The 129,448-nt window shown below is 38.3% G+C and overlaps 1 protein-coding gene across 6 annotated transcripts; it reads left to right on the forward strand.

The window, feature by feature from the left end:
• The first annotated feature begins 18,810 nt into the window (after window positions 1-18,810).
• On the forward strand, window positions 18,811-121,405 carry uacab (uveal autoantigen with coiled-coil domains and ankyrin repeats b). 6 transcript variants are annotated; one of them, XM_062032031.1, is made up of 19 exons: window positions 18,811-19,030; window positions 85,233-85,363; window positions 92,778-92,866; window positions 94,908-94,972; window positions 100,209-100,266; window positions 101,675-101,745; window positions 102,041-102,147; window positions 105,065-105,246; window positions 105,781-105,818; window positions 106,138-106,194; window positions 109,670-109,777; window positions 109,895-109,927; window positions 115,705-115,794; window positions 115,932-115,962; window positions 116,206-116,255; window positions 116,434-119,124; window positions 119,196-119,348; window positions 119,610-119,675; window positions 120,846-121,405. In XM_062032031.1, exons 1-19 carry the CDS (start codon window positions 18,983-18,985, stop codon window positions 120,915-120,917), a joined length of 4,140 nt encoding a protein of 1,379 aa, XP_061888015.1. In that variant the 5' UTR covers window positions 18,811-18,982; the 3' UTR covers window positions 120,918-121,405. The 6 variants fall into 6 exon arrangements, with proteins under 6 accessions (XP_061888015.1, XP_061888021.1, XP_061888042.1 ...); XM_062032037.1 differs by having other exon boundaries at window positions 106,141-106,194; XM_062032045.1 differs by lacking the exon at window positions 18,811-19,030 and adding an exon at window positions 84,363-84,922.
• Window positions 121,406-129,448: the final 8,043 nt, after the last annotated feature.

A 129,448-nucleotide genomic window follows, 5' to 3' on the forward strand; every position in this document is an offset into this window, starting at 1 on the left:
AACGCTCTATAGCCCGCAGACTTTTTTTGGGCTCTGGGAATCACTAATAAGCCGGAGTTCTTTGAACGCAGATTTCTTGCCGGGACATATGGTACAATACAATCGGCAAGATAGGCAGGAGCTTGACCGTGTAGTATTTTATACGTAAGTAGTAAAACCTTAAAGTCGCATCTTAGGTGCACAGGAAGCCAGTGCAAGTGAGCCAGTATAGGCGTAATATGATCAAACTTTCTTGTTTTTGTCAAAAGTCTAGCAGCCGCATTTTGTACCATCTGTAATCTTTTAATGCTAGACATAGGGAGGCCCGAAAATAAAACGTTACAGTAATCGAGACGAGATGTAACAAACGCATGGATAATGATCTCAGCATCGTTTGTGGACAAAATGGAACGAATTTTAGCGATATTACGGAGATGAAAGAAGGCCGTTTTAGTAACACTCTTAATGTGTGACTCAAACGAGAGAGTTGGGTCGAAGATAATACCCAGATTCTTTACCGAGTCGTCTTGTTTAATTGTTTGGTTGTCAAATGTTAAGGTGGTATTATTAAATAGATGTCGGTGTTGAGCAGGACCGATAATCAGCATTTCCGTTTTCTTAGCGTTGAGTTGCAAAAAGTTAGCGGACATCCATTGTTTAATTTCATTAAGACACGCCTCCAGCTGACTACAATCCGGCGTGTTGGTCAGCTTTAGGGGCATGTAGAGTTGAGTGTCATCCGCATAACAGTGAAAGCTAACACCGTATTTGCGTATGATGTCACCTAGCGGCAGCATGTAAATACTAAAGAGTGCAGGGCCAAGAACCGAACCCTGGGGAACTCCGCACTTTACCTTAACATTGTCCAAGGTCACATTGTTATGGGAGACACACTGCATCCTGTCAGTAAGATAAGAGTTAAACCAAGACAAGGCTAAGTCTGACATCCCAATACGCGTTTTGATACGCTCTAATAAAATATTATGATCAACAGTATCGAAAGCGGCGCTAAGATCAAGAAGCAGCAACATAGATGAAGCATCAGAATCCATCGTTAGCAATAGATCATTAGTCATTTTTGCGAGGGCTGTCTCCGTACAGTGATTTGCCCTGAAACCGGATTGAAAAGGTTCACAGAGATTGTTAGACGCTAAGTGTTCATTTAGCTGCTGTGCGACAATTTTTTCGAGGATTTTCGAGATAAACGGAAGGTGGGACACCGGCCGGTAGTTCACCATGAGGTCAGGATCGAGGTTAGGTCTTTTGAGTAGAGGATGAATAACCGCTTTTTTGAATGCTAGGGGAACAGTACCAGTGGAAAGTGATAAGTTTATAATATTTAACACTGATGGACCTAATAAAACAAAAAGCTCCTTGATAAGTTTCCCAGGAATTGGGTCAAGTAAACATGTTGTTAGTTTTGTCCCATTTACACATTTTAACAATTCCTCCAATGTTATTTCATCAAAGAGGGAGAAACTATTTTGGAGGGCAGTGTCCGTCGTATATACAGTCGTATCTGTGTTAATAGAACCCAGTTGTAGCTGAGATGCATTGTCTTTAATCTCTTTTCTAATGACTTCAATTTTCTTCCATCCATCCATCCATCTTCTTCCGCTTATCCGAGGTCGGGTCGCGGGGGCAGCAGCCTAAGCAGGGAAGCCCAGCCAGCCACTAATACACCGATCCCACCTATAGCTTTATCTTTGCAGTCTCCATTGTTCATTAAACAAATTGCAAAAGATTCACCAACACAGATGTCCAGAATACTGTGGAATTTTGTGATGAAAGCAAAGCTGTTTGTACTGGATACAATGTGTCCGTATACTTCCGTTTCAACCATCGACGTCACGCGCAAACGTCATCATACATAGACGTTTTCAACCGGAAGTTTTGCGGGAAATTTAAAATTGCACTTTATAAGTTAACCTGGCCTTATTGGCATGTGTTGCAATGTTAAGATTTCATCATTGATATATAAACTATCAGACTGCGTGGTCGGTAGTAGTGGGTTTCAGTAGGCCGTTAAGTAACATTTATCCAATGGTCAATATATGCTAAGCTAGCTGAACACAACTGCTTTGTCTGGGGATGATCCGAGCCCCCCGAGATTCGCAAAAATACACTAATAATAGACACACCTATAACATGCCTATTTTTGACACGCTAAACCAGTTGTTGGCAAGTTTTGTAATCTAGTGGGATTGTGACAGTACTATGGAAAATGCATATGTTCCTTTTTGACTGTACTTGAATGTATAATAGACTGTATTTATATTATTCACATGTGAATAATGCTGTATAATGCATATGTTCCTTTTTGACTGTACTTAAATGTATAATAGACTGTATTTATATTATTCACATGTGAATAATGCTGTATGATAGACTGTATTTATATTATTTACATGTGAATAATGCTGTATAATAGACTGTATTTATATTATTCACACGTGAATAATGCTGTATAATAGACTGTATTTATATTTTTCACATGTAAAAAATACCTAAGTGTTTATTGTTTATTGTGAGCGAACTGTGGTGCTGAATTTACCCCAAGGATCAATAAAGTACTTTCTATTCTATTCTATTGTAAAAGGAGTTCAAACCCCGGCCGAGTCATACCAAAGACTATAAAAATGGGACACATTGCCTCCCTTCTTGGCACTCAGCATCAAGGGTTGGAATTGGGGGTTAAATCACCAAAAAATATTCCCGGGTGCGGCCACCGCTGCTGCCCACTGCTCCCCACTGCTCCCCTCACCTCCCAGGGGGTGATCAAGGGTGATGGGTCAAATGCAGAGAATAATTTTGCCACACCTAGTGTGTGTTTGACAGTCATTGGTACTTTAACTTAACTGAGACAGGGGCGTCGATAGTTTGAGTTTGAGGCGTGTTTAATAAACACAAGGAAGTGGAGTGTGTAACTAAACCAAAGAAGTATGGTGTGACTATGTGTTGCATAGCCGGGAGTTGTTGAAGGTACATGTTGAGTGAGAGGCGGAAGTCCAGGAAGGGCAAGGCAAGCTTGGAGGTACGTGGGCAAGCGTGAGGTCAAGGGCAGGAGCGAAGCGTCACCGAGTCCGTGTCCAGGCGATAGGTTGAGATCCAGGAAGGCAGCAAGAAGACCAGAGGGAATCCAGGGAGACAAGACACACATCTTGAATCCGGGGAGGGAAGAGGGACTGCGAGAACACGACACAGGACAACACACGATGAGCACAGAGGTGGGGAAACACAGAGAGCAAGAATGCACATGGAGAAAGAGCTAGAGACATGTGGGCTTACAGTACTGCGACATGTGTCCGGCTTGTTCCTGACGCTTTGGTTAAGTTTTAGTTTTTCCTCTGTGTTTGTTTTATTTCCTGTCAGCACTCTTATTTTGGTTCAGTTTCCTGTTTGTCTCTCTGAGTGCTGTCCCCTCAGCTGTGGCTGATTGGCACCTGGCCACACCTGGTGTCAATCAGCCAGCTGCTATTTATACCTGCCCTTCACTCCAGTCACTGCTGGATTATTGTAGTGTCTATCTGTCAATGTCGCTAATGATTGTCGAGGCCATAGTAATACTTGTCGTTGTAGCTCCTACCTGTTTTGTAGTGATGAGTTGATGAGGCGTCATGAAGCGTTTCGACACATTGCAAAACTGTATTGATACTGTGTTGATACTGTGTCACTAAATACTGACATCTGCTGGACATTAAAAATCCCTACAGGCAACCTATGGACCGACTCAACTGACACTGATTTTATGACCTAGTATATACAATAATATAAACCAAGTCATTGTATTTCATTTAGGATTATTTCATATCTTCATTTAAATAAAAAAATATATTTTTATCTTTTTTAGATACAGTCAATAAATAATGTGAACATGTATCATAACATGGAAAACTAAGAGAACGTGTTGTGAATGAGGATGCTTGCGGACTGGAATTTTTTTTTTTTTTTTTTAACACATTTTTATTAAAAAAAAAAAAAAGTTTTTCCGACGTATTAAATTTTAGATGATTTCTCTTAGTTATTATTTCTCCGGCTGTAGAAAACACCCGCTCACAGGCAATGTTCCCTCTAATTGTTCATGTGTCTGAGCAAACACAAAAACTCCCTGAGCATTCAGTGGAGCACATGTGAGCAACATCACACGAAGCAATACCAGCAGCACACCTGTCTCAAACCAATCTTTTATAAGAACACTCAAATGAGAGGAGTCATTTTCATGAGATTATTTTGTAATATTAGTGATTTGGCTTGTAATGAAAATAAAATAAATATTGTTTTTCATAAGCTATGGATTAGTATTGTACAATGTCTGGGTGGGGGTCCTGCTTTGGAAATCCTTCAGAGATCACATTTAGTTCTCCTTAACCTTCCTCTTGTGTTAGCTTTCTGTTACCATCTTTTATGTTAACGGGTCGGTTTTGACCCATGTCTTAAATCAGCTGTAAAATACACTAAAAACAATTATCTATCATCCAATTTGTTTCTCATCTCTTGGTTACCTTGTTAGGCTTCCTTATCCATGAAAATATTGGTTTTAATATTTTTGGTGTGGGCCATTGGGCCTTTTTTTTTGTCAGTATACCCCTCAATTTCAATTAAAAAAATGGTAAAATGAACCTCAAGAGAATCGTATAAATAAATAAAAGGTTGTTGTGTTACCTGACTATTACTGAGGGGTGTTAGAACATATCTCTTGAATAAATTAGTTTCATTTATTTTTTCATTTTAATATTTTTAACTATAGTAACATCTATGGTGTTACGGGTCAATTTCGACCCATATATATTTACTTCAAGAAAAAGGCTAAAAAGTATTTTTTTCAGCAACAGAACTTTAATACAAACACAAAATGAAAAGCAGAACAAGTCATAACACAAAATATAGATTTGCAAGGTCAAACAAACAACAACCAATCAAGCAAATCAAGTTAAGTTACCGGTAAGTTAATGTTAAAGTACCAATGATTGTCACACACACAAGAGGTGTGGCGAAATTATTCTCTACATTTGACCAATCACCCTTGATCTGGGTGATGGGCTCCCCTCACCTGGGAGGTGAGGGGAGCAGTGACCAGCAGCGGTGTCCGCGCCCGGGAATCATTTTTGGTGATTTAACCCCCAATTCCAACCCTTGATGCTGAGTGCCAAGCAGGGAGGTAATGGCTCCCATTTTTATAGTCTTTGGTATGACCTCCTCCTCAGACTCATCAGATGTGTCTGTGTCTTCTGGATGATACTCCACATTGTCTTCCTCCTCAGAAACCTGTTCATCCGTATCACTATGCTGCTCTGTGTCCTCTCCCTCATTTTTACCAAAAATATTATCCAGAACTTGTTACTGTAAATCTTTTTTTAATTTTTGCATGCTGCAAATTGGAGATGTGCACTCTGCAAGTCACCAACTCTATAGTGAATTGACCTCACATGTCTGGACATGCCCGTCTTTGTTTGTTTTAGTACTGGATAACAAGGTAAAATGAGAATCCCCAAAAGCTCACATGATTGGGAGAGGAGCTGGCTGTCAGTGTGTTCAGTTTTGGCTCTAATTATTGTTTTATTATCTTATTTTTATAACTGGGTTGAAACCGACCCTAACAACACCAAGGTCATAATTTCAACCAGAGCATTTTATAATTTAGTGGAAAAAAAAACGTTTTATTTTGTTGAAATAGAGGTTCCTGACAAAGTCAAAAAGCCTTGATGCAAAAAAATTAATTTATGTGGTTCTTTTATGCATTCAAAAAATAAAACGGGTCGGTGCCGACCCTAACACAAGACGAAGGTTAAACATCCTCATGTTGCACAATGAAATGTAAGCATAGGATGAAGTGTGCATTCCTGTAACTTTCTCTAGTAACAGCATTCCATGATTAATATAAATAAATTAACATTAATAATAAATGACAGTAGAATAAGCACACGTATGACTGAGGAGTCATAGTGTAACTTTGTGTGGTGTTTGAGTTGTCCGACTTTTTGTGTGGCCATAAACGCACCAGTGGCTTAGTGGTATGCATGTTGGTGACAGATGACAAGTTGGTTTTGGCCTGGTTTGTATGGCAGAAAATGACTAGTTTTTCGAGATAGAAGTTTTTTACTCATGTTTTTGGTGTGATTATGGCCGAATATAATCAGTTTTGCTCAATAAAGTGATCGATATAATTCCTGTCCTCGAAGCATTTCAATAATTGAACGGTGTTGACGAACGCCGTTAGGGCCGCTTGTTGTCACTGTCACTCAAAGTTGCATTGCAAAATTACACAGAATAATTGTGTTTATTTTGTTTTAGAATTCAGATGGGTTTGATTTGGTGCACGGCATATATTTGCTGTGCGCAGAGGATGCTTGAGCAGTGCGCAATTGCACAGGCGCGCAACTTAGAGGGAACGTTGCTCACAGGGCACAGAGGAGGCGGGAGTGGGAGTGCGACACAGTTCGCGTATCGGTCACGTGACCAAAACAGCTCATGATCGATCACGTGACTTTCTAAAAGCGGTACGCGCACCGACACAGGGTATCGCTCTATGATCTAGTGTCTACCTGTCAATGTTGCTAATTATTGTCGAGGTCAGTGTCATTTATACTTGTCGATGTCATTGTAATACTTGTCGTTGTAGCTCCTACCTGTTTTGTTGTTTATACTGGAATCCAGTAGCTGTTGGCAGCGTGCTGTTTTTTGTTCCTAATTCCTGTTTGCTGGATCCTGTTTTCCAGTTTGGCTCATAGTTCCTGGTTTGTGTCTTTTCTTTATTTTTACTTTTGGACATTAAACCATGTTTTCTTTTACCAAGCCTGCTTTCTCTGCATCTTGGGGTTTGTCACCACCAACACGTTGTGACACATGTAGCTACGTTCTGGCGCTCGAAAGCAGGTTGCGCAGGTTTAAGAATAGTGGAGCCTCATCAGCGTCAGGTGTGTTGATTGTAGATTGCCTGCAGCTTCGCGCTCACTGGAGCGCACAGATGAATGAGAGGCAGAAGGAGTCTGAGCCGTAACAGGGATGTTACCAATTAACTGCACTTTTTTTTTTCAATGTTGCCCATCATCCACAATCCTTATGTGCGTTCTAAATAATAAAATAACTGCTAGTACGAGGCGGTTTACAGTGCGAGTTATGGGGATTTTCCTAGGCATATCCGCGTTTTTAAACAATGATTTTCGCATCAAAATATCACTTCCGCATTTTTAATGAAACATCAATAAAAATATGATCTAGATCAAATTTGGTGAACGCTCACCTCAGCTACTCGCTGTTCCTCTTGCCTAAACGCCACACTGAGTTGCAGGACGTCGAGATGAACAGGACCTCGGAAACAAGCTCACTAGTTAGCTAACCATCTAGCTAGCTTACTTGTTGTTGCCTCTGTTCATTCTCCGAGCCACAACGTTGACGACTGTTTACTTTGCTGCTAATTATACTTGGTGTTAGGTATGCTCTTTGTAGCTGGGGGTCGTGACATCAAAAGGCAGGAGACACCAGGCAGCGTACCGGTGAAGAGTATTTCATGTGAAAAGTACTAAACAAAAGTAGAGTGCAAGCGGGGAATTGCACAGAAAAGCAAAGAGAACACTTTGCATGAAAAAATAGAGCCTCGGGGAGAGCTTTACAACTATAAGTGAAACAAAACCGAGAATCTCAAAATACTACTAACCGCGTTCGTAACTCCAACATCTATCGACCATGATCTCACACCGACAAACAAATGTGACTGGCTTCAATACAGTAGGTGAAAAACAGTGGAAACAAAATAGGAGCACAAGGAAGTAAAGCCAAAAACATAGGAAAGACATCCCAAAACTTAATAAAAAAATGGCCTAATCTACAGGTCGTAACATTTGGATGATTACAATCCGAACACTGTTAGTCCTGAACCCGTTGTAGTTCTAGAGTATTTATTAGTAGACGGTTAGAAGGTACATTTTTGACATGACATGACGGATTGTAAACAGAGGTCACAAGTAGGGCTGGGCGATGTGGACCAAAACTGATACCCCTGTATTTTTAGTCCGAATGGCAAGATATACGATATATACTGGTATCTTAAAAAAAGGTTGCCTAAATGTTTTATGGCTCGATAACCAGTGTTGAGAGTAACATGTTGCTTATTCTTATAAAGCAGGGGTGTCAAACTCATTTTAGATCGGGGGCCACATGGAGAAAAATCTACTCCCAAGTGGGCCGGACTGGTAAAATCACGGCACGATAACTAAAAATGAAAGACAACTTCAGATTGTTTTCTTTGTTTAAAAATAGAACAAGCACATTGTGATATTGTACAAATCATAATGTTGTTGGGGTTTTTTTACACTTACATGTTGCGGTTAATAGTATCCTATCTTTATTTGTCGTTATTTATACTTTCTGAATAAATTATTTGATAATGTTCATCAGTCAACTCATTGGTGTTAATTTTCAATCTATCAAGATAAAAAAAATAATACCAAAATCAAAAAACAGGATGGATTGAGCTTTTATTCGCTCACTGCCGTAAAGACCACTGACTGTTCAGTTTGAAACTACTCTCCAGGCACCAAGCCACTACACTGCCGTAGCTTAGTCCGCACGGGCTATCTGGAGAGTCACTTTCAAGCCGAGGAGTAGCTAATCATTTGACACATGGAGCAAGCAGCAGAAAGGTGCTAAGTCGCCAACAGAACCGAACAACATAAACAGATACGATTAGTGATAAAGTCGCTACAGGGAGAGAAATAGGTTTCTCAAGCAAATTGATGTGTGTAAATAAAGCTGGAGTCACTCACCAATAGCCAAATGCAGTTGCTGGCCAAAGCATTGCATCACTCGGGAGTCGAGAAATCGGCACCGCATCCGCCATATTCTTTTGAAAATGTTGTCATGCTTTGTCTTGTGCATAAGAAAAGCTCACATTAACAGGTAAGGGGCAGGGTTGAGCCAAAGGGAACACTCTGCGCAGAGAAGAGTAAACGGCCGTAACAAAGGCACATCAAATAATACTAAAATACATACTAGGGTTGTACGGTATACCGGTATTAGTATAGTATCGCAATACTAATGAATCATATTCCGTACTATACCGCCTCTGAAAAGTACCGGTCCGCCAGCCCCCCGCACCCCGACGTCGTCACATCGTGTCATTGCTGGTTTACAAGCAGATGAGCATGTTCGGCAGCGCACAATCATGGAGTACTTATACAAGCAGACACAGTGTGTAGACAGAAAAGGGAGAACGGATGCATTTTGGCTTGAAAACTAACGATAAAGGTGAAGTAATAACACTGAAACGCCCTCAGGAAGAGGTGCTTTAAGACATGGCTAGCTAGCTAGCGGCTAAAGTCCAGCCCCAGTGTTTTAGCTACTTCTAAAGCAAAAACAGTTATCAACTGTAAAATTCACAGATTCAACATCATCATACTGTAATAATGTCCTATACATCATGAATGTATTTTTTACGGTGAATTCCAGGCAACCACAGCTGCCAGTATTTTACTGTAAATTGGGCTGATTAATTTTTTTACAGTGTGGTAGCAAACACAGAAATTGCTCTCTATGTTGTGATTAGGAAAGAAGTACTTAAATTGACTAAAATTATGTAAATATTACAAGAGAATGTGCCTGTTACTACATTGCAGACATACTTACAGCATGTATATTTTGTTTTTTAGAGCGCTTTATAGGCGGAATAAATCGTATCCCCATTACAGTATGTAGCTGCCTCTTGCTAACAGTTTTTCACTATTATAATGCACACAAAAGAGAAACGTGTGTTCTTGTGTCAAATAAAGACTGTAAGTGATAAGAAAATTATATATAAAACAGTAAAGTTCCCATTTACCATTGAAGATGTAGCCGGCAATGCTATTTTTTAATTACCGTAAGTCTTCTTGAACTATCGAAATGATTCCAAAGTTTCAAAAGTAAAAGATTTGGCTCATTCTTGTGCTATGTATGTAATTACGGTAATCCTACAGACCTGTCACATCAGTTCCAGGAAGAAAACGGTGTGGTCTAACAGCAAGCGATATTGTATGTGACAGTGAGAGACACGGAAGCCACGGTTTCTACAACAAAGTTCTTCAGAAAAGTGCTACTATAGTGATAAAAAAAACATTCACTATAAATAAATGCAAACTGAAATAGAAGATGCAGACAAACAAATATTTTTAAAAACAAAATTTGAGTTGTGGATACCAACATGTTGTTAATGATCTGGCAAAACAGGCCTATTCCCTTTGAAATAGCTATGAAAATAAACACTCTGACATTTTTATTTTGTAAAAACAGCTGTCAGAAAAAAAATGGTTGGAGACCTGGGATGTTTTGTAAAAGTCGTACATAGCCATTAGCCACAATATTTGTAGTTCATGCGACTTTAGGGGACTTGTAGGACTGTTGGATTTTAGAGGCTACACTGTGCAACACTATGTACACATCTTTGTATTGTATTTCATTCACTCAATATTAGATAAAAACATTTGATACGAAATTAGGATAAAACACAAATGAACAGGAGCAGGACTTTCTTTACACAAACACATTAGTTATTCAACTCCGAAAACTACCAAAGCCATATTTCTGTTTCATAAGATAAAACAAAACAAAAACAACATCAGCTTACTCAAAGACTACGTTTACACTGCAGGCCAAAGTTGCCCAAATCTGATTTTTTTTCAAATCTGATTTTTTCCATCTGACTGTTAACACTGCAAGTGAAATGTGATTTTTATCAGACTACGGTGTAAACACACACGTGGCCCCAATGTGGTCTCGACGTCACTTGCATGTGCAGTTGGCTTAAGTGAAAACAAAGGAAGTTGAAAATAAAATAAAAGTTGCCACGCCTTTAAAATTTGGTGTTTTTTACGTGAAAGTAAATGAAAGTAATATAATGTATGAATGGATGTATATAGTGTAATATATTTGGGAGGGTTGTAATCTTTTTATGGCTGTTAAGTAGAGGAGACTGGGACATTAGTGTACATCTACGGGAGCTTTATTTTTCAACTATCATGTAAGCAAATGCACAGCAGCGTCAATTCCGATCCTTCAACAATCACTATTTCTTCGGAATCAAAATATATATTCATAGATTACATATAGCCTATTATTTGCGCACTACTGACAAGTCATGCACCGAAAATTTGGTCGTCTTAAATAGACTTTGCTCACCGAAACCGGGTGTTGTAATGAAATATTCACTTCCGCTGGCGACTGACTGCGTCTTTCCGGCGCACCCGAGTGTTGTAGCTTTGCAAAAGCTGACGAAAAAAGTCACACCCGGGTCACATTCAGGTCGCATTGCGTATAGACTGAAGTCACATTTGAAAAGATCAGATTCCAATCGGATTCAGGACGACCTCCTGATGTGGCCTTGATCTGATGCCAGAAGATCAGATTCGAAGCACTTTGGAGCGTTTAGACGGGAGAAAAAAAATCTGATTTGTGTCACTTGAGGGCAAAAAAACCTGATTTGGTGTGCAGTGTATTGTTGTTAATTGTTTATTGAATGGATCCCCATTAGCTGACGCCAAAGCGACCGCTAGTCTTCCTGGGGTCCATATAGGAGCATACAAAATACAAATACAAAGAATACATACATTACCAAACATTACACAAAAGAAAAGTACAACATAAGATAAAAAAGCTGGTTAAACCCAGTATTAAAAATTCATGTCATGTGGGAAGCTGCAATAGGTGTATCTTCAAAGCTGTCTTGAATGACAATTTACTTTGTGAGAGATTAATGTGAAATGACAAGTATAAACGGGGTCAAAGTCATATATTTTCATCATCATGATTTTCTTTTTTTTTTTCAATACAGAAAGAGATTTACATTTTATTGTTCCATTGTCAGGTTTGTTCCATAAACGCACACTCTTGATTGAAATGCACCTTTCCTTTCTCACTGGTCCAAATATATATCAAAAACAACAAAATCATAGTTACTTTTAGGTTATAATTATGTTATTTAATTACTATAATTACTATGTGTTTTTGTACACATTGTTTAGAATACTCTACCAGTTCATTGAATACACAGTGCTGGCACTAGGAATTTTCAAAATGGGTTCCCAGGGACTCCATCAAGTCATAAAAATGGGGTCTCACAGTAAATTTTTGGCGTCCTACTTCTTTGTAACCGTTTTAAAAACAAATGATAAATGTATGCAATATCCTGTTATATCTCACTTTCTATATTGTGTTTTGAAAAAAGGTTGGCATAAACGTTACTTAATTCATTAAAAAAAATAATACAAAAGAAAACAAATTTTTATGCATATGTATGTATTCAGTTATAAACATTCATTCACTTTCTTCTTTCCTTCATGTTACGGCGGGGTTTACGCAGGTTGCTGCACGGTTCGTTCTCCCGGGTTGCAAACAGACGACTCAGGACAGGACTTGCAGGTGGGAACATGATTTAATCTTGAAAAAAGAATCAAAGAGGTACAAAACAGAAAACAACCGACGGAACAAGGTGCCGATAGCACTTGAAGCTAGACTTAGCATGAGCTAGGAGGCGAGCAAAACTTTCGTAACAGTTGCGTGAAGCAAACAAAGAAGCCAGGACAAGTGACCGGCAAAGGCAGGCTTAAATAGTGTTTCTGATGAGCAACAGGTGAGCGTCCCAAACACAAGAGGCAGGTGAAAATAATAAGCAGCTATGGTAACAACTCAGAGGTGCACAAACAGGAACTAAGGGAGTCCAAAACTAACAGAAAACACAAAACATGATCCGGACCACGGATCATGACACTTCATGGATCTAAACTTTACAGCTGCCGGTAGTTTTTTCTATATTTGTATTTAATAAGTTGTAGGTGTATTTATTTCAGTATAAACGTGTAAAAAGTTTTTTGCTTCGGTCATGAAATGATGGTGTGCCAGGGCATGCATACATTATTTATTCAACGCTTAAATCTCTAGAGTCTACATCAACTTCAGATCTATCCGTCAATTCTAAGTTTTTATTATTTTTTAATGTTGTTTTTTTGTTTGTTTGTTTTTTGCCCTTTTTGTCAAAGAAAACTATGTTTTTTTATGGCAAACACACAAAATATGAGATGATATTTTACCCGTTTGTTGACCTGCAAAGTATGCTTTTGGGATGGAGGAGTTTGGTCAGGTGCTGGTTAGCTGTCAATCCAGCAGGAGATAAAAGTGAAGTTTCCATGGACTCACAAAGACTAAAACAACTCATTTACTGGAGGCATGGCACAGGATAAAGTTAAAAAGGTTGACTTTACACTCACCTTAGTATTTACCATTAAGTTTTTCTTTTGACAGCCCCTCGCTGTAAACTTGTCCGAGTGCAAACTGAGGCAGTATTTGTGATTGATAAAACTTTCAGCGAATCAAAATTTAAGAAATTGTACCGGAAAGTTCATTACTTTGAAGACGGCCAAAAAAACCCGCAATAAACAGGGGCGGAAATTTGACCCGGCAAATATAAACAAAACAAAACACCGGCAGAAAGCGATAATCTCTAAAAAAAAAAAAAATGCACGTCCTTTCTGATTTTAATGCGTAAAAAGACACAAAAAGTGCGTTAACGCCAACACTGAATACACATCCAGTCCAGAATGATGGGAACATGGGATTTCAATCATTTGTAGGACTGTATAGAAATATGTCGTATCTAAATTCACCAGAGCATCTTAACTAGACACATTAACTAAAAGCACTCCACTTGGTGTCTCTTTTTAGTTTTTAATTGTTTTTCTCAGTGTTTGCCACCTCATTTTGGCAACTGTTTGTCACAAAAAGTTGACACATAATCTCTCTCTTTCCACAGGTATCTGGTAAAGAATTTATCCACGCTGTTTAATGCCGGCGACTACGATGTCGCGCCCGCAGAATACCACCGTAAGGCTGTGTGAGTGCAAATTGCACCCTCAAAGGTGCAATTTAATCGTTGCACACTTAAAGGCCTACTGAAATGAATTTTTATTTATTTAAACGGGGATAGCAGATCCATTCTATGTGTCATACTTGATAATTTTGCAATATTGCCATATTTTTGCTGAAAGGATTTAGTAGAGAACATCGACGATAAAGTTCGCAACTTTTGGTCGCTGATAAAAAAAGCCTTGCCTGTACCGGAAGTAGCGTGACGTCGCAGGTTGAAGGGCTCCTCACATTTCCCCATTGTTTACACCAGCAGAGAGAGCGAATCGGGCCGAGAAAGCGATGATTATCCCATTAATTTGAGCGAGGATGAAAGATTTGTGGATGAGGAACGTGAGAGTGAAGGACTAGAGTGCAGTGCAGGACGTATCTTTTTTTCGCTCTGACCGTAACTTAGGTAAAAGGGCTCATTGGATTCCACACTTTCTCCTTTTTCTATTGTGGATCACGGATTTGTATTTTAAACCACATCGGATAATATATCCTCTTGAAAATGAAAGTCGAGAACGCGAAATGATCATTCACAGTGACTTTTATCTCCACGACAATACATCGGTGAAGCACTATAGCTACGGAACTAACGTGATAGCATTGTGCTTAAATGCAGATAGAAACAAAAGAAATAAGCCCCTGACTGGAAGGATGGACAGAAGATCAACAATACTACTATCAGGAGACACCGAACCAAACCCTGGACCTGTGACCACACGGTTAATGCTGTGCCGCCTGTCGAAGCCTAGCAATGCTGTTGCTAACGACGCCATTGAAGCTAACTTAGCTACGGGACCTCATCAGAGCTATGATAAAAACATTAGCGCTCCACCTACGCCAGCCCTCATCTGCTCATCAACACCCGTGCTCACCTGCGTTGCAGCGATCGATGGCGCGACGAAGGACTTCACCCGATCATCGATGCGGTCGGCGGCTAGCGGCGGCTAGCGTCGGATAGCGCGTCTGCTATCCAAGTCAAAGTCCTCCTGGTTGTGTTGCTGCAGCCTTCCGCTAATACACCGATCCCACCTACAGCTTTCTTCTTTGCAGTCTCCATTGTTCATTAAACAAATTGCAAAAGATTCACCAACACAGATGTCCAGAATACTGTGGAATTTTGCGATGAAAACAGAGCTGTTTGTATTGGGATACAATGTGTCCGAATACTTCCGTTTCAACCATCGACGTCACGCACAAACGTCATCATACATAGATGTTTTTAACCGGAAGTTTTGAGGGAAATTTAAAATTGCATGTTATAAGTTAACCCGGCCGTATTGGCATGTGTTGCAATGTTAAGATTTCATCATTGATATATAAACTATCAGACTGCGTGGTCGGTAGTAGTGGGTTTCAGTAGGCCTTTAATGCCGGCAACTACGATGTCGCGCCCGCAGAGTACCACCGTAAGGCTGTATGAGTGCAAATTGCACCCTCAAAAATGCAATTTAATCGTTGCACACTTAAGTGATCATTTCTCCTGAACAAGCCTCTTAAGACGTCAACACAGTGAAGAGCCTGAAATTTAAAGGTAAGCTTCGAAGCTGAAAGGGTTCTTCTAAAAATACATGAAAAGGTCTGTCTAATGCAGTCAAGTGTGGTAACTGTTGTTGGATGTATTTATTATCTGGGGTGTTACTTTCACACAAGGTGCAATTATTATTTTTCCATAATAATCTTTGTCTTGTGTATTTGTACAAAGAAAAATGCTTCCAGAATGTTTACGTTGTTTGTCTAATGCTTATTTATATTTATTCTATTTCAGCATATAATGCTGCAAGTTGACATCCTTGTCTTGTTGTATGTCTTATTCATATGTGAGATATGTGATTTGTGGACACCGTAGATATGAAACACCCTGAGTGTATGATTTACAGTTCCAACAAGAATCGGGCAGGTCAGCATGATTCTGCATCTCAAATATTATGCCGCTGGCTTCATCTCCATGGCAACGGTGTTACCATGGAGTCACTGACAAAAGTGACACGTTTCATTGCTGGCAGACCGTAGACGAGCCTCTTTACCCCCAATCATACGTACAGATGTTCACTAATGACCAGTGAAAAATGTTTTTTGAAAAAAACTTGCATTATTGCTTGTGAAAGGTTTTTAATTGGTTGACGTGCGATCACATATTTGCACACAATGACCAATTGATTCATCGGTGGTCACTCGATCTTCCTGGCAGGGGGGTATTCCTTTATGGAGGATGCCTGTGTGTGACTTTGTTTAATGTGGGGAGACTGGTGCACAGACAGTCACCACACGATCCTTGTCAGATACGGGTCAGGGTCCAGTGGCATGGAGTCCAAGACGACTGGGGACCCTTTTCTGCTGCGGCCTTCATCCGCCATCCCAGCCGTTGTGACGCTCCATAGGATTAGCAATCATCCTCCGCCTGTTCCACCGTTGAGGTCTTGGGTTGTTATTTCCCCATAACTGGGCCCACATGGATGTGGGGGTGCCGTCTTCCGCCATCGCAGCCGTTGTGGTAGTTCTTACATCTACCGTCTTCCGCCTGCTCCGCCTTTGAGGTCTTCACCCTATCCCTGGCTAGGGGGCAGTCAGGTACTAGGCCTTTGCCAAGGGCCACCTGGGGTAACAGTAGTAAAGGGGTTAACCTCCTAGTGCCCCAAGACCCCATAGAGGAGCCTCCACTGCCGGATGCACTTTAACGTCATGCCCATGACTACAACCAATTGATTGTGAAGTGAACAACAACATACCAACTGCAAGGAAAATGTACAAGTCTACAAAATTAGCTGGCTAAATCCATCCGTAATTACCTTGACGTTTTAAATAAAACATGCTTTTGTTTGTTTAAAAGAGACCAATATAATTAGATTTTTTCACTAAAATAAAATCAATGCTTCAAGTGTTTGTTTGGAAGCAACTTTTGAAGTAACCCAGTAAATCTTATAAAAAATCCAGTACTATTACAGTGATTTATTTACTTTTAATTTTTTATTGATATACCTTTTATGTAATTTATTTATTTCATTTTTTTATTTTATTTGATTTATTACACTATTTTATACCATCAGACAGTAGGTAATTGTTTTAAATAAAGTGATTTATTTTCAACACCACCATAGCGGTGCCACCAATTTGTTGCCAATGTTAATCAAATTAAGTAATTTGAGGATATGCTGGCAAACACCATTAAACAGATGCAATTAAAAAGTACTGGAATTTTTTTTTTAATGCTGACTGACACGCTGCGAGACAGCAAAAAATGCAAAAGAAAAATGACGACAATGACAAAAAGACAAATCCCTAAAACATATGCATGACATGGATACTGCGAGTTCACAGAGCAAAACTCAATTTTGCCAGGCTACCATTTTGAAAGACTTTAAACTTAATATTTTAAAGCGGGGTGTTCAACCTCGTTTTCATGGAGGGCCACGTCACAGTTATAGCTGCCATTAGAGGGCTTCTTGTAACAGCAAATAATATATGAATTTGCCTATGATTTGATTAGTATATATTTTTTGTACACTGTAAAAAAAAAAGCTGTACATTTTACAATAAAAAACTGTAAAAACATAATTTTACTGTAAAAGTTAGTGGGGTTTTTTACAACATATTTTTGTAATCGTAAAAACAATACGTTTCTCTCATGCAGTTGTTTTTGTATTCTTTTGGCATTTGCAGCATTTTTTATTTTGCATTTGTTTTTGGTCCTGCGGCATTTATGTGGTAGCAGCATTTTTTATTTGCAGCATTTTCCCCGCTGCATTTGCTTCCTGGTGCTGTGTGTTTACCATGTGGGTCATTGCAGTCAACACTGGAAAGAACGAAGAAGCATTACTGTGAGCATTAGGAGAAATACATAAGATAAATACATTTAATTTACAGTGTAATAGTTTACACAGCAAATCAAATGTATTACATTTAGAATATAGACTTTAGAATAGACTACATCTTTGAAAAACGAATTAACATTTCATTCTGTAGATTTACTTCATACACAGTAAAATATTTCAAGAATGTGTTTATTTATCATTTTAAAAGCTTACTGCTAATAAAAACTCCAAGCTCCGTATATTATAAAATGTGAAAAATGATAAAATTTACATTCTGTAAACTACTGCATGGTTCACACTCTAATCAACTCCCTGAACACTAAATTGGTCTCTTAGTCCAGATTGAACTCCACAAATCAAATAACTTAATTATTTAAAAAAAAACATAAAAATGTTATTGAGATGCAACTGTATTAAATATTACAGTTAGCACATACTGTAGCTGCAAGACTAACTTAACAAGTGGCAGATGTGACACCAGACAGCAGGGGTGTCTAACTAATTTTCAATGAGGGCCACATCTCAGTTGAACAGTGAATACACATGAATGTTAATGTATATTTGTCTCATAATGCTATCACAAAAATTCCTTTGCATTTTATTTTATTTTATTTTATTTTTTTACATATAAACTTGATTTGAAATAAGTCAGGGTGACAAGCAGATGTTTAAGTATTTAAAAATGCTTGGAATATATGTTTGTTTGCATGATGAGATGATATTAAAGTTAAAAAGACATGCAATTGCATGCAGGACATGCAATATTTCTGTCGAAATTGTAAGAGTGAATACCCCGCGACCCCAAAAGGGACAAGCGGTAGAAAATGGATGGATGGATGGAAGTAAGTTTATTGACGCACACATTTGGCCCCTGTGCCATACAGTAATTATTTAATCACAAACACATCCAGCTGAGTTATACACATTATTATTACTAATATATATTTTCCCAATAAATGTAAAGTTTTTGGGGTGGTTATCCAGGTGTTTCGGTGTTCAGGTAAGTCTGACGTCACCCCCGCCTCGTCCCAGGATGTCTCCAACTTCCCCCTTCGACACTAAACAAGGAAGTCCCGCCCTTCGACGCAACCGATTGGGCGGGAACGAAACTGGACCGCGCGTTCGCGACTCTGATTGGCTGCACCAGTCGCTCATCTAATGCGATCAGGCTTTGCCTTTCAGCGTCAGGTGGAAACTCGCCCCGTGGGAGAACGGGATACAAACTTGGTTTCAGTCTATCGGAAGTTATTTTGGAACAGTCGGCGAATGTTTTCATAGATAAAAGGAAATTGACGACACAAACCAACACTTGGAAAATGAAGAGCTTCAAGAACCGACTGAAAAAGCACGAAGTTAACATCACTGTGAGTAGAATGTTGTTGTTGGTGACGAGGTCGGCGGCGTTTTGTTATACTTAAATTAGCTTTAGCTTTGTGTAGGTGAACGAAGTTACACGTTTTCTGATACAACTGTACAATTTGTATTGTCCTCTTTCTAATCCACGCCTTGTTGCCACGGTGGTCCCGGTGGAAGTTATAGCAAGCACCTGCAGTAGCTTCGAGTCACTTGTTGTATACAGAGGGGGTCCAAAGTATGGAGCAGGGACCATTTCCGGCACGGTGCTCCATTTTTAATTGTCCCCCTGCATAATCTAAAAGGAGAATTAGTTAATTATGAAAGCTGCTCTTTGTCACAAACTTCAATCCTGGCCTTGTCCTGGTTAGCTTCGCCCCACTAATACACATACAAGCAACAGAAGATAACAACATGTTACAAAAGTGCTTTACTACACTCACAAGAATATAGCAACCATTATAGCATTCATTTTTATATCCTTCGAGGGGTCATATTAGGATTTTTTCTACATTTTCTACATTACGATCTGAACCGAGGATGTCGTTGTGGCTTGTGCACCCCTTTGAGACACTTGTGAGTTAGGGCTATATGAATAAACATTGATTGATTTAAAACACTTGTGGTCTACATCAGTGTTTTTCAGCCAAAGTGCCGCCGTGAGATACAGTCTGGTGTGCCGTGAGATACAGTGGGAGATTATGTAATTTCACCTCCATCCATCCATTTTCTACCGCTTATTCCCTTTGGGGTCGCAGGGGGCGCTGGAGCCTATCTCAGCTACAATCGGGCGGACGGCGGGGTACACCCTGGACAAGTCGCCACCTCATCGCAGGGCCAACACAGATAGACAGACAACATTCACACACTAGGGCCAATTTAGTGTTGCCAATCAACCTATCCCAGCTGGAGTACCCGGAGGGAACCCACGCAGTCACGGGGAGGACATTCAAACTCCACACAGAAAGATGCAGAGCGCAGGATCGAACCCAGGACCTTCGTATTGTGAGGCAGACGCACTCACCTATTTGGGTTCAAATATTTTTTTGCAGACCAGTAATTATCCATCCATCCATCCATCTTCAACCGCTTATCCGGAATCGGGTCGCGGGGACAGCAGCTCCAGCAAAGACCCCCAGACTTCCCTCTCCAGAGCAACATTTACGACTTCCTCCTGGGGAATCCCGAAGCGTTCCCAGGCCAGAGAGGAGATGTAATCCCCCCATCTGGTCCTTGGTCTGCCGCGGGGCCTCCTCCCAGTGGGACGTGCAACGAGGACCTCCCTAGGGAGACGCTCGTGAGGCATCCGCACGAGATGCCCGAACCACCTAAGCTGGCTCCTTTCCAAGCGAAGGTGCAGCGGCTCTACTCCGAGTCTCTCTCGGGTGACTGCACTTCTCACCCTATCTCTAAGGGAGATGCCAGCCACCCTTCTGAGGAAACTCATTTCGGCCGCTTGTATCCGCGATCTTATTCTTTCGGTCATTACCCACACTTCATGACCATAGGTGAGAGTAGGAATGTAGATAGCTCGGTAGACCGAGAGCTTTGCCTTCTGGCTCAGCTCCCGTTTCGTCACAACAGTGCGGCAGAGAGACTGCAATACTGCCCCAGCTGCTCCGATTCTCCGGCTGATTTCCTTCTCCATCTTTCCCTCACTCGTGAACAAGACCCCGAGATACTTAAACTCCTCCACCTGGGACAGAGTCCTGTCCCCTACCCGGACTGTACAAACCATCGGTTTCCTGCTGAGAACCATGGCCTCAGATTTGGAGATGCTGATCCTCATTCCAGCCGCTGAACACTCGGCTGCGAACCGATCCAGTGAGAGCTGAAGGTCACGAACCGAAGGTGCCATCAGGACCACATCATCTGCAAACAGCAGTGACGCAACCTTTAGCCCCCCGAGACGTATACCCTCTCCGCCATGGCCACGACTCCGCCTAGAAATCCCGTCCATGAAAATCACAAACAGGATAGGTGACAGAGCGCAACCAGTAATTATAGTCTGCAAATAATGTGCCGTTGTTGAGTGTCTGTACTGTCTAGAGCTCGGCAGAGTAACCATGTAATACTCTTCCATATCAGTAGACTAGATTGTATTTAAATGGGAAATACTAAACGATAAAAGTATATGAAATATTGCACTCTTTCACCCTTCTTGATTACCACTTGAGGAACTTTGAAGAAACTTTTATTCTTTCTGTGATTTGAACGGTTTCACCAGCCTAAAACCACGCAAGCATAGAGCATTTTTCTTTGAAAAAGGCAAAATTTCGCCCAGAATGCGACATTGGCCCACCACTGCAAGCCTCGCACAGTTAACGAGCCGGACGTGAAGTCATTTAAATGCAACCTATTGGGAGGAAAAGTTGGTTTTGCATAAAAGGTCCCCAAGTTTTTGTGTATGTGCACTAGGGATGTAACACAATAAAAAAAAATCATATCACAGTTATTGTGACCAAAATTATCACGTTATCATTATTACCATGGTGTTGTAGATTGTGCTCAAAAAGTACTTATATACACAATTATGCACTAAAACCTTATAAACAAGTTTTATATAAAAAAAGAAAAAATTATTTAATTTGAGTATTTAAATATGTTTGCCTTCTTTTGTTTTAATGTGTAATGGTTTTAGAGTGTTTGGAATCACTTCCTGTTGTAGACATCTTTGTGTAATATTAATTAAAGTATAGATCTATCATTCTGTTGTCATATTGTCTCAAATATATATCTCCTTTTAAAATATACAGGTATTAACTATAATACTGGTATACCCCCCAGCCCTAGTACAATCTAACCTTTATCATTCTATAATCAATCAATCAATCAATGTTTACTTATATAGCCCTAAATCACGAGTGTCTCAAAGGGCTGCACAAGCCACAATGACATCCTCGGCTCAGATCCCACATCAGGGCAAGGAAAAACTCAACCCAATGGGACAATGAGAAACCTTGGAGGGGACCGCAGAAGATGAAATGAATCAAAGTATCAAAATCAAATTACAGAATGGAATCAATGTAATTTCCTCATTTTCCTCAACTGATGTACTACTTTAAATGTAACATCATCTACAACACAACTAATGAATTTGGACTCATTTCTTTTATCACACCTAAAAGTTAGAAGGGGATACATTATTATTTCAGCATATGTGTGCCCAAAAAAAGATGTCCCTAGTCATAAGTACAACACAAAATGTACAGATTATCAAAAGCATTGTTTTAGGTTGAAATGTGACGGGTTACATTACCAACAACAACTTTGAAAATCAAGGCATGAATGTAACAATATACATGTTCTATACTATCACTAATAAGCAGCATAAGTATGTAGGGTCCAAACACGGAAGTGTTGCCCTTATCTTAGCACAGTGCATAGCTCCACCCCCTCTGAAGCAATGCACAGTATGGTGGCGAGGGATACAAATAATTACTATTGCAACATCCAGTGGACACAGTTAGAACTGCAGTATCTTTCATCCAAAAATGTTAGTAAATTTTAATGCTTAGCAAATTCATCTCACGGCTGGCACTGATCCTTTTGACATCCCTCGTCTAATGGATCACGTAATGAGAAGAGGCTAAATTGTTAATACTGTTAATGAAAAAAACAGAGATCTGTCTTTGAACATATGTTTTAGTCTTTTTAAAAGCCCATTTGATTACAAATTTTCATTACATCATATTGAAAGTATATTAAGAACAATATTGTTTGTTTTATATACGTGAAGGATCTAAGCCACTGATGATTTTTTTAAGAATGTAAAACAGTTATTTATGACCAAGCAAATATTGAAGAGAATGTGGGCCTTGACTAACCACTTGATTTTGTTAAATGTGCTAAATTTTAGCTGGCTAGCAGAGCATCTGGGAGCGAATCACATTTGGAATCATTTTTACAGAAGACCTTAATGTGACGTGTCTGAAGGGTTGGGAATCTCCGCAAGTTGGACAGGAAAATCAGATCCTTGATCCCACTGGTATTGGAACGCGATAACGGTACGGGATCGGATCAGCCCCATCCCTATTTGCTTACTCGCTAAATACAGCGACAAACCCACTAAGTTGGCAACACTGATGATTCCTGCTATATCGTCTTTATCTCTGGCAAAGCAGGTGTGTAAGAAGTATATTAAGATGCTGAGTCACTATTAAGGCTGCAGCTAACGATTATTTTTCTATCGATTAATCTATAGATTATTTTTTCGATTAATCGGTTAATCTATAGATTATTTTTTCGATTAATCTATAGATTATTTTTCCTTTTACCGATTATTTTTTTATTCAAAATGAAGATGAAAAAATAAATGTAGGCCCGTTTTTTCAAAAGGCATGGCTTTTATTTACAAAAAAAAAGAAGTATGGCCACTCAGTCAACATTGACAACAACATGACTAAATATTCTGTAACAATGTAAACATTTAAAACTTTTAACATTTAACAAAATTAAAAGTAGCTTATTTGCTTTTTAATGTGCAAATATAAAAGTCAACATCCAGTGCAAATCTTAATATTCTGCAATAGTATAAGCATTTCAAAAGTAAAAGTATTGCTTATTTTACTTTAAAATGTGCAAAAATAAAGATAAACATCCAGTACAAAAAAAGTGCAAAACAAAATATTCTGTAACAACAGTGTAAACATTTCAACAAAAGTGAAAGTATTGCTTATTTGCTAAAATGTGCAAAAATAAAGATAAACATCCAATACAAAAAAGTGCCAATCTAAATATTCTGGAGCACTGTAAACATTAAGTATTGCTTTTAAAATGTGCAAAATAAACATCCAGTCCAACACAGTACACAATAACCAATTCTACTCATTCCAGTGAGTGACTAACAGTTGTAATGAAGAAAGGTTAGCATGTGTACATGTTTGGTTCTTTTCTTGTTTACAATATTCCCAGCAGCTGAAAATAGGCGCTCAGAAGGGGTCGATGTGGCTGGAACTGAGAGGTAATTAGCCTTCACCTCAAGCCAGGACTGCGAGTGAGCTGAGCTGCAGTTTATATTTCTAGAAGGTCAACGGGCTCATAGTGATGTTACTAGTAGTTGACTGGGAGGTGTTTATTATCATTTGGGGAGAGTCCGCTGCCTGATGCTCACCTGCTAAACACCTATCTGCTCCACGCTGAAGCGCTGACTACATGCGCTCTGAATACACACTGCTGATTGGCTGATAATGCTTTGTGTGTACCAATCAGATGGTTGTGTGGGTGGGACAATGCTGCGTGTGTACCAATCAGATGGTTGTATGGGTGGGACAATGCTGCGTGTGTACCAATCAGGTGGTTGTGTGGGTGGGACAATGCTGCGTGTGTACCAATCAGGTGGTTGTGTGGGTGGGACAATGCTGCGTGCTGAGGCAGAAGAGCGAAGCAGCTTGTTAAGACTTTAGCAGCTAAAGTTAGCTTTAGCTTAGAAAGTCGTCCGGTACACCCCCGTGCCGAACCGAAAGCCCCGTACCGAAACGGTTCAATACAAAACACGTACCGTTACACCCCTAGCAGATACAAATGACACATTCATGTTTTTGTGTAATGATGACAACGTATGCTCGCGCGGACGATTGACTAGTTGATGGTTTTCTTTTCAAATGTTCGTTCATAGCCGTTGTGCTGCTATGATAGGCCATTTCCGCTCGACACAGTGTACATACAACAACATTATTAGGCCGTTTATTGAAATACTCCCACACTTTTGACCACTTTTGGCATGCTTTTCCCCCCTCGCTCGCACCGCTCGCATCGTCTGCTTTGATCGTCTGCTTTGCGGTCCGCCATGACGGTAGTGTGACGTAAATATGCGACGCGTCGACGCACAAAAACGGCGTCGACGTATTTACGTAACCGATGACGTCGACTACGTCGACGCGTCGTTTCAGCCTTAGTCACTATGCATTCTGCCACCTACTGTACATAATTCGAACAACATTTAAAGACCGTCCCATCATAATGTGTTGGTGAGCAAGTTTGGACAGGTAGTCTCAAATCTGGCATTCCAAATGTATGGGAAACACTGCTAGTCTACAAGCAGTAAATCAAACACTATTAAACATGTACAGCATGGGATGATGGATTTTTCCCCTCTAAAGTGGATTTTTCTACTGGTCAAAACCCTTGTGTCGGCCACTGTGTAAAATAAATTCTACCAGTTCGACCGTGCCCAATGCTTGGTCTTTACAACTCAGCACAGCTCAAGATGGAGTGGCTGTTTGGCACTGTTGTCAGCTCCCAGCCATTACCATGACAAAAGGCACGAAGCCAAGTGATCTGTGTGTGGTAAACTATCTAGCCTCTGCATGTGGACTAAAAAAACCTTTCAGGGTTGAAGCCCAATTGTATTCACACTGAAAGTTTTTCACCCTTTTTGCCGATATTCCCAGGGAGGATTTGAGCGCAATGCGTTGTTCTGCCTTGCAGCTTGTTTGTTCTGATACTTAAAAAACCTGTTTGTCTCAAACAAAGTTTTGTTGAGGAAGAATGTGTGACATTTACTGATTTTTATGTTGCGATTTCATTTGCTTTTATCTCTGCTCGGAGACAGCAAAATTAACAGAGATATTCTAGATCAGGAATGTCACACTGGTTTTCATTGAGGGCCACATCACAGTTATGGCTGCCATCAGAGGGCCGCTTGTAACAGTGAATAATGTATGAATTTGCCTCTGGATTTCATTATTAATTATATCAATTGTTTTAAGTAGTCTGTCGATTTTACAGTAAAAACTTTACCGTAAAATATTGTATTATTTTTTTATTTATTTAATTTTTTTTACAATATTGTAAGGTAAATACCACTGTTTTGTTTGTTTTTTTTACGTAAAAAGCTGGCATTGTTGTGTTAAATTGACATTGGTTTTTACAACATTATAATGTGAAAGGAAAAACAGTACAAGTTTTTTTTTATTCTGCCAACTTAGCTGCCAGATTTTCTACCGTAAAAACAAATGTTTCGTTTTTCCATTTACAGTAATACACCGTTAAAAACAACAACCCTACGTAGATTTTACAGTCAAAAACTGGCAGCTCAGTCAACACAATTTTAACGCAAAAAAACAGTAGTATTTTTTTCAATTTACAGTAATATGCTGTAAAGAACAACGTAAAATGTATTGTCATTTTTATTAATTTGATGGGTAGTTTGCTGTAAAGTTAAGTATTTTTATTTATTTTTATTTAGACAAAAACATGTTTGGAAAGTATGATAATATACTGTAATATTTTTTGAAATAATGGATACTATTAAAGTTGAAAAGGTATGCTATTTCAAGCAGTACATACATTTTTTCTGTCAAAATGAAAAAAATCCATTACATTCAGTGAGAAAATATTAAGTACTTTATTGACACATATAATTTCCAGGTGTTTGCAGGCCAGATAAAATGATGTTGCGGGCCAGATCTGACCCCCGGTCCTTGAGTTTGACACATGTGTTCAAGCTATTAGTTAGTTGTGAGGTGAATTATATTAATATAGCGCTTTTTCTCTAGGGACTCAAAGGGCTTTACATAATGAAACCCATTATCTTCATCTTTAAGCTATATTTAAACCAGTGTGGGTGGCATGGCGAGCAAGTGGGTAGAGTGGCTTGCCCAAAGACACGACAGCGACTAGGATGGCAAGAGCAGGAACCGAACCTGAACCCTCAACTTGCTGGCACGGCCGGCGGCTGCTGTACCAACCGAGCCACTTATAAGCAATTGTAATTGAAGTGAGGTAAAACATCATTCATTAGACTTTATCATCATATCTTGTAGCCCAAGGGTGTCCAAAGTGTGGCACACAGCTTGTCTTTTACTGGCACTTTGTGTAAACAAAATCAGGAAAGAATAAAAGAACAAAAGGACACAATATAATGAGAAATGATTCAAATGTTTACTCTAATAAAGCTAAGAATAATATGTTTTGCCACCGATACCACAAGGCTGTTATGAAGTAGGGATGTAACAATTACTGGTATTAATTATAAAACATGTTAAAATTCCGGACACTTATTATTACCGTCTCAAACGTTAATTATCTAAAAACCGTGATTAGGGATGATGTTTGATAAGAAATTATCGAGTTCGGCCTATTATCGAATCATCTTATCGAACCGATTCCTTATCGATTCTCTTATCGAGTCCAGATAGGTTGTTGTATATGGAAAAAAACACAATATTTGGTTTAACAAATCACTTCACATTCTCTACTGCTCGCTACTATAGTATTACCATATCTGAGTTATTGTGCAGAAATGTGGGGAAATAACTACAAATGTGCGCTACATTCGATGGTTTGGTAAAATTGCAAACAGCTAAAATGATGTGGAATTAAATGATGTAATGGATTAAGTAAAGAAGTTAAACATTGTACTAATATGATCCAGTTTAAGAGGTTGTTCAAATGAATAGTGCTTACAAAGTACAAAGAAGAATTATGAGAAATACTTTCAACCTTATTCAAAATAAGATATTCTTCGCCCCTGTTGCTCATCAGAGACTCTATTTAAGCCTGCCTTTTCCGGTCACTCGTCGTGGCTTCATTGTTTCCATTTGCAACAGTTACGTTGGCATTCTGGTTTTCGAGCTCATGATTCCTGTGCTAAGTTACCTTAGCTTTTAGTATTCCTGTGCTAAGTAAGTTTTTGCTTTAGCTTCTCGTGCAAACTGCACACTTTCCTTTTGTTTCGTTCCTGTCTGTTGTAATGTGTATGATTTATGAGAAATAAATCATCTCCTACCTGCACACTTTCGTCCGGAGCCGTCAGTTTTGCGTCCCGGGAGAACGAACCGCTGCACCCCACCGTGACAAATGACTGAGCTACGTGACGTAATTTCTTGTGATGTCCTACGGGGCACTTCTTGTCGGGACGGGATTCGTTCCCAGGGATTCGAATAAAGAACCAACTCTTTTTCTTTACTATAGTGGTCTCGATAACGGGTACCGGTTCTCAAAAAAGGATTTGACTCCGTGGACTCGGTTCTTTTCTTATCGAACTACCGGGAAAACCGGGTTCGAGCATCATCCCTAACCATGATCGATTACCGCACTTTGATAAACTCCCAGCATGGTGATTTATTGGTAATAGCGATAGTAGCAAGCACTGTGCTAACTAATTAATCAAGTTATCGTTTAAAACCGAATATGGCAATGTATTATTTGTGATATGGATTTTAATAAAACATTTTCAAAACAGGTCACAGGTTACAAAAGCTTCTCTTGGCCTCGGATGTTTGACATCTACGTACAGCGATTAAGTGTGGAGAAGGCCTAAAAATATAGATTTTTAAAAATGTATTAAAAAATATATACAGGTATACATTGATTCAGAATCTTATCAATCAATCAATCAATGTTTATTTATATAGCCCTAAATCACAAGTGTCTCAAAGGGCTGTACAAGCCACAACGACATCCTCGGTACAGAGCCCACATACGGGCAAGGAAAACTCACCCCAGTGGGACGTCAATGTGAATGACTATGAGAAACCTTGGAGAGGACCGCATATGTGGGTAACCCCATAAATAAGAATCACAATGTTATTTTTTAATTTAAAAATATACATCTAGTGTTCGATTTGTTCTGTTGTGTTTATGTTGTGTTACGGTGCGGATGTTCTCCAGAAATGTGTTTGTAATTCTTTTTTGGTGTGGGATCACAGAGTGTCGCTTATTTGTAACTGTTAAAGTTGTTTTATACAGCCACCTTTAGTGTAACCTGAATGGCTGTTGACCAAGTATGACTTGCAGTCACTTACTGTATGTGTGTCTGCAAAAACCTCATACAACATGTAACTGGGCTGGTACGCTGTGTATATACAGGCTGTAGAGGGCGCTAAAGACAGTGCCATCACGGCACGCCCTTATTATTGTTGTTTGGGTGAAAATCCGCAGACATCCGATAGAATAGTTACCCTGAATTTCGGGAGTCTCCCGGAAATATCGGGAGCGTTGGCATGTATGACGCTGTCAAGCGCCATTCATATAAAACTTGCGAAATAACGTCTCGCGGGCCGCGTGTCTAGTTTAAACATAGCACAAAGCAAAAAAAAAACAACTTTGTATGCAGTGTTATTTCATTTTAAATTTCAAAATAGTTTTGTGGCTCCCATTGTTTTCTTGAATTTGTGAAACGGGTCAAAATGGCTCTTTGAGTGGTAAAGGTTGCCGACCGCTGCACTAGTGCTACTAAATGAAAACAAATAGTAACACAGACATGTTTTTGTAGCACAGAAAAAATGTAGTAGCAATATGAAATGTTTCAAATATCACAATTTCAATATTTACACTCAAACAACATACACGTGTGCCCTCATACATATAAAGACTATGCTATCATAGGGCTTACTGTAATGCTCAAATAAACACAAAGAACAACCCTAAACTGTGCTAGCACTGTCGCTAACACGAGTGTAGGGCTGGGCGATATGGATCAAAAGTCATATAGCGATAGAGTTTGGCCACTAAACTGACTCATAAATGGAAATGTCTGTTGATGTAAGTAACTAAACAAGATTTGATTTAAATTTTTGGGACTGATTGGGATCCGAAATACAAAAAAACAAGGTACCAACAAATAAGAAAAATAGGTTTTGCATAATAGGCTCCTAACTTAAGATGTGTTTTGAGATAAGAAAAAAGAAAAAAGCCTTGAAATTAATATAATAAAAGTCAAATATAATCTCCAATCCTATTTAAAAAAACAACATTTAGCTATGCTCAATTCTTTAGCTAATAAAAACACAAATGAACAAAATGTGAAATAAAGTGCCTTGGTAAAAGAGGACATGTTTAAACGTCAGCAGAAATATGAAAATAATTCACCTATAACAATGGTATTTTTATAAGTAAACATTATGAAGATGTTAGCCAGGAACACCAAACTGCCAACTGCTTCATGATGCTGTGTTACAGGCTGTGTTCTGAAAATTACTTTTAAAAAGTCATTATAGTTACTTGTTACTTTTCCAAAACATTAATTTAATTACTAACATAATTACTCTTTAATAAATGTAATTAATTACTAGGGAAAGTAATTATTGCGCTACCTAAACAATTCAAATAGCTGGCCCAATGAAGTTAAGATAGGTTTGTGTAAGTGCGTGTGCCTTTTAAAAGGTGGTGCCTGTTGCTTTTGGACGTGTGATGTCAGTGTGTTATTATCTTGAGCTGTTTTTTTAGCTTAGCAGGCTAGCATCGACAGCGTGTCGGCTCTGACAGCAGCTCTCTTGAATTTTTCACTGGACCTTGTTTTCTTGCATGTTGCAAGACTTGGAGCTCACAACAAGTCCCGCTACAACTACAGCCCAGCTCCCTTCTGTGCATGGCGCCTGGCGCAGGAGGGAGACACACAAACACACACACTCACACACACAGCTGTCAGCAGTAACACCTCCGCCGCGTCAATCAATTCTCCATTTGGTTAACCGTTATGGTTTATGTGTATTTCAAACATGTTATACAGATGGGTGAACAGTTTACTCTAGTTCAGGGGTGGGCAATTAATTTTTACCGGGGGCCGCATGAGCTACCCGAGCACTGCTGGAGGGCCACATCGACAATATTTCAATTAAATTTTGCTCAATATTATTTTTGATATATACCGTAAGATAAATAATAATAATAATAATAATAATAGTAATACTTCAACATAGTGTGTGTAACAGCATTCCATGACTAATATATATAAATTAACATTAATAATAAATGACAGTAAAATAAGCACACGTATGACTGAGGAGTCATAGTGTAACTTTGTGTGGTGTTTGAGTTGTCCGACTTTTTGTGTGGCCTTAAACGCACCAGTGGTTTAGTGCTATGCGTGTTGGTGACAGATGACAAGTTGGTTTTGGCCTAGTTTGTACGGCAGAAAATGACTAGTTTTTCGAGATAGAATTGTTTTACTCATGTTTTTGGTGTGGTTATGTCCGAATATAAACAGTTTTGTTCAATAAAGTGATCGATATAATTCCTGTCCTCGAAGCATCTCGATAGACGTTACAATAATTGAACGGTGTTCAATTGAACGGTGTTGACGAACACCATTAGGGCCGCTTGTTGTCACTGTCACTCAAAGTTGCATTGCAAAATTCCATAGAATAAATATGTTTATTTTGTTTATAATTCAGATGGGATTTGATTTGGTGCGCGGCATATACTTGCTGCGCGCAGCGGACGCTTGAGCAGTGCGCAATTGCGCAGGCACGCACCTTAGGTGAGGGGACGTTGCTTTGCAGTTCATGTGTTGTTGAAAACACGGCATTCCTCATCAACATTTCTCTTTTTGGCGTCTCGGGTGTAAACCGTGCATCACTTGTCGCTGCATGTGCACCTTCACTCGCAGGTTACACACGGACACACGCCCATAAATAATACTTTTCAAAATAAAAGCAGCACAGTTGTATTGCGCGCAGGACATAGATGTTTTTTCAACTTTATTTTGTAATTGCAGTTGTTCACATTCACTCACAATCACGCATACGTCCACACGGAAGTAATACAAATAACGATTTTCAAAACAAAAGCAGCACCGTTGTATTGCACACTCGACATAGATACTTTTTTAAATTTATTTTGTAATTTATAATTGGCCTCACGCGGGCCGGACAGGGACGCACAAAGGGCCGGATGCGGCCCGCGGGCCGCAGAATGCCCAGGTCTGCTCTAGTTGGATGACATTTGGATGGATTTATTTCAGCAGCAAAATGCTAATTAGGGGTAAAAACTATTCGCAGGCATGCTACTTTTTTTTTCCCCATTACTCGCACAACCTATTTTTAGTCGCAAATGCTACTGAATTGCTCGCATTGTACAGCTCTGATTTGGATTATAGTGTTACTTTGTATATGATTATGACGAGCATTTTCTTGCATCACACCTTAAATCGGAATACTTTATTTTACATGCGGAGCACACACCTTGAACAAAAGTAGAAAAAGAAGAATCAGTGACTTCTGTAAACAAACATGGCTCTCCCGCGCTTAGGTCACATTTATCCGACCAGAACGTCATCAAAAAGCGACAGGCTATCGGCAAAATAGACGGTTATAAAAAAATAGTTGACCACGTAGCAGAAAACTGGTAAAAAATAATGTTTTAGCAAATCACGTAAAAGTTTAACCACTCCTGTTTCCGACTGCTCACCCACAGACACACTCTTCAAGCAGACATCAAAGCCAACTATTCCGTAAACCTGCCAGGGCCAAAATAGTTTTTCGTCCTCTTCCTTCTTAATCTTCTACACACAATAAATTGGTTCAGAACATTTTGAATTTGATGGCACACAATCCTTGAAATTGCCACAGAGGCGCCAATACTTTGTTAAAGCCATGTTGACTTTGGTAAGCACTGCAGTGCGTGCGACGTCATGACGTCATGTCCACATGCAGGTCAGATTGCATTCACATTAGAAATCAAATTATTGTCATAATGTTAAAGTTAAAGTTGAAGTCCCAACGATCATCACACACATTAGGTGTGGTGAAATTTGTCCTCTGCATTTGACCCATCCCCATTTCCACCCCCTGGGAGGTGAGGGGAGCAGTAAGCAGCAGCCTGCGCCGCGCTCAGGAATCATTTGGTGATTTAACCCTCAATTACAACCCTTGATGCTGAGTGCCAAGCAGGGAGGCAATGGGTCCCATTTTTATAGTCTTTGGTATGATTCGGCTGGGGTTTGAACTCACAACCTTGCAGTCTGAGGGCGAACACTCTAACCGCAAGACCACTGAGCTGGTGATAATGTGAACGGCCACTAAAAAGATTGGATATGACAAAAGTCTGAATTGGACATCCAACTCTGCAGTGTGATTGTAGCCTATACTTACAGTTAAATCAAAGCGATGTAGAAAAACCTGATTTCCACACCTGCAAATTAGTCTGTTTTGATTGCTCCACAGTCCATGCTTCTGGAAAAGGGTCAGCTTGAGGACAGCCATGCCAACTCCTCAAAGTGAAAAGTAGCTATGGTTATACTAAATATTACAGTAATATGAATAACACACAGTTTGCATTTATTTAAAAACATTTTTGAAAAATGAAAATTGGGTAAAAAATTTCCTCAATGCGTTCAGATCTACAAAAGCAGTGATTTATTTTTTTCTGGTGAAGCTAGAGAAACACTCTTTCTTGTGTGTTCATGTGCTATTTAACAGCTATTTAATAACACCTTCTACCAATTTACGACTTGACAACTACAAGGGAATCTGCTTAAAACCAGTTTGAAAATGAAAACATTGTCTTGTTTCTCTTTTTTTAACGTTCAGTTATTGCAATTATAAACACAAAATACATACTGATTTTTGAAGATAGTCCATGTATTTCAAATCGGATGCAGGAACAGACTTTGCCCAAACACTTTTCCAACAGATTTGAAATCAAATTGCAAACGTCATTCTTCCATATAAATAGGTGTCATATTCACCAAATATTTCTATTGTTTGAGCTATTTTTTCCCCACTAGATTAATGCAAGTGTTGATCAAGCACTCTTGACACAAACAAGGTGACTATAATGACTTGGGTCAAAGGTAAAATTAGTAACGGTTTTATGACACCCTCTAACAGGATTTGCAAACCGGATTCACATAGGCTTTTTTTATTTTTTGTGTTTTATTTTATGGCTGTTTGCTATTTTTGCCATTTTGGTTATAAATAAATGATAAATGGGTTATACTTGTATAGCGCTTTTCTACCTTCAAGGTACTCAAAGCGCTTTGACAGTATTTCCACATTCACCCATTCACACACACATTCACACACTGATGGAGGGAGCTGCCATGCAAGGTGCTACCAGCACCCATCAGGAGCAAGGGTGAAGTGTCTTGCCCAAGGACACAACGGACGTGACTAGGATGGTAGAAGGTGGGGATTGAATCCCAGTAACCAGCAACCCTCCGATTGCTGGCACAGCCACTCTACCAACTTCGCCACGCCGTCCCAAGTTACAATTCTCTGTGACCAATATATCCCAACAAAGTAGTGCCTGTAAAATTGCATGGTTTAGATTGGATATTTTGGAACAACAGTATATGGAGATGCAGTTACATGTGTACAGTTACTAGAGGTGGGAATCTTTGGGCACCTCACGATTCGATTACGATTCGGGAGCTATGATTCTATTAAAAATCGATTATCAATGCATCTTTAATTTATGTATATTGATGCAGTTTTACATTTCTTTTCGTTTCACTAAATAGGCGTTTATCACTTGCAACTTTAAAAAAACAGTTCATTTGAAATAAGAAACAGTTAAATTATTTCCCACATTTATTAAATTAATGAAAATGTGTGCAAAACTGGACAATAAGTGCCTGATATTAAAGGCCTACTGAAATGAATTTTTTTTATTTAAACGGGGATAGCAGATCTATTCTATGTGTCATACTTGATCATTTCGCGATATTGCCATATTTTTGCTGAAAGGATTTAGTATAGAACAACGACGATAAAGATTGCAACTTTTGGTATCTGATAAAAAAAAAGGCTTGCACCTACCGGAAGTAGCGTGACGTAGTCAGTTGAACATATACGCAAAGTTCCCTATTGTTTACAATGATGGCCGCATGAAGTGAGAGAGATTCGGACCGAGAAAGCGACAATTTCCCCATTAATTTGAGCGAGGATGAAAGATTTGTGGATGAGTAAAGTGCAAGTGAAGGACTAGTGGGGAGTTGAAGCTATTCAGATAGGGAAGATGCTGTGAGAGCCGGGGGTGACCTGATATTCAGCTGGGAATGACTACAACAGTAAATAAACACAAGACATATATATACTCTATTAGCCACAACACAACCAGGCTTATATTTAATATGCCACAAATTAATCCTGCATAAAAACACCTGCGTGTTTGTTATGCTAGCTCCTAGCTCCTCTGCTAGCTCCTAGCTCCATAGAACACGCCAATACAATTCAAACACCTGATCAACACACACAATCACTCAGCCCAAAAGACCGTTTACCTAACCCAAGGTTCATAAAGCTTATATATTTTTAAAAAGTTACGTACGTGACGCGCACATACGGTCAAGTTATCGAATGTTTAGCAGCCAAGGCTGCATACTCACGGTACCTGATATTCAGCTGGGAATGACTACAACAGTAAATAAACACAAGACATATATATACTCTATTAGCCACAACACAACCAGGCTTATATTTAATATGCCACAAATTAATCCTGCATAATAACACCTGCGTGTTTGTTATGCTAGCTCCTAGCTCCTCTGCTAGCTCCTAGCTCCATAGAACACGCCAATACAATTCAAACACCTGATCAACACACACAATCACTCAGCCCAAAAGACCGTTCACCTAACCCAAGGTTCATAAAGCTTATATATTTTTAAAAAGTTACGTACGTGACGCGCACGTACGGTACGGTACGTGTTATGCTAGCTCCTAGCTCCTCTGCTAGCTCCTAGCTCCATAGAACACGCCAATACAATTCAAACACATGATCAACACACACAATCACTCAGCCCAAAAGACCGTTCACCTAACCCAAGGTTCATAAAGCTTATATATTTTAAAAAAGTTACGTACATACGCAAAAAAAAGCCAAAGCTGCATACTCACAGTAGCACGTCTGCGTCTTTGTCATCCAAATCAAAGTAATCCTGGTAAGAGTCTGTGTTGTCCCAGTTCTCTACAGGCGTCTGTGTATCCAAATCAAAAGTCCTCCTGGTTAGAGTCTCTGTTATCCGAGTTCTTCCATCTTGACTGCATCTTTCGGGAATGTAAACAAAGAAGCGCCGGCTGTGTACTGTTGTGGCTGACTACGTTCGAAAAATACGTCCATTTCGCACCGACAACTTTCTTCTTTGCTAGCTCGGCTTCCTTCTCCATAATGCAATGAACATGATTGAAACAGATTCACGAACACAGATGTCCAGAATACTGTGGAATTATGAAATGAAAACAGAGCTTTTTCGTATCGGCTTCAATGTGGAAGGCATACCCGTGTTCGCCGGGCTACGTCACACGCATACGTCATCCTCAGAGGCGTTTCGAACCGGAAGTTTAGCGGCAAATTTAAAATGTCACTTTATAAGTTAACCCGGCCGTATTGGCATGTGTTATAATGTTAAGATTTCATCATTGATATATAAACTATCAGACTGCGTGGTCGGTAGTAGTGGGTTTCAGTAGGCCTTTAAAGGAGCTAGTCCAGGGTTGTCCATTTGCGGCCCACAGCTCAATTTTTATTGGCCCGCGACACATTTTATAGGCTAACTAAACAGGTCCCAAATTAAAACAAACAACTATGAAAAATTCAACGGGACCAAATCCCCCAAAAATGGGACCTGAAAACCAAAATGGTTGCACCTGAACGTCTTACTGTAAAAGGTGTTGATTTCCGTGTGTCCTGTCATGATGAAAAAGTGTACACGTTTCTTGTGAGACGTGATATGTTTTTGAGTGTACTAAAACCCTCAAAAGCGTTTCAGTTGACGGTATAATAGCAATATTAGAATATACAAGCTTACTTTAGAGCACAGTTAACATGAATACAAATAAAACAATTATTACAATAATCATGAATGATTTCATTGCTTTGTTATTTATAACACAAAGCTAAGATGTAGAAGTGTTTTTAAAATGTTAGCATATGTTCACCTACGTTGTTTTGAGTATTTTTCATATACAAAATGTATAAAAGTGGCCCTCGCATCCTATAATTTTTCTCTGTGGCCAATGCTTTAAAATGTTTGGACACCTCTGAGCTAGTCTGATCGCTCGGTGAGGTGGCTCGCTGCAGTCAGTCACATTTTAGAACTGTCTGCATTACTTTATTTATAATAAATAAATTGATTATCATTGTTTACTAATCGATTCTATAATCGTCATCATCCGAAATTGCAACGCATCTAAACATTTATTATTTCCCCCACCTCTAACAGTTAAACAAGTATGTATGTATGTATGGATGGACTAAAAATAATAATAATAATAATTGCCCTTTTTACCAATACACTAAGTGGAGAACATATTTAATAAATGTTTTGAGTTGGAGTCAAAAGAATCATTCAATTTAATTAGGTGTACACTGTCACATTCTATGTGATTTATCAAAAAGCCACAAGTATGCACTGCACGTTCTCTGTCTGTTGTCTGATAGGTTTTATTTTGCTTTCTGTAATTGAAGCTGAATGCAGTTGTGTCATCTGCAAATATTAACTTGAGGTATTTTGTGATTTTACTGATGTTGTTTATGTTTTAATAATTTTGGTCCCAGAACTGACACCTGGGGTACACCACAAGACACATCCAAACTCTCTGTGTGGTCTCCGGGCCTCACACATTGCTTTCTATTGGTTTTGTAGCTTTTCACCCAGTTCAAAACCACACCCCAAACGCTGTATCCTTCTAATTTGTTGATCAGGATATTGTGATTGATTGTATCACATGCTTTTGACAGCTCCATAAATACTGCTGCTGCACATTGTTTACGATCTATTGCGTTAGTAGTTCCTTCAGTTATTTCAATTAGTGCCATCTATGTTGATATTTTCTATGTATTCATATTGGCTAGCTGACAGTAATTTTGAACGTGTTTATACATTTGTCAAATCTGTTTTATATATATTATATATACTTTTTATATATATTATATAAAATGTATACATTTTATATACTTTTTCAAGAATTTGAGAGAATTGTGGGAGTAATGAAACTGGTCTGTTGCTAGGTATTACTTTAGCTATTTTAATTTTGTCTCTGAATTTCCCCGTTTGAAATGACAAAATACTCATGTACAAAAATGGTTGCAATATTTTTATCATGGCCTTTTGTTCTCATTTTCATATCGGTTTCTTTTAATATCAGTAGATGTTTTGGATTTAGTTTTTTTTACAACATTCATTATTATTATTTATTATTTTAGTCAGATTGATTAGGAAAATGGAGTTGGGATTTATGTCTGGTATTTTCAGAATAATCAGGTGCTGTGTTTTGAGGTTATTTTCTTCCAGGTTTGGTCCAATATTTACTCTGACTACTCCTTCCATATTATCCTTTTTACCGTCTACATCTCTGGCCTTTCTTGATAATACCGTTGAAGATGTTCCATGTGCTTTATTGTTATTTTTGTTTCATTTAATACTTTGTCACAATATTCTTGCTTACGTTTACGTAAAAATAATTTTAAAATAGTTTTTGGATGTTTTATGTGTTCAACTTCATTTTTTTTGTTTAATAATTTTTTTCTATAATGTATTTTTCTTTTTGTTAGCATTCTGCAATGATTTTGTCATCCACTGTTCAAGCCATTCAGCTGCTGACGCAGAAGCTAGCTTATAGCTAATGCCGTAGCATGCCGTCACAAGGCGATGTGTTACCACGCTAAAAAAACAGTTCTTCAGTGTTTGCTCTTACAATATCAATGTTGCTACAGCTTGCTTATTATTATACAGGTTACGAAACGTAAATTAGGTATTGTTGGCAGGTTTTGATGCATTTTTAGAGTGATTTAGACGCAGAATGGATTGCTCCCATTAGCAGCATTGCTGTCCACCTAGAACGAGTTGATTATTACAAATTAGAATGTAAAAAAAAACCTAAATATATGTGTTCTTGTCACTCATAAAGATTGTGAATGATAGACAAAACATTTTAAAAAGTGAAGTTCCCTTTTAATGGTTACAGTCTGCTAATAGTTTTACACGCGTACTGGATATGTCATGTTCCCTCAGGCAAATATGCGTGTTGGGAAAGAGTTGAAACCAAGGATAAAGTTTAAGTGTTATGTCCTCTGTTACAGTGCTTTTCTTTTCTTTTGTGACCCCTCTGAGGGACAGAAATTCTAACCGTGGCCTGACCCCACTGGAATGAATCACTATTGATAATGTTTTATTTATTAATTCATCTGTACAACACACCGTGTGAGTTAGTCATTACATACCATATTTTCCGGACCATAGGGCGCACCGGATTATAAGGCGCAAGGCCGATGAGCGGGCCTATTCAGGTCTTTTTTCATACAAAAGGCACACTAAAGGGGTCATATTATGATTTTTTTCTAAATTTAAAACACTTCCTTGTGGTCTATGGTGGTTCTTTGGTCAAAATGTTGCATAGATTATGTCTTACAGTCTGTCTTCAAGTCACTTTCAGACCGTCACTTCAGGAGGCACCGTTTTGTGGGTGGACTTATATAAGTGGCTCACCTTCGACAGCGTCTTCTCCTCATCTTCTTTGTTGTAGCTGTGTAGCGTGCAAGGACGGGAGTCAAAGAAGTGTCAAAAGATGGAGCTAACTTGTTTAATGACATTCAGACTTTACTTGAATCAATAACGGAGCAGCATCTCCTCATCCGTAGCTCACTACTGCAATTACAACGAAATGTGTCCCGTGAAAAAACGTCAGACCGGAACTGTCTAATAACTAAATTTCCGTGGGTGAATTATGTAAACCCACTACACTTCACTTTCATAGTGAGTCTACTGACAGATATAATTTAGAACTTTACGCTACTTTATATTAGAAATTTCAACAGTGGAGGATGAATGCCCCATAACAAGAAGATAAAAAGAAGAAGCTTGACTACGGTGTACAGATCCCGAATACAGATCAGTAGGTACCAGAAGGTAAGAAAAGTTGGTTTTGCATAATATTGCGAAAGAAAACTCCAAATAATGTCTGCAAATAGGTGCCATTTTGCGGTCCTTATTCTCTAGGGGTGTAACAGTACACAAACATTTCGGTTCAGTACGTACCTCGGTTTAGAGGTCACGGTTCGGTTCATTTTTGGTACAGTAAGAAAACAACAAAATTTAAATTTTTTGGTTATTTATTTACCAAATTTGTAAACAATGGCAATAAACTGCCTCAAGTTGTTGCTCAGATTAAATAAAATAACAAAACTTTTCTTCAGCAACATTAAACAGTTTCAAGTCAACTCATCATGCTTAATTTATTACAGCATTTGGGAAGAAAAAATGGTACAATATCAATAGGAGAGACTATTCATCCCTGAACACCATGGAGTTCATGTAGGCTTAATGATGCAGTTACATTATTATATCAACTATCAGAGACAGAAACTCTTCATTTAACATAATGTTCTTTTTTGCGGCTTCAACACAGCTCAATCGTAACACACAAACACACAAACACAACGCAAAATGAGCTAACGTTACGCTAAAAGCGAATTAGCCTTCACCTCAAGCCAGGACTGCGAGCGAGCTGAGCTGCCTTTTATATTTCTAGAAGGTCAACGGGCTCATAGTGATGTTACTAGTAGTTGACTGGGAGGTGTTTATTATAATTTGGGTAGAGACCGCTGACTGATGCTTACCCGCTAAACGCTAAGCACTGACTATATGCGTTCTGAATATGCACTGCTGATTGGCTGTTACCGCTCTGAATACGCACTGCTGATTGGCTGTTACCGCTCTGTTTGTAACCAATCAGATGGTTGTGTGGGTGGGACAATGCTGGGTGCTGTGTAGAGTACTGACAGAAACAGAGGCAGAAGGAAGCAGAAGCGGCTACTTATAATGTTCATGTGGAAACTCGTTCGGTACACCCCAGAACCGAACCGAAACCCCCGTACCGAAACGGTTCAATACAAATACACATACCGTTACCATCCATCCATCCATCCATCTTCTTCCGCTTATCCGAGGTCGGGTCGCGGGGGGAGCAGCTTAAGCAGGGAAGCCCAGACTTCCCTCTCCCCAGCCACTTCGTCCAGCTCCTCCCGGGGGATCCCGAGGCGTTCCCAGGCCAGCTGGGAGACATAGTCTTCCCAACGTGTCCTGGGTCTTCCCCGTGGCCTCCTACCGGTCGGACGTGCCCTAAACACCTCCCTAGGGAGGCGTTCGGGTGGCATCCTGACCAGATGCCCGAACCACCTCATCTGGCTCCTCTCGATGTGGAGGAGCAGCGGCTTTACTTTGAGCTCCCCCCGGATGGCAGAGCTTCTCACCCTATCTCTAAGGGAGAGCCCCGCCACCCGGCGGAGGAAACTCATTTCGGCCGCTTGTACCCGTGATCTTGTCCTTTCGGTCATAACCCAAAGCTCATGACCATAGGTGAGGATGGGAACGTAGATCGACCGGTAAATTGAGAGCTTTGCCTTCCGGCTCAGCTCCTTCTTCACCACAACGGATCGATACAGCGTCCGCATTACTGAAGACGCCGCACCGATCCGCCTGTCGATCTCACGATCCACTCTTCCCTCACTCGTGAACAAGACTCCGAGGTACTTGAACTCCTCCACTTGGGGCAGGGTCTCCTCCACAACCCGGAGATGGCACTCCACCCTTTTCCGGGCGAGAACCATGGATATGGACTTGGAGGTGCTGATTCTCATTCCAGTCGCTTCACACTCAGCCTATTCACACACACCATAATAATACTCGTATGTTGAAGCACAGCACCTCTGACTATGGTAGCCGTATTGCTCGGACCATACATCAAGCGGTGCGGCTTCATAGCTTACCAAAGTCGTACTAAAACATTTACACAGATTTTTGTCTACCATGTGTAATGTTCTATATTTTCAATATGACATTTAAAGATTTGTTGTTGTTTACTGGCGTTATATTGCAGTCTACACGTATCTCTTACGTGTGACTGCCATCTACTGGTCACACTTATCATTACACCATGTACCAATTAAAATAGCTTCAAGTTTGGTAAGCACAACCAAAATGATTCCATACATTAGGCGCACTGGGTTATAAGGCGCACTGTCGATTTTTGAGGAAATAAAAGGAGTTTAAGTGCGTCTTAATAGTCCGAAAAATACGGTAATCACCTTATTATCAAATTAGATTGATAAAATGAGCTGAAAGAACATCTGCAACAATTTGTAATATTTAAACAAGACTGCTCAGTATGTGTGATTTTAAATAACACAGATATGCAAATGATTCACTGGGTTATACATTTTTATAGTCACATTGCAAATGTTTTAAAACTATAAACATTGATCTCTTGTCAGCTTTATCAGCTCGTTCCTTTGCCAAAAAAGCTATGTTTTTTTGGTGCAAAATCTGAAACAATATTGCTCATATTGTAGTCTATCAAAAGGGATGGAATTGCATATTTGCATTTACTTTCCCTGAACATACAGTTTATCCAGAAGACAATTTTAAAACACCTTCAACCCTGACACATTTTCAGACTCAATTACCATACATCAGTTTGATCATTTTTATTTATGAAACACAATCAACCTTAAAGGCCTACTGAAATGAATTTTTTTTATTTAAACGGGGATAGCAGATCTATTCTATGTGTCATACTTGATCATTTCGCGATATTGCCATATTTTTGCTGAAAGGATTTAGTATAGAACAGGGGTCACCAACCTTTTTGAAACCAAGGGCTACTTCTTGGGTGCTGATTAATGCGAAGGGCTACCAGTTTGATACACACTTAAATAAATTGCCAGAAATAGCCAATTTGCTCAATTTACCTTTAACTCTGTTATTATTAATAATTAATTATATTTATCTTTGTGGAAACACTGATCATCTTAATGATTTCTCACAATAAATATATATAGAAACAGATAAATATCAATATGCAACACTTTATTTTTATATTTTCTCCAAGTGCACATTTTTCAAATTGAACATTTTCAAATGATCACTTCTAAGACAGTCTTGTGAAATCACAATATCCCATTTTAACTAGCTAGCCACTAACATTTTTTAACAAATCATGAATTACTTTGCACCATGTTTGTACAAATAATAACTCATGTAAAATACAAAAGTAAACTCTCAAATGTTTAAATCATGTCACACTTTGAACTGGACACCAAATCTGTTATCTGTTTCTTTGTCAGTTAGTGGGAAGCCTGGCATTGCATGCTGTTAACTAGTGTGTTGTACTCTGGTGTGTAACTTGACACTGCAACTCTGAGTGAGTCTTGCAGATGTGCATCAGTGAGGCGTGTTCTGTGTTTGTTCTTGATGAAGTTCATGTCAGAAAAGGCTGATTCACAAAGATAAGATTTTTCCTCATTGTTTGCGGAATCTTCTTAATCTTTTGGACATATTTTTACAGCAATCTGGCCTTAAGCTAATTATGATAAATGTAAAATGTTAAGGATCGGAAATCTAAAGGGAACGTCCTTTCGAATGGAATGCAAAGTGCCTGTTTTGTGGACAGATGGACCAGTTAACATACTTGGTGTTGTTGTCCCAGAAAATCTGGAAGATCTAGGCTCAATAAATTATGATAATCGACTAAGAAAGCTGGACAAAATTATGCAATTATGGAAAGGGAAATCCCTAACCTTGTATGGTAGAATGTCTATTGCCAACTCGTTAAATATTCCTCAATTTATTTATTTGTTTTTGTCATTACCAGCTCCATCACAAAACTTTTTTAAGATTTATGAGCGGAGGGTCTTCGATTTTGTCTGGAACGGCAAACCAGAAAAGATTAAAAGAAAGGTTTTGTACAAAGAGTATGAATATGGGGGCCTGAAACTTCTCAACCTTGAAGCTATGTGTCTGTCTTTAAAAGCATCAATTGTTCCAAAGATGTATTTAAACATTGAGTGGTACACAAATGTGGTTTCTGTTATTTTAGGAGAGTTCATTGACAATCATGATTTAGTCAATTTAATTATAGTACTCGGTAAAATGTTTATTTTTAAGGCCAAAAACAGATATTCACTTAGTATTACTATCTTTAAAACATTTATTCAGTATTTTCTAACTTTAGAAAGTTACATGGTTGGAAACGATAATGATGCCAAAAAACATTTAAAAAAAGATGAGAAGTCCTCAAAGGCTTATTTTGAAAGTATAATTATGTTTATAGATTATATGATATCTGTTGTTGTGTTCCCTAATTTGAGTGACCTGGACATAATCTGGACTGTACATAAATGCTTATTTTGAAAATGTAATTTTGTTTATAAATTATATGCATTCTGTTGTGTTCCCTAATTTTTTTCTGTGTACATGAATGAAGGTGTGTGTTGCTGAGTCCGACTTGGACATTATCTGGACTGGGCCTAGTTTAAAAAAAACCCTTTAAACAAATCTAATTTCATTGACAACCTGGTCTGTTGAAGATAAGGCCCTTTTTTAAGAAATAAAATAAAATAAGATAAATAAATAAAAAACATTTTCTTGGATAAAAAAGAAAGTAAAACAATATAAAAATAATTACATAAAAAATAGTAATTAATGAAAATGTTAGTGGACCAGCAGCCTATACAATCATGTGTCCCTTGCAGATGTGTTGTCTATGTTGTGGGAACCAGAATATTGGTAGCAGAAAGAAATAACCCCTTTTGTGTGAGTGGGTGTGGATGAGTGTGCATGGGGGAGGTTGTTTGGGTTGATGCACTGATTGAAAGTGTATCTTGTATTTTTTCTATGTAGATTTAATTTAAAAAAAAAAAAAAAAAAAAAAAAAAAAATTTGAAAAATTTAAAAAATAATTTTTTTTTTTTTTTTTTTTTTATTTTTAGAACAGGCCCGCGGGCGACTCATCTGGTCCTTACGGGCGACCTGGTGCCCGCGGGCACCGCGTTGGTGACCCCTGGTATAGAACAACGACGATAAAGATTGCAACTTTTGGTATCTGATAAAAAAAAGGCTTGCCCCTACCGGAAGTAGCGTGACGTAGTCAGTTGAACATATACGCAAAGTTCCCTATTGTTTACAATGATGGCCGCATGAAGTGAGAGAGATTCGGACCGAGAAAGCGACAATTTCCCCATTAATTTGAGCGAGGATGAAAGATTTGTGGATGAGTAAAGTGCAAGTGAAGGACTAGTGGGGAGTTGAAGCTATTCAGATAGGGAAGATGCTGTGAGAGCCGGGGGTGACCTGATATTCAGCTGGGAATGACTACAACAGTAAATAAACACAAGACATATATATACTCTATTAGCCACAACACAACCAGGCTTATATTTAATATGCCACAAATTAATCCTGCATAAAAACACCTGCGTGTTTGTTACGCTAGCTCCTAGCTCCTCTGCTAGCTCCTAGCTCCATAGAACACGCCAATACAATTCAAACACCTGATCAACACACACAATCACTCAGCCCAAAAGACCGTTCACCTAACCCAAGGTTCATAAAGCTTATATATTTTTAAAAAGTTACGTACGTGACGCGCACATACGGTCAAGCTATCAAATGTTTAGCAGCCAAGGCTGCATACTCACGGTACCTGATATTCAGCTGGGAATGACTACAACAGTAAATAAACACAAGACATATATATACTCTATTAGCCACAACACAACCAGGCTTATATTTAATATGCCACAAATTAATCCTGCATAAAAACACCTGCGTGTTTGTTACGCTAGCTCCTAGCTCCTCTGCTAGCTCCTAGCTCCATAGAACACGCCAATACAATTCAAACACCTGATCAACACACACAATCACTCAGCCCAAAAGACCGTTCACCTAACCCAAGGTTCATAAAGCTTATATATTTTTAAAAAGTTACGTACGTGACGCGCACATACGGTCAAGCTATCAAATGTTTAGCAGCCAAGGCTGCATACTCACGGTACCTGATATTCAGCTGGGAATGACTACAACAGTAAATAAACACAAGACATATATATACTCTATTAGCCACAACACAACCAGGCTTATATTTAATATGCCACAAATTAATCCTGCATAAAAACACCTGCGTGTTTGTTATGCTAGCTCCTAGCTCCTATGCTAGCTCCTAGCTCCATAGAACACGCCAATACAATTCAAACACCTGATCAACACACACAATCACTCAGCCCAAAAGACCGTTCACCTAACCCAAGGTTCATAAAGCTTATATATTTAAAAAAAGTTACGTACATACGCAAAAAAAAGTTGCGCACATACGGTCAAGCGATCAAATGTTTAGAAGCCAAAGCTGCATACTCACAGTAGCACGTCTGCGTCTTTGTCATCCAAATCAAAGTAATCCTGGTAAGAGTCTGTGTTGTCCCAGTTCTCTACAGGCGTCTGTGTATCGAAGTCAAAAGTCCTCCTGGTTAGAGTCTCTGTTATCCGAGTTCTTCCATCTTGACTGCATCTTTCGGGAATGTAAACAAAGAAGCGCCGGCTGTGTACTGTTGTTGCTGACTACGTTCGAAAAATACGTCCATTTCGCACCGACAACTTTCTTCTTTGCTTGCTCAGCTTCCTTCTCCATAATGCAATGAACATGATTGCAACAGATTCACGAACACAGATGTCCAGAATACTGTGGAATTATGAAATGAAAACAGAGCTTTTTCGTATTGGCTTCAATGTGGAAGGCATACCCGTGTTCGCCGGTCTACGTCACGCGCATAGGTCATCTTCAGAGGCGTTTCGAACCGGAAGTTTAGCGGCAAATTTAAAATGTCACTTTATAAGTTAACCCGGCCGTATTGGCATGTGTTATAATGTTAAGATTTCATCATTGATATATAAACTATCAGACTGCGTGGTCGGTAGTAGTGGGTTTCAGTAGGCCTTTAACTAATTCTTTCCAACTTATTTCACAGCAATAATCTGTTTTATATGAGCAATGTCAACTTCAATGCAATTTGCCATCACTGTTCCAGATGCACAGAAAATCTCTTACAACATCTAAAAACAGATGATTCTCTTTGTATGTAGTGCCTTTTTTGCACTGCACATCCTTTCAAATCTAGGATTGAAACTTAATCCTGTTACTCTTAACTTTTGCTCAATGTAAAATGGGGTCTGTTATTTGTTTTTTTTGCAGTAACAATTGAAAAACCCATCTCATATTGATAGGTGGTGGCAAAGGGTAGAAAACACATATCGGTCTTTATGCATTTCCTACCGTAGATCTGGTGAATCTATAGACTGTATGCTTTGTCATGCTTCCAGGTCTTTTTATTATGATTTCAGTCACGTTTTCCTTGCCGCTGATGACTCTTCCATTTTTATTTTATTTCTGTTACAAACTTCTCCATCTTTCCAACTCCGTTAGCTCTGCACAAATGTGTTCCTGTGTACTTACAATTACTACCGGGTCGAACACGGAAACTTTTGATTAGATTGAGCACTGATGCCATTTAGTTTTGAACTAATCGCCGTAGTATTGACCATGTACTGATGCTTTACTTGGTATAGTTACTGTTGATGTTTGTCTCTCTAGCAAGAACTCTACATTACGTTGACGACACAGTCGTTTGCTTGTCGCTGTCAAATTTGCGGGACACAGCTAGAATGTATCAACATGCATTATCACGATCTGACAATAGTATCAAAAGCTCTATCGCCCGGCACTTATTATCATATATCATTCATGTCGAGGAACCCCAATGCTTACATTTAATTTAGGTGGTCAGCTCACTAACAGCATCAGAGCAAAGGTTTGTTTACGGCTGAATGTACTATTGGCTATAGAAGGTGTGGTTGCGTGACAGTCTGTCTTTTAAGGATTAATGTCTGGCTCCATGGGGGCAGCCATGAGGTCATCTCTGCCGTCTTACCCCCCCGTCTGTGTTCCCATGCTGTGCAGCCAGAAGCGGCATGTTGAAGCTATCACTATTTGGATGTGTGTGTTTGTTTTCATATTCTAGATGTATCTTGGTTTATTGTCAGGATGTATGAATGCATATAGACAATAATGGGGATTGTTGAGGTAGGTTGGTATTCGAGAGGGCCCAATTTTATTGACCCCCACACACGCACACACACACACACACACACACACACACACACACACACACACACACACACACACACACACACACACACACACACACACACACACACACACACACACACACACACACACACACACACACACACACACACACACACACACACACACACACCAACCATGATACTCACATTTTTGTAGCGCATCAGACATGCTGCGTAGAAGGAACACAAAAGATTCTGCTGATGAGCACCATTCAACTGTGACCTGGCCCTGACTAAGCCTCATCTAGCAGTGTTCTGGGTGTTTGCGTCCTATTCCATCTCTGCTGATTAGACTGTCAAATGTAAACACTTTTAGGCCGTTCTCATACTTTGCATGGAAAGGTCTATAAAGCAGGTTATCACATATTTATTTTCCGGCAACACTATACTCTCATAACTGAAAGTATAAATGGTATTCATTATTAGTAGGATTTTGTGAAATCATTTGCAGATCATATCACTATCACTAACCCACTTCCCGTACAGACAAGGTCAATTTCAGTTGAACTTTGTATTCCTTGTGGATATTTTATTGCTAGGAATTTTTATTGTACAGCAGCTCTTTATAAGGTTATATCTGCAGTAATAACTTGCAGGTTTGTGTGTGCGTGTGTGTGTGTGCGTGTGTGTGCGTGTGTGTGTGTGAGTGTGTCACTCTGTATATTATCAAACTTTTGTAATCCTGGGTGGAGACCTTTACCACTCAACTGTGCCGTTTTGAGTTGGGACAGGTTTGCACATGCTTGTTGTCTGGTGTCACAGGAATGTAATAACAGGAAATAAATGGCTCTGTCTTCCCTCCTGCAGTTTAAATGACAATCTATGCATTTGATGAATACATTATTTGAACTAGGGTTGTACGGTATACCGGTATTAGTATAGTACCGCGATACTAATGAATCATTTTCGGTACGATACCGTCTCTGAAACGTACCGGTAACCCAACCACCGCGTCGAAGTCACGTCGTGACATTGCTGGTTTTACGAGCAGAGGCGCATGTTCGGCGGCACAAATCACGTGTGTCGACAGAAAAGGTAGAACGAACGCATTTTGGCTTAAAAACTAACGATAAAGATGGAGGTTATAACACTGAAACACCCTCAGGAAGAGGTGCTTTAAGACATGGCTAGCTAGCTACCAGCTAACGTCCATGCGCCGTCGGCAGTGTTTTAGCCACTTCTAAATCACTAATCCTCGCCTCCATGGCGACAAATAAAGTATGTTTCTTACAAGTATCCTCCCTGCAGGACAAGGAATAGCTAAACATGCTTCACTACACACCGTAGCTCACCGGTGTCAAAATGTAAACTAACACCATTGGTGGATCTATACCTAACATCCACTGTAATGATATCAAGTACAAGCACGTATCGAGTCGATGCTACTATGATTACGTCGATATTTTTTGGCATCACAACATCTTCTTCCTTTAAAAAAAAAAAATATATTACGTTTATAAACTCAGGAAATATGTCCCTGGACACATGAGGACTTTGAATATGACCAATGTATGATCCTGTAACTACTTGGTATGGGATTGATACCCGAATTTGTGGTATCATCCAAAACTAATGTAAAGTATCAAACAACAGAATAATAAGTGATTATTACATTTTAACAGAAGTGTAGACAGAACATGTTGAAACAGGAAGTAAGCAGATATTAACAGTAAATGAACAATTAGATTAATCATTATTTTTCTACCAATTGTCCTTAATAATGTTGACAAAATAATAGAACAATAAGTGACACAGTATGTTACTGCATATGTCAGCAGATTAAATTAGGAGTCTTTGTTTGTTTACTTACTACTAAAAGACAAGTTGTTTAGTATGTTCACTATTTTATTTAAGGACAAACTTGCAATAAGAAACATATGTTCAATGTACCCTAAGATTTTTTGTTAAAATAAAGCCAATAATGCAATTTTTTTGTGATCCCCTTTATTTAGAAAAGTACCGAAATAATTTTAGTACCGGTACCAAAATATTGGTATCGTTACAACACTAATTTGAACCCTATTTCTGTATAGATGTATATATTAATTAGGGCTGTGAATCTTTGGGCACTACACGATTCGATTCGATTCAAAACGATTCTCAATTCAAAATCAAAACATTGGGTGCCAGTTCTATGATTAACTACATTCCTCCATAAAATAGATAAACAGTTCTGATAAATTGTTATATTACTTAGAAGAAAACTGGTTTTGTTTAATAAAATTCTACCCAAACATTTAATAAAGACAAATACCAATAAGGCAACAAGAGAAGTATCACACACTCCTCTTTTCTAAAGTAAATATGTACAGCAGATATGGACATTTACATCAACAATTTGATTTACCTGAGTGGCTGGACAGGACAGATTAAAAAAAATAATAATAATAATTCAAAAATACATTTTTGATTCTTTATTTCATTGATTAATAATCGTTACAAATATGAAGCATGTGTGTTGTTAGTGACCATTGTCTAATACTCAACAAACTTGTACTGTTGGATGACAATAAAACGTCTTCACTGCCATTGTAGAATGTTAAGGATAGTCCTCTTTTAACTTGAATCCAAAATGATGAAATGAAGGCTGTCAAAAACATGTTACTGGTGGTGATTTATCTATTCATGCCAAAATGTCATAAACACATACACATCATTGCAAGCCACACTTGTCTACATCTGACGTATTGGATCAATAATCTAATTTGATAATAAATAATCAGTTCAAAGAAGCAGTGTAGTACATTGTTTTTTTTAAATCGATCAATCGATCCATCTATCCATCTTCTTCCGCTTAGCCGAGGTCGGGTCACGGGGGCAGCAGCCTAACCAGAGAAGCCCAGACTTCCCTGTCCTTAACCACTTAGTCAAAAAAAAATAAATAAATTGTTATCTTTCTTTAATACAATACAGTGAAAATAGACATAATTTAGAGAATACATAGTTGCACATTTTGATTAATTATGTTAAGTTAATTTGATGATTAATAAGAATAATGTTGATAAACATACAACAGTGCTATATGAACAGAATGAACTTACGGAAGCTGCTGTCATCATTTCAGTTTCTTTCCTGTCTGCCAATTATCCTGAGTAGTAGTTGTCACGTTTGAGGAAGCATGTTAAATAGTTTCATTTTCACAACTGCCGGTAGCGATTTTACGAGAGGCCAGCTTTAACCCCAGTGGGACATCAGAGAAGAATACATGTCTATTGTATGGTATTCCCCTCGATTATTGCAGGAACCCCGCAAAGTAGGTGTTTAGTAGGTAATCGTTCTACCCAACTAAACCTAAATAAATTAACTTCTCCGACATGTAATGTACACAAATAATAATAACTAGCACAGTTGTGTTGTTACCAAACCTACTTGACAATCATTGCATGATTGTAACGATCCAAATGCTGTGTTTATTATTGTGCTAGATAAATATCTAACCAAGGAAAAACACAAGCTGACTATTATGGACAAATGAATATATCGGCGAAAATATTTTGTTAACAATATTTGTTCGCAACATCAACAAATGGTTGCACCTAGGGCTGGGCGATATGGCCTTTTTTTAATATCTCGATATTTTTAGGCCATATCGCGATACGATATATATCGCGATATTTTGCCTTAGCCTTGAATGAACACTTGATACATATAGTCACAGCAGTATGATGATTCTATGTCATACTTGCCAACCCTCCCGTTTTTAGCGGGAGAATCCCGATATTCAGCGCCTCTCCCGACAACCTCCCGACAGAGATTTTCTCCCGACAAACTCCCGGTATTCAGCCGGAGCTGGAGGCCACGCCCCCAAAAAAAAAAGTCTGCCGCAGCTGCGATTGGACCTGACCAGCCTCCGGGTACAAGTACTGGAGTACCAATTGCTTGCCAGGGAAGATCTTCCCCAGGAAGCAAGGATTGACCGGTTTTAGTTTAGTCTTTATTTGAAGGGATAATGTACAGAAACATTAAGCTCAAAGACAGATATGTTCTGTACCAGATTATAGCTAAATAGCTAATTTCCATCTGCAGTCCCTGGCTACCTAAATTAAAGGGATACAAAAATCATGCAATAAAATTATGACAATAAAATCATACACAAGTATTAAGAAAAAAGTCATAAAATGCCCTTTCATGGACACATACTTAATATACAATACAACCACACCTCATTTACATCATCACACAAAGACAATACATGCTCTTTTTCACATCTGTCATCATTTGTAAAAACAACCATGATTTTAACACACACACACCTCACAATTTACAATAAAAAATGCTCTCATGGATAAATATAATACACATTAGGTTGATGTGTCAAACATAATGCCCATCTTAGTGACCGTGTGAGCAGCTTTGATTGCTCCAAAGCCACTTTTTAACTTCAATTGTGAATGAAGAGTAATCTGTTAGACTTTTCAAGTTTGTTGTGAGGTCGTTCCATTCCTTTATGGCTTTATATGAAAAGGCTGATTGTGCAAAAGAGGTTTTACATCTGGGTACGCTACACTGCCCCCTGGTGGAGGCTCCTGTGTTTCTAGTTGTCACAGCAGATGTAAACTGGACAAAGTTTTGGGCCATTCTAGGGAGAGATGGAAGATTCCACACTCTCGTGCATTTGATGAAAGCACTTTTGTGCGTGCCACACAGCAATGCATCATCAGAGAGGGTGTTCAGCATGGTTAGAAAAATAGTGACAGAGAATAGAAAGAGGATGGACAATTCAACCCTTAACAAAGCATTGTACTTTCAAGTACAACAATGAGTAGATGAGTGTTGTGTATGTGTGTGTATATGTGTAAATAAATGAACACTAAAATTCAAGTATTTATTTTATTTATATATATAATAAAATAAAATAAAAATAAATATATATATATATATATATATATATATATATATATATATATATATATATATATATATATATATATATATATATATATATATACACACAGCTAGAATTCACTGAAAGTCAAGTATTTATATATATATATATATATATATATATATATATATATATATATATATATATTCTAGCTGTAAATATAGTCTCCTCTTAACCACGCCCCTAACCACGCCCCCCCCCCCCCCGACCAAGCCCCCCCCCCCACCTCCCGATATTGGAGGTCTCAAGGTTGGCAAGTATGTTCTATGTATCTACATTAAAATATTCTTGTTCATACTGCATTAATATATGCTCATTTTAAATTTTCATGCAGAGAGGGAAATCACAACTAAGTCAATTTAGCAAAAGTGTATTTATTAAACAGTTATTAAGCAGTGGCACAAACATTCATGTCATTTCCAAAACAGAAAGTGCAAGATTGTCAGAGACATTTTAAAACAAGCTATGAGTGCACTTTTGTGAATGATGTCACTAAGATGACATTTCAAAACAACACTAAATTAAAGTGCACTTTTTGTACAGAACGCCACTACAATGGTTTAAAACAAATAAAGCGCACTTTTGTGCATGATGACACACAAGATATTTCAATAAGTGTCACATAAAATGAGCTGCATATCAAATAGTATATGTCCTACGGTGTTGATGTGGAAATAGTTGCTTTGGCATTTAGTTGGTGTGGCACCGAACAGAGATGTTGACATGTAAAGACATATTCCCGTTTGAAGCCAAACCACCGTCAGACGATGGACCCCGTGCTGTTTTTCTTGGGAATTAATTATTCCTCCATTTGTTACCAGATTCGCACCTTCTTTCTGTCTTATTACCACTCAAACAACACCGTTAGCTGATAGCATCACAGCTAACGTTACCATGTCGCTACCTGTCTGCTCCGCGGGAGTGTGTGACGTTACTCAAGTGACAGTATGTGACGTATGTAAGAAGGTGCGCTTGTTTTAAGTCTCTGTGAGAAGGAGAGACAGGAAAGAGTGAGAAACGCATGCAGTTTAATGCCCCGCAGCTAAAAGCAACTGCGTGAGAACGTATACTCGAATATCACGATATAGTCATTTTCTATATCGCACAGAGACAAACCCGCGATATATCGAGTATATCGATATATCGGCCAGCCCTAGTTGCACCTTACCAGTAACTCTGATTCTAAGCATGAGTTGTTGTTCACAATGTATCGTTTTTCATGAGAAAAAAAATGAAGTGTTTCCCTGGGACGCATGGAGAGTGAGTTTATAGTGTCATTTCATATTTTAATTCATACCTAGTTACATCAGTGCATTTGTTATGAGTACTAACAAATGATGACAAAAAAATCAACTGCATGATGATGTATTCTTGGGGATCTACACTCACTATAGGCTTCTTCCAAGTGAGGAACAAAGTTACAAAGAGTTGATGGCGCAGTCTTTTTATTAGACACTTGGTTTCTGTACCAGAAGCCTTAGAATGAGCAGAACATTTGGACGACATTGTAGGGATGCAAATACATTCAAACTGTCCCACAAAAACAAAGAGCTACTCAAAGCTCGGCTGAAGAAAACGACAGGAAGCTCAATGTGGCCTAGCCAATCAGCTGCCAGGACAGACAACTGTGATTGGTCCGCCAATATTGTGCAGTGTGCGATTTCAAATGGGCAAAGTAGCTTCAATGCCTGCTGGTAATATCAAATAAATGTTATATTACATGTATACAAAAAATACCTATACCTATTTACAATTTTTTTAATCTGCAATTTACTGATTCTGTAGTAAGTGAACCACTAAGTGTGGCGGCAACTTTTTACATAATTTTTTTAATCCAATTATCACCCTTATTTCCAAAATTAATTTATATTTAACTAAAATTTGTTGTAATTATTTCAGAAACGTGTATTTTTTTATATACATTTTTTTTTTGTCATTAAAAACTTCTTACATTATTATATCTCCTTCGGTTGTGAACAAGCAGGCCACTTATTCCATTCTTCTGCAGATAAGGACTGGATCAACATAGAAAAAAATATGTTAATGAATTTGGACATTGATGTGGGGAGCTTATATCATATTAAAAAAATACCTAATGAATTGAGGCAGAGCCCAATAGAAGCCACCTTTTAACATTCTAAAACGGTGCCAGAAAATACTAGGAATCAACCCAATGACATCTGTAAATCAACCGCTTTGGTACAATCCTATTATTATCATTAATAAAAATGTGGTTAAATGGACAACATGGAAAGACAGAGGTATTACTAAACCTCATCATATTATTAATAAAAACTCTTTTAAACCGTTCAATGATTTAGTTGATCAATATAATGTACCCAGAAATCATTTTTTACATTTTATCTCTTTAAAACACGCTGTAAATAAATGCATATCCTCTGAAAGTATGTCCTTAAATAGCCATGAACTGGAAGATGCACTTTTTAATCAAGATACAATTAAGAAATTAATTAAACTATTTTATGGAATAATAGATGAACACCACACTAGAAATGCAAATGATGCATGTGTTGGGAAATGGATGATGGACTTAAACATTTTAGATGATAGAGACATATCATGGAATGATATTTGGAAAAATGCCAATAAGCCCTTTAGAAGCATTAAAGATAAACTGACTCAATTTAAGATATTGAATAAGTTGTATTTTACATCTTTTCAGCTGTTTAAAATTGGTGTAGTAGATAGCAAGTTATGTATGTAGTGTCGGGCAGCTGAGGGAACTCTTGTTCATTTATTGTGGGAATGTCAGAGAATAAAAGAGTTATGGTTGAAAACAACAAAAGAAGCAATCATATTCCTTAATATGAACATCCAAATGACACTGCAAACTTGTATTCTTGGGAATCTACATCAATTTAGTAACGTGTCATCAAAGAGTAAAAATGCTTTTCTTTCAATATGCATAATAAAAAAAAGGGTAATATTAAAAAAATGGATAGATGTTGATAGTCCAACTCATACTGACTGGTACACACAAGCTATGGAGATGATATCAGTAGAACAAACTGCATTTAGTTTAGATAATAATGAGTCATTATTGTAATATGTGATCCATTATTTAAATTTGTTTCAACTATTAAATGAACCAAAATATGACTTATTATAACTATGTGGAAAATATTGGACACAATGTGTTGTCAAGCTTATGAGATGTGATGAAAGTGTAAGCCACTGTGACACTATTGTTCATTTCTAATTTTTTATTATTTTTTATTAATGTTTTTAATGATAATATCAATGAGGGATTTTTAATCACTGCTATTTTGAAATTGTTACTAATATTGATGCTGTTGTCGATAATGTTCATTTTTGTTTCACTACATTTGGATTGTTCCGTGTCATGTTTGTGTGTCCTCAATTGCTCTCAATTGCTCTGTTTATTGTTGTTCTTAATGTAGCTGGGACGGGTTTGGTTTTGGAATTGGATTGCATTACTGTGGTATTGTTGTGTATTGTTTTGTTGATTGATTAATACATTCATTAAAAAAAATAAATAAAATAAAAAAATAAAATTTCCATGGTTGGGGATCTGTTGTATAGTTTATAAAATAAAAACAGTAATGATCAGTAATTGGGTAATGTATTGGTTTTTGATCAACCTCTTTATCTTTTACATCCGGGATCTTCCACATTAGAACCCTGCTTCATAATTTCAGTATTTATTTTTTGATCCAATTTAGATATTTTCTGTGGTGCATTTTTACCACCAATCAAAGAATAAAGAATCCTCTTGGTTTTAGGTAAACACACTATATTATTCAGTAAGACTTTAGAGCCTACAACACATTAGCGCTATAATCCTCTTTATCCGTTTAAGATAAAGTCAGCAAAGTTAATAGTGTTAGATTAGTAGTAGCTTTAGTGTAGATTTAACAATAGTCATCTGTTTTTCACCCACTCAACTAATCAAGAGCAAGGTTTTTGTCTGGTATAATTGAACGGTTTTCAACAATACTGTTAAAATGGCCTTATTGTGTTTAGGTGTCTTCATATGGGCACTGGCAAGGAGCAAAGTTCACATACCTTGGCCAACTGGAAATCTAATATTCCCACGTGGCAGTGTAAGAGAGAAGGAAAGAAAGAGACCGCTAGAGAAGTCTTAGTATGAATGAAGGAGCTCAAATTTGGATATTTTTATTTGATCCAATATGCCTAAACAACAACGAAAGAGAGAGTGGATACAGTACGTAGCAAAAATAATAATAATTGCTATTTCTAGTTTACAGTTATGTCATGGCACTGTACATTTGCCGAAGCAGTAGCACTAATGTTAGCAGTGGGATTCCTTATAATAAGAGATCATTCGAGATGTGTCTGTCCTGGAAAAGGATTAGGAATACTGTCTATATATATATACAGTATTTTTGAAAGGGAGTAGTAATTTAACTCTGCACCACTAGAGGGTATATCAGTCTGTCCAGCTTGCAGTAGCTACACTCTGAACAGCCAATGGTCCTGTGTATGAAGCTGAGAAAATCACCCTGTGCTTTATGTCCATAACTCCTCCCATCTCTTCGTCTCCTCATATCTTTAATGGTCACAAGCTAACACTAAATACCCCGCAAAAACAAGCCGTCTCAAAAATGCTGCCTTTGCCGATGTAAAAACACGGGTTTGGAAAAATATAGATACAGCAATGTATTACAATACTTTTTTGAATGATAGTATGGAGGTTTTTTTAATATTTTAGTATTGATAGTTTTTTTTATTTTATTTTTGTAAATCATGTTTTTGGGCCAATTGTAACTTATAGACCAGGAGTTCTTAACCTTTTTGACCTCATGGCCAAACTTTTCTACTACAGAGGAGCCCACTGAATTAGTAATCTCACTCTTGATTTTAATCGTATTCAATAATTACATCTAACCTACTTACAGTTTACAACCTTGTCAAATGATATGAAACCATGTGTTAATCACAAAGATTATTATCAAGACTAAATTAAAAAATAAATACTAATCAAAAATATACTGTAGAAGAAGAGACTCAAAAACTTATTTAAATTAAATTTACATACAATTAGGCAGTGCTAAAATAAATATATTCTAACTAAATTAATAATAAATAATAATATGTGTCTTATTATCTTCTGTTTGTTTGATATTGTCATTACTGCCACAAGTGCTACACAAATGTATTACAACTGATTACTGCTACGGCCTATATGGCCATCTCGGGGGTGCTCATGACCTAATTATGGGCTCCGGCCCTATGGTTAAGAAACACTGTCATAGACAACTTCTACACCTCTGTTCAACAAAGTGTCACTTTAGTGGTGAGCTAGGCAGTAAAGGAAGTCGACATTTAAGAGAAAGAGGGCATTGCAAATACTCTTATTTTATCGTGACACAGGTATCATGCTTTGTATTGAAAACATGGCAAATGTAATTTACAATGCCTGTTTGAAGCATTTTGAGTGCAACTGTTTTAACTGGTTTATTAGAAACACCTGATATGATACTATATATGCAATACATGGGCCACAGTAACATACATCCTTCCATTTTCTACCGCTTGTCTCTCTCGGGATCGCGGTGTGGCGGAAGCCTATCCCAGCTGCATTTGGGTGGAAGGCGGAGTACACCCTGGACAAGTTGCCACCTTGTCCCAGGGCCAACACAGATAGACAGACAATATATTGATTATGGCAAACACAAAAAAATGATAGTTTATATTTTGCAGCATGATTAAACAAGACCACAAACCGCAATCGTGCAACAACGAAACTGTTTAACCTCAACTTAGCTGTAAACAGGATTTTTTTTTAACTCATTGAAAAAGACATCATCTTATGTCTATTAAGTAGATTAAAGGCCTACTGAAATTAATTTTTTTATTTAAACGGGGATAGCAGATCCATTCTATGTGTCATACTTGATCATTTCGCGATATTGCCATATTTTTGCTGAAAGGTTTAGTATAGAACAACGACAATAAAGTTCGCAACTTTTGGTCTCTGATAAAAAAAAGCCTTGCCCCTACCGGAAGTAGCGTGACGTAGTCAGTTGTTCGCCTCCTCATATTTTCCTATTGTTTTCAACGCAGCTAGAGCGATTCGGACCGAGAAAGCGACGATTACCCCATTAATTTGAGCGAGGATGAAAGATTTGTGGATGAGGAACGTTAGCGTATTGGACTAGAATGCAGTGCAAAACATATCTTTTTTCGCTCTGACCGTAACTTAGGTACAAGCTGGCTCATTGGATTCCACACACTCTCCTTTTTCTATTGTGGATCACAGATTTGTATTTTAAACCACCTCGGATACTATATCCTCTTGAAAATGAGAGTCGAGAACGCGAAATGGACATTCACAGTGACTTTTATCTCCACGACAATACATCGGCGAAGCTCTTTAGCTAACGTGATAGCATCTGGCTCAAATGCAGATAGAAACAAAATAAATAAATCCCTGACTGGAAGGATAGACAGAAGATCAACAATACTATTAAATCATGTACATGTAACTACACAGTTAATAATTCTCAGCCTGGCAAAGCTTAACAATGCTGTTGCTAACGACGCTGAAGCTAACTTAGCAACTTAGCAACCGAACCTCACAGAGCTATGATAAAAACATTAGCGCTCCACCTACGCCAGCCAGCCCTCATCTGCTCATCAACACCCGTGCTCACCTGCGTTCCAGCGATCGACGGCGCGACGAAGGACTTCACCCGATCAAAGATGCGGTTGGCGGCTAGCGTCAGCTATCCAAGTAAGTCCTCCTTGTTGTGTTGCTACAGCCAGCCGCTAATACACCGATCCCACCTACAACTTTCTTCTTTGCAGTCTCCATTGTTCATTAAACAAATTGCAAAAGATTCACCGTGAATTCTAGCTATATATGGGTGGGCAAGTTAATGCGTTAATTTTGAGTTAACCCATCAATCTATTAACGCCGACAAATATTTTATCGCGCGTTATTGCGTATGTTTTTTTTTAAATGCTTTTATTTTGTTAACGCCTATTGCTGGCTCCTGCGGAAAAGGAAATAGAACGCGGAAGAAAACAAAACAAGCATGGAAAAGAAGGGTAACTCAACAGAACTTTTACAGGGTAATTTTAATTATAAAGTACTTCTAGGCGGCGGAATTGACAGAAGCAAAGTCGTTTGTAGCCACTGCCAAGCTGAATTTTCTTATCACAGGAGTACTTCCAGTCTAAAATATCACCTTAACGCGAAGCGCACTGTTGATGCGAGCAAACCATTCAACAAAGCAGAAAGTGGAGCCAGGCTTCGGCAGACTACGTTAAATGCAGCGTGCGGGAGAAGTATAGATAAACCAGAGCAAGAGAAGCTAACAAATGCCATAGCGAAGTGGATAGTTACAGACTGTAGACCCATTAGTGTTGTGGAAGACGCCTGCCATCGCAACAAGTGACAGCACGTATGAGCCGCCATCAAGACGCACCAAGAATACACGAGTTGTATGAAAAGGAGAGGACTGTAAAAGTGACAACTTTACAACGTGCAGCTGTAGTTGCTCTCAGTGGGGACTACTGGACATCAATCGGTAAGCATAATTACCTCGGAATTACAGTGCATTATATTGATGACAAGTGGGTGCTGCATTCATATGTTCTGTCTATAATGAAAACAGAGGAGAGGCATTATGGAAAGGAAAATTTGAGGAACATGTTTCTGCTGTTACCTCAGAAATTGTCTATTCGGATGTTATGATTGTGGCTCAGGGATTTGTATGTAGATTATATTTATTTTCCGTAACAAACAGGATAACTTAAATACCCTGGCAGTGGCAATAAACTTGAATGTTTGTATTGACATTTTTTGAGTTGATTTTCATAAAATATGTTATTTAACTGCTACTGTTTAACAAGTACTGATTTAAATTGTGTTTGCACAACAAATGTTTTGGCGCTTTTGTTCATATGGGAGAATATTCCAATAAAGGTGCACTACACAATACTTTTTAATTCATTATTGGGTTTTGCGTATACAATGCAGTTAATCGTGATTAATCGGAGAAATAGTGCGATTAATTATGATTAAAATTTTTAATCGTTGCCCAGCCCTAATATATATATATATATATATATATACATATATATATATATTTTATTATACATATAAATAAAATAAATAGTTGAATTTCAGTGTGCCGGAGGCTATCCAGTAGATGGCAGTATTGTCCTGTTTAAGAGTGTCACAACATTGCTGTTTACAGCAGACGAAAACGTGACTGCTGTTGTTGTGTGTTGTTACCGCGCTGGGAGGACGTTAATGAAACTGCCTAACAATAAACCCACATAAGAAACCAAGAACTCGCCCTCGATCATTCTACAGTTATAACGTGATTGGGCAGGCACACTGTTTATATCGTGGGAAAGCGGACGTGAAAACAGACTGTCGCCGCTGTCCCCACTCAGGTCCGCATTGAGCTGGAGGGGGCGTGGCCTCCAGCTCCGGCTGAATTCCGGGAGTTTATCGGGAGAAAATTTCTTCCGGGAGGTTATCGGTAGAGGCGCTGAATTCCGGGAGTCTCCCGGTAAAACCGGGAGGGTTGGCAAGTATGTTCTAACTGATCTTTTTTGTAACACCGTTAATGAATGAAGTGTACTTTTGTAGTTAATTCCCCATATTTCTGTACAATAACTCAGATATGGTAACACTAGCGAGCAATAAAGAATATGGAGTGATTTTTGGTCTAGAACATGTTTTGCTTTATTCATTATTGACGTGTTTCTTGCTACTTTATGTTCTATATTTTTTACATGAGATTTCCAGTTCATTTTATCATCAATTATTATACCTGGAAATTTGGTTTCATTTACTCTTTCAATTTATATTCCGTCTATTTGTATTTATGTTTGACTTTCCCTTCTACTGTTACTAAATAGCATTATTTTAGTTTTACTGAGGTTTAAGGAATGTAGCTTGTCATTCCATAATCATACAGTAGATGGCATCGGAATTGCTTTAATGCAGGGGTCACCAACCTTTTTGAAACAAAGAGCTACTTCTTGGGTACTGATTAATGCGAAGGGCTACCAGTTTGATACGCACTGAAAAAAATTGCCAGAAATAGCCAATTTACCTTTAACTCTATGTTATTATTAATAATTAATGATATTTATCTTTGTGGAAACACTGATCATCTTAATGATTTCTCACAATAAATATATATAGAAACAGATAAATATCAATATGCAACACTTTATTTTTATATTTTCTCTAAGTGCACATTTTTCAAATTGAACATTTTCAAATGATCACTTCTAAGACAGTCTTGTGAAATCACAATATCCCATTTTAACTAGCTAGCCACTAAAATTTTTTAACAAATCATGAATTACTTTGCACCTGTTTGTACAAATAATAACTCATGTAAAATACAAAAGTCAACTCTCAAATTTTTAAATAAATCATGTCACACTTTGAACTGGACACCAAATCTGTTATCTGTTTCTTTGTCAGTTAGTGGGAAGCCTGGCATTGCATGTATGCATGCATGCAAACTAGTGTGTTGTACTCTGGTGTGTAACTTGACACTGCAACTCTGAGTGAGTCTTGCAGATGTGCATCAGTGAGGTGTGTTCTATGTTTGTTCTTGATGAAGCAAACATAAGTTGAACCAAACAGGCTTGCAACCTTCATAGCTGCTGCGCATAGACCACTGTACTTTTCTGTGTCAACAAGGCACCAAAAGTTTGGTGCAGCCTGGTGGGCTTTGAGGTGGAGGTCATTTTGCAGTGTTACAATTTCAATCTCCACCTGTTCAGCATCCAGGCTGAATGTTGCACTTAACTGCTCAGCAATGCATGATATGTCCACGTTCATGAAAGGATTAGAAATGAACGACACACATGGCTCAAGCTTATCCAGGTCACAAAACCTGTTCTCAAACTCTTGCCCAACTCTGTTTATGACCTGAGAGTACTTTTCTGCAACTTTGTCAAAAGCCTCAGATGCAGAAGCATTGTCTTTCAGCACCATCTTCACAGAGAGAAAGTGCAGCACTTTTTTTTCTCCGTAAATGCCAGCTCACTGGTAAGTGCTGCTCTTTGAGCTATTTTTAGAACAGGCCAGCGGGCGACTCATCTGGTCCTTACGGGCTACCTGGTGCCCGCGGGCACCGCGTTGGTGACCCCTGCAATGCAACTCATACTTAACCGTCTGCCAGATAATGTGTTGTTTCCAACTTAGTGACTCTGTATCTGGCTATGGCTACTTTCACACAGCAGGGTAGGGTCACCCAAAAATAAATAATTTCAGCAAAACATGTTCAAAGCAGAATTGTTTTTTGGGGGTCGCAGGACTTTTTTTTTTAAGATATCAAGTTGTTTTTTGTTTTTTTTGTCAAATCCGATCTTTTTATGTAGTCGTTAACATAAAAAAAAAATGCCATGTCTAATTTGAGCGCAAACTGACCCGCATACCTATTTGATGTTACACGTGCTGCAGTGTTTACGGAACTAAACATGGCTCCAGTTCTATTAGGTTTCAGTCCCAGCACATTTGTGGCAATTTCAAGGATTTCGTGCAATCAAAGTCAATATTATCTGAATCGAATTATTGTGCGTGGAAGATTGAGAAATGAGAGGGCAGGCATTTTGGCTAGACTACGTTTACACTGCAGGCCAAAGTTGGCGAAATCAGATTTTTTTTAGATCTGATTTTTTCCAGCTGACTGCAAGTAAAATGGGATTTTTGTCAGTCTCCAGTGTAAACGTGCACTTTCCCCAATGTGGCTTCGACGTCACTTGCTTGCACACTTTGATAAAGTAAAAATAAAGGAAGTTGACCGAGAGGAAGTCACTACTACTACAAAATAAAATAAAAGTCGCAATATATATGGAAATGTGATCCGACAAGCCAGCCTCAAGTTTGTGCTCGTTACTCGTAGTTACCACAGCGCAGACTGCGACACCGACCATTCACTTGTCTGTTGCAAGATCAGGCTACAACCAAAAATGTTTCACAACTCCAAACAGAAAGGCAAGCCCCGCATTGATTCCACCAGCATGCATCTTCCAGAGAAAGTAGAAGAGTTTGCCAAGTCTCTCAACAACATCCTATCTGAAGAACACCAGCACTACTCTGCCTCTGAGAAATGGGGCCACCTCAGGGAGGCCATTCAGAAAACAGCCCTTGCGACTTTTGGGAGGAAGATCTTCAAAAACAACGACTGGTTTGTTGCCAAGTCCAGCGAGATGACCCCCGTCATTGAAGCAAAGCGAGCTGCCCTCGCTGAATACAAACGCTCCCCAAATGAGAAGTCCCTGCAAGCACTGAGAACTACAAGAAGCAAAGTGCAACAGACTGCAAGACATTGTGCCAATGAATACTGGCAACAACTCAGTGAATCCATCCAGTCTGCAGCTACCTCAGGTAACATCAGGGGGAAGTACGAGGGCATCAATACTGCTCTGGGTCCAACACCGAGCAAAACAGCCACCCTAAAGACCACCAGTGGGGAAGTTATCACTGACAAGGGCAAGCAGATGGACAGATGGGTAGAGCACTATTCAGAACTCTATTCCAGAGAGAACACTGTTGTCGCCTCAGCCCTTGATGCCATTGAACAGCTGCCCATCATTGAGGAATTAGATGCTGAACCAACACTTGCTGAACTTCACAAAGCGATCGACAGCTTAGCAACTGGCAAAGCACCTGGTACTGATGGCATCCCCCCAGACCTCATCAAGCGCTGTAAAGACACCCTCCTGCAGCCTTTGCATGATGTCCTCTGCCAGCGCTGGAAAGAGGGAGCCGTGCCGCAAGACGAGAGATGCCAAGATTGTCACCCTTTACAAAAATAAGGGGGACAGGAGCGACTGTAACAATTACAGTGGCATCTCCCTCCTGAATATCGTAGGGAAACTCTATGCCCGTGTTGTGCTTGTCCGCCTTCAAAAACTTGCTGAGCGCGTTTACCCGGAATCTCAATGCGGCTTTCGCGCCAAGCGCTCTACAGTGGACATGATATTCTCCCTACGCCAACTTCAGGAGAAATGCAGGGAACAACAGAAGCCCCTGTACATATCCTTCATTGACCTGACCAAGGCTTTCGACCTGGTTAGCAGAGAAGAGCTCTTCAGCATCCTACCCAAGATCGGATGCCCTCCAAAGCTCCATAGCCTCATTAGATCTTTTCATGACGACATGAAGGCAACCATCCAGTTTGAGGGTAGCATGTCCAACCCATTTGACATTAAGAGCGGAGTCAAGCAAGGTTGCGTCCTTGCTCCTACCCTTTTCGGCATCTTCTTTGCCCTGCTCATCAATCATGCTTTTGGGACTGCAACAGAAGGGGTATATCTACGTACCAGATCTGACGGCCGACTTTTCAACCTAGCCCGTCTTAAAGCAAGGACCAAAGTCCGTGAGACAATCATCCGGGACATGCTCTTTGCTGATGATGCCGCCATCATTTCACACACTGAACAAGAACTCCAGTGCCTTATGGACAGATTCTCCCAGGCCTGCAAAGACTTCGGGCTTACCATCAGCCTAAAAAAGACCAATGTGCTGAGTCAGGAAGTGGACACTCCACCAGCCATCACAATCGATGAGTACCAACTCAAAGTCGTACACCAATTTACATACCTGGGATCCACCATCAGTGACAATCTGTCCCTCGACGGTGAGATCAACAAACGTATCGGCAAAGCTGCCACAACCCTAAGGCGCCTCACGACCCGCGTCTGGGAGAACCGGAAGCTGACAACTCCTGTGTGCCGTATGGAGGATGGGCGTATCCCAAAGGACATCCTGTATGGCGAACTTGCCTCTGGCAAGAGATCTGTTGGCCGGCCAAAACTGTGCTTCAAAGATGTCTGCAAGCGGGACATGAAAGCCCTGGACATAAACACTGAACACTGGGAAGATGCAGCAGCTGACCGCAGCAAATGGCGCAGTGTCCTTCACAAACAGCTGAAGACTGGCGAGGAAAATATCCATGCCACAGCCAATGAAAAAAGAACCAAGCGGAAGACACGCACTCCTGCAGTTGCGCCTTCCAGCTACATCTGCAGTAAATGCGGCCGTGTTTGCCTCCCCCACATCGGACTCATCAGCCACAGCAGGCGTTGTCGCTGAGTTTAAACTTGACCTCTGGACTGGTGCAGTTTCCATAGTCGTTACGACTGACGGAGGCCTGATGGATATGGAAATGTTGTTGTCTTCTAACATTTAGTTGGTGCGGCTTTAATCTGGTGCGCTCTATAGTCCGGAAAACACTGTAGGTCTTCATAAGCCTGGGTCGAATATCGATAAATCAATTAACCAACGATAAATGAAAATTAAGTCGGTACGTTTTCCAGCATCGATAAATCGCCATGTGGGTGTGTCTGTATGGACTTCAAGAGTCTCCACGCTTTTTATCAGTTTCAGAAGCTGCGCGTGTTTGTGCCATAACAGAAGGAAAAGAAGGGGTGAATACTCTTGTCATAATTAAGTGTCTGTGATTCTTTGTGTGGCGAGTCGGGGCCGGTGGCCAGCTAACATCATACAGTGCAACAAGTTAGTATGTAGTAGCGAACATGATCACAAAACCATAACAAATCCTACCGCACAAGTGCGGGAATATTTCAGTTCAAACATTTGGAACTAGATGAGTCTATTAAAGGCCTACTGAAATGATTTTTTTTAAAATTTAAACGGGAATAGCAGATCCATTCTATGTGTCATACTTGATCATTTCGCGATATTGCCATATTTTTGCTGAAAGGATTTAGTAGAGAAAATCGACGATAAAGTTCGCAACTTTTGCTCGCTGATAAAAAAAAGCCTTGCCTGTACCGGAAGTAGCGTGACGTCACAGGAGCTAGTATTTCTCACAATTCCCCATTGTTTACAATGGAGCGAGAGAGATTCGGACCGAGAAAGTGATGATTACCCCATTAATTTGAGCGAGGATGAAAGATTCGTAGATGAGGAACGTTACAGTGAACGACTTGAGAGGCAGTGATGGACGTATCTTTTTTCGCTCTGACCGTAACTTAGGTACAAGCTGGCTCATTGGATTCCACACTCTCCTTTTTTTATTGTGGATCACGGATTTGTATTTTAAACCACCTCGGATACTATATCCTCTTGAAAATGAGAGTCGAGAACGCGAAATGGACATTCAGTGCCTTTTATCTCCACGACAATACATCGGCGACATGCTTTAGCTATGAGCTAACGTGATAGCATCGTGCTTTAACTGCATATAGAAACAAAAAAATAAACCCCTGACTGGAAGGATAGATAGAAAATCAACAATACTATTAAACCGTGGACATGTAAATACACGGTTAATGCTTTCCAGGCTGGCGAAGGTTAACAATGCTGTGCTAACGACGCCATTGAAGCTAACTTAGCAACTTAGCAACGGGACCTCACAGAGCTATGCTAAAAACATTAGCTCTCCACCTACGCCAGCCAGCCCTCATCTACTCATCAACACCCGTGCTCACCTGCGTTCCAGCGATCGGCAGAAGGACGAAGGACTTCACCCGATGCGTTTGGCGGCCTGGAGACGTAGGAAGTCAAGGTGAGGTCGGCGGCTAGCGCGGCTAGCGCGGCTAGCGCTCCAACAAAGTCCTCCTGGTTGTGTTGCTGTAGTCCGCTGCTAATACACCGATCCCACCTACAACTGTCTTCTTTGCAGCCTTCATTGTTCATTAAACAAATTGCAAAAGATGTCCAGAATACTGTGGAATTATGAAATGAAAACAGAGCTTTTTGTATAGGATTCTACGGGTACCATAACTTCCGTTACTCTGACTTCGTCACGCGCATACGTCATAATACCGCGACGTTTCAGCCGGATATTTCCCGGGAAATTTTAAATGTCACTTTATAAGTTAACCCGGACGTATTGGCATGTGTTGCAATGTTAAGATTTCATCATTGATATATAAACTATCAGACTGCGTGGTCGGTAGTAGTGGGTTTCAGTAGGCCTTTAATACAGAGGAGCCATTTTGCCCAATGCGCTCGAATACAACAAACCTTCACGCCCACTTGAAGCACAACCAGCCGACAGTTTACACTCACTTTGGGTTTGGTGTACAGGTTCAGTGCAAACAAAATGGTGTGCGTCCCACGGAAAGTATGGTTAAATACATCGCCATAGACCTGCTGCCGTTTGATACAATTGAAATATTAGCATTTGTAAAAATGCTGCATAACATTTGTCAAGTTATGTCATTATTGTGTTCCTCTCTCGGAATCTGCCAGACAGGAAATACTTCGTTATTATTAGGATTATTATTATTTTCATTACATCAGTGGTTAATTTGGTCTCAAAAAATTAATGGCAATAGTATTGTTTATCGGTAATAATTTGTAGGTCGATATATTGTTGAGCACATTTTGTTATCGGCCCAGGCCTTGGTCTTCATGGTTGTTGCTAAGTTTCCCATAGCTGATGTCATGCTGTTCTTTAGACCGCTAACTCGCTAAGACTCTGGCTTTGTTCTCTGAGAAGTGTAAAGTATTTTTTTAAAACACAATATTAATCAACACTCACACAATCAACATAATTCTCAATGAACAACTGATCAGCCCTTGTATAAAAATGCTGCTGTCAGATTAAATGAATATGTTGAGAGTAGGGATACAGTCCGTAAGCACACATGATTGTGCGTGCTGCTGGTCCACTAATAATACTAACCTTTAACAGTTAATTTTACAAATTTTCATTAATTACTAGTTTCTATGTAACTGTTTTTATATTGTTTTACTTAATTTTTTATTCAAGAAAATGTTTTTAATTTATTTATCTTATTTTATTTGATTCATTTTTAAAAAAAGTACCTTATCTTCACCATACCTGGTTGTCCAAATTAGGCAGAATAATGTGTTAATTCCACGACTGTATATATCGGTTGATATCGGTATCGGTTGATATCGGTATCGGTAATTAAAGAGTTGGACAATATCGGCATATCGGATATCTGCAAAAAGCCATTATCGGACATCCCTAGTTGAGAGTATGCAATAGCCTGCCACTATGCAGGTGGAATGTCCCTACAGTGCCAGGACTGAGCTGTAAAAACATAAGTGGTGTGAAACACAGCCCTTGCTTAGTCCTGGTGGAGAAGTTTATTAGAGAAGTTATTCTGGGGTACACTCTTTGTGGGTCTTTTATCACGTTTCAGAAAATATTCCGTTTTTTATGGACTGGTAACCATTAAAAGTACAGTTAAGACCCAACATTCAAACAGATTTTACTTTGGTATTGTTCACCCAAAATAACCTGTTAAGACCCTACATTCAAACAGATTTTACTTTGGTATTGTTCACCCAAAATAACCTATTAAGACATAAAAAAATAAATAATAATAATATAATAATATATATATGCACTGTGGAATACATGATCTCACTTTTGTAATGTATATATTCTAATGCATTAACATTTGGTCACACTTAGTACCAACATATTTTGTAAACATTGCAGCGACACAGCTACTGTAATATAATCTTCATTTTATGACTGATAGAGTTAGGGTTTTAGCTTCTCCCTGCCAATGTATATTGCACCAATAAATCAGGGTGTCAGTGATTTTTAAGAGCATGCTATTCCGATGCCATATATCATTGGTGTCAGTGATGATAGAATATAACAACTGGTTATTAGGGTCTCATTTTGGCCTAGTCACTGGCCAAATGTCATGATATTGTGCTAAGCGGTAATATTTCAATCACAATTGTATCTCTATATTGTGAATTTTTAGTTCATTGTGACTCAATAAGGGGTTATTAAATGTAAATTTGGCAAACTGCACCTGAATAACTGAGGAACATTTTGTAAACCGATTTATTTGAAATAAAAAGTAAATTTTAAGTTTTTCACACTAAACAAAAATACTTGTTACAAAAAGTGCATAAACATTGCACTTCTCTCCAGCTAACTGGTTGAGACTGACAGCCATATCCACTATGGGTTTCATCTGACCACAGAACTTTCCTCCAGAAGGTCTTATCTTTGTCCATGTGATGTCAGATGAAACAAAAATTGAGCCGTTTGGCCACAATACCCAGCAATAAATTTGGAGGAGAAAAGGTGAGGCCTTTAATCCCAGGAACACCATTCCCACTGTCAAGCATGGTGGTGGTAGTATTATGCTCTGGGCCTGTTTTGCTGCCAATGGAACTGGTGCTTTAAATGGGACAATGAAAAAAGGAGGATTACCTCCAAATTCTTCAGGACAACCTAAAATGATCAGCCCGGAGGTTGGGTCTTGGGCGCGGATGGGTGTTCCAACAGGACAATGACCCCAAACACACGTAAAAAGTGGTAAAGGAATGGCTAAATCAGGCTAGAATTAAGGTTTTAGAATGACCTTCCCAAAGTCCTGACTTAAACAAGTCCATGTAAGAAAACCAACACATTAAGCTGAACTGCACCAATTTTGTCAAGAGGAGTGGTCAAAAATTCAACCAGAAGCTTGCCAGAAACTTGTGGATGGCTACCAAAAGCGCCTTATTGCAGTGAAACTTGCCAAGGGACATGTAACCAAATATTAACATAGCTGTATGTATACTTTTGAGCCAGCAGATTTGGTCACATTTTCAGGAGACCCATAATAAATTCATAAAAGAACCAAACTTCATGAATGTTTTTTGTGACCAACAAGTATGTGCTCCAATCACTCTATCACAAAAAAAAATAAGAGTTGTAGAAAGTATTGGAAACTCAAGACAGCCATTACATTATGTTATTTACAAGTGTAGGTAGCTTAAAAGAACAACGAGTAATTTGCTATACTGGCTCTGTGACAAATACATGGAAGTGCAACCATCATTGTGAGATCCCAAACTTCTGGTGCATGTGGTCTTTTTTTCCATTCTTCGTTAGCTTCACTCATCCCTTTCACCATTACAAAATAAGGAATTTGCATGTACATCGCACTGCCCGTTAACCTTTTTTTTAATTTTATTTGAATGATTTTATGATTGAGAGAAGCCAAACGAAATCAAAATTTGCTTAATCTTCAAGACCTAACTCTGCCTCAGTTTGGCGGCACCTGGCTAGAGTTATCTGCCTAGTTTCTAGCTATCTTTCTCCAAATGTGACTTTACAGCAGGGACATTTTTTTTGTAAAAATATGAGAAATTTGGGAAGTGTAGATATCATTTTAGTCCAATGGAGAAGCTATATGTGGCTATCACGTCTCAAGGTTTGGGAAATAATCCATTCTAAGATGCATCACAATTACAAAGTGGGTGATTCATAAATCGATGGGTGAATGTCCAAACATCGATTATTTGCGTATGTTAAATGAAGTAATACGGTTGTAAACTTTAGCATTAATGCTCATGTTCTCTAAACATTATATGGTTCTAACTACGGTAACCACGGTAGAACAATTAGCTACCATTCTTTTAACAATATATGTTAACTGGATTAGCACAAACACACACAGAGGAGGGAGGAATAGGGGACGAGCTCTGCTAGCTTTAATGTGAAGTAGTGAAACAAAAAAAGAATGAATGATTTGTACACTTCAACAGAAGGCTAAAAAGAACCACCGCGTTACAGTAGAGAGTGACCAGCTAAGAAGAAGAAATTAGCAAGTAGATAAATGGGTCAGAAATAATATCCACACAGCACGGCAACACGTATGTCAACCATAGATATGTCTTTGGGCTGCAAGTTAATGGCGACTGGGGACAAAATGTCTGAACATTCTGTGGTTTTAGAAAACACAGAAATTAAAAGAAGGATCCCTGCTCGAACCCAAAACATTAGTTGTGTGTTTAAAGTGGTCCTATTATGCAAAAGCCCTTTGAGACATGTTTAAGGGCTGTGTAAGTAAACTTTGATTGATTGATTGAAAAATAACCTTTCCAACCTGATGGTACCTGCTTATGTGTATTTGGTATCTGCATAACTCCTGAAAATATTAAATTAAACCGTGGAAGAATTGCAGAGATGTTTACAAAACAATCTTGCCTTCCTTCCTACTTCCTCCAAATGGTCTGTTTGGAATTTGTCTGTCCTGTGACCTAGTAACGGCTGACTAATTACTTTATAAGAATAAGTAACATGTTATGTTACTACTTACTACAAAAATAATCTGAATACTCTCAACACTGGTTACCTTGCTATAAAAGACTTGGGCAACATTAAGCACTGTGCATGTTTTGTTTCAGATACCAGTATGTATCGTATATCGCCACTCAGCCTAAAAATATCGCCCAACCCTGCTTGGAAATAAAAGAGCACATTCCACAAGCAAGCCGCGCTTTCTCTTACCATATCCTGTGCAAGGAATTTGATTTTCTGTGTAATTTTTGATTTGTCTCTTGAGATTCTTGTATCCCTGGCGCGCTGCTCGGAAAGAGTTGGCAAGCTACATGTAGTTTGCAAGCAATGGCATTAGAGATCCATGAACTATTGCCTTGATTATATATTTATACCCCAGGTGACAGAAGTCTTTCAACATCTATAAAATCGTTGGACTTTTTTTTTTTTAACTATAATAAAACATGAACCAGTAGTAAGAGGATACTGTTTGAAACCAATACATGTCAAAATTGTGGTAAACATCTTGTCAAACAAATGTTATTTATGTGAAAGTGTTGGATAAACGTTTTGAAAATAGCTACTTTCAAATAGCTGTCTAACTTTTCAGACCATAACACCATGCATCATCGGTAAGATTGTTGTCATAGTCTACTATGATCGTTTTCACCACTGTCGTCATCAGTAGTTTGGCAGTGGACACCAGTGTCAGTTTACATTTTGGCACACAACTTTATGTTTTTGTCCTGGCGGCTAGCTTTTATCAGATGACTGACTTTCTATTTGCTGCCAGTGATTTCATCTGTCAGGACATGAGATACCCATTAGTCCAGCCAGGGGAGTGAGAGCGAGACAGGAAACTTAGGTGTTGGGAAGAGTTACAGCCTGCAACAGAGAGTTTGAAAGCCTGAGCTGATGATGACAGAAGCCTCATGCCGAAGTATTTCCTGGCAACACAAATATGTGTGAATAGTTCGACACCTTACTCGTGTCAGGTGATGTTATGCCTTCAAGGTCACTGTGTTTAAATAGCAACTTTAGAAGACATGCTCGCTTTAGATCCGTGCAAACAGGGTGAGTATGAAGCTAAATGTTGGATATGGAGAACATACAAACCCTTTATTTATTAAATCACAATTATTGCAATTCAACGATTTGGTGCATTTGCAAACAGCTAAAATTATGTATAAAGCAAACTATAACCTGCTACCCAAGAATATACAACAATTATTCTCAACAAAAGAGGAGAAATATAACCTTAAAGTTAAAGTACCAATGATTGTCACACACACACTAGGTGTGGTGAAATTTGTCCTCTGCATTTGACCCATCCCCTCTGCATTTGACCCATCCCCATCCGCTGCTGCCCATGCAGTGGGCAGCAGCGGTGGCCGCGCCCAGGAATCATTGAACCTTAGAGCAGACCTGGGCAAATTAAGGCCTGGGGGCAACATGCGGCCCGTTGAGCTTTTCAATCTTGCCCGCCGGACATTCCCAAATAATTTTTTTCTAGATCTTTAAGATGGACACTGTAGCTGCCATTATGATTTGCAGTCATGTTTTCTAATGACCGTAAGTCTTCAACTATACAAAGTATTTCAATGGTTGGTATCTGCGCTTATGGATGATATACCAGTTACTATGGCAATCTAATTAGTTACTATGGTCATCTAATTAGTTACTATGGTAATCTACGTAACAGCAGCTCAGACTAGGCACCAAGCAGTGTGGGCGGAAAGTGTTTCCACAGACGCGGAAGGAGATTTTCACAACAAAGTTCTAAAGCTTAGTGATATATAGAATAGAATAGAATATAAAGTACTTTATTGATCCCTGGGGGGTATTCAGCAAATATCAGATTGTAGGTGGGTTTATTTTGTACCCTTCGCGTTCATATTTCACTGTTTGTTGCATTTTTGTTGCGTTTCACTTGATTTTAAAATATGTCGATCGGAAGAGGGTGTGACATACATATTTTGTCAATATTCAATGTTTTATCGTTTATAGAAAAATTTAAAATTCCATTACGTTTTTTAATGCGGTCTGTCATAACGTTTTTAGCATTCAATCAGACATTATTGTATTAGTGTTCCTAAAAATAGATATACCGGGCCCCAGACACATTTTTTTCTCTAAATGTGGCCCCCGAGTCAAAATAATTGCCCAGGCCTGCCTTAGAGGAAAATCTCATTTAAAACATTTGTATGCTCGTACAACACTTACTACTTTTAGTATATCAGTATGTGGAATTAAATTATGGAACGGATTAACCAAATAACTCAAACAAAGCACCAATATGATTCAGTTTAAGACACCGTTCAAACTACCAGTGCTCTCAATGTACACAGAACAAGAATTATGATGAACATCTTGAACCCTTTTTTGTTCCTTTTTTTTTAATTTTTTTTATTGAGACAAAGATTATTTATGTATTTAATATTTGTATGCTTACTATGGTTTATTATTTATTTGTTCACTGATGTGTTACAGAAAACAAGGACTTTTGATAAAATTGCTATGATATGAAAAGAGGTAGGATTAAATAAGCTCTGCTTCTTCCTACTCCTTTTCGGACTTGCTGTAATGAAACAACTGAAATTGTGTGATGCATTACATTGTATTGTATGCATGTTCGAAATAAACTGAAACTGAACTGAACTGAAAATCATTTCAACATAAACATGTGCCACAGTATCATTGTGTCCCATCACTAGGGATAAACCAAAAGGTGAACTGTGTCCAATATTTCAACATATTGGTAGTACGTCAGAAAACGGTTCCACTAAATTGTAAAACATCAAGTTTTTATGATAGAAATGCTGGTTTCACTTTTTACCTTTTTTAATTGTGCTTTCATGGTTGAGCAGATGACCTCCATTAATCATGTGATATGACTGCTTGTTACAACACAGCCCTTGAGGTTGCCGGTGAAACCAGATCAAAGTAACAGATACAATTCATTGTAGGTTGTACTAGCATTTTTATATCATCTTGATTTTTTTTGATTAAATGATACATTTGATGATATTGTAAATCTTTATGAAACTTATAAAGTGAAAACATATGTCCGTGTTGGTAAAATAGTTTCCCCACGTGTCCTACAGAACTGATGCACCTTGCCCTTATTGTAACAAACATTCTCCAGTTAATTTTTTATTTGTTGTCAAATTGAAAGTAGTTCCTCAGTATGCTGACAGGCAAAAAATAAAGTAAAAAACAATCCCATAAAATGCCACAAGGGGTTGAAATGGAAAATATATGGGAGAAAACAAAGAAAAGATAACACACATATTGTCATTGTATAATATTTACTGATAAATATATTTTAAACAAATGAACCTCTGTTACATTTTGTGTATGTTTATAAATTCAAGTAAAGTTCTGTCGGGCATTTTGTAAAATGTTGTAATGACGCATTGCAGTGTCTTAATAAAGTGATTGCACCCCTAATTTTTCAGAAACAGTTTTATGCCAGTTCTCAGGAGATAATAATATAGAAAAAAATGTTTTGCCTCCGATCTCGATCAGATTTAGATCTTGAGTCTTAATCCCATATTTTGACAATGTTGTTGTACAATATGTAACTGACATTTTTTTTAAGCAAGTAGGTCAATTAAACACATCCTCACATGTTTAAAAAGCTAATTTCAGTCAAATTAAAATGTGATAGTATTGTTGTAAATCTCATGTAATAAACTCTTCCCAGGAGTTTAAGGGGACCTATTAATCAAAACCAACTTTTCTGACCTATTGGTACATGTTTTTGTGTATTTGGGATCTGCATAAGTCAGGAAAATCTGATATCAAAAAAAGGAGGTATTTTGGAGGTATTTATAAAACAATGTTGCCTTATTTCATACTTCTTCTAAACGAGCTGTTTGAAAATTGTCCAATTTGTAATGTTTTTCCCGGTTGTGACGTCAGTGGATATCTCCATATATAATTACCCATATACTGTATTCTTGCGCGAGTCCGCCATTGTAGTCTGGTGCTGTTGTCAATAAGTTTCTTACATTTAAGAATCAGAATCCACTTTATTGGCCATGTATGTACATGTACAGATGCATGTGGAAATCACACATGAATACCTTAAGAGAAGGAAACGCGCGATTGCAGCTATTTCAGGTAAAACACATCTCAGACGGCAACATAGCAATGTTGAGCGACGGTTTTGGATAAGGCCTGGAAAAACGGCAGCCTGGTGGGATATGTTTGTCAACGAGTGTGTTGAGCCAGGGGAACGGCAAGAGAACTTTCGAATGTCCAGGTCAGCTGTGATTCTACTTAGCGAAAAACTTTGTCCATTTGTCGAAGGGGAGACAACGAGAATGCGGGCTCCCGTGGACGAGGGTAGACTATGGATAACAGGGAATGCATTTGGACTGGCAAAGCAGACTATCAGTTATTGTCTGCGATGTATGTCGAGCGATTACTCAACGTCTAGTTTTGTACTCCATAACTATTGTAAAGCCATGAAGTGGTTGCGGCCGTCAAGTACGACCGCCAATTTCAGCCTCCAAGGACAGGCAGGATTGCAAGAATGGACAATGAAGATGAAGGTAAAAGAGTGAGGAGTGTCCTGACCAGATATCTAGAGCTCTAGATTTATTGTTGTAAAATGTTCTTTATAACATTGTTTACTTTCACATGTCCATTAAGTATGTGATTCATGTATGATGGCTCAGGTGTGATTCACTACAATAGTCTAACAGCTGCTGATGGTGAGGCAAACAAGGTTTACTGGTAAAAGAAATGTGGCAATAGAGGCTTTGCAGCTGACGTCATCAGCCACGTGACATTAGCTTGGCGGCCATCTTGCCGGTCACCAGTTCACTGCCAGTCAGCGACTCACACACGCTTTCTTGTTAGATCTGCTGCTATTTGAGCTTGGAAATGCCGGAAATTGAATGTAGCAATAGACAAGGCGATAAACCAAATCTTAGCTTCGGATCGCGGCGATTTGTCGTGAACGATGGAAACCTACGATGTACACAAGGATATGCAATGAACACTTCATATCAGGTATGTAAACAAACTATTCACCCCTGATTTGTTTCACAAAATGTGAAATAATACAATATGGGATGATACAAATATGATTGTTGAAAATGCTGGGTGCATTTTTAGAAAGGCAGCAAGGCAGGGAATGGGATGATTTCCTCAGTCCCCCCCAAAAGTTCAATATGAAGTTTGTGAAACAGTTTTTTAATTAAAAGCATTTTTGAACAGGACGCCTTTTGTAATAAAAAAAAGCTTAACAATGTGAGTTTTCATTAGAATCACTTCAGTAGTTTTTTCACAATCACACTGTTACTGCCACGCGGATTTGTAAACAGACAGTAGGCTCTTCTGTGTGTGCTTTTTCCTTACCTTGGTCATGAGAAGAAATCGATTCTTGTTTGGAATCTGCCATATCAGCCCATCATGCACAAAACCTGCTGTAAAATACTTGTAGGCATCCAGACTCTTGTATGCCTTAAGGTCCTTTCCAGTGTACGGAGATGGTGAATCGACGAGGTAATTATAAATGTCTGGATATGAGAGTTCAGGCAGGTCGGCTGTTGCAAAATGCTCAGGTGATTTTAGCATGCTTCTCGGTAAAAGGTACGGATCCGTTGTGCCAACAAGGTTCAACTTCTCTCGGTAACGTTTCTTGGACTCTTCATCCAAATGCACAACTTCATTGGATAGCAAATCAGCCATAATTCGGATGAAATCGGTGAAAATGTAGCTCAGAAATCAAACTGAATCTGTACGAACACGTAGGAACGAGCTGACCGGTTGACCGGCAAGATGGCGGCGTAACACAAAGTCACGTGATAAAACCGCGTGACTGCAAAGCCTCTATAGGCTACATTGAAACACAGGGTAAAGATACACTTCCAGGTCAGAGGTGACTATGACGTAATATATATGCGCGTCTGCCATTTTCCGCGCATGCGTACTAGGTTGCGTTGCGCCAGCGGACGGAGGGGGCAGGGGGTCTTAAACGATGGCATTGTGTGTGTGTGGACAGGGTCAAGGTTAGGTAGGATATACCCTGTATAACCTTAGCCGGCTTTGTGTAGAAGCAGCCTTAGAGTGGCTATAAATATCTCTATATTGTAGGGAGGCTATATGACTAATATCAGATCCTGATTGAACACATTATTTCTGGTGGATGTTGTGGGGTTCTCCTCAGATCAGCAGGCCTTGAACGCACTGTGAAAACACTAGGGCTGCTACTAACAACTAATTTGATAATCGATTAATCTGTCGATTATTACTTCGATTAATCGATTAATAATCGGATAAAAGAGACAAACTACATTTCTATCCTTTCCAGTATTTTATTGGGAAAAAAACAGCATACTGGCACCATACTGGCACCATACTTATTTTGAATATTGTTTCTCAGCTGTTTGTAAATGTTGCAGTTTGTAAATAAAGGTTTATATAAAAAAAAAAGAAAAAAAAAGTAGCCTCTGCGCATGCGCATAGCATAGACCCAATGAATCGATGACTAAATTAATCGCCAACTATTTTTATAATCGATTTCAATCGATTAGTTGTTGCAGCCCTAGAAAACACCTCTGTCTCTTTTCCTCTGAGATCGATCTGAGAGCATAGCAGAGCTTGTAGGTTCAATGTGTGAAAATGACGTTAAAGGCGCTGTTTGCAACATTTACACAGATGCCTAAAGGGCACCAACTTTCCAATGTATTTTACACAGTATATCCCACTCTCTTATGTAACTACGTACGTACGTAATACTTGCACGCGCATTAGCTATAAGGGTTGTTAGCCAATAATAGGTAGCGTTAGCTGTCATTGAATGTATATTCCATCATAACAACAACATGACTATGGCCGGGTACCAAATTTGGTACTTTTATAGGCACCGACCGAATTCCAACAGTGCTTCGGGTATCGATTCACATAAAACCAAACGATGCCATGTTTCGATACTTTTATTGCACCTGCACGCTTTTGGTTACGCTGCTTTGCTGGCTACTCGTGCTGTTGTCGTTTCTTATGCCATTTAGGTGTTGTTTTGAAGTGTTTCCTAAGTGTATTATTTTATTCTGTGTTGTTCGACTGCAATAATAGTTTGTCTTGGACTGACCACCAGGCGACTTTTGGACTAAAACTTTTCTGGCGTGGACGTCCTAGCTAGGGGAAGACAACGGCGCAGAGGAGGAAAAAGAGGGGGAATAGAGGGGTTCTGATTTTTCCCGGAAGTGCATCATTTTGAAGGGCGAGCGTCATCGTTCACGATAGCCCCACACGTAATATTTCCACATTGCACCGGCCGTGATATGATGGAGAAATACTGAGAGTAAGATAAGATAAGAAGTCCCTTTGTGGTTATGAAGAGCAAACAGCCGTAATTGGATGCAAGGATTTGTACAAGATCGACAAGTCTGAGTGGAGCAGAGATCATGAGCGTCATCTTCCTCGATGTGTCATTCCCGGACTTTGTGAACTACCTAATTGTTCAACCCAGCCCATTTCACACTTTGAAAGACTTTCAAAAGTGTAAGAGTCAAGATAGCTATGGGGGCTTTGTTTGTGGATGGGTTTGGGATGTTTATGTTTATCTCTATAAACCCAATGGGCATTGTGTCGTCACGCCAGGCTAGAGTAATGCACTCTCAGAAATAGAGGTAGGAATCTTTGGGAACCTCACTCAGTGGCCTAGTGGTTAGAGTGTCCGCCCTGAGATCGGTAGGTTGTGAGTTCAAACCCCGGCCGAGTAAAACCAAAGACTATAAAAATTAGACCTGTTTGGCACTCAGCATCAAGGGTTGGAATTGGGGGTTAAATCACCAAAAATTATTCCCGGGCGCGGCCACTGCTGCTGCTCACTGCTGCTGCTCACTGCTCCCCTCACCTCCCAGGGGGTGAACAAGGGGATGGGTCAAATGCAGAGGACAAATTTCACCACACCCAGTGTGTGTGTGACAATCATTGGTACTTGGGCGGTATAGCTCGGTTGGTAGAGCGGCCGTGCCAGCAACTTGAGAGTTGCAGGTTCGATCCCCGCTTCCGCCATCCTAGTCAGTGCCATTGTGTCCTTGGGCAAGACACTTTACCCACCTGCTCCCAGTGCCACCCACACTGGTTTAAATGTAACTTAGATATTGGGTTTCACAATGTAAAGCGATTTGAGTCACTTGAGAAAAAGCGCTATATAAATGTAATTCATTTCACTTCACTCCACTACTTTAACTTTAACTTAACTCACGATTTAGGAACTACAATTCGATTAAAAATCGATTATTGATGCATCTTTAATATATATATATATATATATATCGATGCAGTTTTTACATTTCATTTCGTTTCACTGTGATACACATTACACGTGTATCACTTACAACTTAAAAAAAACGATTCATTTGGAATAAGAAACAGTAAATTAATTTCCACATTTATTGAATTAATGAAAATGTGTGCACAACTGGACCATAAGTCTTCTAAATGTTCTTGTATTCAGACCATATTTTCGGTATATTCGATGGAATCTTTACCTGATATGTTTCGACTATCATATGCAGTCTTCTTCAGAAGGGTCACCTGACCACTGTGACGTGTTGCCTATCAGCTGTTCTTATAGGCGTGGCCAACCAGGCAGACCTGTCAAGTGTACCTGGTTTGCTTTCTGATGTTCTTTCTTCCTTGTGGTGAATGCCCTCCCTGTTTCTCCGATGTATGATTTTTTGCATGATTTACACGGGATTTCGTAAATTACATTGCATTTCTTGTCTTGTTCTATTTTGTCTTTTGGATGTACAAGTAAGTAACTGTCTTGTTTTTGTGTGAGGTTTAACTGTTGTGTTTATTGTGTGTTTTTTCATGACCCGCTGTATTGTTTCAGTTTAGGGCTGCAACTAACAACTAATTTGATAATCGAATAATCTGTTGATTATTACGTCGATTAATCGATTAATAATCGGATAAAAGAGACAAACTACATTTCTATCCTTTTCAGTATTTTATTGAAAAAAAACAGCATACTGGCACCATACTTATTTTGATTAGTGTTTCTCAGCTGTTTGTAAATGTTGCAGTTTATAAATAAAGGTTTATAAAAAAAATAAATATATATAAATAAAGTAGCCTCTGCGCATGCGCATAGCAAAGATCCAACGAATCGATGACTAAATTAATCGCCAACTATTTTGATAATCGATTTTAAGTGTTTTTCAACCACTGTGCCGCGGCGCCGTGAGATACAGTCTGGTGTGCCGTGGGAGATTATCTAATTTCACCTATTTGGGTTAAAAATATTTTTTGCAAACCAGTAATTATAGTCTGCAAATTATGTGTTGTTGTTGTTGAGTGGTCGGTGCTGTTTAGAGCTCGGCAGAGTAACCGTGTTCCTCTTCCATATCAGTAGGTGGCAACACCCGGTAGCTAATTGCTTTGTAGATGTCGGAAACAGTTGGAGGCAGTGTGGAGGTAAAAAGGTGTCTAATGCTTAAACCAAAAATAAACAAAAGGTGAGTGCCGTTAAGAAAAGGCAACAAAAGTTAGGGAAGGCTATGCAGAACAAAACTAAAACTGAACTGGCTACAAAGTAAACAAAAAGAGAATGCTGGACGACAGCAAAGACTTACTGTGGAGCAAAGACGGCGTCCACAATGTACATCCGAACATGACATGACAATCAACAATGTCCCCACTAAGAAGGATAAAAACAACCAAAATATTCTTGATTACTAAAACAAAGTAGATGCGGGAATAATCGCTCAAAGGAAGACATGAAACTGCTACAGGAAAACACCACAGAAAAAGAGAAAAAGCTACCAAAATAGGAGTGCAAGACAAGAACTAAAACCTGACACACAAGAAAACAGCAAAAAACTCAAAATAAGTCACGGCGTGATGTGACAGGTCGTGACAGTACACCTACTTTGAGACAAGAGCTATATCGATGCATGGTTGGTTATGGTTTAAAGTCATATCCAGCAATTGTGACAATGACTTTTTACTGTCAACTGAGTTTAATTTTTTAATGATTTCTACTGGTGTTTTGTCATAAAAAAAATACAATCATGTGTGCTTACGGACCTATCCCTGCAGACTGTATTGATATATAAAGTAGGAACCAGAAATATTAATAACAGAAAGAAACAACCCTTTTGTGCGAATGGGTGTAAATGGGGGAGGGAGGTTTTTTGGGTTGGTGCACTAACTGTAATTGTATCTTGTGTTTTTTATGTTGATTTAATACTTCTTTTTTTTTTTTTTTCTTGTGCGGACCTGTACCGGGCCGCGGCCCAGTGGTTGGGGACCACTGCCTTACGGGGTTGCGGGGGGTGCCAGGATAATCACGGACAACCAATATAATGTAATTTCAGCACACTGGCAGGATTGAGAGAATGTTGTTCTCATGTCGCTTCACTTTTGTTTTATGTCAAGACCACAGTCAGAATAAGAAAAATTAGTACTATTTTTTATCAATACACTACTATCAAAGTTCTTCGACCAAGCACGTCAAGTTAATGCAAAGCGGGTCTGTTATTTATTTTAGATTATTTTTTATTTAGTAAATGTTTTACCTGAAATGATCCGAACAAACACGACGTCGTCAGCACGCCACATCTCGGTTGATTGTTGTAATTCATGCTTGCTTTTGCCGCTAACTCCTCTTTTCAGCCGCTTCCATTTGTCCAGAATACGCTTAGGAATGTGATACAAGCTAAGAATATCTCTCCCACCTCAATTGTGGCAGTTGACATTGGCAATATGAAGATTACTGGATAAATTATCGGCGATGATTAGCGTTTCACTAACTTCCGCCCTTCAATATGGATATAGGCAATGCATTGTGGGAAGTGTGAAAAAATCAGAACGCAGAGGGAACACTGCCTTTATCTGCTACACACAGATGTCCGATCGCTAAAGAAGAAAATGGAGGAGCAAAGTTTTTTCCGAGTACAGGGAATCAAACGTGATGGTGTTCATAGAAACATGGCTCCATAAAGATATTTAGCGGACACTCTCATGGTGTTTGAGTCGTTTCCTTTTCATCCGAGCAGTTGAGGGGGCGTGGTTTGTATGTGAATGTCAGCTGATACAGACTGTATGCACGGCCGATATATAGAACTACTATGTCTATGTCTATTTTTGAAGGAAAAGCACTGTACTTTTCAATGAAGATAACTTTAAACTAGTCTTAACTTTAAAGAAATACACTCTATACATTGCTAATGTGGTAAATGACTATTCTAGCTGCAAATGTCAAGTTTTTGGTGCAATATCTACATAGGTGTATAGAGGCCCATTTCCAACAACTATCACTCCAGTGTTCTAATGGTACAATGTGTTTGCTCATTGGCTCAGAAGGCTAATTAATGATTAGAAAACCCTTGTGCAATCATGTTCACACATCTGAAAACAGTTTAACTCGTTACAGAAGCTACAAAACTGACCTTCCTTTGAGCAGATTGAGTTTCTGGAGCATCACATTTGTGGGGTCAATTAAACGCTCAAAATGGACAGAAAAAGAGAACTTTCATCTGAAACTCGACAGTCTATTCTTGTTCTTAGAAATGAAGGCTATTCCACAAAATTGTTTGTGTGACCCCAAACTTTTGAACGGTAGTGTACATCAGCATAGTAACTTTACCACAGTTTTAACTAACCGTAACTGTAAACACCTTATCTTAAACGATTGAGTTGAATATCATTTTGGATTGACAAGGAATTTATTTGATTAAAAGAAGAATTAAACTTAATGTGATTTGTGTAATATATGTGCATGTGGCGTAGTATTAATGGTATATTGTGTCAGTATTGTGACAACATGAGTGGTTGTTTTTTGCTTGCAAGTTTCCTTATTATTAACTAGTACATAAACAGACTGACTAACAAATACACACAAGCCCATGTGAGATATTTCGGTGACATGTTGTACAGTATGCTGTGTAGCTAGGTGCCATTTTGGCACCTTTGTCTCCATGCAGCTTTCGTAAATTGACACCCACTCCTTCATATGACATGTCATGTGGAGGAGGTTTGGATATGTTTGTGGGTATCAGTGCTGCTCTGTTTACGCCATTACTGCAGGGGCTAGTAACAGCAGTCCTCCCTGACCTAGAAATGTTGTCAAGTTTGATACTCCCCTTCTCACCAAATTTTGCTTTCACTCTTATTTCAGGCGTAACTTTTCACCTAATCAGTGAACTCGGAAGTCTGAACTTTCCGACCATGTTGGTGTTCGTATGCGGCTGAGCTGCAGACTCAAGACAGCTGGTTGTAAAAAGGCTGACTTTTAACCTTGCTACTGTGCATTTAGGATCATGGGGCTTTGCATCAGCATCATTCTTTCTAGATAGATGAGTCAACAGCAGCCTTGGGCCCGCTGATATGCTGCGGGTGTCAATGCCAAGACCACTTCAAATGTGAAAACCTTAATCTCCCTCTGACATTAATATTTTCAGTTGGAGACAAGCGAAGGGGCACAAGGGTGGTAATGTAAGCAATGTCTTTTGGATGGCCTTCTTTCACGCTGGGAGTGGAGAATCTACAGCCATTACTCACCGTATAGTAATGTTCAGAATGTATTCTTAGCTCCTGTCTTCCAATCCGTCACTACAGGAAGGTTTGCAGGTCAAAAAAAGAGGTAGCCAGTCTGCAGGCTGTCTGCACCACTGCTATTTACCAGGGAGGGGGGTGATATTTTAAACTAGAGAGCCCACATATCTACCCCATTGAGCTCGACTGACCTTGCCATTTGGTGGGGGCTAAGACGCATGAGACCACTGGCGGGGGACAAGAAGCCGGGAAAGAGAGAGGCTCCTTAGTACGCAGCTCGCTTTCAGTGTCTGCAGGCAGACTGAAACCAGTCCAGGGAAGAGGGGGAAGACATCAGATATCAGAGATATAAAGAAGACTGAGTGAGGGAACTTGTTTAAGGATTTAGAGTAGCAGAAGACATTTGGTGGGGTTGAGAAGTAGCCAGGCTGAGCTGACTTTTACCCCCTGAGGAGGAGTTGCAGTTGCCGGCCAGGGCAGGTCCCAAGGCTGGCAGGGGCTGGCCCTACTGCTTCTCCACCTCCATTCCTTCCTCCTTATTCTCCCTTGAAGAGCCAACTGCTGTGCAGTGCTGAACCTACAGGTTGAGCCTGTAAGCTTCAATATTCCTCCAATGTCAGAACACTCCAGAGGATAAGCCTTTTTTAAGAGGACCTCATTGCTATCCTTTTTTTTTTCTGCGCTCACTGGTTGAGTGCACTGAGGAGCTTTGTATACTTTACCCCCTCTTTGTTTGTTTTGTTTTATAACCGGAACGCTGGCGAGCTTCTCGGTAGCACGGTGCAAGGACCAGCTCCACTCACCCAAGATGAGGCGCTGGCTGAAATGCACCTCCATGCACTTTGTATGTACTCATTTAGTAAATTTAATCTTTTTAACTTGTGTTTCAATGAACGCTGAGCTAGGCTGAACATGGATTTGCCTGTAACTCAATAATTGCTTCATGGTAATGTAGCACAAAATGTTTTCTTTCAGTTGCTTGTTTGCTTTGAAGCTCCCTACTGATTTAGGAATAGTGTGTTACCATGCTTTGTTTATAATTTACATACTAAAACGTAATCTATTCACTGATCAAATTTACAGTTTAGATGTTTTTATTGTTATTAGTATTATCTTCGATTATGAATCTGATTGTTTTGTGTTGTATTTGTCAGAACACAGACTGGAACAAGTATGATGATCGGCTGATGAAAGCAGTGGAACGTGGGGAGGTGGACAAGGTGGCTGCAGTTCTTGGCAAGAAGGGTATAGTCCCTACCAAACCTGATGTGGAGGGACGATCTGCGTAAGTAAATGGACACCCACATCTGCATACACAAACAAGCTCACGCCCAGTTACTGTGTGTGGACGAGCTGTGACATACAGAAATAGACCCTTTACAAAACATGTTCAACGGTCCGTACTGATACACTGAGTAGTAGTTTGTAGATCCCTTTCTCATACAGAATTCTTTTTCTGTTAGCTCATGCTGACTCAAAAATAGTTTGATACCTCCCTTTATGACCTCAAGGCTCCATCTCCCTGCCTGACCCTCCAAAAAATTCCAATAAAATGTTCATAGTTATGGAGGTGTGTCACATTTCAACTTTGAACCTCGTTCCAGCTGCTTTACATTTTAGGGGTGTCACAGTTGAATATTAGTTCGAAGATTTATATATGCAATATGGCCCTTTAAATCAGCCATCTGCCTGTGGAGGTCAGTGTGGGAGTTGGTCTAAAAAATGTTTGTGGCCTCTCGAGGCTTGACCACACTGGCCAAAGGGCTGTTTGGATAGTTCTCACAGGAAATGACTGCCTGAAAATTCAGCTCAGAACCACTGTGGTGTGCACGACATCACACCAGACATTGTGGCTCAAATGGAGACTATTATTGGGATGAGCTGACATCCCAAATGATCACATTAAATATACATTATGCATGGTTAGTTTTTTCTCTGGGAGCCTTGCAGTATTCTGAAAAGTAATCGTGACATGCTAAGTATTTCAGTCATGTATTAAATGTTTTGTGGCAATATTCAAAGCAAGTAAATCATATATATAGGACGTTCTTCTCTGACTTCTTGTAATGTGCCACAATTCTTCAGATGCTGGATGTTCATATAGGAAAATAGTTTGAGATGTTCTTTGGTCTGCCCAAAACAAAAATGAACCACAATTGCAACTCAGCAAGTCTACATTTAGTCCACTGTGCCACACACAGACTAACGTGTGTCTATGGTATTCTGGCTGCTGCAAAAGCTGGGAGAGGAATGTTGAATGGTGACCTCTAGTTATTGAAGACCTCGAGGGGGACAGTAATTACAAACCGCTAACCCATCAATTACATTTTCTGCGTGTTGGATTAGCATCACTGTGTTAATTTATCTCAAACTGTCAAAGGCTTCCAGCTGAGTAAACAGTTTAAATTGTGTCTGCCAATGGCATTATCTGGCTGATTCACCACACCTGCTCAATAAGTTCCTGATGTGTTAACAAACTGAGAGAGTCAGCTGCTAAAATCAATTTGACAGCAGTTGAGATGCTCACTTGTCATACCTCATACTCATGACACATTTTTTCCATTGTAACTAATAATTAGCATTATTATTATAAGAACAACACCATAGTTTCACAGATCTATGTGATGTTGGACAAGAATTGTGTTTACTCGTTGCTTCACAGGTTTTAGGAGGCAGGTGGGCTTCAGGAACCCACTCACACTCACATGGTGTAGCTGAGTCATATAACGACTTTTATGCAAAAGCTCCTTTATACCTGTCTATGGATGTTCTTATTTATCCAGGTCGTTTTCTTAGGGCATTCAATCGATCTCAAATGAACTTTTTGGTTTGTCTTAAAAGACGTTTCGCGTTTCGCCTCTCATCCGAATAGGCTTCATCAGTTCATGCTCATAGACTTAGATTGGTCAGATCTAGTCTAGCGGCTTGTCCCAATACCTTAGTAGGTTTCATCAGTTCAGGTTCATAAACTTAGATGGGACCTCCAATCTAAGTCGATGAGCATGAACTTTGATGAAGCCTACTATGAGAGGCGAAATTTCTTCAAAGACAGTTGCAATCGATTGAATGCCCTGAGCTGACTCCTTTTATACAGTAAATCCACTTATTTTCACTATTCCGCATTTATATTCACAGATCTTTCATGTTTTTTTTGTTTGAGGAAAAAACAGTTATTTCCTGATTTCAACTTTAATATTAAGGCTGATTTTAGGCAACATTTCACGTAATTTGCCTTACATTGATAAAGCTTGAATTGCATATCAAGCAGTTGGAGACGAACAGCAATTGCAGAGGTACTGCAGTAGTTGAGCTTGATTCTACACGAGTAGTCGTCTCAATTATTCACAGCTTCTCACCATTGGCAGGTAGTCTCAGAACTAGGGTTGCCACTATCAATTATTCTAATAGTCGGTTTAGATCCAAGGATGTCGTTGTGGTTTGTGAAGTCTTTTGAGGCATTTGTGATTTTAGGCTAAACGAACTTTGATAGATTAATATTCAACTACTCGGCAATTATTTTTTTCGATTAGTCGACTAGTCAAACCTCCATCCATCCATTTTCTACCGCTTGTCCCTGGGGTCGCGGGGGGTGCTGGAGCCTATCTCAGCTACAATTATTTCTTATATGGTCTGCTTTACACAGTGGAGTTCACAACTTGATTTTAACTTAATTCCAAGAGTTATTATATTAAATTATTAAAAAAAAAAAACATAGTTTACTAGGGAATTAGTGGTTTTACTTTATCACTCAAAGTAAATAATCATAGTGAAAAATACACTTAAAGTGCAAGATATCCTATAAACTTGAATTTCAATGTAAAGAAACCCCTGAAAGCTATTGATCAATCAAGATTATTTACCTGCCAACAGTAGAAGTTGGAGTCTTTAGGCACCTCACGATTCGATTGCGATTAAGGAACTATGATTTGATTATAATTAGATTATTTTTTTCATCTTTTATTATTATATTGTATATTGTTATGTTATATTGTTAATATATTGCATATTAGTATTAGTAATATTATTATATGTTATAAATGTAGTATATTGAATTATTAATAATATTTATAAAGGGTTCCTCCTTTGGCTACTACGTCATATCAGGTTTTTGGATGTTAGTGCACGCAGCAAATATATATGGAAAACTACATACGTGAGAACTGTAGACGTGGAAAAAGTGGAAAAACTAAATAAACGTCTCTGCTTGGTAAGCATGCATCCTTCATTTAACGTTTTTGACTTGTAAAACCACAATGTTCAGACACTTTGCCTCCAGTTTCAATAAACCTGCTGCTCAAAGACCTGTGTCGTTTATCTGCTCATTAATATGTATGGCTGAAAGTGTTGGCGGCACTGTGGATATTATTGTATTTCCTGATGTATTCATCTATTTGCTAATGTCATCGTCTTAGGTGGTTACTCTCCGCTGCAATGCAGTTCCAGTTAGACTTCTGTTAAAGTGTACAAAGCATTTATTCTTTTGTTGTGTTGCTACTTCACATTCAAACTTGCTTAGCGCCGCAGTTAGTATGTTCCCCTCTCTTCCTCTATTGTCAACAATACAACTATTTCAAATGCAACAATACATAAATTTTACGAAAACCTGAATTCCAAAAGAAGGCAGATAAATGGGGGAAAAAAGAGAAACAAACTATATTAACCTTGTAGATTGTTATAGTATAGCTAGGTTAAGCTTTATCAGTGTGCCGTGTTTGACCCAGTTTGCCCTTTGATTAAACTTATTTATATGCATGAGTGTATGTATGTATGAATGTGCTTGTGTGTTTGCAGTATGTATATATGTATGTTTGTACAGTGAAAGTGCGTGTGGATGTATGTTCTGTTTGTGTGTGTGTATGTATGTATGTACTATATTTGTGTATGTATGTGCGAGTGTATGTATGTACACACACGGGGATCTGATTGCGCGTACACAGATTGACATACAGACACACACATTAGTACACAGACATGTGAATTGGATTACACACGCACAGATAAAGATACACGTTTGCAAATAATTTTGCAACAATAATACTTCAATATGTTTCCTCTGCCAAGTATATTGTGTGGCTATTAATTTTAATTGCTGAAAAAAATACAACTTGGTGAAAATATTTTAGTGTATGTATAAGTTATTTTTGAGCACATGCAACAATATCAAGATAATAATGGTAACCGTGATCATGTTGGTCACAATAACTTAATTTAGCCATGTTGAGAGTCCACCACCTTCTCTTTAACAGAGACAGAAACTATTTTATTGCTTTTTGGTTGGGAATTTTATTCAAGTGCAACATTTCGCTAACAGAGTATATTTTATTTTTATTATTTGATTTAATTAATTTAGATATTTAAGTTTACATTCCAAATATTACGTTTAAAATGTATGATAATTAAGAGTTTAATGCATTTTAAAGAGTATACTTGCATTATTATTAGTATCAGTATGCCAATGGTTGATTTGGACTTAAAATATTGTTGACAATCATTTCGTTTATCTGCAAATTTTGTAGGTCAATATATCATCAAGCAAAGTTGGTTATCGGCCCAGGCCTAGTGATAATTATTAATTTTCCCAATTGGAGCAAAAAACCTAATCAAATGAATTTAAATATCTGTATGTGTCAAGGTACTTGACTAGCTCATACTCCAATTAAAAATATTACTCTACTTAAGGATATACAGTATATATCCTCGTTACGTAACTTATTCACAGAAAACCCAAGGGCTATGTATATTTTGTCATATTTCTTAGTCCCTGTTGAATATTTCGATTATTTAAGCTAGAGACTTATGTATTGTTCAAGTACAATTAAAGTCTTTAGACTGTATACAGTATATAGACTGCCAATTTAAAAGATAACCAAATGACATATGGATAGGGATGTAACGATATGAAAATGTTATATTACTGTTATCGTGACCAAAATGATCACGGTTATCATTATTATCGCGATATTGTTGAATGTGCTCAAATAGTACTTATACACACAGTGAAATATTTTAACAAAGTTATGTTTTCTTCTAAAATAACCAAAACAAATTGACCCACTGTTAGAAATCCCACTATTTTGCCCGATTTGTGCCTGTTTCACTAACAGTGTTTTAGTCTTAGTATTTTATCTGTTTTAGTAGCTAAGCTTTTATTGTTTTAAATATTGGTTTGTGCTGTAGCATTTAAAGATTTATTAAAATGAAAAGTGTGTAACAGAATCTGATATTATTATTATTCATTATTTCTGGCAGGCATTGTAGTGTCCTCTTTTCAGCGGTCCTCACACTCACCGTAAAAACACCGCTGTCTCGAACGATCATAGAATGATAGAATGGTCATTCTCTTCTTGGAGAGCTTGGTTTAATGTGCACAATTGTGAATATCTTAGTTGCTCAGATAGCAATTTGTGTATATAAGTTTAGATTGATCTATGTTCTTTTTTAAAGTACCAGTAGAGAGGAAAAAAGTTGCCTCTATAGTGACGCTATTATCATATACATGTGATGTATGACACCGAAAGACTTACAAAGTTTCAGAGTAAATAGATGTGATCAAATTAGTATCAATCTCACAGAGATTCCCGAGCCATTTTGAGAGATAATAAGCTAGCCAGACACGTGATCGCGTAGGAACCGCAGATCCCCTCCCGACCAACAACAATGCAAATCAAGCAGACTTTGTGGGAGCCAATAACGACTACTTTGGGGCAAATGATGGTTCAAAACCCTATAGTTTTGATCCTGAATATAAGGAGGATGAGCTACAAATTTTAGAAGCTCTGCTAAACAGATCTAGCTTTAGTGAAACACTAAGCATCATGTAGCAGTATTGTTCAGTTCCCAACAAGAAATACAAACTAACATAATTCAACTATAGTTTACTGTACAATGTCTGCTCTTACTTCGATGACGATTGATAGGATGTCCATATCTTCCTGTTCAGATAAAGAACTAATTTTAATCCAGACAAAGGGTTAAAAAAGTTGCTGCTGACAGTCACACTGTCTTCGGTTGTGTGTGTTTGTCTCCACCTCTGGTTATCAACTGAATGTCACAGATGAACAGCCTCTAGATTCATGGCTTAATCCTCCAATTATCCAGATGACAGTCATAAATTATAATCTAGAATAATTTTGACGAGCCGAACACGATGCAGTGGTAGCAGAAGCAGCACACCGGCTCAATATGCTGCCGGCCAGTGCTGCATAAGCTTCTTCTTCTTCCTAGTTTTACGGCAGTTCACATCCACATATGTTGCATTACTGCCATCTTCAGTTTAATTTTGTAATTACATTTAAAACTCTCCTTGAGTCCAGTGCAGCATAAAATTAAAGTTAAGTTAAAGTACCACTGATAGTCACACACACACTAGGTGTGGTGAAATTAACCATAAACTATAGTTAGCTCTCGGTTATCAATGCTAAAAATAGTTTGTCTGTGTTAGCGCTTATAATGCCAGCATTATAAATATTTGGTTAATATTCAGGTCACTAGATGTAACTAGAGTATTGTTTACGGGTTTTGGATGGTTATTAAGAGGATTTTGTGGGTAAAATGGAGAGCCCCTGTAGACTCCAATGTTAGCAAACTTTTCATTTATTTTTTTTTTTTATGACTTAGAATGTATAAAAAAAGAAAAACGTGTGTTCATGCCTTACATAAGGATTGTGAATGATAAACAGCACATCTCTTTCAATTTTTTGCAAACTTCTAGTATGACTGATCTGATAACATGGTCACAGAGTGCAGAAGTGTTACTACTGTGACTTCAATCTACGGAAATAGCGGAAGATATTCGGAGCGCAATATTCAAAATAGCTGACTGAATTTGTGGCATTTTGGGATGTTTAAACAGTGTTTTCACATACTTCGCGGATTATAAATACAATTGGATACGCTTTAATGGATACAATGAAACACAATTAAGCATATATAGTCAACTTGTTTTTCCACTCTACTGGTACTTTAATAGGGAAATACGTTAATATCACTTGTTTTCATGTTAGCATTTAAGCTAGCTAGCTGTAGCCAGTCAGTCCATGAGTTTATCAAAGTGCAGTTATGAATCAGGGTTTTTCGATAATTTTAATTTAAAATGGTAATACTATTAGTCGCGAGTTTTGCCGTGGTTATCATTTTTACCGTTTATTGTTACATCCCTAATTGTGCATGACGCGATGATAATTAAAAATGTGGTCTTAAACCACATCTATTTACATCACATGACTTTTTCCACATACTACTTTTTACTGTGAGCTGTTTACCCCTGGGTGGTCAGGCCCCTTCAGTGCTCACTGAAGAACCAGCTTCTCAGGGCCATCAACACCGCTTTTAATACCCACATTGGTGTTGAGGTGACAGCCATGCTGTCGCCTTGGCAGATACCTTTGGGTTAGTATGTAAACGGATAAATGTAACTTGATATGTTAAGGACTGCGGTCAGTTACACACAAGTAGGCAGCAGACGGTCCCAAATTTCTACTGCACAAGGATGTAATTAAAGACATAATTTACAAAAAACGTATCAGTTTTTTATCCTTATCGCTTCTGTATTTCTCCAGACTAAAACAAAAAAGTTGACATGCCTAGTGAAATACATCAGTTTATACCGTACATGGTGTTTTACTAATAAAGTGACCATGCTCAAGTAGCTTTTTTCGTTCCCATGATTTTCAACTCTTATTTCTTCCTGTGTGTCAAAGGTTCCATTTGGCTGCAACACGAGGACACTTGGACTGTCTCAATCTCATACTATCACACAATCCTGATGTCACAGCAACTGATGCCACAGGTTAGTACATGCATGGTGACTGCAATGTGCTACATGTGTCAAAGATTTTTGCTTTGCTGGATGAACATGATGACACCATGACATATTGGGTTTGTTTTTTTGCAGATTAAATAAACCTAGCCCTTCGCGTGACTAACTTTGTTGGTAAAGTACTGTAAATTAACGTTAATCTCTTGGATTTAACTCTACCTTGTATTGGGTCTTGTCTTGGCTTCATCAGATCATGCTCCCATACTAGGTTAGCAAGGACAGCTGAAGTCTGAGGTGATTGTGTCCGATTCAAAGTATTTGTCCTGCGAGGTAGCAGTAACTGTAACCCATATCAAAAATTGTTTTAGTGTCCTTCTTCACATAAGGGTGAAAGCATTGTTTTCAATCATTCAATCAAACTTTATTTATATGACAGTGTTCATGCGCAGGCATGTTGCAACACAAAGTGGTTTACATCAGTAAAAAGAAGAAAGAAAACACAGACACATGCATGAACGCACTGTCGGCACTATTAACAATAACAAGACATGGCATGGCAATGAGTTGAGGAAGAATTGAGGACCACTTTTGAGGTGTCCACACTGAAGAATAACTAAACATTTACATTAAAATAATAATAATAAAATACATTTTAAAAATATTTGTTTACAAAAAAGTGAGGATAATGGTTGTAATAAATAAATAGAAAATAACGGAATAAAAAAAATAAAATGTAAGAGGAGTTTAAAATGATCAGTAAAAATCTTGAATAAAAAGATGTAAATGTAGTCAAACATTTAAATCTACTTTAATACTACATTATGTCAAGATTACATCTATGAAACTTAATTGATTAACTTAATTTGACACACTGACCCGTTTGGCAAGTTACTGGAGATCCTTTTTTACTGCTAACTCCATCTTTAACAAACTGACCACTTCTCACATTCCGACTCGACAGTCATCCTTCAAATGGGATGTTTGTGTTGTGATTCACAATCAAACTACAGATATACTCATATACATTATTTTTATGTGTATATATACTTTTACATCTGTTTTGTCCAAATTCGCTCACATCTATGACTTGATATCTAAAATGCAGTTAAAAAAAGGGTATCTATCAGTATATTGATGTTATCAAGAGACACAGCAATCTACACTTGTGTATCGTCAGTCTCCCAATGACATCCCCAGAAGGCAGCATGTAAATATTAAAAAGAATGGGAACTAAAATTGATCCTTGTGGAACCCCACACCCTTTTTTTATTATTAGGGGTTACAGTTACCGCTATCTTAAAGGATAAATCCTGCTCCTAATAAAAGGCGAAACATCTTCTATGACAACCTTCATAGTCCAGGTACGATCAATGTCCTCAGCAAAATGATAAGAAACAATAAACATAACATAATATATAATAGTTAACATGTATTTTCAAATGCAACAGTAACAGTTTAAAAAGGCTGAATTATTATTGTACATTAGTAAAGAGTTGGTATTTCTTTATTGGATATTTTGATGCATTAGTATGGGCAGTTATACTTTCTGTCCCCCACTAAATGTGTACCATGTGATGTACACCTCTGTTCACCAAATGTTCCACATAAAAAAATCTGTACATGTATCTTTAAAAAATATATTGAAGTTAAAGGTTAATTGGAGATTCTAAATTGTCCATAGGTATGACTATGTGTGTGTGTGAATGATTGTCTATATGTGCCTTGCGATTGCTTGCGACCAGTCTAGGGTGTTCCCCGCCTTTCGCCCGAAGTCAACTGGGATAGGCTCCAGGTTACCCGCTACCCTAAAGAAGATAAGCGGTATAGGAAGTATATAGATGGATGTACCGCTATACCCCTATAGAAAATTTGTGCTTTTTAGAAAACATATCTTTATTGTCTGTTGGTAAAAGCAAAATATACATTGCGACGACATTTGATATGATATAACATATTCTTCGCAATTGCTTGAATTATTCTTGGTAAAACTTGCAGTAATATTTATGCCATTTCTATATACAAACATTTCTGACCGTGATCTAATTTTCTCTTTCTGGTGTAATACTGATAGGTAAAAATGCTCTTCATCTGGCTTCAAGAAATGGACACTCGCTGTGTGTGCAAAAACTTCTTCAGGTAAAGTGTTTTTGTATTTCCGCCTCCAGTCCTAATTTTGTAGAATGTCTTATACTGTGTGACAAACTTTTATCTTATGTTAGTTTTTTTGTTTTTTTTTACCCTTACAGACACAAAACGCTTAACCGTATGACACAAAAACAGTCTAAGGCCATGTCCACACGAACACAAATCTTGATAAATGCATACTTATCTCTGGGTTTAGGCCTCTTGTCCACATGCAAACGCATACTTTTGTCCTTAAAAACGCAGACTTTTGCAAACACTGGCCAAAGTATAGAGTTCCAAAACTCTCCAGTCAGCATGTGTGTACTCTGCTCAAACGGAGACTTGTACTCTTCTGATGACGTCACAGCTGTGCATTGCCATTTCCAAAGCCCAACAATACTGCCTCGCTGTCTTTAAACAATCAGACTTACTGTATTTTTGAACGTAAACATGCTGCTATTTTGAGACAACATTGATAAAAAAAGACACATCAAAATGAGCTTGCACACTCCCGCCAGCGTCAATGACAGTCAGCTGTTTTGGATACAATCGCTGTCGAACCTCCAGCTGATGAAACAACTTTGACCATCAAGATTATCTCATGGTTTTAATCCTTTAACGACAGATCATGAAGTTAACTTAAGCGTGTTGCTTCCATTTGTGTCGATGGAGCCGGGCGCGACCGTGCACGTGCATATAATGTGCCTGAGCGACAAAAAAAACTCATGTATCTTTCTCCTTGTTAGTGTGTACTAATGTTAAAAACAATGTACACTCATTGCACATATAAGATATTCATTTATTGATGATTAAATGCGTTATAATTCCACCAGAGTTTTGTAGCGCATGTCCGTGCGCTTTAGGCACTTAACGTGTCAAAAGGCTTTATTTTTTCGTTGTTAGTGTGCGCTGATTTTAGAACTTATGGACACTTCACTGCACATGTAATATTTCACCATGTTGCTGATTAAATGTGTTATAATTCCACACGTGTTCAAGGCTCTGTGTAAGTGCAGTAAAGATAATGTACGTGGCATTGTTAGCTAGCATATCAAAATAAACATAAAAATAACAGAAGGGTAATGCCACCAAGTCAGCTGTGGTTGCTTTTCCAGGCTTCTGATTGGACAAAATGGGCATGACAGCGTGTGTATATGTATGTGTGAAGACAGAGACAATTTTGAAACTACACTTGTGTGGACAGAGATCATTTTAACCCCGGATATGCGTTTAGAAACTATCTGTGTTCGTGTGGACATGGCCTAAAAGGGAGCAATGCAAAAATAATATAAATATATAAACAATGTCTCTTTAGATATGTAATAATCGTAATTGACTTGGTCATAGAGGTAACACTAACCTCCCAGTATAGTGCTGTTTGGTTTTTTTCAGCAGCTTGTTTGTTTTTTTCAGTTAAACTTTGCAGGTGTACTGAACATTGTGGCCACTAAATGTGTTGTTAAATTTGCGTAATATATGTGTGATTGACAGTGACGCATCCCCGCCAGAGCAGTTTTCTTTTCAGAGCCTTTAAATATTCCTTGCAACACAGCTCTGGCAGCTGGGCCCAGTGCTTACTGTTGGCTTGCTGCAATGAAACATTTGTGTGTGTACAATGAGGCAGCAGTATTGTCCCCTTGTACAACTATGGCCCTGCGCCCGCTTAAACCCCGTTTTCTAATGTGGCAATGATCTAACAGAGGTCATTTGTGTGGCGGTGGATTTTCAACAGTGTTGACAAGTCTTTCACCCTTGCAAACTTTTTCCTCGATTCTGGGTGCGGTCATCACTCTCAACATACTGTAGCAGCCTGATGCCAATGATCTGATGATGCCACAACTTCATCCGCACAAACCCTAGTCGTGTAGGATATCACCCCTAGATGCTCTAACGTCAGCTCCCCCTGCTAATCCCCCCCCTCTCGCACGGTCATTTGAGCATGATGCTAATTTTTGGCTCTTGTTGCTACAGAGAAGTAGGTTTTTATAGTTCGTGTCATACCTAACCAGCAACATTAGATCTACAAACCTGGTGTCCGTCATAGCATGCCCTCATCACCACAGTAGAACAGTATGTCCAGTGACGATTGAATGTGCTGAGATGCACCAGGCAAGGTATCAATAACCCCACTTGGCCTAATTTGACACTCTTGCTTCCTTATTTTTATCGCCACCCTCCAAAAATAGATTATTTTGGCACATTTTGTGCTGCAATTACAAAATTGGAACACACTTAATATTTGATGTACGTCATACTGTATCTTGTCCATTCAAACTTTATTTATAAATTTGAATGCACTGTAGTTGACCTTTTGGGTTGTTACACATATGCTAGGAAAAATAGAGTCCATGACTAGTGACTGCTAATAAAATATTTAGTAGGAATGGGTATCTTTCACATTTGAATATTTATTCCCTGTACCTGGGAATTAATACAAGTAGTCAACAGTACCAATTATTTGTACTTCATATGTTACTAAATGTTAATTTGTTTCAAATTAACATCAGATTTTTCTGTTCACATTGAACAGTGAGCTGATAATGATAACTGTGCTGTCCAGTTGTTATATATTGATTTCTTACACTTCTGAGTCTAATTTGTAAGTAGAATATTAAGATTAAAGATTAAAGTACCAATGATTGTCACACAGTGTCCGCCCTGAGATCGGTAGGTTGGAGTTCAAATCCCAGCCGAGTCATACCAAAGACTATAAAAATGGGACCCATAACCTCCCTGCTTGGCACTCAGCAACAAAGGGTTGGAGTTGGGGGTTAAATCACCAAAATGATTCCCGGGCGCGGCGCCGCTGCTGCCCACTGCTCCCCAAGGGGATGGGACAAATGCAGAGGACAAATTTCACCACATCAAGTGTGTAGTAGAGTTGCCTGCAGCTGCAATTCCAAGATGTTAGATGACAGTAGTGTATAGACTACAGTGTGTGGCCTATTCACAGATTAGTCTTTGTCATTAAGCTAAATCTAGTCTTTTACTGCGCCCTAGAAAGTGTTCATAGTGTAAGTTTTGTACTTATAAATTAGGTCTGTGAATCTTTGGGCACCACGACTATTCAATTCAGAATCAATTCTCGATTCAAAACAATCTCCATTCAAAATCTATACATTTTTTAATAACATTGGATGCCAGTCCTATGATTAACTACATTCTTCCATAAAAAATAGATAAACAGCTTTGATCAATTTGCTATATTACTTAAAAACATTTTAAAAGAAAACTATTTTTTTGTTTAATAAAATGCTTCCCAAACATCCAATGAAGTCAAATACATTTATGGCCACAAGAGAGGTATCCAACACAATATGATTTGTCTAATTGGCTGGACATGACAGATTAAAAAAGTAATGTATATATATATATATATATATATATATATTTTTAATTAAAAAAAAAAAAAAAACGTTTTTTAATCGATTAAACATAGTTAGAAATAAGAATCGCGATTAATCTGATTTTTTTTATTTTTACACCCCTAATTATTATACTGTAGTTGTTTGATTATAACGTGCATATTAGTTGTAGTTTTCATTACCAAATAAAACAACACAAGGTGGCAAGAAATACATCAATAATTAATAAAGCAAAATATGTATTAGACAAAAAAATCACTCCATATTCTCCACTATTTGCTTGTGTTACCATATCTGAATTATTGTGTGGGAATATGGGAAAACTACAAACCATGTTACAAAAAAGGTCAGTTCCAATAACACATATTTGATATTTAAAAACATTCAAATCTTTTATTTATTGAATCAAAAATGTTGAAATTCAGCAATTTAGTGAATTTGCAAACAGCTAAATTTATGCATAAAGCAAATTATAACTTACTTCCCAAAAATGTACAACAATTCTTCTCAACAAAAGAGAAGTATAACCTCAGAAAAAAATGTAATTTAAAACATTTGTATGAACGTACAACACTTAAAACCTTTATATCAGTATGTGGAATTAAATTATAGAATAGATTAAGCAAAGAAATCCAACGGTGTACTAATATTATCCAATTTAAGAAATTGTTCGAACTCAAATTGTTTACAAAGTACAAAGAAGAATACTCTAATAAACATTTTGAACCTTATTGAACATGTGATAATCTTGTTCATCTCACTTTCTGAATTACAGTATATTTTACTATGTATTTATTTCTTTATTTGAAAACTTTTATTTATGGTGTAAATTATTTACGAATTAAAAACAGAAAATTAATCAAATGTGTCAGTAATTGCTATTAAATGGAATAGGGGTAGGATTAAATAAACTCTGCTTCTTCGTACTCCTTTTCGAACATGTTGAAAAGAGAAACTGGAAATGGTGATGTATCATGTTGTAACAGTATGTATGTTTGAAATAAACCTAAACCATAAACCATAAATTTGGGGGTGTTGAAATTGCCACGTAAAATCATTGATGCTAATCAGGAGCATGTCTATGGCAAATCCAATGTGAATTAGCATTGAGCTAACACATTTTGAAAAGTGGAGCCTGACTGTACTTTCAGTGTTTTCTGTCAGGCATATTTGCCTTGTTGGCATTGAAAATGCAACATTATCCCAAGGCAGTCTGACTGAGTCCGCTCCAAGTTTTGCTTGACGGCTTGGTTGCCCGTCAAGTGTTTGGTGATGTGATGTCATGTGCTACAAAGGTATCAAAATATGGCATCATTTTATTTCACGTGAAACGATACCCAGTAATACCGGCGGGACTTGGTCGGTGCCTATGAAAGTACCAAATTCGGCACCTATCCTTCAGCCTTTTGTTGTGGTGGATGAAGTTTTGGGAAAAGAAGGCTGTTGAACAAAATCCAGAATTGTTGCCCCCTTAATTATTTAGACACTGTTAAAGGAGCTGTTGTTTGCAAATATTTCTTATTTATTCCTAAAATGTGCCGTGTTCGCGTTTCATGTTATATTACTGCCAATTGCAGATGCTGCTGCCACTTGTATCACAATACACATGTTCAAATAAAACCTGAATCAATCAACAGTTGCCACACAAGTTCTCTGCTTTTTTCAAATTTATTTTTATTTAGTTTTTTGTTTTTTGATTATAATCAGTCTAACAAAATAACAATTCAAATTCCAAACCAGTTCCAGTCCAGCAACACTCTGAATAGCAATCAACAGAGCAATTGAGTTCTCTGCTTTTTAGAAAGCTGTAGAAGAATATGCATTGTTGTAGTTTTGTGGGGAATCAGCATTAGTAAGCTTGTTTTTTTTTTAACTTTCAATAGCATAACTGTCCAGTTGGAAATGTGGATCTACAAGGAAGAACAGCTCTCCATGATGCGGGTACGTGTTTATGGGATCACGTCTCCATACTCTATACTGCAATCTGCATTCTTTACTCGAGTTGACCACTACTTGTTCAGAAAGTCCTAAGTACTAACGATACAGTTACAGTACAGTAAAAATTGTATTGAACTTTGTAACGGTGATCTTAAAGATTGTATATATGTATAGGGCATTCCACCGAATTTGTGCCATTGGTTCTCAATGTGAACTTAAGTTTATATATTTTTTTCAACTCAAAATCTTATAATACGTATATTAAACTTATCAGAATATGTATATCAGGCAATTTTAACTAATTGTTGTTAGTGTTGTGCAATATAGACGATATACAATGTAAATGACTTAAATTTGGCCGACACATTCTTGCTGTGTCCCGACAGCGACAAGGAAACAACCGAGTCTTAAAAGCAATGTAGCATCCTTGCAAGTGAGCTAACTAATTCCCGCCACCATGGCGTCAAAAAAAACAATGTTTGTTTTCCAATAACATTATCACTGGAGGCTGATGAATAACTAAACATGCTACACTGTAGGAGGATACAATAAGCCATGCTATCCGCTAAGCTAGAGCTCTTGAATGTAAACAGCGGTGGGCAGATCGATAAAAATATAAACAGTAACGATATCGACTATAGTATTAGTATATGGTTGATACTACATCATTATATCGATAGTCTTTATAATCAGAAATAGTTTTTGTCAGTTTTGTTATTGTTAACAAATTCAGTAAATAAGTCCCTGAACACAGCAGGACTTAAAGGGAAAAATCAAAGGATTTAAACAGAAAGTAACCAGATATTAGCAGTAAATGAGCAAATAGATTAATAAAAGTTTTAACAAAATAATATAACAGTAAATTATGTAATATGTTACCGCATAAGTCAGCAGCCAAATAAGGAGCCTTTGTAACTCGTTTGGAAATGATTTTATTATATTTTATATTACAAATAATATATTGTGATTCATATTTCTATTGCAGGAGGCAGCTATCTATATCGCAATCTAGATTTTAGCCCATATTGCTCATCCCTGATTTTTGTATGAAGTTTTTATATATTTTAGTAACAGGACTGACAATTTTAATTTCCCCTCAGGGATCAATAAAGTATTTCTGATTCTGATTCTGAATAAAGAATATAATTAGCATATATATGAAATATTTCCAGATGGCATTCATGCTAATAGTATGTTAACATTAAGTACATTTAGTGATTCAACAAAAAAATATACCGGTACATTTTTAAAAAAAGACAATTTACATAAAAAATACAATTTAGGTAACAGGACAGTGCTGACATTTTTAAAGGGATCACTGTGATAGGAATGGCCCTCCTGTTGAGCTTTTAAACAGAATGTCATGTGTTGGCTTTTGTTTGTAAGGTGAATTGGACTATTTTCTCAACAGTTATGGCAGGCTGCTCATCCAGCGTGAAACTTCTCTGCGACAGCGGTGCTTCAGTCAATACCAGTGATTTTGTAAGACCTTCCACTTCATTTGGCACTGTTTGTTTTCATGCATTCTTCAAAGACATTGTCTTGTTTGCCACCTGTAAAGTTATTGATGTTGCAAAGCAAATTGTGTTGTGTACCTGTCAAAAGCAGTTCAAATGTCAGTGGCAACGAGGACTGACCAGCACAACGATTTGCTAAATTGTACACTTAATGGTAGCATTCACAAAAGAATAGAAAGTATTGTCGGGCACTCAGTGATGTACAGTATACAACAGTTTGGTGAAAATATGTCTTTGTGTGTTGTGTCTTTGTTCTTTAGGATGGCAGGACTCCTCTGGTGCTGGCAACCCAAATGTGTCATCCACGTATCTGTCAGCTTCTTGTAGAGCGAGGGGCCAATATCTCTGTCCGGGACAAGCAAAAAAAGTAGGAGTTGCCCGCATGGATAAACCAATTAGGGAAAGACAGAGCTGATATCATAATCCTGTTAATGTAGTTCATGTTCTCCATTACTTTGCCAGAAAAAAATGTTACATGATGAACGGCCAAGGGCTTTAAATTTAGTTTAAACAGGTGAGCGAGACCATAAAACACTGTCATTGCGCTGTGGTTTTGTTCTTTTTCTTTGTGTGTGTTCGTTACTCGAAGGTTTGAATGCGAGCGCTCTCTTAGCATTTGCCTAACCGTGACATATAGCAGCTTTAAGTGGAAGTTGTTGTTTGTGCAGATAGTATTGAGTGCAACAAGGACCTCATTTTTCTGTGTGCTATGTTTTTTGCTACATTAGTGTTGTCAAACTTGTTTTTATTGAGGGCCACATCACAGTTATGACTTCCTCGGAGGGCCGCATGTAACAGATATACTGTATATGTAAATGTATTTTTATTATATTTTTTTATTGATGAATAATTTGCTTTGAAATCATAAGTCAGTGCAGATACTTAAGTTAGGGTTAACCCAATCCGATATTGATCATAGATATCTGTGTGATATCAGCAAAAAAACAAAACAAGTATCAAATTATATGGGCTTGCATGTAAAATACCACAAATAAGCTCCGATACAAGCAGTCCTGCAATGCGTTTACTTGTGCAAAGCTCGACAGGCAGTTAACATCTAAATGTCCTCCAATAAACACACTTGTATTTTAGTGAAGTCATCAGCTGGCACTCAGCAACAAAGGGTTGGAGTTGGGGGTTAAATCACCAAAATGATTCCCGGGCGCGGCACCGCTGCTGCCCACTGCTCCCCAAGGGGATGGGACAAATGCAGAGGACAAATTTCACCACATCTAGTGTGTGTGTGACAATCATTGGTACTTTAATCTTTAATCTTAATCTATAGGCTACTAGGAGCTAGCAACTTCACAGCAGCTAAGCACACAATAGCACACAAGCAAACATAATAAGTGTACTTAATTGAGCAATATTGCAGTCTAAAACAGCACATTTGTCAAATGATTATAGTTGCATATTACTTACACATACAAAGTCTCCAAGGCAGAAACATATTAGAAAGTATCCAGTAGCAAACCTGTCCGCATCAATCAATTTACTGCCTCATGGATTATATTGGCCACTAGGTGTCACCAAAAAAGTAATTACTACTCTACTTCTATGTAAAGGGGAACTGCACCTTTTTGGAATTTTGCCTATCGTTCACAATCCTTATGAAAGACAAGACACATTTTTATTTTTTTATTCTTTTGCATCCTAACATATAGAAATCGTCTCGTTCTTGGTGGCTAGCAATGCAGCTAATGGGAGCAATCCAGTCTACCTCAAAATCACTTTAAAATGCATTCAAAAACCGTCAACAATACTTCATTTACGTTCCGTAACCTGTGTAATAACCAAGCTGTAGCGACATTGTTATTGTAAGAGCGAACTCTTTTTTTAGCGTACTAACACATCGGCATGCTACGGTTTTAGCCGTAAAAGCTAACTACGGAAAGAGATAAGCTAGCTTCTGCGTCTGCACCGAAACGCGTTTGAGTATGTAATGTACACCACTGTGATAGAACACCAACTTGTACTGAGTAAAAAACATGAACAATCGTATAGCCCACATTTCATGTTTTGTTTGTACACAGCTCGCTCGACAGCGTATGAACTGTAGTGTACGGTGATGTGCTGCATGTATAATGATCAATAGTATAGTGACTTACTTGCCGGGGATGTTTCCACTTGATTTGGGTAAGCGATCCATTAATTCCGCATTGCTTGGCTCAAAGTTCCAAATTTGCGGCGTGATCTTGTCGCGCACTCTCGGCTTTTGTCCGCGCCAATGTTTCAGCCTCTTTTTTGTGCTCTCTTTTATAAGCAGCAGTTCATCCTCCGTATACTTAGTTTCAAAAAGATAAGGTTGTGAATCCTCCTTTGTCCAAAAATATTTGTCTTCGTTGTCTCTTACCAAGTCTGCCATGACACTCGCGTTTGATTCCTGGAGTAGGAACAAATTTGTTGCAGGAAGTCGGAAGTGCGCTGCTATGGAAATGGAATATAAATGCGCCGATGAATTCGTTCCGGCTGTGCATAAAATGACCAACATTCGGTAAATATTGTACATATTACATATTGTTATGATTTTGTCTGTTATGACAAATATATATAGACTTGCAGTTGTATATAAAACGTTCAATTGAAGGTGAGTCCCATTAGCCGCATCTTGCAAGCGTTTTTTTTATAATTTATAAAATAAAATAAAATAAAACAAGACCTGTCTTCTTGTTTCTTATAATGATTGTGAACAACAGGCAAAATTCTAACAAAAAAAAAAGTGCAGTTCCCCTTAAAGACAGCATAAGTCTGTCATAACGTTAATAATAAATAGGTTAATGTTTATCAAAGCTACCATTGTTCTCTGAGTAATATCAATTATTCAAAGTTTTTCCAACATTCCACACTGCAACATAATACAAGTATGTACTATGATTTGTGCTGATACTGTATCGGATTAATATCTCTATCAGCCAGTACTCTAATATCGTTCTCGTATTGGAAGTGAAAGAGTTGTATCGGGACACCCCGAAGTATGTATTTTTTTTTTATAACTAAAAATGCTTGGAATATCTTGTTGCATGATCAGATAATAATTAAGTTTAGAAGATATGCAATTACATATAAATATTTTTCCCTGGCAAAATTAAAAGAACAAATACACTTAGCATTATAGAAGGAATGCTTTATTGAAGCGCATTATTTTTGTGATTTCACGGGCAACATAAAATTATGTGGTAGGCCAAATCTGGCCACCGCGCTTTGAGTTTGAGACCTTTTGTTTTACAGTTTATGTTTATATTTCATCTTGGTGCAACAGATTCTCTTTTTTCCCCCAACCTTAGAACGGCACTCATTCTCGGATGTGAGTATGGTTGCAAGGACGCAGTGGAAGTGTTGTTAAAAAATGGAGCCGATGTCAAGGAGGTGGACAGCTTGGGCCATGATGCTTTCCACTATGCTCGCCTCAGCAAGAACCACGAACTTGTTGCGTTGATTAAAGTCTGCCTCGACAAAGCCACAAGAGGTGAGAACGCCATTTTTGTCAGGGACTAAATATACTACTCCCACACAAATCCAAATGAAAAGTCAAATATGTTTAAAGACTTGTCTGAAGATTTATGTGTATCTCTATTACATAAAGGAATTGGGTGTGAAATGTGTGGTTTTCTGTTCCATTTAAAAATGGGACCCATAACCTCCTTGCTTGGCACTCAGCAACACGGGTTGGAGTTGGGGGTTAAATCACCAAAATGATTCCCGGGCGCGGCGCCGCTGCTGCCCACTGCTCCCCAAGGGGATGGGTCAAATGCAGAGGACAAATTTCACCACATCTAGTGTGTTTGTGACAATCATTGGTACTTTAATCTTAATCTTAATTTGCAGCAACACATTCGTTTAATAGCTTTAACATAACAAAGGGCCTATTTCATCGTCATGCTGAGCCTCTTTTGTAAACATTGTGTGCTTTTATTATGGTCTTGTTTAGTAGCACTTACACTCTTTGATTATTTTGTCATTTTAAGAATGAGTCATTCTGAAATTCCGTTTCTTTTTACAGAAAAAGAGGCTGCAAAAATAGAACAGTGGAAGCGACAGGTATGGCATAATTTGATATTTTTCTTTTCTACTTCCCATCATATTTCAGAAGCATTATTACAGTATTACCAGTGTGGTAAAACAAAATCCATTTTCATATCCTCATTTTTTTCTTCCCATATGCCACTATGGTGATGTATAGTGGCATTTAATGGCAACATTCATGACACAACATTACACAATACAGAACTTTGGCACATTGTTATTCTTAACTTGTCTTCGAGAATGGACTGTTCATTGTTGCTTATATTTTGTAAGGAGTGTTTCAGTTCAAGTGATTTCCTCTAGCACATTTTTAGAATGTTTGTGTTGTCCTCAGCAGTCGGTGGAGCGCTCAGACTCCATGGAGTCTAACAGAAAGGATCACATGATAAATGTAAGCATTAGCTCTTCTGACAAGACACACATTCACAAAGTTGTTTAGACCCTCCAGGATTTTTGCGATGTTGCAATTAGGCCAATTTACGCAAATTTAACCATTAACTGCAATTTCTACGTGGCCTTGCAGCTATTTCCAGTCCACGCTTTTGCCCACCTTCTGGCTAATCACTCTCATTTCGCCCGTCGGATTTGTCCATGACTTACTGTCAAACTCAAGGTTTCTTATACTTTTTGACTGTGGGACGCCACTTTTCCACTACAGAGGGGCCCGAGGCTGAATTAGTAATCAAAGTCTTTATTTTAATCGTAATCAATAATTATATCTAACCTACTGACAGTTTAACAGGATAAACTTTGTTGTATGATATGAAAGCATGTGTTAATCGCAAAGATTTGTATCGAGGTTAGGTTAGGTTAGGTGGATTACAAAAATAACTACTTACCAAATATGCTGCAAAAGAAGAGATTCATAAAAACTGAGTAAAAGTAAATGTACATACAATTACACAGTGATAAAATAAATAAATTACAACTAAATTAATAATAATATATGTAGCTGAAATAAACTGTCAAAATTAAGTGCAAAATAAATTACAACTTCACCACTTTAGTGATATTTTTGCGCTTAAGACTTTAGCTACAGACTTCTTTTTTTGTCATTGTCATTACTGCCACAAGTGGTCTAAAGGTGTATTACAACTTTGCAGCCCACACGGACCACAGTTGAGAAACATATATTTTTGGCGGCCCTTTAGGGGCTCTCATTAACCAACGAAACCATTGCTGTAGGTCAGGTTCAACAGTTTCCCATTATTCTCAACGAAAGCGGGGGTAAACTACATGCAGTGTGATAAAATGTAAACAAAAGTTTGCGACTGATGAGCACTTTTTAACTGGTCAACATGGGCGTAGCACTATTTGTAGCCGGTAAAGTCAGATCTTCAAAAGAAAAGCACGCCGGTAAAATAACACGGTTGCACCACTGTCAGATGTGTAAAAATGCAAGAAGATGGAAAAAGAGCCGCAATGATTTATTGATTGGGATAGGCTCCAGCCCCCTTGCGAGTAGAAAACGGATGAATGGAATTTGATTAATAGTTTAATTAATAAAAAGTCTGCAAGACTGATCAAATAGATTGCAAATGATAGTACACCTATGGTGATGTAGGTCGTGATGTGGCCTGTGTATGTGTGGTGGGATTAGTAGAATGCCAAGAAAGATGGCTCGGCAACAAGGTGGAAAGAGAGCAAAGGGCCCAATGAAGACGAGGGAGAGGTTTTGTGATTAATTGTACTGAAAAAGACAGACATTTGAAATGTTTGCCCTGTCAAAAATTGGAGCTGGCTTTTTACAATGGCACTACGTCGATAATGCAGCACGTTACCAGAAACCATCAGTCACATTTAATAGCAGAAACAAGCTAAACATCTATTTTGGCAGCTAAAGCCATATTATATGTTTGACTCGTGTAACAAATGTTTTATTTAAACATGTTAGCATGTGTTAAAATGTTAAGTACATTGTCACCCAATTTATTATACTTAATCGGAGAGTCTTTTAGGTTTTTTTGGTTCTTTATTATCTATTACCTGGTTTTAGGCTACACAATTATGTTTTTTTATAAAGAAGTAATTCATAGTAGTATATAAGGCTGGGTGATATGGCTTTTTAATATCTCGATATTTTTAGGCCATTTCGCGATACACGATATATATTTCGATATTTTGCCTTAGCCTTGAATTAACACTTGATACATATAGTCACACCAGTATGATGATTCTATGTGTCTATATTAAAACATTCTTGTTCATACTGCATTAATATATGCTCATTTTAAACTTTCAGGCAGAAAAGAAAATCACAACTAAGTTAATTTACCAAAACGATATTTATTAAACTGTTATTAAGCAGTGGCACAAACATTCATGTCATTTCCAAAACAGAAAGTGCAAGATTGTCAGAGACATTTTAAAACAAGCTATTAGTGCACTTTTGTGCATGATGTCACTAAGATGACTTATCAAAACAACACTAAATTAAAGTGCACTTTTTGTACAGAACGCCACTAAAATAGTTTAAAAACATGATGTCACACAAGATATTTCAATAAGTGTCAAATAAAAATGAGCTGCATAATAGGGAATCAAATAGTGTTCGTCCTTCGCTATGTGGTAGGTTCCTGCGGACATTATCTCCTTTTGTTGTCGACTCTTTTTTTCATACGGTGTTGATCTGGAAATGTTTGCCTTGGCATTTTGAAGGTGTGGGCGTGTGGCACCGAATGAAGATGTTGACATGCGTAGTAAGCACTCTTCATTCTCTAGCAGGTGACTTTTCAAATGATGCTACATATTAGCAGTAATGCTACTTTTTGTAGAAACGCTTTTGCCCCACACTTGACAAATGACGGTTGTCTGTTTGACATATTCCCGCTTGAAGCCAAACCACCGCCAGACGATGGACCCCCTTGCTGTTTTTCTTGGAATTAATTCTTCCTTCATTTGTTACTAGATTCACACCTTCTTTCTCTCGTATTACCACTCGCACCACAGCTAACGTCACCCATGCCGCTACCTCTCTGCTCCGCGAGGGCGTATACGTATGTGACGTATGACGTGACAGTATGTGACGTATGTAGAAGGTGCGCTTGTTGTCTGTGAGAAGGAGACACAAGAAGGAGTGGGAAGAGCCTGTCGTGTAATGTCCACAGCTAAAAGCAACTGCGTGAGAATGTGTACTCGAGTATCACGATATAGTCATTTTCTATATCGCACAGAGACAAACCCGCGATATATCGCGTATATCAATATATCGCCCAGCCCTAGTAGTATAGCTCCTGTGGTAAAAGTGCAATTTCAATGTTATGTGCATTTATCTATTTTTCCTAAAACACAAATTACGGCTAGAAAGTGTGTTTTATTAGATTCTTCGATTTATTTAACAAATTAATCAAAAGATTAATAATCAATACCTGCAGCCCTAGATTAAACATGGAACAGGCCACGGACGTAAGGTTCATGGAATATTATGTTTCGTCCTGTAAAAAACACCAAAATGATAAGGCGGACAACGGCTACCATTTTCTTTTCTCACTTTAAACTGACTGAAGGCGAGAACATAATGCTTGCCTTACCAACGGACTTACTGGTAAAATGGAGATACAACTCCCAACATACTGTATATGTTCAATAAATATGATATTCTGAATACAAATACATTACTCAATGTGACCACACATTACCGTGTGTTATAGTTACAAATAACACTTAGGATATTGATAATACATTTGTAAAATCACAAGCTGATGTAAAAAGAAAAATAGATGAAACATTGCAACCTTTTCAAAAAGTTGAAACAAAACCGGGAATTTTTGGCCGCAAAACAAAAAAAAACAATCCTGGAGGGACACTTTTTGTCTTGAACATTTTAGTGACAGATCAATTTCATTTCGTGTGGCATTGTGTTTCAGGACCTGGAAAGGCAGAAAGAGTCCCTGCAGGAAAGTCTCAGGAATTACCACCTCGAGCAGAGGGCGCTGCAAGATGAGGTCAACATGCTACGACAACAGCTCACACAGGTAACTTGAAGACACATCTTACTGTATATACATATATATTCTGCCCAGCTACTGTATGTGCCAAAGCTCTCACATGTCCCTCATTTGACTGTCAAAAATAATTTGTTCTACCTGCAGGACAAGAAGATTATAGAAGACACTCACAAGGAGGTATGAAACAAAAAATACCTGCATGTTATTTGGAAGTATTGTTTTATGTGTTGACACAGATTAGGTTTACACATACTTTTGATACCCGTTAAAACAAGTTGTATCTTGGACTTTAAGTGGAAACAAACCATTGAAATAGTTTAAAAGGGATATATAAGTAGAAATGTTAAAAAACAGCCTGTGTCATGCATTATGGGACAGTCAGATCACCTAGCAGGTGAGATGTATAACGGTCAGCAACCAGTGTCTTGCACCAAGCCAGGTAGGGAAGAGTGTGACAACCAGAGATGCGCAGATAGGCAATTATTTAATCCGCAACCGCATCACAAAAGTGGTCATCCAACCCGCGACAAAGATTAACCTTTATTGATTGATCTGCAGCCATGACAAAATATCAGACAATATCCATTGTCAACGACAGGCAGGAAAATAAAGATAAACACCTAGCCTATTTTGTAGGCATAGGCATAGTCTCTAGCCTCATACGTTTTTAAGTTGAAATAAAAAAATAAATAAAAAATGTGCCTCATAAGCCTTAGGCTGTCAATCTCGCCAGACAAACTTAAATTATACAATAACATATGTATGTCATCCCTATTTAAACAAAAATAAATAAAATAAATAATAATAATAAATTACCTGCAACTTATTGGCCAAGGCAAATAGCTGAAGGGGGGTAATCAAACCCATCAGACTGCACTTTATCATCAAACTTGAATTATTATGAAATTAGACGGTCGCGACAAACAAAGCAGGCTAAATAGCCTTACATTGTAGCCAATCGGAGATGCGCTTCACTTGAAAGCGAGGCCAAATAATTAACACACAGTAGTATATCTCCAATAGAAAACAACCACGATAAACAACGCAATTGCCTTAATTCCTTTGCATTGTAGTGCACCCAAACAACACGTAACCATCAAAATTATTCAGCTGACCGAACTCAATATAGGTTAGACATGGGCTTATTTGGTATAGCCTAGGTAACGTAGACTAATTTGTTTAACATATCCAACCGTATGTCTACTTACTTTTTTTTTTTGTTAGCACTATGCAGGAATAAAATGGCATCTACAGTGCCAGGATTCTAAAATGCGCCCTGCTGCGCATATATACATTTAACTATGTATATATATTTCCGAATTGGTTCAACCGCCACCCGCCCGAGTCTATTTAAAATCAATTTTTTTCGTCATGCCACCCGCCCGACCCGCGGTTTATCCGCGGACTCCGCGGTTGTGTCCGCAAACCGCGCATCTCTAGTGACAACATTCTTTTTTAATGAAGAAAATCATTCAGCTTTATTCTTAGCTCTTTTTTTTAGTAAAGACATTAAAGTTCTGGTAAAATTGCAGCCATGGTAGCATCCACGCTTTCTGTGGCTGCCATTGCTTGCAAACTTGTTAGTTTTTTATTTGGATTCCCATTAGCTGCAGCAGACGCTGCTGTGTGCAACAACTAATATATACATTAGGGATGTAACAATATCAAAATCTCACGGTACAATGTTATCATGGTATTAAGGCCACAGTACGATATTATTGTGCTATATGTCCCAATAAAAATATTTAAAATGCCATAGTGGGTAAAATTAAGTGGCAGTAATGTTTGAGTTAGACACACTTACTGTAATTGAATATGCTAAAATCTTCTAATCATATTTATTACTACAAGTACAATAATAATACATGTATTTTAATTGCAAATAATTGTGCAGGAACAGCCACTGTTTCAAGCAAATATTAACACAAACTTATAGTGGAGTATTTTTAAAGTGACAATGTAAACATCCAGTGTAAAACAGTAATGTACACTTTAGTGTCTTACAACCTTTACATTATTGGAAGCAGTGTCCTCCACAGTGGACATGTGTATATCAGTTTGAAAATGCTGTTTCTCAGAAAACTTAACTAACAATTGAACTTTTAATAATGTAAATACCTCACAAACTGATGTGCTTATCAAGTAGCTTTTTAGTTTACATGTACTTCCCGCGGTGTATGTTTTTTTTGGTGATGTCCCTCCGTGCGGTGTGGCGTAACCGGCTGGCTCTGTGTCACCTTGTAAACGCTCAAGACAAAAGTGGTGCGCTTTGCAGAACGCAGACTTTTTTACATCACCCAAAGCGGTTAGGTTTTCACCAGGGTTTGTTTGTGTGTTTGTTAGCAACATAACTCACACAGTTATGGATAGATTTTGAAATTTGGAACAATTCCTCATCTACTACGAACACACTTCATTTCCTACCATTACACCCCTAATGTATAGTACATGAACGATAATAACTTGCAAAAATACAATCCTACCGTAGATCAAAATGACACTCCCAAATATTAATATAATTATTATTGAATCATCATATAGGTATCTGCACTTTGGAAGAACAGAATAGCATAGCGTAGTTTAACACTTATGTAAAATAATAAACAATTAACTCATATAAACGTTGTATACAATTTTCAATCTGAATGTGTTTTCTATCAGTATAATTTGTATGGGAAGGAGATTACATTCATATATTCCTCTACAAATAAATGTTGTTTTCTTGTAATTTCATTGGGGTTGTCCCGATACCAACATTTTGGTACCAGTACCAACATCTGTTTCCATATTTTTTGATACTTTTCGATTCTTTTCAAAATAAAGGGTGCCACAAAAAAATTCATATTGGTTTCTTTTTTCTGAACAGTTTACGATACATAAAACAAATGTTTCCTATTGCACTTAAAGAACCGTTTTAGATTAAAATAACAAAAATAAAATAAAAGTCGTTAAACACACGGGGCTTTTCTTTTTGCTCTCAAAGAACAATTTACAAGTGTAAGTATCACATGTACAGTATGGACTGCCGTAATCTAGAATTAGGTTAGACAAGAATATAATGCTTTATTGACATTGTAATAAGTGCTTCATGATTAATGTTTGCCACTCTTGGTCTATGCTTTAAGACAAATACAATCAATAGTAAATACTAAAAATAATACTATGGCTAAAAGTACACATTTAAGACATCCATTTTCTATCGCGTGTCCCTTTTACTATGCATGTAGCAGGTAAAAATACAAGAAAGACACATTGTTAAAGATTGTAGAAACTTGTTACAAAATTCAGTCATTTCATTTGCGTTAGTTTATATTACGTGGGTGGTTTCAACTGCGCTAATAATTTGCACAAAGCCAACCAGCTGTGTGCGCGTCTACGTAACGATATGTGGGAAGCTGATGTTAACTGCATTACCTGTTACTCTTTAAAGTGCTTGTACATATCTGAATACTTGTTATTTAATTGTTTAGCTAAGTTTGAAACAAAGGTGGTAATACTTTGTCAGTTGTCAACTTTGGCAAGTCATGTTTTAAAGCACTATTTTGCAACGCGGCGCTTCTATGTTTAAAGCATCACCTTTATCGATAGTTTTGACGCCCAAATACTGTACCTCAATATTGCGCTTTACGCGCCCTCTTTATTAAACAGCGGAATTGTCGTTTTTTGCCATTCTTCCTGTCCCCACTAAGCGCTTTGTGTGTGCGTTTTAACACACTAAATAACATGCACCTGGGTTCTGTATGTCACCGACGAACGGCAGCATGCGAATGAAAAAAAATAATTACCAGTATTTTTCAAAGGCAGTATAGTATCATTTTTAATTCATTTGCACCGCGGTACTTCATTAGTACAGGTAAACTGTACAATCTTAAATTTCATGTGAATTTATATGCAGAAGCATATTTGTTGGCATGATTACAATAAATTCTAATATACGCAAAGAATTTTGGTCACAGAAACAATCCTGAGCTTGTACCTATGTTTTTGCAACATGTAATGTATTTTAGCTGCTTATTCCTATTCCTTAAACGGGACCTTTTTTGCAATTATATCAATCATTCACAATCCTTATGTGATACAAGCACACATACTGTATGTTTTTCGGTTTTCATGCATTCTAACTCTAAATATAAGCTTGCAAGAGTCAGCTAACAATAGAAACAATGGGATTCACTCTATTCCGCCTTTAACCCACTCTAAAACAAAACAACTTTAAAAACCTCCAACAATGTTTTCTATACACACTGTAAGTATATATGTAATGTAGTAACAGGCACATTCATAATAACATGTAATATTTATGTATTTTGCTCATTTTAATTATACGTCTGCACATTATTTTTTGCGGACGCATCACAATGTCGTAATTTGTGATTCTTCAACAATAAAAAATACTACTAATCATGGCAGACTTCATGAAAGCTAGCAACGGTTACTATGGGACAAGTGATGATCCAGAACCTTATATTTTTTAGCTTGAATCATACGCCGGATGGGAGACAAGTTTTAGAAACTGATTGATAAGCAGATCCAGCAAGTAGCATTATTGCTCAGTGCTAAACAAGAAATACAAACTATGAACATGATAATAAACTTATTGTACATTGTCTGCTCTCAGTGGGATGCTGACAGATGGGATATATATATTTTCCATTTAGATGAAGAATTATTCATAATCTTCATGCAGGTTTAAAAAAAAAAAAAGGGTTGCCAACTGATGTCCTTTTCTGTGTTTCTCGCGATCTCCGGGTCTAAGTTGAATGGCAAAGTTGACCAACTTCCCGGTTTATGGCCACAGCCTTTTACTTCCAGGTGGGAGGCATGATTTATAATCTGGAATTAACTTTCACCAACTCAGAGGCGATGCAGCAGCTCACCGGCTCAATATGTCAATAGCTACCGTATTTTTCAGCGTAAAAGTCGCACCGGAGTATAAGTCGCACCTGCCGAAAATGCATAATAAAGAAAGAAAAAGTCGCATTTTTTGGGGAAATTTATTTGATAAAACTCAACACCAAGAATAGACATTTGAAAGGCAATTTAAAATAAATAAAGAATAGTGAACAACAGGCTGAATAAGTGTACGTTATATGACGTATGAATAACCAACTGAGAACGTGCCTGGTATGTTAACGTAACATATTATGGTAAGAGTCATTCAAATAACTATAACATATAGAACATGCTATACGTTTACCAAACAATTTGTCACTCCTAATCGCTAAATCCGATGAAATCTTATACGTCTAGTCTCTTACGTGAATGAGCTAAATAATATTATTTGATATTTTACGGTAATGTGTTAATCATTTCACACATTAGTCGCTCCTGAGTATAAGTCGCACCCCCGGCCAAACTATGAAAAAAACTGCGACTTATAGTCCGAAAAATACGGTACATAAGCTAGTTACCTCTCTGTGATCACGGCGCCACTAAAAATAGTTCCTCTGCGTTGGCACTTATAATAAAAATATCGCTAACACTTGGTTAATATGGAGGTTACAACATGTTAATGGAGTATTGTTTGGCGGTTTTTGGAAGTTTTTTTAGAGGGCTTTATGGGCGCAATAGTTTACTACCATTGGCTTTATTGTTAGCCAGCTCGTACTTATATTACTCGTATATTACAAATTACAATGCATAAAAAAGAAAGACATATGTGCTATTGTCGTACATGGAGATTGTGAATGATAGGAACAATTTCTCAGAAGTGCAGTTCCCTTTAAAAAAAACACTGATGGCCTGTACATAATCCTACTGGCAGAAGCTGTATAAATTTAGAGCATGGTCAGATGGATTTTTTTTTATTCAAATTGTTGTCTTAAAAGTCAGTCCGTTTGAAGTCAGGCTTACATCGTAATCAATTTACCTTAACACATGCAAATGCTAATTTGGAAATGGTTTCTATTAAACTAATTTTTTTTCTTTTTTTGTTGTTCTTTTCATTGTATCAGAAGGAGCAATTAAGGGTGTTACTTAGTGCCAAAGAACAAGAAGGGTCACGAGGCTTGGAGACTGTCAAGGTCCAGCTCAAAAGCACTATGGTCTGTGGCTGTATACAGATCATTTGATATCCTATTATAGGAAGCTATTATACACTACATTTGCTCAGATGTTCTGTAAGCATTTAATTATCATAATTATCATGTACATCTGCTGAAATTGTATTGTTTTTTTTCAGGGGGACTACATGGGCCAGTCAGTGATAAAAGGTTGACTTGGGTTTCTCTTCTAATATATACCAAAAATGCATGTAGTTACAATGTCTGATGAAAACCATGTGTCTCTAAATGTTTTTATTTTAGTGTATTTTAACACATGACCTAAAACAAGGATTTTTCCCCCCCAATAAAAATAAAGATACATGCTTTTCATGTGGCAGCAACAATATTTGACAAATTGAGATTTACTTGCAAAAGACCTGAGATTAAATGATGTTTGCACTTGTTTTGCAGGCAAAGAGAACGTTTTGGTCAAACAAGCATATAGCTTGGATTTGGATCAGGTAGTGTTTATTTGCTATATTCTGTCAGCATACACGCCATCAGTAATTTAAAAAAATTATAATAAATATATCCATCAGGAAAAAAAACATTACAAAAACCCCTATATATGTTCCATAAGACACAACTGCAACGTTTTTTTTCAATCATGTCTTTAGTAATTTGTGTTTATCTCTGCAGAAACTCCAGAATCCTGCCATGTCACGTTCACTGACCAGACCATCAGAGAAGGGTCTCTCTGGTGAGCCTGACATTCTCCGACACGAGCTTGAAATGCTCAGAAGAAAACAGCAAGCGACCGAGGAGGACAGGGCCCGACTTCATTCTGCTCTAAGTCGAAAAAACCGAGAATGCCAAGAACTTGTTCAGAGCAGAGACCTTGTCCAGAAACAGGCTGACCAGCAAATTCAAGAACTTGAGGATGCCTTGGGGGACGTCCAAAAGAGAATGCTTGATTCGGAATGCAAGGTTAAACAGCTGCAGGCCCATGTGGTTGCAGTAAAGGAGCACTTAGGAGGCCAAGCCACAGAAGAGCTGCGTGCCCAGCTTCAAGATATCAAGACCAAGTACGAAGGCGCTTCAGCCGAGGTGGGCCGGGTTCGTAATCGCCTCAAACAGAGTGAGAAGGCTTTGGAGGAGTACAAGAACAGTGAAAGCCAGCTAGCAACTGAGGCTGAAAGGTTAAACCAAGAACTTGGGGCCGTAACCACACAGAGAGATGAACTTGCAGAAACTGTCCTTGAAATGGAAACTCAATTAAAGGAAACCAAGTCCAAGCAAGACAACGTGGTACCCGCTGAGAAATTTGACAACATGAAAAACCTGCTCACCAATGCGGTCGATGAAAAGGAACGACAGCTTGCTGAACTTAGAGACGACTATGATCGTGTGCTAGAGGAGGTGGCGCAGCTCAATCGAAAGTTAGATAATCCCACTCAGAGTGAAACGGGGGTAATGTTCTCTGAAGAACAACAAAGGATACTGGCTTCCCTGGAAGAGCAGAACGTCTCGCTGAAAAGGAAACTACATGACGTCACGGCTAAAAGCCAGGCACTCATTCATGAGATGGAGGACACTGAGGAAGAGAAAGAGATACTGCAAGAAAAGCTGGAAGACATGAACAACAGACTCGAGACCGAATTCATACCCATCAAGCAACACGAGGAAGCTCGGATGGTCATGATAACAGCTGTGGAGGAACTGGAGGACAAACTGGTGGAAGCCAGCGAACGCTTCGGAAAAGCAGAGGCCCAGGTCCAACAGCTTCAGACTGAGAGGGTGACGCTCCATGAGAATATTAACAGTCTGCAAAGTGCCACTGAGAAACAGCAAAGTGAAATGGAATCCCTGCGAGGGGATAAGGCTGGGCTGAAGAATGAGCTTGAACTTTTACTGACAACGTGTGAAGACCGAGACAAGGAGTGTGAGCAGCTCACAGCAAAGACTCATACTCTGAAACAGAACCTTGAGGGAGAATATGTGCCAAGACACCAGCATGATCAACTGAGAATGGAGTTAACTGACACTTTAGAGAGGGTCAAAGCTGAGATGGCAGATTTGGAGTGCAGAGATAATGAAAATCAAAAGGAATTAAAGTATGTGATAGAAGGTAAAGCCAAGTTACAAGAAAAGTTGGAAAATGTACTGTTGGAGAGAGAAAACGACTATATAAGTTTAAAGGATCACAAATGTGTCACAGAAAAGTTGGGTGCTGCTGTGGTGGAGGCAGATAACAGAGCAAACCAACTGTCAGAAATGCATGTGACAGCCCAGAAGGAAAATGTGACACTGACTCAAGAGCTGGAAGCTCAGAAGAAAGAACTTGATACTATACAGCAAGCCATTCAGTCCAAGTTCATCCCTCTGACAGCTGTTGAGGAAAAAGAAAACGCCTACAGTTGCCAAGTAAAGGAGATGAAAGTCAGACTATTGGAGATGGAAGCGAAGTATAATGAAGAGAAGTCTGACAGAGAGAACAACAGGCTGGAGAAAGAGAAACTGAAAGTTGAGATTGAAAATGTTCAGCGAAGACTGGACACCGCTCTTGTCACTGGTGAAAAGCACAAGGAATGTGAAGATGAGTTTAAGGGCCGCTACGAGGAGGTATCACTGAAGTTGGCCAGTCTGGAGGAGAAGCACAACAAGGTAAATCTTCAGAAAATTGAGCTTGAAGCCCAGAATGCTCTGGGCAACACTCAAATCCAGAATCTCCAGGATCGTCTGAAATCCGAGTTGACTCGGATTTCAACGTATGACACAGAACTCAAGGCCCTTAATGATGCCATGCAGCAAGCTCAGGCGGATTGCAAGAAAGCACGAGATGCTCAACTGTTGGAGGCTCAGAAGGTTGGTGTCCTGCAGAAGGAAGTTCAGGAACTCCACAGAGAACAGGCTTCTCTGCTGCAGCAACACACCAAGGCCAAGGAAGCCCTGGAGGCTGAAGTCACAGAGCTACAGATGGCGCTCCGAGAAGAAGAGGAGACCAGTGGCCAGAGAGCAGAGGATGTTTCAGCACTGCAATCTGAGCTTCTCCAGGCCACTCAAGCGCTTGACGAGCGTCGCTCCAAGGAAAATCAAATGACCCAGTTGAGAAAAGAGAAGCAGCATCTTGAGGAGGAAGCTGCTAATCTCAGTAACAAGCTCTTTAGCTTAACGGAAGAATGCAAAGAAGTCCACCGGGAGGCAACTCAGGCAAAAGAGGGGGAGAGCAAAGCCAGGAGGGAGATGGAGGTTGTCCACAAGAAGGGACAAGCCATTGAAAGAGAAATCATGGAGCTGAAAGAGCGCTATGATGAGTCACTCGGCACCATTGGGAATCTTCAAAAGAGGATTCAGACATCATCTCAGCTGACTGAATCCAAAGACAAGAAGGTACACATTATTAAAGCAACTTTTATGCCTATTCCCTTTTTATGTTCTCTTAATGGTTCTTCTCGGATCAGATCACAGAGTTGCTGATAGACGTAGAGCGACTGAAGCAAGCACTGAATGGGTTGTCCCAGTTGGCGTACACAAGCAACGCTCCCAATAAAAGACAGATGCAGCATATTGATGCCCTACATGTCCAGATCAAGAACCTACAGCAACAGCTGGCTGTGAGTGGACACACATGACAAATTAAAGTACTGTAGATACCACACAGGACACGGTCAATAAGCCACTCTTTGACATTGACCGGTCTATTGCAGGATCTTCTATACTCTCTATTCCATGGTTACCAGATCCAAAACAGTTGACTTTTACTTGAACAACAATAAATATAATCTAACACATTTTACAATGTGATGGCTGGAGTAAAAGCTGGGTGAGCGAGCTCCGCTAAATAACGTCCTTCTTTCTGTTTTTCTTTCATAAAGGATGCTGAGAGACAACACAGGGAGGTGGTTTCCATTTATCGAACTCATCTCCTCAGTGCAGCGCAGGTTAGTTCTCATTACTTGTTTCTGGTTTGTATGTTGGAACTCTGGTGACCGTGGCGGTTTGAGACATCTTTGAGCACCCTGCCAACCTCCACACCCCCCCCCCACAATCATTTATTCCATATTTTAGTTGTATATTATATAGTTTACAAGTTACTAAGAAACCACCAGTGGTTATATTGTAATAGCTACCAAGTAACATTAGCTTATTTTATTGCATCAATATGACACATATAAAGTGATGACATCTCTATAAATTGTGCCTATTAATTATTTAGTTTTTCTATCTTATTTCTAAATTGTGCACACAATGGCTTTGACTTTCGAGACTTAATCATCATCCCTCACTTTCGACACCTCAACGAGCAGTCAAAGCTAAAACTAACATTTTCATAGTGCAATTACATGATTGAGACTTCTGCCCTGCGCTATATTCCAATATTATATAATATTAAAAACGCAATGGGTTTCCCTTTTAAGCAATTTTTTTTGTAATGTATTGTTTTACCTTTTGATTACCCGTAGGGCTGAGGCCCGATGATGAACTTACTCCTAGCAGTATAGGGGCTCTACCTGTAGAGGGCACCCATGGGACATGCCAGGACATAAATAAAAATGAATTTTAGAAAAGTTTCAAACTATATGAATTACAGATTCTATAGAAAAGATAAAAATAACAGTAGATAGAGAATGAAATAGCATGAATAAATGTATGTAATCAGCAAACCTTATGTCTCTTAAGTCAATTTTGGACTAATAATACAGTGTCCCCCCATCATTTTGTGGTTCTCTTACTGCAGTCTCGGTGAATCATAGATTTTAACGTATCTTTGAGTACCCATTGACGTTTTATGGTAAAACAATGTTCATCTAGTGTGTGTGTGACAATCATTGGTACCTTAATCTTAATCTTTAATCTTTAAATTTTAGAGTGAATGACGTGTTTTAAGTGTTTATAACTGTGTGTAAAAGGCTTCTAAAGAATTTAAATGCATATGATCATATAAAATAAATAGCCCTACTTCGCGGAAATTCATCCATAGTGATGGGTATGGAACGTAACTCCCGCAATAATCGAGGGTACACTGTGTATATAAAAATCTGTACATATTATAGTAGTTACACTGAAGGTTTAGAGTACATAATCATTCTAAAGTTGTATTTTCTTTGTAGGGCCACATGGATGAGGATGTCCAAGCCGCTTTGCTCCAGATCATCCGCATGAGACAAGAGTTTGTGTGTTAAAGCTTTCTTCAGAATAATACGAGGCAACCTGCAGACTCAAATTCACCATTCTCACATCCTTGCCGCACAGTCATGCTTCCAATGTATCATCCAGACAGTAATTCTTCTAACAGACTGTTATTTAAATCATTTTATAGTCGTTCCATAACCTCAAACTGAGTATTGAGGCAGATTAACTGTAGCATGTAGAGACACTGCTAACTGTGGCCGAACATTTGAATCTACAACACTACATTAGGTCAAGATCACAACTATGAAACTTAATTGATGAACTTAAATTGGAATCATTTGACTAATTGCTGTAGATCATTTTTACTGCAAACTCTTTCTTTCTTCTGACCACTTCTCACATTCCAACTCGACAGTCATCCTTCAAATGGGATGTTTGTTCTCTGATTCACAGTCAAACTGCATATATACTCACATATATACAGTATATATAAAATATATATTATATAAAAAATATACAATATATATGTATGTATGTACATACGTGTGTGTGTGTATATATATATATATATATATATATATATATATATATATATATATATATATAAATGTATGTATATATATATATATATATATATATATATATATATATATATATATATATATATATATATATATATATATATATGTATGTGTATATATATGTGTGTATATATATATATATATATATATATATATGTGTGTGTATATGTGTGTGTGTGTGTATATATATGTATAATATATATATATAAATATATATGTATAAATAAGCTGGATCCTCTTATATTTGCAGCTAATGTCTCTTAGTAGAAAGAAGCCTCGCTGACAAAATGTTTCAAATCAATAAGTGTGTGCCTTTTGGAGTGCCAAATAGGACGTTTTGAGAAAGACATCAAAGGTAAAACGTATGTCCTCTATAGTCAGAAGATGCATGTTTAAGTGCAGTTATTTACACTTCTTCCAAAAAGTTAGGGATATTTGGATTCTGGGTGAAATTTCAGGATGAAGCTCAAATGCACTTAAAAGCAGTGGTCCGCAGCGATACCACAGGGGGGAAATTTTGGTTGATTAGGTTTTTAAAAATATATATATTTCTTAATACTCCCTGTGTGTTTTCCACATATATAAATTACTTTAAATAGACATTAACATTGATCAAACACACTGTAGTATAGTTTAGAAATGGCAGTGGCATGGCCACTGTATGGTTTCACATCTCATTGCACATAACTGTGCTGCATTCAAGGTACCCTGTTTAAAGTTCGAAACAGAGGTGTGACGAGTTTTTAAAAACTTTAACGCCAAGTAGATAAACTAATAATAATGGTTATTATTATAATGATGATGTATTACTATCAATATCCACTGATTACAAATTTACAATCAGCTTATCTCTACCTTCCACTATAAAGTAAAGAAAAACTGTACTTTGCAGGTTTAAAACAAAACATGAATAAAAAAAATAGCGATTAGCACGCTAGTTGCCAGCTAGCTATTAGCAGTGCCATACTATTTATTTGAATAACTTATTACTGCACAAAAAGCAGGTATCTTTAGGACCAGTTCAATTTATAACATAGTTTTAAACAGGCTGGGGATCCTTAGCCTGGAAAACGTTGAAGATCCCTGCTTAGAGGTGAACTTAATTTGACCTTTTCTAAACTGTGTCCAACTGTTCAATGTTTCACTTTTTTACACAACTTACTCTTCTCTAACATGGGACTGAACTGAAAAATTCACAACAGGTGTGTGATCTCATTTTTAGTTCAGCTAAAAATAAAATGAAAAAATTAACTGTTGTTCACATTTTGACACCAAGACCACACCTAACGATTGATTGAAAGTTTCAAACTGATTGTGTTTAGAGGGAAATAGCCAATGATCTTAGAGTGTCATTAGTGTCATTGCAACATTTATACATAGAGACTGGGATTTTGCCGTTCACTTCCTTGTTGGAGGAAGTTGTGTAAAAAGTAGTGAAACATTTGGACATTTGCGTTCAAAAGTTGAGAGGTCTACTTAAGTTCACGGTCTAATAAGCCTCATCCTGAATTTCACCCTAAAGCTGAACATCCCCAACTTTTTATGAGTATGTATGTATGTTGCTCCAAAGACATGGTCCACATCTGAAATTATCATTTTGGTTGCGAGTCACGACTGTGCTACATTGAGCAGAGCTTTCATTTCACACTTACACTGGTTGGTTGTTGTGTTCTGCTGGATTTGAGTACTGAAGGTTTTGAGAAAAAGAGCCCTCTTGCTGTGTCCTTAAGTTTGCGGTGGCTGGTGGTGGTCTCTTTGTTGGGACCCGAGTGTCCTCTAGTGGTCAGACTTGGCAGGCCAAGTTGATAGAATTTGTCAGGTGCAGTGTGGCCCAGGGGGTATGTATGCACATTGTGGAAACTGCATACTTGAAAACCTAAAATATTCAGAGGAATCTTGCAGCTGTCAAGACAAATTTAAAAACAAAATTGTTTTTAAAAAGCATTAACCCCTGAGCCACCTGTGTGTGTTGTGATTGTGGAGCAAGTCTCTCGTGCCTTTTCACTGACTTTTTTCATTGCTTTGTACTACTTTGATTACTGGACTTTAAAGTGTGAGAGTTGCAACATTCAGCAGGTCTGGAAGTAGAAGAATAGAGCAGATCCCCCTCCAACTTATGTTTTAGTTGACCTAAAAATGTGTTATATGAAGCACTCCTGTCTTTTCCTTTGAGCTAACACACTTAACAAAATGCTTGTTGCGCTCTGTTTTTATACTTTGGCCACATTTCTGCAGATAATTGGGATTTACTGACGTTTCTGTAAGGAAAACAAATATTTCTACCCCTCAACTGTTAATCTAAAGTCTTGACTAAAATATATTTGTGTTTGTGAGTCACTCTGAATCAATAAAAGTGCCTAACATAGAAACTATATTATTGTTTGGTCCATTTTTGCAGTTTGCCACACTAGCTATCGCTCCTTGTGTGTTCTCAACGCCTGTTGCCTTGTTTCAAGCAAACTAATGCTGCCTTAAGAAGTTGTTGTCACAACAGATATTTTCAATTTCAACAGTACAGCAAACTTTAGTATATGAGTGCTGCTTTAAATCAACAGCCAAGTATTATGCAAACACATCAATTTACAATGTACTGGGCTTTTATATTATCAACCAAGCCCCCAGACCAAGATGTTTAATTTGTTGTTCATCTTGGATTAATGACGAGTAAAAAAAAATTATTGGAATTAGCATCATCACAATCATTTGAGTGCTATTTTTGACACAAGTATGCCCCCTACAGGAGGATCTCACTCATTGTCAATGCGTAATAGAGTTGGGATTCTATGAAAGAAAGAAATGCACAAAAAAATTAACTGTTAAATATTTTTGAGTCCTGCACATTGCATATTTAATAAATACATCTTTAAAATATTATTTAATCTATTTTGGACACTGGAAACGTACTATGGCATTTGTTGCCTTTATCTGTTTTTACTGTGTAATATAATCATTTAAATCCTTCAAAAATATGTTTTGAATATAATTTTGTTACTCCTTTTCCCAACTATATGTACATTTTCCTGAATACAAAGTTAAGTTAAAATCCAAGCTGAAGTCATGATGCACCCACTGGCTGTATAGACACTGCACTGATAACAATTGTCATCCGCCATATGCTGGATTTAAAAATTACTACATTTGACTATTAGAAAAAACTTAATAGTTAGCAAATAATAGACATATGTATGTACAGTATGTATGTATAAATATGTTAATGTATGTATATATATGTATGTATGTATAAATATGTGTATGTGTCCATCCATCCATTTTGTACCGCTTATTCCTTTCGGGGTCGCGGGGGTGCTGGAGCCTATCTTAGCTACAATCGGGCGGAAGGCGGGGTACACCCTGGACAAGTCGCCACCTCTTCGCAGGGCCAACACAGATAGACAGACAACATTCAAACTCACATTCACACACTAGGGCCAACTTAGTGTTGCCAATCAACCTATCCCCAGGTGCATGTCTTTGGAAGTGGGAAAAAGCCGGAGTACCCGGAGGGAACCCACGCAGTCTTTGGGAGAACATACAAACTCCACACAGAAAGATCCCGAGCCCAATCCGAATTCAGCTAGCATGGTGTACGAAATCTGCCCGGTGCCTTCAGAATCAACAATGCATGCGTCTCTGCACTGTAAGTGAACGGGCACATACAGTTGATAGATAATTGTGATAGCCAATCAGATCACGAGTTGTTGTCAGTAAGACCTTTTAGATGGCCTCACGTTGAAAGTGACATTTATGCGTCCTGTGATTGGATACTCACTGGTTTTAACCGCGGCAGTGGTATACAGATCAGCAGAGCCACACCCGGGTTCGTTAGCGGATCAATTTGAGAACACAGACAGTTGCTATAGCCAATCAGATCACAAGTTGTTGACAGTAGCCTATCTAGGTGTCATTCCAAAGTGAGTATCCAATCACAAGTTGCAATTTTAGCAGGAAGTGGGAAGTGTTGACCCACAAAGAAGGAGAACAAAATGTTGATTAGGTGGCAGATGTATATTTGCAAGGACATTTTCAAGAAGGATATTTAAAGATACAAAGTCGGCCAACCCCGGAAGCTAGCTCAGCTGTTCCGGCGATGAAATGGCCCGCCACTGATATATGTTAATGCATCAACTCTTTATTGATCAAACATCACAATTTTCATCCTCCCACATAGCTCAGATCAACTTCCTGTTCCTGTCTACGGCGCTAAGCCTTCTGGGTAATGTAGTAAATAAACATTCAGCAACACACCAGTGCCCTCACTTCTCAGTTTACATGAAGTCATATATTTATGTACCTTTATCCAGAGTAAGGCAATTAAAAACTGATTCTCATTTGCAATGCCGACCTAACAAAAAGGCAGCTTTTACAGGATGGAGATGTTAAAGTCTGATGATAATACTCTCTTTCACCAACAAAAAAGTTATTTTAACGTGCGGGGGTGAATGTGTTGGAACATAAATGAATGTTTAAGATGGACAAACACTTTTCAAGCGTAAAACATACAATGAAAGTGTCTGCAACTTGTGGACAACAGAGCAGACAGCGGACAATTAGCAAGCCTTTGGGGTTGTTTCTTTGTCAAATTAATGTACTATTAATACATTAGAATAATGTATAAATGATCATTTCAGAGAGTTCTGAGAATGTGCTTTTACCGCCATCTAGTTTCTACTTTAATTTGTGTGGTATAAAATGAGTAAAACATCACTGCATTTGTTTTTGTTTTTGTTGAAATCCTGTGCGTTATGAGGTTAAGATTACCGTATATTCCGGACCATAGGGCGCACCGGATTATAAAGCGCACTGCCGATGAATGGTCTATTTTTAATTTTTTCATATATATAAGATGCACCGGATTATAGGGCGCATTAAAGGAGTGATATTATTTATTTATTTTTTTCTAAATTGAAAACACTTCCTTGTGGTCTACATAACATGTAATGGTGGTTCTTTGGTCAAAATGTTGCATAGATTATGTTGTACAGATCATCTTCAAGCCGCTTTCTGACAGTCGCTTCCGGGTGCGTCGTTTCATGGGCGGTCTTATTTACTTGGCTCACCTTCGACAGCGTCTTCAAGGACGGGAGTGGAAGAAGTGTCAAAAGATGGAGCTAACTGTTTTAATGACATTCAGACTTTACTTAAATCAATAACGGAGCAGCATCTCCTCATCCGGAAACAACACCGGAAATGTGTCCCGTGAAAATCCGTCTGACCAGAACTCTAATAACTAAAGTTCCTTGGGTGAATAATGTAAACTCACTACACCAGTATGTTTCAGCGGTTTCATGGAGAGTGGAGAACTTTACACTACTTTATATTAGAAATGGCAACAGCGCAGGATGAATGTCCCATAACAAGAAGATAGAGAAAAAGAAGAAGCTAGCCTTCAAAGGCGAACACGCACAATTTTTCAGGATTTATGCAGATCCCAAATACAGATCAGCAGGTACCAGAAGGTAAGAAAAGTTGCTTTTGCATAATATTGTGAAACAAAACACCAGATAATATGTCTTACCTTATACACACACCATATTAATACTCGTATGTTGAAGCACATCAAGCGGTGTGGCTTCATAGCTTACCAAAGTCGTACTAAAAAAGTTTTGATAGATTTTTGAGCTCCGTGTGTAATGTTCTATATTTTCAATGGAACATATAAAATGTTGGTGTTGTTTACTTGAGTCATATTGCCATAGTTTATTTTTGACTGCCATCTACTGGTCACACTTATCATTACACCATGTACCAAATAAAATAGTTTCGATGTGGGTAAGCTCAACCAAACGTATTCCTTACATTAGGCGCACCGGGTTATAAGGCGCACTGTCGAATTTTGAGAAAAAAAAAATAGGATTTTAAGTGCAACTTATAGTCCGGAAAATACGGTACAAGAAACATTTAAATTATTGATAACAAATTCATTAAATCACAAGTTAATTCAATGTTATTGGGGGGAAGCAATCCTCCAAACATCCAACTTTATGAAAAAGCTGTCGCAAACTCAGATATTTTAGGCCGCAGCTATCCCAAAAAATGTTTGTGAAATCCTGGTTTTGTCCTACAAGATCAAAATGATGGCAAACTTCAGATGTCCCTTGTGAGCCGGAAGAAGTGCTTCATTATGAACACGGTTTGTCGCTCCACAGTCTTATACAGCAGCTGTATCAGTCACATATTTTTTTCTTAAAGTGACACATCAACGGACACAGTATCACTACGTGTATTTCATATTACTTGAATGCTTCTGTATTGTCCATCACTAGTTTTTCCTCATTTCAGAGTCCTCAAGTCACATTGTTTACAGGAAGTTGCATCATTCAGCTCCTCTGCAAGCCAAAAGTAAGTTATTTCATTTATTTGTTTCTGTTTATCCCATGATATTTTACGGGACAAGCGGTAGAAAATGGATGGATGATGCGGATGCTTAATTTTCGGTCTCAGGATTTACTTCAAGCTTTATGATCACTTGCACACACACACACACACACACACACACACGCATGCGTACACGCACACACACATTCTTGTATTTGTTAGCTTCTTGAGACATCCAAAAAATGCCTACTTCTTTAGGACCACCCTTTCTAGATATATAGAGATTTGTATTTACAACATTAATAATATATACATACTATGCAAAAGCTTTTAGTTATTTTTTTAAATTTAAATGTTTTGTTTGTAATTGGTTTTTAATCTTCATTATTTACTTTTAGATTATTACAGTGTGTCTCTATATTAATATTTATTTTATTTGTTTAATACATTTTGGCCAAAGGAGGCGCATTTCAATTTCTTACACACATTTGTTATAACATATGTTGGCCAGAGGGAGAACACTTCAAATTTTTACACACTTTGTAATTTCATATGTTGACCAGAGGGGGAGCACTTTTAAAACCGACACACAGTCAATTTGAAAAATCCCTCCTTTTTGGGACCACCCTAATTTTGATAGATTTCACCACCAGGGGTGCAAATGAGACATTCTCTATTAAAGATGCAATGCTTTTCCGTATTGGGACCATGATTTATGTCCTAACTTGTCCACCGGTCCTTATATGGAAAGTACTTTTCCTTGTTGATGTCCCAAGAAGGGTAGAAATACAAGAATACACACAACCAACCTCTGCTCATGGGAGCAGCAAGTTTCATATGGTTTCACTTTAAATATCATCAACGCAGGAATGAGAATGTGTAACTCTTTGGTACTTTTTGGCACACAGTGCTTGCTCTTTTCTCTTTGAGCTTTTATTGAATTTGTCTCTCTTTTTTTCATCTCAAAGCTCATTTTTTCTTTTAGGCTCCTTTACAGGATGCTCAGATATTCCAAATACTTTTCACTATTTCAAACAATCTGAGATCTCATCAACGGTTGCTTTTTTGTAGTAATTCTGGCAAAAACTTTTCCGATTCCACCCACACGTCCAAGGGGCCCATATTGCTTGAAGAAGCGCATGTCAAATTTCAACTAATTTGTTTTAGTATAAAATATACATCAATTCAAATTCAAGTTTGATTAAAAAAGTACAAAACATGTTTTCACGTACAAAAAAAAGTGTGGGGGCAAGGGGCTTCAAAATAAAATTCTGCTTAGGGCCCCAATTTAGCCTGGGTCCTAATCAGTCTTACACCAACTTGCATCCTCACGACTCAACCGCCACCTGTAGCATGTACAGTATGATGGCCGCCATGGTAGTCACGATGTTTTAGGTTAAAAATTCTCAAGATTATTATCAAGACTTCGGTCAGGCTGATTACAAAAATATAACTAATTAAATATACTGCAAAAGAAGGAACTCATAAAAACTGATGAATAAAAACGTATTTACTTACGCAGCGCTAAAATAAATAGATTCTAACTAACGCAATCCATCCATTCATCTATTTTCTACCGCTTGTCCCTTTCGGGTTTGCCTGAATAAATAATAATATTAAATATGTTTCTTAAATAAATTGTCAATAAAATTCAAGTACAAATGAAATCACACCTTCACCACATG

Source organism: Entelurus aequoreus, linkage group LG02, assembly GCF_033978785.1.
Source record: "Entelurus aequoreus isolate RoL-2023_Sb linkage group LG02, RoL_Eaeq_v1.1, whole genome shotgun sequence".
NCBI lineage: Eukaryota > Metazoa > Chordata > Actinopteri > Syngnathiformes > Syngnathidae > Entelurus > Entelurus aequoreus.

Excerpts from the sequence above, each read along its gene's own strand:
- uacab (XM_062032031.1), top strand. The coding sequence starts at position 18,983 with ATGAAGAGCTTCAAGAACCGACTGAAAAAGCACGAAGTTAACATCACT. Across the intron at positions 115,795-115,931 it reads TCCAGCTCAAAAGCACTATG|GGGGACTACATGGGCCAGTC; the intron begins GTCTGTGGCTGT and ends GTTTTTTTTCAG. Across the intron at positions 119,676-120,845 it reads ATCTCCTCAGTGCAGCGCAG|GGCCACATGGATGAGGATGT; the intron begins GTTAGTTCTCAT and ends TTTTCTTTGTAG.